The 125,825-nt window shown below is 39.5% G+C and overlaps 1 protein-coding gene across 1 annotated transcript; it reads left to right on the forward strand.

The window, feature by feature from the left end:
- Nucleotides 1-58,494: 58,494 nt before the first annotated feature.
- LOC117494634 (short transient receptor potential channel 5-like) lies at nt 58,495-121,694 on the forward strand (the record flags this gene model as incomplete). Its single annotated transcript, XM_034145567.1, is given in 8 exon segments — nt 58,495-58,598; nt 109,297-109,337; nt 110,704-110,806; nt 112,185-112,435; nt 116,742-116,858; nt 116,949-117,011; nt 119,822-119,959; nt 121,488-121,694. Coding segments are annotated over 7 exon segments (912 nt in total), but the record flags the coding sequence as incomplete, so codon positions are not given.
- Nucleotides 121,695-125,825: the final 4,131 nt, after the last annotated feature.

Here is a 125,825-nt window from a genome sequence, read left to right on the forward strand (position 1 = left end):
TAAATATACACATGTGTCTAATGTCTCCTGTGATTGAGGGCTGTTTTTCTAGTCATTCATGTGCATGTTAAACCTCTCTGTGTAACTGTATTTGTAGTGCTTCTACAAAGAAAACGTGGAGCTCTGCTGACGACATCGTTGGAGACCCAGGTAGAGGACGAAGATGCAGATAGGGAGGAGGACGATGATTTTGGTGATGTCGGCTGAGGTAAAGATTAAGGAGCCTGGTCTGTTGAAGAAGCAGTTGTCCCAAGGTGGATAAGAATGTGCAGTGAAGTTATTTGAGTCATTTACGGCCATATCTGAAAGAGAAAAAGACAATCAAAGGACAAAACATATAAATGGACTCCCGCGTTGTATTTCCTTCTGCAACATCGATATCCAAAGAGATTTTCATAAGGAAGTTTCACCTGTGCAAGAGTCATAGAAACGTTGCCAGTCCAGTTAAGTCATCCACAAAAATGTGGATTCAACAAGAATTTAATAAAAGTGTAGAGAAGAACAAGACAACCAACCTTTATCAGTTATAGTTTCTGATCTTCTTCTCTCTGTGAATTCCCGTTTCTGAGCACATGCTCCAAATAAACGTCAGTATTATATTAAAACCTGACACATCCTCCTTCCTCTCCCTCTCTCTCTCCAAATGAAATACAAATTCAAATCTGATATTTGAATGAAGTCAAAGTGGCACTAATGAATAACCTGTTGAAAAAAAACAACAGAAAAGAAAAACCCTGTGTCATTAGTCAAAGTGTGGCTGCATTAAAACTGAACCTCTTCATGCTTTCCTTATCCAAACATTGGACCTGATGAGCCAGAAATGAGATGTTCTGGTTCATCTTGGTAAAGATCTTTGACCCATACTCTTTAAAACGTTTTTAACAATTAAAAACGTTCCACTATAAAACTGAGGTCCTAGGACATCGTTACCCCTATTTGGAACCAAATAAAATAGATTACTATCAGATTTAATGATTTTAAATGAATCATTTCAACTCATTCTCTACAAAGTATTCGTCCTTGGTTAGAAAGGAATAAAGCTGCGTCGTCAGCATGGAGGAACATATCTGCTATAAATATGTTCCGATCATCTTTTGCACCATAACACTCTGTTTCTAAATACAATATCTTTGTTGTTTCTTCTTAATAGGGTCCAAAATATTGTCTAGTTAAAAAAAAAAAAAAAAACAAAGAAATTACAAGTACATTTTATTGTATTGATCCATTAAATGGAGAGCTGACAGCATTCAAATGAAGCGAGGACAAAGCCTGCTGCGTAAACAAATCAGAGTCATTAACTGTTTTGCATAATTCTATATCTTATACAGTCTAATATATGTGTATGTACATCATTTGGAAGCTTCAACTTACTGACAAAGATATAATATGCTATATATACGGTGCATATCCACATAATGGAACTTAAAACACGATCAATGCCCTTTATTATGGCTTTCTTTTTACTCCTAAAACTATTCAAACCACAGTTCATCTTTTACAGGAAACTCAGTTTCCAGATCCTTGGATTATTTCAGGATGTTTTCACACATTGTTCACTCGTATACCTAAGTTAAATCAAGCTATATAATAAATGAATAAACAATAATTCTCCATAGTCGTTGTAACAGAAATACAGACGAGATGTTTGTCTCTGGAACGGTTGAAGACTAAGCCAACATGTTTCCAAATGGTTTGCGTGCAAAGCTGATTGAATCCTCATCCTCATTTGGTGATTTTCTTACAACAGGTTAATGTACCCGCCCTGTGCAGAAACAGCAGAGGTAAAACCAGACTGCCGGGGAGAGAGAGCCAGTTATCAGCCACCGCCATCTCACAAATAGTTTCCCCTGACACAGCAGAAACAAACCACATCAGATTCGCACAACAATTCACCAACATAACGGCAAGTATGGCCATTATGGTGAAGAAAGCCCTGCGCTTTGATTGGTCAACTCTTTTCCTGTCCCCACCCTGCTCCCCTGGCCCTGGACGAATCAGAACGCAGAGAACAGACATGCTGCAGAAGAAGACAATGCCCAAGGAGATAATGGTGAGGCTGAGATCGAAGTAAAACAAAGGTTTCTCTACGTTCAGAGGTGTCACTGCAATGAAAATCAGCCAAACACAACCAATGCAGATATTTCTGATTCTGACCCCTCTCCCTCCTTTCAGGTTCATGTAGGTGACGGGATGCACGACAGCCAGGTAACGCTCCACACAGGTCAGGACGTGAAATGAATTCCTTCCATACCAGGTAAAGCACACAACAAAATAACCAACACGGTATATAATGACATGAACTGTATAGAGACCATACAGGTAGAGCGTGAACCCTGAGTAATCCACCAGCTCAATCAGCACCATGTGGAAAGTGAAGATGTCCGAGTGACTGGTCGTTGATGACGTGGAGCTCCGCTGACGCCATCGTTGGAGACCCAGGTAGAGGACGAAGATGCAGATAGGGAGGATGAGGAGGGTGATGGTGATGTAGAATGAGAGGAAGATTAAGGAGCTTGGTCTGCTGATGAGGCACTCCATTTCATTTGGGAGGTGTTGATGAAGAAGGGAGTCATTGGAAGATGGAGAATCGAGTGCCATGTCTGCAAGAGAAAAAGTCAATCAAGAAAACATGAATGTAATCCTGTGATGCTCTTCCTGCTATACCGATAGCCGGAGCATATTTTAGGAAACTCACTGAGTTTGAAAAAATAATCATCCATAATAATGTTAAATTCGGAGACAGTTTCTTCCCGCGGGCAGTGAGACTGTTAAACAATTGAACTGCTAAAACAATTTCATAACATTCATCAGTAATATATATCTACTATCTAATATATATCATTCCAATAACTTGTATATAGACTCGTACTGCACTATTCCACTTTTTTTTTCTCTCTCACTTTATTTTAGAACTATTTTTCTTTTTGTATTACTTTTACTATCTGTATTATTATGTTGCATTGTTGGAGAAGCCTGTGACCTAAGATTTTCAACGACATAATTACTCTGTAGCTATGTTAGTTTGACAATAAAGAACCTTGAACCTTGAACCTTGAAATTAGAAAATGATAATAAAAGTGGTAAGAAAAACAAAGTGACCAACCTTCATGAGGACTAGATTCTGATCTTCTAGCATCTGCAGATTCCCGTATCTGAGTGTCTGATCCAAATCACCATCTGCATTATATTAAAACCCCACTCCTCTTCCTGCCTCTTTCTCTCTCCCAATAAAATACAAAACTGATATTTGAATAAAATCAAAGTGGCACTGACAGTGACAGCAATGACATTGATTGAGTTGTGTTCAGTGTTAATGTCCTGACACAACTTAGATAGACTTTGTGTGGAGGGTAAGGTAAGGTATGTTTATTTATATAGCACATTTTTACAGACACAGAGGCAATTCCAAGTGCTTTACCTCAACATTAACACACAATAGGAAGCACTTATTCTAAAATTGGAACAGAGACTGGTTTGATTTGATTCATCTGAAAAATCAATTATAGTACTAGTGTGCCATTAGAAGCTATTCAAATTGGGCTGTGTTCAAACTGATGCAACTTGTTCATGCCTTCCTTTTCTATAAATTGGTCTTTAGCCACTAAAAAGTAGAGTTTCTGCTTCACCTTGTAATCTGTCCACCACGAGATTCGTCCAAACCTTAATATTTATGATGTTTTGGCAACAATCGGAATATTTCCCACTGAAATACTTAAATCTGAGGACCTACATAACCTCCAAATGTAGATTTAGTTTTTCAAAGGTGTAAATACAATGTATAAAAGACAATAAGACATTCAGTTCCTTATGTTTTTTATTTATTTATCTTTAAACTGGTTCTGTACAATGTCTTAGTGTTTGGGGGGAAAGAGATAAAGCTGAGTTGCCAGCATAGAGGACGATGTTTTTGTAAACAAATGTAAAATTAGAAAGAGCAGAGTTTCAAATACTGATGAAGTTTCTTGAGGTTACTCCTGACTTCAGTTATTTTATCACGGAAAATTGCCAGTATCCTTTCTGATCATATTTGCTACTATTCAACACAGTTTATAACTGGAATTTCTCTGTTGTTTCTTGAATAAAAAGGGTCTAAAACAGGGGTGTCCAAACTACGGCCCGGCGGCCAAATGCGGCCCGCGGACCATTTTGAATCGGCCTTTAGCAAATTCAAAAAGTATAATGGAATATGGCCCACAAATGAAACTTGTGCTTGTCTTATATTGTACTTCTTAACTATACATGTAAACATACATTACACATTATAGTATTCATGTGTTAATAAGACCGCTTTTCATATAAATTAAGTCAATTCAAGTTGGAAACATTTCCAAACATATCTTAGTTGATAAGAAAAAAGCCCAATAACTTATTTACATGACAACCTTGAAATACACCCTTCATATTTCCCCTTATTATATCTGAGGCTTCTGTTTTAAGGGATGAGCTGCCAACACTCACAAGAATCATTTAACTACATTTGATGGATTTTGCTAACTTATAACTGAACTTATGAGGCAATGTACCTCTATAAGGGGCCCAGCCCTTCGTGTATTTTTCTGTATATGGCCCTCAGAAAAAAGTTTGGACACCCCTGGTCTCAAATAGTGTCTGTTTCAACATGTGCAAGAACCTCTTTATGCAACTGAGGTTTGTTTAACCGATCCAGCAGATGGACAGTTGACCAAATTCAAATGGAGCGAGGACAAAGCCTGCTGCGTAAACAAATCAAAGAGTCAGGAGCTGTTTTGCATCGTGTTAGTTTAATCACATCGGCAGCATCACTGTCATAAACATACAAATCAATCATGGGTAGGGTTATATGAGTTCCTGTGAATCAAAATCATCTACTACCATATATGTCTAATATACATTATTTAGATAGTATCAATATACTTGCAAAGGTATCAATGCTTATAAACTGTGCATATGAATGTAATGTTACTAATATCAAAGCTATATTTATTCTATCAGTCTTTTAACCTGTTAAGCCCTGAGCCTGTTTTTTAGGTCTCAGGCTCGAAAATGACATTCCCAGAACAAATTACCATATCTTCCCTTCTAAAAGGGTTCAATTAATAATCTTTTTTCTCAAAGTAATGATAAACCTGTGAGTTGGATGTAGAAAAGTCAGAATCAATATAGATGTTTTTTATTTTAAAGAAAATTCAGATTTTACATAGTAAAAAACTGTAAATTATAGTGTCCATCCAAAAATTCTTTTTTACTTAAAAGTAAAAAGTTGAACCACCCTTGAATGATGGGATGGTAGACTAAAAGCTTTAGGAATCCAAAGTACAACATATAATAAGTACCCTGTATCAAGATTGATGCAAAACAAGTGGGAGTCTGATCTGCTGATGAGACAATCCTTGTCCGAAGACCCGGAGTCGTTGAAAGAGGAAACATTTACGGCCATATCTGGAAGAATTCGAATGGCAAAAATAAATAAAACTGACTGACTATCCAAAAAAAATCGTTAATCGCACCAACGAGTGGATTACTTTTGTGAAAGCAGTTATTATGGCAACACTAAATAAATCATCGGAGCGGTGGAGTGATGAGGATGTGTCGGCGCTTCTGGCGATTTACTCGGAGGACGCGAAGCGCCGCATTCAGAAGCTTCTACTGAATGCAGTTTCTGTGGTTCAGCAAAGTTAGCAGACCTGGCAAAGTCATGTCGGGACGAAGGTAAACTAAAATACATGCACTGCACTGTTTTAATCTGCACAATACTGGTCTCAGATGTACTTTTATTTGCTCAGTAGATTGAGCTAGCCATGCTAGAACTGGCTAACATAGGTCCAAGCTGGCTAACAACATCTAGCTAGCTAGCTATTCTCAGCCGTGCCCGCTATGAACACGTTTTGACTTGTGAATAAGTGTGCAATGTTCTGTATTTGCTTCACTAACTCATGGCACTAATCGTGTGTTTCAGGCGAGGTGTTTCTCTCTGGATTGGAAACTAGTTAGCTTTTCCCTCCGGTATAAAACGATAATATAACGTTAGCAATTAGCATGCTAGCTGGACATAATGCTACCTCTAACAATACATTGTAGTTGCTATAATTTCATCATTTGCAACATTCATTCTACATGTTAATGGTAAAAGCTTAAACAGTTGATTACCTGCATGCCACAAAGACTGATGTTCTAATATTTTGCACATTTAAGCAAAAATGTAATTGAAATTCAATGGGGGATGGGGGCCCCAAAACAATATTTGCAGCGGGGCCAATCACAACCTTGTTACGCCACTGGCTGGAGGAGCACCTGAAGACCGCCACTGATTTTAAAGGCACGTCAAAGAATTACATCACATTGATTTTAAGAATATGAATAATTGTTATTCGTTTGTTACATCTTCAGCTTTTTGTATTACTGTTGATTATACCATTGATCTGTGATATATATATATATACATATATATATATACATACATATATGATATATATTATCATATATATATATATTATATTACATATATGTATGCAAGTATTGCTAATGCCATTGTTTTTATGTTTTTGTATACAGTCCTCAGTCTCAAATGCTTAAATTGTTTATGGAGGCATTACAATCTAAGACTGGTAAATTAACACTGAAAACTCCTGTTTTTTTTGCATTAAGTCATACTGGGATGTTTGCTGAAATTGATTGCAAGTGGCACAGCCCTACTTTTTTTATTATGGTGAAGAAAGCCCTGCGCTTTGATTGGTCAACTATTGTCATGTCCCCGCCCTGCTCCCCTGGCCCTGGACGAATCAGAACGCAGAGAACAGCAAGGCTGAAGAAGGAAACAACGATCAAGGAGAAAATCATCAGCCCAAGATCAAAGACAAATGTGAGGTCATCAGGTAGATATGACATTGCAAAGCTAAGCAGCCAAACACACCCAATGCAGATGTTTCTGATTCTGACCCCTCTTTGTCCTTTCAGATTCAGGTAGGCAAGGCAAGGCAAGGCAAGGCAAGTTTATTTATATAGCAAATTTCAACACAAGGCAATTCAAAGTGCTTTACAAAAATGGAAGACATTAAGAAAATGGCATTTAAAATCAGTCATTAAAAAGAAAAGATAATAAAATAAACATTAAAAGAAAAAATACATTGATAAAAGTTACAGTGCAGTGTAAGATGTGAATAGTTCAATTAAAAGCGGCGACAAAAAGAAAAGTCTTCAGCCTGGATTTAAAAGTAGTAAGAGTTGCAGCGGACCTGCAGGTTTCTGGGAGTTTGTTCCAGATATTTGGAGCATAATAACTGAATGCTGCCTCTCCATGTTTAGTTCTGACTCTGGGGACAGAAAGCTGACCAGTCCCAGAAGACCTGAGAGTTCTGGATGGTTCATAATTTAGCAGTAGGTCAGACATGTATTTTGGGCCTAAACCATTCAAAGCTTTATAAACCAGCAACAATATTTTTGAAATCTATTCTTTGACATACAGGAAGCCAGTGTAAGGACTTCAGAACAGGAGTGATGTGATCCACTTTCTTAGTGTTAGTGAGGACTCAAGCAGCGGCGTTCTGAATTAGCTGCAGCTTTCTAATAGATGTTTTAGTGAGACCTGTAAAGACACCATTGCAGTAGTCGAGTCTACTGAAGATAAAAGCATGGACAAGTTTTTCCAAATCCTGCAGTGACATTAGTCTTTTAATCCTAGATATGTTCTTTAGGTGATAGTAGGCTGATTTAGTAACTGTTTTAATGTGACTGTTGAAACTCAGGTCAGAGTCCATGACTACACCTAGATTTCTGGCTTTATCTGTTGTTTTGAACATTGCAGACTGAAGCTCAGCGCTAACTTTTATACGTTCCTCCTTGGCTCCAAAAACCATTACCTCAGTTTTATCTTTGTTTAATTGGAGAAAGTTCTGACACATCCAGTCATTGATTTGTTCAATGCACTTACTCAGTGTTTGAATTGGAGCATAATCTCCTGGTGAAATTGTTACGTAAATTTGTGTGTCATCCGCATAGCTATGGTAACTTATTTTGTTGTTTTTCATTATCTGAGCCAGTGGTAGCATGTAGATGTTAAAGAGAAGAGGCCCCAAGATGGAGCCTTGAGGTACCCCACATGTCATATTTGTCAACTCAGATGTGTATTTACTGACACTGGGGGGTTAGTTAGTCTGTCGACGGTAGCAAATAAGGCACGTGCGTTGTTTTTGTTTTTGGTAATGATGTCAGAGAAGAAAGACTGTCGTGCGTTTTTCAATTCCAAATTATAAAGGCCAAGTCTCTCTTTATAGATTTCAAAGTGAACCTGGAGATTTGTTTTTCGCCACCTACGTTCAGCTTTTCGACACTCTCTTTTTTCTGTTCTCACGGTCATGGCCTTTCTCCATGGAGATATTTTCTTGCCAATCACTTCCTTTACCCTAGTTGGAGCAATGGTATCTATAACATTTTTAATTTTTGAATTAAAATGATCTACTAGCTCATTTACTGAGATGTTAGCAGGGGCAAGTGTGGATGAAAAATTATGAGTAAACATTTCCCTAGTATTTTCAGTTAAATATCGCTTTGTGGTTACCTCTTTCTGAACATTTTTGTGAACAGAAATAGAGCTCTCAAAGAAAACACAGGAATGATCAGAGAGTGCAACATCAGTCACCACAACTTTTGAGATATTCAGACCCTTTGAGATAATTAAGTCCAGAGTTAAAATAACAATAGCCTATTTCTCTTTGAAATGTGATGGAGTAAAAGAATAGTAACTGTGATTATTCATGTTAAGTACCCAACAAGTAACAAAAACGTATAATACTTGAAGGAAAGGTGTAAAATGTTTCCATAAATACCAATATCACACACTACAACACAGACTATAACACCCCTTGTTGTTAAATACCAACCATGTGTGAATATATATATATATATATATATATATATTTGTTTATATATATATACATATATGCCGCTAAAACTGTGTAATATAGCAGGCTGCTAAATCCTCCAAACTGTTACAGGATGTGTATTTTGTAAAATGTGTAACTTTTTTTATTATAATTTCTGGTTTTTAATCTTTAATACTTTTTTTATGCATACTTTAAGTAACATTAGGCTGTCTTTGGCTCTTTTCTGCTGTAACAATGTAAATGTATTCTGATTCTGATCTAATTGATATGTTTTTGTCACAGTTTGTTTCCCTATATTGCGACACTATATTTCTCCTTTTTTTACAGACATCCCCAACCATAGTAGAATGCTGTTGTAAAGGATTGCATTGATCCGTGCATCAATACCTTCACCCAGCTTTGAGGCCTCCAATGAATGAAATCATCTTGTGGCTGGGAAAAATGTGAACAAATAAATCTCACAAAGAGTGACTTTCTGGTGTAATCATTATAATATCAAAGACAAGCACTTTTAGTATCAATATATAAAATCATTCAGCAGCAGAGGTTGGGGTGAAAACAGCATTTCTCATCACATCTCCTCTTCATCCCATCTCCTCATCAAATCCAGATCTTCAGCATCATCACCAATGTCTAGACCCCGGGGAGTTCCCTATATGCTCACGGCTGCATTTCCCCCTTTAGATATACGATTTCAGGATCGGGGTCTAATCGCCAAAGACTTAACATTTATCATATGGCATGTGTCAATAAATGTTCTTTAAACAAAATGAAGTCTCTCCTGATTTAACTGTCTGGACCCCATCCTCAACTTTTTTTCAAACCATGACATGCCTTCAGAGGGCTTTCCTGTTGATCATGTTTGGTGGATTTTTTAATAGAATCATTATAATCAATATTATATTACCTTTTAATCTATATAAATTGTATTAAAAATTGTTGTCACTATTTTTTTCACCTAGTTCTACTATGTCAGCCATCAGAGGTATACATGTGTTAACATCTCTTTTAGGTTTCATTTCTTATTTTTGTGAATTTCTATATAAAATGCTGATTTCTACCTGAAATGCTTATGTATTTTTAATTACATTTTCGTAGAGCTTTGACTTTTTCAGCTGAATAAATATTATAACTAGATGGTTTTGTTCAGCATTGCCAGCGTCACTGTTGAGCTTTATGTTGTGCCCAGCATTCTCCTGTGCTCTGAAATCAAAACGTGTTGTGCCTTCATGCAAAGGTTGTAAACTCTGGCTTATCCCTGCGTGGTATTATAGTAATAGCAAACAGCAACGTTCAACTCCTTTAATGGTATATTGCAAGTGCAATAAGAAGCTACAGGGACGTTAATCTACGTCGGTAATATTAACGTTATTTAATACAAGATTTACATCATACAGCCCATGTAGTATATTATTTTACAAATGATGAATTACAGCAAACATGTGCAATATATCCATTATTACAGCTCCGTGGGCTAGCAGTAAGGCGATATGGGTCCGTTCTTATTGTGCATCCATGGGTAAATGTAAAACTCATGTAGTACTGAACACGTTACATGAACGTGCCGGGCGGCGCGGTCCCGTGGGTTAGATGCGCGTTCATAATGCAGAGGGAAATAACTCTCAGAATAACGTTATTAGCACATTTTTACAACTTGAGGAACGGATGTTTTTAATAAGGGCTATACAAGTGTTCATACTGGGTAGTTTATTTAGTTTAAAAAAAATTATCCAACGATTTACAGACCACTCTTTCCCCATGTACAGTAAGTCAATGGGAAAAAGTGTTTCCGGGACTGGCAACCAAACGGAAGTGTAGTACCGCCGTTTGGCCAGCACGAATATTTTCATCTGAGTCCGGCGCACTTCCTGGGGGCTTGGTCCAGCCCCACCCCTCACCCCCCAGAACTACACATGCTGGCTAATTGTGTTTTGCAACATGTTCTATGGCACGTCTCTACTGGGAATTGTAGTTTTAAAAGACGTTTTCGTATTTCCCATAATTAAATCATTTGACAGTGAGGGGAATACGGTTTTATTATGAAAACTTCGAGACTGGAAATACTGTTTTCACCCCGTGAGGGTTGACGCTAACAATGCCATGGTAGGCATGGATGCTGCACGTTCTCCTGGCGAGACCTCAAATCATCTTCGTAATATCTATCAAACTATAGATCCTACACATCCACTGGACGTGGATTCTAAAAGTACAATATACACTTCTCGCTAGAAATCTAATCAAAAAGCATTTTAATGGCCAAACTATCCTACAATTTAGGATTTTCCAGAGAGGGTTATTTATGAATATACGACCCTCCGGAGCGTTTGCAGTTAACGGGAGCACTAGAGGTCGATAACTTTAAAATGTGATTATAGGTCGTAATAAGCGCTTGAACAATTTATTTATTTGGCCGTATGAGTTGGAGGACTTGTTGGGCAAATTTAAAGAAAGATCAAATGTTGAGATACATGGTGACATCTAGTGAGTTTTATGTGCATGTGCAAGAATATATGTAACTATAATATAGCATAAAAAGTATATTTAAAGTACCAAAACTACTTATCTTGCGTAATCGGCCATTTCTGGTACAACTCGAATAAAGTAAAAGCATCAAAAATAAACTTTAAAGTATCTTTATTCCTTTTTATTTTTGTATTTAATTTTGTTATGGCTTGTAAATTGCATTGTTGAGGAACCTGCTATCTAAGTTTTTCATTCATTATGTAATTACACCGTAGTTCTGTATATAATATGTAAATGGAGGTTCATTAATCAAAAACGTAGAGATAAATGGTGACATCTATTGAGCTTTTTGAAGTAATACAACTATAATAGCTTTTAGTTTAATACCAAATCATTGATATCAAATCAGATGCAGTCTTTAATCTGCTTTATTTGCATGATAGTCCAACAACACCACAGAATAATGTTTTACCTGCAGGCTCGTATCTTCTTTTTTAATTTGAATACAAAAGTCATTGCTGGGATTTAAATTCTGTCAAATGTTTATTTTAAATGACGCATACAATCAGAGTCAGATTTGCATTCATGTATTACGACACTGGACACAGGTGTTGAATGTAAACTCAGACAATAAATAGATAGATTTTCAAAACGTTAGATTTTTAAATAGACTGATTTATTATTGGCTAATCTATCAGTAAAGTTGATGCAGTACTTGTCGAAATGAATGAATGAATGAATGATGTTGTTATTGTTTCAGTCATTAGAGGTTAGTGTCACTGCAACAGGTGTATGAGACGAGAACAATTTACCTAGAGAAATGAACCGTATGAAAAGGCATTAAAGTCAGGAAAGGTTTGTCAATATGCAAACACACACACTTACAGAAACACACACACACACACTTTTCTGATCAGACATCAGTTTTGAGGCGTCTCAGTAGCACGAAGGGCAGAAACACTAACAAGGTGGGTGTCTTTTAAGAATATAATTACATGTTTAAGTTGTTAATGTTATAATACGATCACTTGTGTTATGACTTCATCTGGCAATTACTTCTTAACTAATTGATCTGTGTTTAATTTAGTTAAAGAAGTGCCTAATCTTCCCAGAGTCCAGGATGAAGTCTTTAGATGTTTAGCTCTCCTCAATTTCTCTCGACTTTCTAATCATCCATACTTTGTTTTAGCGGAGACATCTACACCGAGAGACCCTGCAGTTATTACAAATGTGATGAGAATATGAGATGTTGGGCCGTTTGCATTTGTCATCATGCTAACTACTAACAGAGGATAGATGTGGCTGTCAAACAATCTTATAGGCTCAGTTTAGCTTTGAAGGATCCCAAATAAAATGTTTTTTTACTAGCAATTAATGCTAGCAATTAACCAGAAGGACGTACAGTAAGAGAGAAAAGGAGCGAGGCTTAGAGTGAATAGCAGAGGTGGGAAGTAGTGGAGCACAAAAACTTCGTTACTGTACTTAAGTACATTTTTCTGGTATCAGTACTTTACTCCACTACGACTTTTTACTTTTACTTCTTACATTTTGAACACAAATACCTGAACTTTCTACTTCTTACATTTTGAACACAAATACCTGTACTTTCTACTTCTTACATTTTCCAAACAGGCTGGTTACTTGACATATACATAAACAAAGTGAGTGTATTTTCTTAAATTATATTATATATATCAAATTAAATCAAAGTATATTTATATAGCCCAATATCACACAACCAGTTGCCTCAGTGGGATTTACAGAATATTAAACATAGATGTCAAATATAGTTAAAATACTACAGCTTGATGTTTCTTACATTTCTTTTTTAAATAGAGATGAGATGTTTTATTAATATTTTTGTTAGATGCTAACCCCTAACCCCAACACTTTTTAGATCATTTCATCGTGGGTAATTCTTTTGTGTTTTTGAAATATTTATCTATATACCATATACTCCCATCAACAGCTTGTCATTATGAGTTAGCTACGTTAGCATTCAACTCAAAACTCCATAAATCAGCAGGAATTATTTGTCATATTTTCACTATTTTAACTTGTTTTTCATCTCCCCCTCTATCCCTGCTCCTTGCCCAATATGTCCGTCAACTCTTCCAACTCCTCCCTTCTCTTCTCCCCTCTCTCCCCCTACAGATTGTCATTATGAGTTAGCTACGTTAGCATGCATCCAAAACCCCATAAAGCTGCAGGAATTCTTCCTAATTCTTCCTATTTTCACTATTTTAACTTGTTTTTAATTTCTCCCCCTTTTCCCCCAGAGGTTATGTCCGTCAACTCTTTCAACTCCTCTCTTCCTCCTCCCCTCTCTCCCCCTCCAGCTTGTCATTATGAGTTAGCTAGGTTAGTATTAATTACATTTAAAGAAATGTAGATTAATGTGCACTGTCCCTGTTAAATAAATGAATGAATACATCTCAGTGAATGGAAGTGAGAAATATAACCAAAAAAAGGTTTTAATATATAATATTTAAACATTTATGTGATTTAGTGAAAGAGTTGTTTGGATGTTTTTCCTACTTTCCTTATCATTGGAAATTTGTGTTTTGTATGCAAATAACGACTATAGATGAAAACAACAACAACAAGTCCTTATCTTCTCTATTTCGCCCTAATACATTTATCATTAAATCGATAAAGAATCAGATCTAAAAGGGAATTGGTATCGATAAAATCGTATCACTACTCGTGTATTAACCACACTCTAATTTTGGCCTAATTTCGTGCAGGATCCATGTTAAAAATAATACATAATAATAGAATTGCATGCTTTTCAGGGGGTTTATTTGCATTAGGTAAAGCAAGGTTTCCTGCACACAGGTGGACAGGTGTTTGATTTGAATAAACATCGCTTTAAAGTCACAGCTCATTTGAATCATGTCAAACAACGAGGTCATTAAGTGCATTTCTGATAACTAATGGATATAATAAAGAAATATTAGGTTGCTGCAGTGATTTATGCTTGTAGTGAATTGTTTCTGAAGCTTTTTAAGACCTTTCATTTATCTAGAAATGTACTAAATTAAATAAGAAGAATACATAATAATTTTGAAATGATTTATTATAACACTATCATGTTAATATGTGCACTATTTAATCAAAATCCAGTAAAACAAATATATCTTTGTCTTTAAATGATGGAATAAATGTACTCTACAATTACTTTTAAATGTGTTTGTGTTCAGTGTGTTTAAGTATACATACATGCAGACTATCGATCAAATCCTGTCAGTGTGTCTGCAGCTGTGGAAAGAGACAGAAGATGCAAAGTGATTGCTTACTGGTTTGATAACATGCAAAACACACACACACACACACACACACACACACACACACACACACACACACACACACACACACACACACACACACACACACACACACACACACACACACACACCAGTATAAGCAGTATAAGGAACACACACTATATTCACATATACACAAAGCTGCGAAATTCTTTTTAATCTTTTCACATTTTAAATTTAAACTTGTTTTTCATCTCCCCCTCTGTTGCTCCTTGCCCTCAGTTATGTCTGTCAAATCTTCCAATTCCTCCCTTCCTCCTGCCCTCTCTCCCCCTACAGCTTGTCATTATACATTAGCTATGTTAGCATGCATCTCAGAACCCCTTAAATCTGCAAGAATTCTTTGTCATATTTTCACTATTTTAACTTGTTTTTCATCCCCCTTTTTCCCCACAGTTATGTCCATCAACTCTTCCAACGCCTCCCTTCCTCCTCCCCTCTCTCCTCTCCTCAACTTCTATGGCACCATGCTACTATGCAACAATTCCCAAAGAGGCGTCATTAGCCTCACCGCCTACTTCCTCTCCCTCACCCTCCTCCTCCTCCCTCTTTGCATCCGAGTCGTGTATCTCGGTGTGCAGAAATGGCGCCAGCAACCCAACGCCATAATCTGCCACTCTGACGCCTTCACGTACAACATGGTCGCCACCGAGCTGATGAATATTCTTGGTTCTTGCCTCAGCTGCTCTGCCGCCTACACAGGTTTTACGATAATGATGATGCTGGGGATGTACCTTTTCCTCCTCAACTTCTCCGCTCAGCAGTATTTCCACTTGCTCACCTGTGTGGAGCGTTACCTGGCCGTCGTGCATCCAATCATCTTCCTGAAGCTGAGAGGAAACAGAGCAGTTCGGATCAGAAACGTCACCATTGTGTGTGTTTGGCTGCTTTGTTTTGTCAGCATGGCTGTCCTCAGCTTGCCACAGGTCAACATTAACGGCGTATCTTATTTGTGGACGTCCCTCGTTTTGTTTGTGATTCTTTTCTGCAGCCTTTCTGTCGTCTGGGTTCTGATTCGCCCAAAGCCGGGGGTTGGGAAGCGGGTTGATCGAACTAAAGTGAGGGCGCTTTACTCCATGATGGTCATACTGGGAGTGCTGGTTTTCAGATTCGGAAGCACCACCATCGGCTCGGCTCTGTATAACTCTGAGAATCTGGTGGTGGATGAAAAGTGTTTGGCCTTGTTCTGTATGACCTGGATGGGTTTACCCAGCAGTTTGGTTTTACCGCTGCTCTACCTGCACAGGGCGGGAAAACTAACATGCTGCAGGAAAACTGATTCAGGATCAGATCAGAGCAGAGGTTAGACGCTCAGTGACATCCAAGGGTGTTGTTTTGGTCTTAAAGCCACCAATATAGTCTTGTTGCCAGACTCCTGTTGTTTACCCGGAAATATTGAGTACCCCAACGTTTTATGATAGAAATGTATAATTGGGTCCCCAGTACATAGAAACTGCCGAATGCTAACCTGCATATGTTGGGCAATTTGCACAATTAGCATAAGTTGGAGTGGTTTTGAGGCTTTTTGACGATGCCGAGTCCATTTCCGACATTAACAATGGCAGTATTACCAGAAAGCAGCCATATTTGTATTCTCTGTTGTCTGATTTTGACTACCATGAGTAGTGTTGCAACCATTGGATATAGAGAGCACAAAACGAAAATTATTACCTCTACTGTGGACAATTTTTTTTTCTAGTAAATTAGCAATCTGTCCAATCAAAATGATTGAGTCCCGTAAATCTTCAAAATGGACACAAAATTCATCAAAATCAGCCCACCCGAAGTACAGATATTGGCATTTTCTGCTTAAAACTGAATTTTTTTATCCTTAAATTGTCAGAAATGGACTCAGCATCCTCAATTACCCCCAACACCACTCCAATAGTGTCCAAATCAGCCAAGCCATTTTTTTACCTATTGTCTGCTTATCATGGTTATTATTGCTAATTAACTTGTGCTAATTGTGCACATTTCCCAACATATGCAAGTTAGCATCCGGCAGTTTCTATGTGCCCGTACTATACATTTATAATATTAAACTATGGGGTCCTCAACATTTCCGGGTTCGCAACAGGACTCTATGAGCTGGCAATTAGAGAATTACTGAAAAGGCAAAAAAAGGTCAAGATTAGCAAAACTGTCTCGAATAAAGTTTGGTTTTATAGGCTGTTAGGGTTTTAAGGTAAAAGAGCAAAGCACTATAAATAGCAATAACAAATAAGAAAGGCTCGGTTAAACAGAGGTGTATAACATTGCATTAGTTAGATAACATAAAATGGCCTAAATGTGTGATTTAGATAAAATATTTTGGGGAAATATACCGTTTTTTCCCAGTTTATCATTGAGATGTTTTCATAATAAACGCATAATGGGTTTTATTATATCTCTGTGCTACTATATATGTGTTTAATATGTTTTTTTAACAATTACTAGCAACCAGAAAGTGCAACATGCTGATTCTTTCCACCACTCTATTCATCAGAAGTTAGCATAAGATATGTTGTTTTTATTTATTTAAATCAACTATCACACAGCCGTTCTGTATCTAATGAAATGTCAATATGAGGCTCATGATTCAGAAAAAATGATTTTATGAATTGTAAATATGTTGTATCTGTTTCTGCTTTAAAGGATGTTGTAAAGTATAATCACTATAGCTCAAACAACTTGTCTAACTGATCTCTATACGATCACTGTTTTTATTTATGGCTCTTCTTCATGTGTCTGCGTTTAAACTGGATGTTATATTTCTGGATGGCAGCTAGAGATTTGCCCGACTCAATCTGCAGTGAAATGCATCGTAGTTGATTTTGCAAAAAGCCCTCCTCTGTCTCCTCCATACACATGTATTTATTTGGAGTTGATTTTATGGATTAGTGGTTTTGTAAAGAAGAGGAAGGAAGACCAGACAACCCTCCTGGATAAAGTGAGTTTCATTCATCCGAACATGTTGGGTACCTGATTTCTTGCTTTTTCGGACACATTCGATCATATTACTGGGGTTTTATCTTGGTGACAGTGTCTGCTGGACTTATTTTAATACTTCTTTTGCAAATGCATGGTGCCACATCACATTTAAGACAAAAGGAAGGAGCATTTTGATGTAAAATATCTTCTTTAAACTTAAGAATATGCATTTATACCATAAATTAAATACGTCAAACTTCTAATTTGTTAGATTTATTACGGGGTGTGCAGGTGTTGCTGTTGTATTTTTATTTTATCTGCTTGTGAAACACTTTTGATAAATTATGATTTGATTATGTTGAAAATGTGGTCTTACAGCATGAATCATATCCAGCTATCCTGTGCTACCAGGAGGAGGTAGTGTCATGTAGACATTGTGTTTAAATTGTTTTAATATCAGTTAAAGTTCTGCATTAGAAATGTTAAAAATTGTGAATAAAAGATCTACAAAATTAAGCAAAAACATCATTTTTTATTTCATGTTTTCATGCCAAAATCATAATTTGGAAAGTATGAAGCTGTTAAATAAAAGTAGTGAAGTAAAAATATGATGAAACCTTTACAAAGTTTACATTTTCAACTCACAGCCGGACAGGTGTTGTTCCACATCTCACCTGAGAGGAGCGCTACCTGGCTGTCATTGGTCCAGTCAGGTACCTGAGAAAAGTGAGACGAGTCTCAGTACTTGGCACTAATGTGCACTGTCCCTGTTAAATAAATGAATGCATAAATCTCAGTGAATGGAAGTGAGAAATATAACCAAAAAAACGTTTTAATATATAATATTTAAACATTTATGTGATTTAGTGAAAGAGTTGTTTGGTTGTTTTTCCTACTTTCCTTATCATTGGAAATTTGTGTTTTGTATGCAAATAACGACTATAGATGAAAACAATAAGTCCTTATCTTCTCTATTTCGCCGTAATACATTTATCATTAAATCGATAAAGAATCAGACCTAAAAGGGAATTGGTATTGATAAAATCGTATCGCTACTCGTATATTATCCACACTCTAATTTTGGCCTAATTTCGTGCAGGATCCATGTTAGAAATAATACATAATAATAGAATTGCATGCTTTTCAGGGGGTTTATTTGCACGAGGTAAAGCAAGGTTTCCTGCACACAGGTGGACAGGTGTTTGATTTGAATAAACACCGCTTTAAAGTCACAGCTCATTTGAATCATGTCAAACAACGAGGTCATTAAGTGCATTTCTGATAACTAATGGATATAATAAAAAAATATTAGGTTGCTGCAGTGATTTATGCTTGTAGTGAATTGTTTCTGAAGCTTTTTAAGACCTTTCATTTATCTAGAAATGTACTAAATTAAAGGGGACCTATCATGCAAAATGCACTTTTGTACGTCTTTTCTACATGAATATGTGTCCCCGGTGTTCCAGGGAACTCACCAAGTGTCAGAAAACACAACCCTCTCTATTTTCCTCCATACCCAAATCTCTAAAAAAGGGGCTGCAACGGATCTGATAAAAACTGATCCAGATTTGAACACTGTCCTGACGTCAGGACGGTGGCGCTACGGCTATTGGGCCAACTCTCCACCTATCAGGGGAATGTGGGGTTGGGCCACGGCCGGCCATTGCCGCTCGAAAGCGCTGGAGACGCTGTAGTACATATGCCAGGCCTGTAAGTGGCGCTGTAGTCCGCCACAAAAGCAGCGAAGAAGACTTCCCGCGCATGGTTACCATGGTTACCCTTCTGTTTATTCTCCGCTGTGGATTTTTTTCTCCCTCCCCGAGGCAAGCGTTTGCTCCCGCTGCTTTAATTCAATGCAATCCCTCCCCGTCGAGGCAAGCACTGTAATTCTCTCCGGTTAGTCCACCAGCAGATGACAAACACCCACCGCTCCGCCTCTTCCAAGGAACGAGGGGACCGTGCGGCAGAGTTTCAGTTTCAGTTTCTTTCGCCGGTCAAGATGTCCGTTAAAGTTTAAATCTTCCGGACAAAATTAGAAAAGTGCCGGTCAAAGGTCTTCTTTGTTATTTATTGAGCTTTAAAACAAATGAATAACGACTCTATAGGCCTATAATAATATAATAAAACACGGAGGACGGAGATCTATTTTTCTCCCCCTCTTCTGACTTGATCAGAGCACGCTCCCCTCTCCTGCAGGGGGGCGTGGTCAGCTGCAGCTCACAGAATCAGTCCCCTGCAAAAACAGGGCTGGAGAACAGCAAATAGAGCGAAATGAGGCATGGCTAAAATGCATGATCTGTTTGGTATTTTGAAAACAGAAACGTGTAAATATACCTTATATAGGTATGGCCCTACAATATATCATTTAAATATAGCATGATAGGTCCACTTTAAATAAGAAGAATAAATAATAATTTTGAAATGATTTATTATAACACCATCATGTTAATATGTGCACTATTTAATACAAATCCAGTAAAACAAATATATGTTTGTCTTCAAATGATGGAATAAATGTACTCTACCATTACTTTTAAATGTGTTTGTGTGCAGTCTGTTTAAGTCAGGGGTGTCAAACTCAAATACAAAGTGGGCCAAAATAAAAAATCGGTACTAGTCGAGGGCCGGACTGGTTCAATGTTTATTGCAGAACGTATTGAAATGAACATATTGCATATATTAAACCTGGAACTAACAAAGCTTAAATGATTGCCTATAAAAACAACATTAAACATTAAATAATCAGTTGCATTCATTTTTTATGGCTCTATCTGCAGCTTTTCCGGAGTCATTTCTTATGATTACATTTTCCACAGGCCAACAACAGCTTCAAAAAAACTATTTCCCTCAAAGAAAAAACCAAACATGTCCTGTTGTCGTGAGAGAAAAAGTGCAGAAGGAAACATCCATGTAAACTCAGTGTGCTGCTCTGTGATGCTAGTTCAAGCCAGATACTTGGCATCTCATCTTGGGTGCAAGTTCATCAATGTTTGGGGTCAGGCTCTGAGCTGAGGAGACCCTCAGGATGGAGTGAAGGTGTGCGTGCAATATACCGGCGGGCCAGATCTAATAGTAATTAGAAATTATCCTGTGGGCCGAAATTAAATCCACCAAGGGCCTGATTTGGCCCCCAGGCCTTGAGTTTGACACATGTGGTTTAAGTATACATACGTACACAGACTATCGATCAAATACTGTCAGTGTGTCTGCAGCTGTGGAAAGAGACAGATGATGCAAAGTGATTGCTTACTGGTTTGATAACATGCAAAACACACACACACACACACACACACACACACACACACACACACACACACACACACACACACACACACACACACACACACACATATACACACACACACACACACACACACACACACACACACACACACACATACACACACATACACACACATACACACACAACACACACCAGTATAAGCAGTACAAGGAACACACACTATATTCACTACAGGACGACACACAGCGGGCGGAGGATCAAGGAAACAAAGTGAGTGTATTTTCTTAAATTATATTATATATCAAATTAAATCAAAGTATATTTATATAGCCCAATATCACACAACCGCCTCAGTGGGATTTACAGAATATTAAACATAGATGTCAAATATAGTTAAAATACTACAGCTTGATTTTTCTTACATTTCTTTTTTAAATAGAGATGAGATGTTTTATTAATATTTTTGTTAGATGCTAACCCCTAACCCCAACACTTTTTAGATCATTTCTTCGAGGGTAATTCTTTTGTGTTTTTGAAATATTTATCTATATACCATATACTCCCATCAACAGCTTGTCATTATGAGTTAGCTACGTTAGCATTCAACTCAAAACTCCATAAATCAGCAGGAATTATTTGTCATATTTTCACTATTTTAACTTGTTTTTCATCTCCCCCTCTATCCCTGCTCCTTGCCCAATATGTCCGTCAATTCTTCCAACTCCTCCCTTCCTCCTCCCCTCTCTCCCCCTGCAGATTGTCATTATGAGTTAGCTACGTTAGCATGCATCCAAAACCCCATAAAGCTGCAGGAATTCGTCCTAATTCTTCCTATTTTCACTATTTTAACTTGTTTTTAATTTCTCCCCCTTTTCCCCCACAGTTATGACCGTCAACTCTTCCAACGCCTCCCTTCCTCCTCCCTTCAGCTTCTATGGCACCATGCTACTATGCAACAATTCCCAAAGAGGCGTCATTAGCCTCACCGCCTACTTCCTCTCCCTCACCCTCCTCCTCCTCCCTCTTTGCATCCGAGTCGTGTATCTCGGTGTGCAGAAATGGCGCCAGCAACCCAACGCCATAATCTGCCACTCTGACGCCTTCACGTACAACATGGTCACCACAGAGCTGATGAATATTCTTGGTTCTTGCCTCAGCTGCTGTGCCGCCTACACAGGTTTTAACATAATGATGAAGCTGGGGATGTGCCTTTTCCTCCTCAACTTCTCCGCTCAGCAGTATTTCCACGTGCTCACCTGTGTGGAGCGTTACCTGGCCGTCGTGCATCCAATCATCTTCCTGAAGCTGAGAGGAAACAGACCAGTTCGGATCAGAAACGTCACCATTGTGTGCGTTTGGCTGCTTTGTTTTGGCTTCATGGCTGTCCTCAGCTTGCCAGAGGTCAACATTAATGTTGTATCTTATTTGTGGACGTCCCTCTTTTTGTTTGTGATTCTTTTCTGCAGCCTTTCTGTCGTCTGGGTTCTGATTCGCCCAAAGCCGGGGGTTGGGAAGCGGGTTGATCGAACTAAAGTGAGGGCGCTTTACTCCATGATGGTCATACTGGGAGTGCTGGTTTTCAGATTCGGAAGCACCACCATCGGCTCGGCTCTGTATCACTCTGAGAATCTGGTTTTGGATGAAAAGTGTTTGGCCTGGTTCTGTATGACCTGGATGGGTTTGCCCAGCAGTTTGGTTTTACCGCTGCTCTATCTGCACAGGGCGGGAAAACTAACGTGCTGCAGGAAAACTGATTCAGGATCAGATCAGAGCAGAGGTTAGACGCTCAGTGACATCCAAGGGTGTTGTTTTCGTCTTAAAGCCACCAATATAGTCTGTTGCCAGACTCCTGTTGTTAACCCGGAAATATTGAGTACCCCAACGTTTTATGATAGAAATGTATAATTGGGTCCCCAGTACATAGAAACTGCCGAATGCTAACCTGCATATGTTGGCCAATTTGCACAATTAGCTTAAGTTGGAGTGGTTTTGAGGCTTTTTGACGATGCCGAGTCCATTTCCGACATTAACAATGGCAGTATTACCAGAAAGCAGCCATATTTGTATTCTCTGTTGTCTGATTTTGACTACCATGAGTAGTGTTGCAACCATTGGATATAGAGAGCACAAAACGAAAATGATTACCTTTACTGTGGACAATCTTTTTTTCTAGTAAATTAGCAATCTGTCTAATCAAAATGATTGAGTCCCCTAAATCTTCAAAATGGACCCAAAATTCATCAAAATCAGCCCACCCGAAGTACAGATATTGGCATTTTCTGCTTAACACTAATTTTTTTTATCCTTAAATTGTCAGAAATGGACTCAGCATCCTCAATTACCCCCAACACCACTCCAATAGTGTCCAAATCAGCCAAGCCATTTTTTTACCTATTGTCTGCTTATCATGGTTATTATTGCTAATCAACTTGTGCTAATTGTGCACATTTCCCAACATATGCAAGTTAGCATCCGGCAGTTTCTATGTGCCCGTACTATACATTTATAATATTAAACTATGGGGTCCTCAACATTTCCGGGTTCGCAACAGGACTCTATGAGCTGGCAATTAGAGAATTACTGAAAAGGCAAAAAAAGGTCAAGATTAGCAAAACTGTCTCGAATAATGTTTGGTTTTATAAGCTGTTAGGGTTTTAAAGTAAAAGAGCAAAGCACTAAAAATAGCAATAACAAATAAGAAAGGCTCGGTTAAACAGAGGTGTATAACATTGCATTAGTTCAATAACATAAAATGGCCTAAATGTGTGATTTAGATCAAATATTTGGGGGAAATATACCGTTTTTTTCCAGTTTATCATTGAGATGTTTTCATAATAAACGCATAATGGGTTTTATTATATCTCTGTGCTACTATATATGTGTTTAATATGTTGTTTTTTACCATTCCTAGCAACCAGAAAGTGCAACATGCTGATTATTTCCACCACTCTATTCATCAGAAGTTAGCATAAGATATGTTGTTTTTATTTATTTAAATCAACTATCACACAGCCGTTCTGTATCTAATGAAATGTCAATATGAGGCTCATGATTCAGGAAAAATGATTTTATGAATTGTAAATATGTTGTATCTGTTTCTGCTTTAAAGGATGTTGTAAAGTATAATCTCTATAGCTCAAACAACTTGTCTAACTGATCTCTATACGATCACTGTTTTTATTTCTGGCTCTTCTTCATGTGTCTGCGTTTAAACTGGATGTTATATTTCTGGATGGCAGCTGGAGATTTGCCCGACTCAATCTGCAGTGAAATGCATCTTAGTTGATTTTGCAAAAAGCCCTCCTCTGTCTCCTCCATACACATGTATTTATTTGGAGTTGATTTTATGGATTAGTGGTTTTGTAAAGAAGAGGAAGGAAGACCAGACAACCCTCCTGGATAAAGTGAGTTTCATTCATCCGAACATGTTGGGTAACTGATTTCTTACTTTTTCGGAGACATTCGATCATATTACTGGGGTTTTATCTTGGTGACAGTGTCTGCTGGACTTATTTTAATACTTATTTTGCAAATGCATGGTGCCACATCACATTTAAGACAAAAGGAAGGAGCATTTTGATGTAAAATATCTTCTTTAAACTTAAGAATATGCATTCATACCATAAATTAAATACGTCAAACTTTTAATTTGTTAGATTTATTACGGGGTGTGCAGGTGTTGCTGTTGTATTTTTTTGTGTCTGCTTGTGAAACACTTTTGTAGTGTTTCTTTTGATAAAATATGATTTGATTATGTTGAAAATGTGGTCTTAGAGCATGAATCATATCCAGCTATCCTGTGCTACCAGGAGGAGGGGCTTCATGTAGACATTGTGTTTAATTTGTTTTAATATTAGTAAAAGTTGGATTGGAAAAGTTTAAAATTGTGAATAAAAAACCTACAAAATTAAGCAAAAACATCATATTTTATTTCATGCCAAAATCATAATTTGGAAAGTACTACGCTGTTAAATAAAAGTAGTGAAGTAAAAATATGATGAAACCTTTACAAAGTTTACATTTTCAACTCACAGCCGGACAGGTGTTGTTCCACATACCTGAGAGGAGCGCTACCTGGCTGTCATTGGTCCAGTCAGGTATCTGAGAAAAGTGGGCGGAGCCTCAGCACTTGGTGTGTTTGGTTTATCTCCCTTATTTTCCCACAATGCAATTTTCCACCCTTTTATACATCTATGTGGCCGTTTCTCAATGTCGAGTATACCAGAGCCACTATTTCAAGTATACTACGTCATCGAGTGGCGCCGAATGCTGGGCATTTAACATGCATTTAAACAGTCCTTCGGCGCCACTCGATGACGTAGTATACTTGAAAGGCCTGTCACTTCTTTCTAGTTCTTTACACTCTGAGGGGACAGAGACAGGGTGGACCAATCAAAGAGGAGGGCTTTCCAGTTTCAACTGGCTGTAATAACTGGAACTCTGAAATAAATGTATAGATGATCAGAATTATACAGATTATGGGATGTTATTGCACACACTACTTTGTTTACTGGAGTTAAAGTTAACTCCTCAAAGTAACCAACACTAATGTAGTGCCTGAACAAATCCAAAAAGTCGTGTTTTCTTACTGCATGTAAACAAAAGTTAATAAATAGTTGAACACTCTTTTTTTTAAGATGCATGCTGGGAGTTGCAGTCCATTTTCCTTTTTGTACTTGAAGTTGAATGAGCAAAAGATGAGTCACCATGATGGTTAAGTGAACTCTTCACCGTCCGGTTGGGACTAAGTGTGATTTGCAAGTTGTTCAGGTATTAAAATAACACAAAACACACAGAGACGTGTTGGGTCTTAATCATTTGAATGAGTTCACGTTTTAAGTTTCAACTCATTTGAATCCACTTTAATGGAAACATTAAGGAAAGAACAGCGAAGTGGTATGGTATGGCTCTTTTTAATCCTCTTTATACGTATTTACCTTGCTTTCCTTTTGTATTTTGTATTAATGCATTGATGTCTCATCTTTAAAAGTGTAACATAAAACAAATTGAGCTCTCCTCGCTCTGTTGGAGTGTCTTTAAACAAACACTGTCCTGGAGATGATCCTGAATTTGCCTTCGAAACGCTGACAGAAATAATAGTTTTTCCAACATGCAAAAATCACGCAGTCACCCGTCTTGTCACACACACACATACAAAAAGTGTTACAGTATATAAAAACAAGACACCAGTGTTTCTGAGGAGACGCTGAGACAGAAGGACCAGAGACTCAAACACTGATGATGAGGTTAGTGTTCTCTAAAACGATATAATATGTTTAATTAATATCTCATTGTATTTTAAAGTTTCAGTTCTGGTGTTTATCATCTTCAAATATGTTGAGTTTTTCACACAGATTCTCTAAATGGGCTAAAACAGGGATTTTAATACTGCTTTTATTTTTATTTCATAAAATACACAACAAATATAATTTATAAATATAGAAATTATTTATATTTCAATAATGAATTCCATGTGATTTCAATATGTTGTCTTTTTTTAAGTTTGTAAGGTCCTAAAAATTAAAGGCATTGGTACAATATTCAGATTGAATTATAACAATAAACACCTCATTATTATTTACTCTTCATTTAATACATATTTTAATATTATTTATATGTATTCAATTTATAAATATTTTATTCAATAATTTGTTTTGTATTAAACTTAATTCATTAGTAGTAAATATTTAAAAATGTTAAATATTTTTACTTTTATTTATTCTTGAATTGAGCATCTTTCCCCCGGGACAGAAATGATTTAAAAAAAAAAACCTCTCTTTTTCCTTCGCCCCCTTCTCTCCTCTTCTTCAGTGCCATGGACGCCAACACCTCTTCCTCCCAGAACTCCTCCCAAACCCCCTCCTCCTGCTTCAGTTCTCCTCCTGGTTCCTCCATCTTCGCCGTCTTCACCGTCACCAACCTCCTCCTCCTGCTCCCTCTCTCCACCTTCATCCTGGGCTTCGGGTTTCTGCGCTGGAGGAAGCAACGCCCGGCGGCCATGAATCCTTTGGACGTCTTCACCTTCCACATGGTGGTCATGGAGCTCTTCGGCATGTCCTCCTCAGTCACCTGCTTCACTGGCGCCTACAAAAACCACCAAAACATGATCAAGGTGGGGTGCAACATGTTCGCCATCACCTCCTGTGTGAAGATGTTCTTCCACGTGCTGACATGTATGGAGCGCTACATGGCCGTGGTTCACCCGCTCACCTACAGAAACCTGAGTAAATCGGGCGGGGTTATGATCAGAAACATCTGCGTGGGGTTTGTTTGGTTCCTTCTCGCCGGGTTGATCGCGTTAAGGCTTCAAATGGGCAATAATTTCAACATGATTCTGTTTTTCTGCAATCTGGTTTTGTCGTTGATCGTCAGCTCTTTCTGCAACATCTCCGTTGTCCGCGTGCTGAATCGTGCAGGGCCGGGGGAAGAAGGTGCGAACGCGGGAAAGACGGATACATTAAAGCAGAAGGCGCTCGTCACAATCACGGCTATAATGGCGGTTCTGTTGGTGAGGTTTAGTGGGAATCTGATTTGTTTGTCTCTGGGGTCGTCTCACGTGTTGAGCAGCTACGACACATGTGTTGTTTTAACATCCGGAGTCTGGTTCTGTCTGCCCAGCAGTTATGTGCTGCCGCTGCTGTTCCTGCACAGAGCGGAAAAACTACCGTGTTTGAAATACAACAAGAATTAATTTGGGATCGGGAATCGGGCTGAAGGAGCATTATAGTTGCTCAGAGGTTAAATCTCAGACCATGGAGCAATGTTTTGCAAACTGCGGGAAACCAAAGTTGCATGACATTCTCCGTGCCTCTTTTACTTTTTTATCTTGTCTTTATTTATATGTAACCTTAAAGGGGATCTATCATGCAAAATGCACTTTTGTAAGTCTTTTATACATGAATATGTGTCCCCGGTGTTCCAGGGAACTCACCAAGTCTCAGAAAACACAACCCTCTCTATTTTCCTCCATACCCAAATCTCTAAAAAAGGGGCTGCAACGGATCTGATAAAAACTGATCCAGATTTGAACACTGTCCTGACGTCAGGACGGTGGCGCTACGGCTATTGGGCCAACTCCACCAATCAGGAGGAGACAGCCACGGCCATTGCCGTTCGAAAGCGCTGGAGACGCTGTAGTACATATGCCAGGCCTGTAGGTGGTGCTGTTCTCACTGAACCTGCCCTTGCAAAAACAGAGCTAAAAAATGTCAAATTGAGCAAAATGAGGCATGGCTAAAATGCATGATCTGTTTGGTATTTTGAAAAAAAAAAAGTATAAATATGCCTTATATAGGTATGGTCCTACACTATATTATTCAAATATAGCATGATAGGTCCACTTTAAACACTGTTATGCACTTGAAATGTATGTATAAAGTGATTTATTTTTATTTTTCCCAATCCTTTATCTCATCACAATTGAGCACATACAGATGGAGCATCTTATTTCAGACTCCAGCATACTGCTTCCTGCCTACTACCAGCCAGTTACCTGCCTAAGACCTGCCAAAGACCAGTATCTGGGAATGTTAAGCCCTCCCACTATTTTCCAAGAGGGCGTTGCCAGATTTTCAATTTCAGGATTTAACCAGGAGATGGCGCTATATATTAAATAACTATGGCCAAACTAAGACTTAGTTTTTCACAAGAGAAAATGCAGATATTATATAAAAAACTAAAGTTAAAATCTTGTTTTTAATGCCCCAAGAGCAATAAAAACACTTGAGTGAGGCTTTCATAAATTGCATTGAGCTGACGCTTTTATCCAAAGCGACTTACTATTTAATAAATTATAAATGATTATTCATAACAAATATGAGTGATGTGTGATTATTATTCATGCTATATACTGATATAGGGCTAAGTAAGCAATCAATCCTGCAAATTAACCCTTAGTTGTTCAATATATTTATTCAGACAATGTGAGTAGAAATACAGAAATTCTGCTCCCACCTAAGGCCAACGTTGCAATATTACAACATTTCCCTAAAAACTTACCAAAACGTAAACATTTTAAAACTCTTTCATTTCTGCTCCAGAGGCCAGGGGTTAAATTGGGCTCTGTTAGAAGGTGCGACGGGGGAGGGGGGAGAGAGTTAGACGCTCGTGAATTGTCAACGGGGGGGGTTGACATCAGAGCATCGTCCTATGGGCTTAGCCCCGGACAGGTACAACAGGTATTCACTCAGAGGGGGGTAGGTACTAAATGCCACCATTTACATGTAGGCAAACAAAATCAACATACAGTAGGGGGGTGGGGGGTGGTGAACGGTATGGTCAATGTTTGTAAACACAATCCCCAGGATGTGTCCTTATCAAACCAAAATAGAAAATGCAGATATTACACTCAGACATTGGAAAAGTCCATGTTAAAAAGCCTCAGTCATGTTCAGCTATGTTACTATTTATAATGTTATTGTTGTTACAACAGAAGATGTTTTTCTTTATATTGAAGTTAAATGCATCAATCTGGTGCACTTTGAAGTCAAAATTAAGAGATTTATGGATACCGCTGGAAAAAGCTGTATGTGAAAGTTTAAATCTTCTAAAATAAACACCTATGCATTTGAAAAGCAATATAAATCACAGTTAGTATACAATAGGCTTTAAAAGCACCATCGATAACCATTGCCCTTCTCCAAACATTGGACCTCATGAGCCAGAAATGAGATGTTCTGGTTCATCTTGGTAAAGATCTTTGACCCATACTCTTTAAAACGTTTTTAACAATTAAAAACGTTCCACTATAACACTGAGGTCCTAGGACATCCTTACCCCTATTTGGAACCAAATAAAATAGATTACTATCAGATTTAATGATTTTAAATGAATCATTTCAACTCATTCTCTACAAAGTATTCATCCTTGGTTAGAAAGGAATAAAGCTGCGTCGTCAGCATGGAGGAACATATCTGCTATAAATATGTTCCGATCATCTTTTGCACCATAACACTCTGTTTCTAAATACAATATCTTTGTTGTTTCTTCTTAATAGGGTCCAAAATATTATCTAGTTAAAAAAACAACAACATACAAATAAATTGCAAGTACATTTTATTGTATTGATCCATTAGATGGAGAGCTGACAGCATTCAAATGAAGCGAGGACAAAGCCTGCTGCGTAAACAAATCAGAGTCATTAACTGTTTTGCATATTTCTATATCTTATACAGTCTAATATATGTGTATGTACATCATTTGAATAGCTTCAACTTACTGACAAAGATATAATATGCTATATATACGGTGCATATTCACACAATTAGTTTAGTTTAGTTTATTTTTTTTTTTCGAGCGTGTAAAACCAAAGAAAATACAAATGAAACAAAAGGTGATACAGACATGATACAGTACTATACAAATGAATGCAATAACAAAACGAAACATTTAATTAATAATTGAATAATCTGTAGTATCATTGTCTGATATCAATAAACAACAAAGATTTAGCTCATTACACGTCCGAAAAGGGGTCGGAAGAAGTTTACACTTATTTAATCCGACCCCTTCTCCCTTTTTACATCTTAATATTGTGAACACCCTAACATTAGTGAATATAAATGAACCCCGTAAATAATAATTCCCTTGTCTTTCATTGAACAATATCTGAATATTCCCAGGTAATTGAACGTTTTTTGCCTTAAACATGATTTGTGCGATTTGGAATTCAACAAGATCTGTGGTTACAATGGAAATTAAAACACGATCAATGCCCTTTATTATGGTTTCTTTTTACTCCTAAAACTATTCAAACCACAGTTCATCTTTTACAGGAAACTCAGTTTCCAGATCCTTGGATTATTTCAGGATGTTTTCACACATTGTTCACTCGTATACCTAAGTTAACATTTTATTGTATTGATCCATTAGATGGAGAGCTGACAGCATTCAAATGAAGCGAGGACAAAGCCTGCTGCGTAAACAAATCAGAGTCATTAACTGTTTTGCATATTTCTATATCTTATACAGTCTAATGTATGTGTATGTACATCATTTGGAAGCTTCAACTTACTGACAAAGATATAATATGCTATATATACGGTGCATATCCACACAATGTAACTTAAAACACGATCAATGCCCTTTATTATGGCTTTCTTTTTACTCCTAAAACTATTCAAACCACAGTTCATCTTTTACAGGAAACTCCGTTTCCAGATCCTTGGATTATTTCAGGATGTTTTCACACATTGTTCCCTCGTATATCTAAGTTAAATCAAGCTATATAATAAATGAATAAACAATAATTCTCCCCAGTCGTTGTAACAGAAATACAGACGAGATGTTTGTCTCTGGAACGGTTGAAGACTAAGCCAACATGTTTCCAAATGGTTTTCGTGCAGAGCTGATTGAATCCTCATCCTCATTTGGTGATTTTCTTACAACAGGTTAATGTACCCGCCCTGTGCAGAAACAGCAGAGGTAAAACCAGACTGCCGGGGAGAGAGAGCCAGTTATCAGCCACCGCCATCTCACAAATAGTTTCCCCTGACACAGCAGAAACAAACCACATCAGATTCGCACAACAATTCACCAACATAACGGCAAGTATGGCCATTATGGTGAAGAAAGCCCTGCGCTTTGATTGGTCAACTCTTTTCCTGTCCCCACCCTGCTCCCCTGGCCCTGGACGAATCAGAACGCAGAGAACAGACATGCTGCAGAAGAAGACAATGCCCAAGGAGATAATGGTGAGGCTGAGATCGAAGTAAAACAAAGGTTTCTCTATGTTCAGAGGTGTCACTGCAATGAAAATCAGCCAAACACAACCAATGCAGATATTTCTGATTCTGACCCCTCTCTCTCCTTTCAGGTTCATGTAGGTGACGGGATGCACGACAGCCAGGTAACGCTCCACACAGGTCAGGACGTGAAATGAATTCCTTCCATACCAGGTAAAGCACACAACAAAATAACCAACACGGTATATAATGACATGAACTGTATAGAGACCATACATGTAGAGCGTGAACCCTGAGTAATCCACCAGCTCAATCAGCACCATGTGGAAAGTGAAGATGTCCGAGTGACTGGTCGTTGATGACGTGGAGCTCCGCTGACGCCATCGCTGGAGACCCAGGTAGAGGACGAAGATGCAGATAGGGAGGATGAGGAGGGTGATGGTGATGTAGAATGAGAGGAAGATTAAGGAGCTTGGTCTGCTGATGAGGCACTCCATTTCCTTTGGGAGGATTTGATGAAGAAGGGAGTCATTGGAAGATGGAGAATCGAGTGCCATGTCTGCAAGAGAAAAAGTCAATCAAGAAAACATTAATGTAATCCTGTGATGCTCTTCCTGCTATACCGATAGCCGGAGCATATTTTAGGAAACTCACTGAGTTTGAAAAAATAAAAAATCATCTGTGCAAGTAATCATCCATAATAATGTTAAATTCGGAGACAGTTTCTTCCCGCGGGCAGTGAGACTGTTAAACAATTGAACTGCTAAAACAATTTCATAACATTCATCAGTAATATATATCTACTATCTAATATATATCATTCCAATAACTTGTATATAGACTCGTACTGTACTATTCCACTTTTTTTTTCTCTCTCACTTTATTTTAGAACTATTTTTCTTTTTCTATTACTTTTACTATCTGTATTATTATGTTGCATTGTTGGAGAAGCCTGTGACCTAAGATTTTCAACGACATAATTACTCTCTAGCTATGTTAGTTTGACAATAAAGAACCTTGAACCTTGAACCTTGAAATTAGAAAATGATAATAAAAGTGGTAAGAAAAACAAAGTGACCAACCTTCATGAGGACTAGATTCTGATCTTCTAGCATCTGCTGATTCCCGTATCTGAGTGTCTGATCCAAATCACCCTCTGTATTATATTAAAACCCCACTCCTCTTCCTGCCTCTTTCTCTCTCCCAATAAAATACAAAACTGATATTTGAATAAAATCAAAGTGGCACTGACAGTGACAGCAATAACATTGATTGAGTTGTGTCCAGCATTAATGTACTGACACAACTTAGATAGACTTTGTGTGGAGGGTAAGGTAAGGTATGTTTATTTATACAGCACATTTTTACAGACACAGAGGCAATTCCAAGTGCTTTACCTCAACATTAACACACAATAGGAAGCACTTATTCTAAAATTGGAACAGAGACTGGTTTGATTTGATTCATCTGAAAAATCAATTATAGTACTAGTGTGCCATTAGAAGCTATTCAAATTGGGCTGTGTTCAAACTGATGCAACTTTTTCATGCCTTCCTTTTCTATAAATTGGTCTTTAGGCACTAAAAAGTAGAGTTTCTGCTTCACCTTGTAATCTGTCCACCACGAGATTCGTCCAAACCTTAATATTTATGATGTTTTGGCAACAATCCGAATATTTCCCACTGAAATACTTAAATCTGAGGACCTACATAACCTCCAAATGTAGATTTAGTTTTTCAAAGGTGTAAATACAATGTATAAAAGACAATAAGAGAGTCAGTTCCTTATGTTTTTTATTTATTTATCTTTTAAATGGTTCTGTACAATGTCTTAGTGTTTTTGGGGGGAAAGAGATAAAGCTGATTTGTCAGCATAGTTTTTGTAAACAAATGTAAGATTTGAAAGAGCAGAGTTTCAAATATTCAAACTATTCAACACAGTTTATAACTGGAATATCTCTGTTGTTTCTTGAATAAAAAGGGTCTAAAACAGGGGTGTCCAAACTACGGCCCGGCGGCCAAATGCGGCCCGCGGACCATTTTGAATCGGCCCTTAGCAAATTCAAAAAGTATAATGGAATATGGCCCACAAATTAAACTTGTGCTTGTCTTATATTGTACTTCTTAACTATACATGTAAACATACATTACACATTATAGTATTCATGTGTTAATAAGACCGCTTTTCAAATAAATTAAGTCAATTCAAGTTGGAAACATTTCCAAACATATCTTAGTTGATAAGAAAAAAGCCCAATAACTTATTTACATGACAACCTTGAAATACACCTTTCATATTTCCCCTTATTATATCTGAGGCTTCTGTTTTAAGGGATGAGCTGCCAACACTCACAAGAATCATTTACCTACATTTGATGGATTTTGCTAACTTATAACTGAACTTATGAGGCAATATACCTCTATAAGGGGCCCAGCCCTTCGTGTATTTTTCTGTATGTGGCCCTCAGAAAAAAGTTTGGACACCCCTGGTCTCAAATAGTGTCTGTTTCAACACGTGCAAGAACCTCTTTATGCAACTGAGGTTTGTTTAACCTGTTAAGCCCCGAGCCTGTTTTTCAGGTTTCAGGCTCGAAAATGACATGCCCAAAACAAATGACTACAACTTCACTTCTAAAAGGGTTATATGAATAATTTCTTTTATCAAAGCAAGGTTACATCTGTGAGTTGGATGTAGAAGTGTCAGAATCAATATAGATTTTTCTCAGTTAGAGTAAATTCAGATGGAACATAGTAAAAAAAGGTAAATTCTTACCTCCGCCTAAAGAAAAAACATTACTTATAGTGAAAACCACCCTTGAATGATGGGATGGTAGACTAAAAGCTTTAGGAATCCAAACTATAACATATAATAAGTACCCTGTATCAAGATTGAGGCAAAACAAGTTAAATCTGACCTTTTTAGAGAGGTTTAGCAAAAAAAAGTTCCAGGCGGAATAAGCTTTCGGCACATTTGGGTACATCTGGTTCCATCAGTGCCATTTGACCTTTTTCAGGTACCAGACTATACAAATGATGTATTACATTGAATTATCACCATAGGTATTCATTCCATCCAAAGAAAAAAAAGAAAAAGAAAAAGAATTAATTAAAAATAAAAAAGCCGCCGACGGGGGCTTTGGGGCTTAACAGGTTAACAGTTTGGCTGCTAATAGTAAAGTGATATCTTTCTTATATGGTCGTTAAATGTGCATTTTAGATAACTAACGGCCCTTTTAGAAACCAGTGATGAAATAAACATATCTAAATATATGTATACAGAAAAAGAAGGTAAAGTAAAATGTCCAATAAAAGATAAAATATTTAAATTGCACATTGTAATAAAATATATAACATTAATGCAATATATACTGTAATGTGTAGACTAATGTTAATAAGATATGAATGCTGGATTGCAGAGTTTAAAAGGGTTTGGCTGCTAATAATAAAGTGATATCTTTCTTTTACGGTCATTAAATGTGCATTTTAGATATAGCTAAAGGCTCTTATTTTAGAAACCAGTGATACAATAATAGTTTCTTAGTCAGACATGAAAGAAAACAGGGACTTTCCGTCCATATTTAAGCTCAAGACAGATAAAAACAAAGACTGACTTTGCTTCTTAACCGATCCAGCAGATGGACAGTTGACCAAATTCAAATGGAGCGAGGACAAAGCCTGCTGCGTAAACAAATCAAAGAGTCAGGAGCTGTTTTGCATCGTGTTAGTTTAATCACATCGGCAGCATCACTGTCATAAACATACAAATCAATCATGGGTAGGGTTATATGAGTTCCTGTGAATCAAAATCATCTACTACCATATATGTCTAATATACATTATTTAGATAGTATCAATATACTTGCAAAGGTATCAATGCTTATAAACTGTGCATATGAACGTAATGTTACTAATATCAAAGCCATATTTATTCTATCAGTCTTTTAACCTGTTAAGCCCTGAGCCTGTTTTTTAGGTCTCAGGATCAAAAATGACATTCCCAAAACAAATTACCATATCTTCCCTTCTAAAAGGGTTCAATTAATAATCTTTTTTCTCAAAGTAATGATAAACCTGTGAGTTGGATGTAGAAAAGTCAGAATCAATATAGATGTTTTTTATTTTAAAGAAAATTCAGATTTTACATAGTAAAAAACTGTAAATTATAGTGTCCATCCAAAAATTCTTTTTTACTTATAGTGAAAAGTTGAACCACCCTTGAATGATGGGATGGTAGACTAAAAGCTTTAGGAATCGAAAGTACAACATATAATAAGTACCCTGTATCAAGATTGATGCAAAACAAGTGGGAGTCTGATCTGCTGATGAGACAATCCTTGTCCGAAGACCCGGAGTCGTTGAAAGAGGAAACATTTACGGCCATATCTGGAAGAATTCGAATGGCAAAAATAAATAAAACTGACTGACTATCCAAAAAAAATCGTTAATCGCACCAACGAGTGGATTACTTTTGTGAAAGCAGTTATTATGGCAACACTAAATAAATCATCGGAGCGGTGGAGTGATGAGGATGTGTCGGCGCTTCTGGCGATTTACTCTGAGGACGCGAAGCGCCGCATTCAGAAGCTTCTACTGAATGCAGTTTCCGTGGTTCAGCAAAGTTAGCAGACCTGGCAAAGTCATGTCGGGACGAAGGTAAACTAAAATACATGCACTGCACTGTTTTAATCTGCACAATACTGGTCTCAGATGTACTTTTATTTGCTCAGTAGATTGAGCTAGCCATGCTAGAACTGGCTAACATAGGTCCAAGCTGGCTAACAACATCTAGCTAGCTAGCTATTCTCAGCCGTGCCCGCTATGAACACGTTTTGACTTGTGAATAAGTGTGCAATGTTCTGTATTTGCTTCACTAACTCATGGCACTAATCGTGTGTTTCAGGCGAGGTGTTTCTCTCTGGATTGGAAACTAGTTAGCTTTTCCCTCCGGTATAAAACGATAATATAACGTTAGCAATTAGCATGCTAGCTGGACATAATGCTACCTCTAACAATACATTGTAGTTGCTATAATTTCATCATTTGCAACATTCATTCTACATGTTAATGGTAAAAGCTTAAACAGTTGATTACCTGCATGCCACAAAGACTGATGTTCTAATATTTTGCACATTTAAGCAAAAATGTAATTGAAATTCAATGGGGGATGGGGGCCCCAAAACAATATTTGCAGCGGGGCCAATCACAACCTTGTTACGCCACTGGCTGGAGGAGCACCTGAAGACCGCCACCGATTTTAAAGGCACGTCAAAGAATTACATCACATTGATTTTAAGAATATGAATAATTGTTATTCGTTTGTTACATCTTCAGCTTTTTGTATTACTGTTGATTATACCATTGATCTGTGATATATATATACATATATATATACATACATATATGATATATATTATCATATATATATATATATATTATATTACATATATGTATGCAAGTATTGCTAATGCCATTGTTTTTATGTTTTTGTATACAGTCCTCAGTCTCAAATGCTTAAATTGTTTATGGAGGCATTACAATCTAAGACTGGTAAATTAACACTGAAAACTCCTGTTTTTTTTGCATTAAGTCATACTGGGATGTTTGCTGAAATTGATTGCATGTGGCACAGCCCTACTTTTTTTATTATGGTGAAGAAAGCCCTGCGCTTTGATTGGTCAACTATTGTCATGTCCCCGCCCTGCTCCCCTGGCCCTGGACGAATCAGAACGCAGAGAACAGCAAGGCTGAAGAAGGAAACAACGATCAAGGAGAAAACCATCAGCCCGAGATCAAAGACAAATGTGAGGTCATCAGGTAGATATGACATTGCAAAGCTAAGCAGCCAAACACACCCAATGCAGATGTTTCTGATTCTGACCCCTCTTTGTCCTTTCAGATTCAGGTAGGCAAGGCAAGGCAAGGCAAGGCAAGGCAAGTTTATTTATATAGCAAATTTCAACACAAGGCAATTCAAAGTGCTTTACAAAAATGGAAGACATTAAGAAAATGGCATTTAAAATCAGTCATTAAAAATAAAAGATAATAAAATAAACATTAAAAGAAAAAATACATGGATAAAAGTTACAGTGCAGTGTAAGATGTGAATAGTTCAATTAAAAGCAGCGGCAAAAAGAAAAGTCTTCAGCCTGGATTTAAAAGTAGTAAGAGTTGCAGCGGACCTGCAGGTTTCTGGGAGTTTGTTCCAGATATTTGGAGCATAATAACTGAACGCTGCTTCTCCATGTTTAGTTCTGACTCTGGGGACAGAAAGCTGACCAGTCCCTGAAGACCTGAGAGTTCTGGATGGTTCATAATTTAGCAGTAGGTCAGACATGTATTTTGGGCCTAAACCATTCAAAGCTTTATAAACCAGCAACAATATTTTGAAATCTATTCTTTGACACACAGGAAGCCAGTGTAAGGACTTCAGGACAGGAGTGATGTGATCCACTTTCTTAGTGTTAGTGAGGACTCGAGCAGCGGCGTTCTGAATTAGCTGCAGCTTTCTAATAGATGTTTTAGTGAGACCTGTAAAGACACCATTGCAGTAGTCGAGTCTACTGAAGATAAAAGCATGGACAAGTTTTTCCAAATCCTGCGGTGACATTAGTCTTTTAATCCTAGATATGTTCTTTAGGTGATAGTAGGCTGATTTAGTAACTGTTTTAATGTGACTGTTGAAACTCAGGTCAGAGTCCATGACTACACCTAGATTTCTGGCTTTATCTGTTGTTTTGAACATTGCAGACTGAAGCTCAGCGCTAACTTTTATACGTTCTACACTAGAATCATACCATTATATGAGGTTAAAATGTTAACATAGGTTCAGGAGCATGGCCACGCCTAAAACTCCGCCTCAAACCACGGCCACCCCTATTTATATCCGGCGAAAGCTTCCGGCCACCGCTTGTCTCATCTTTCAAAGATCGACAGGCGCCTTGGCTCCAAAAACCATTAGCTCAGTTTTATCTTTGTTTAATTGGAGAAAGTTCTGACACTTCCAGTCATTGATTTGTTCAATGCACTTACTCAGTGTTTGAATTGGAGCATAATCTCCTGGTGAAATTGTTATGTAAATTTGTGTGTCATCCGCATAGCTATGGTAACTTATTTAGTTGTTTTTCATTATCTGAGCCTGTGGTAGCATGTAGATGTTAAAGAGAAGAGGCCCCAAGATGGAGCCTTGAGGTACCCCACATGTCATATTTGTCAACTCAGATGTGTATTTACCTATAGAAACAAAGTTTTTTCTGTCCTTTAAGTAGGACTCAAACCAATTTAGAACTGTTGCCGAAAGTCCCACCCAGTTTTCTAGTCGGTCTAGTAATATGTTGTGGTCAACAGTGTCAAATGCAGCACTGAGATCTAATAATACTAACACTGAAGTTCTGCCACTGTCTGTGTTTAAGTGGATGTCATTGAAGACCTTTACAAGAGCAGTGTCAGTGCTGTGGTTTGGACGAAATCCTGACTGGAACACATCCAAAGAGTTATTTAAATGCAAGAAGTTACTCAACTGTTGAAATACAACTTTTTCAATGATTTTACCTAGAAATGGCAGGTTTGATATTGGCCTGTAATTGTTCATTACTGAAGCATCTAGATTATTCTTTTTTAACTGCAGTTTTCAGGGCCTCTGGAAAAATACCTGAGTGAAGAGATGTGTTTACTATATGAAGTAGATCTGAGGCCATGCAATGAAAAACATCTTTGAAAAATCCTGTTGGAATAATATCAAGGCAGCAGGAGGAGGATTTCAGAAGTTGAATAATGTCCTTAAGTTTTTATCATTAATCTGATGGAATTGTGTCATGGTGTTTGAATTGATATTAGGTGGACATAGGGACAACACATTTGCTGTACCTGAAGCAGAGGCACTGACTGCTTGTCTAATTTTCTGAATTTTGTCAGTGAAGAAGGAGGCAAAATCATTGCATGCCCTGGTGGATAGAAATTCAGATGCTACTGACACTGGGGGGTTAGTTAGTCTGTCGACGGTAGCAAACAAGGCACGTGCGTTGTTTTTGTTTTTGGTAATGATGTCAGAGAAGAAAGACTGTCGTGCGTTTTTCAATTCCAAATTATAAAGGCCAAGTCTCTCTTTATAGATTTCAAAGTGAACCTGGAGATTTGTTTTTCGCCACCTACGTTCAGCTTTTCGACACTCTCTTTTTTCTGTTCTCTCTCAGGTAGGTGACGGGATGCTCGACAACCAGATAACGCTCCACACAGGTCAGGATGTGAAAACTATTCTGTACATACCAGGCAAAACACCAAATAACGAACCAGACAGATAACATTTTGTAATTCTCCACATAGACAACATAGACGCAGAAGTTGAACCCTGAGAAACAAAGTAGCTCCATGACGACCATGTGGAAAGTGACGATGTCCGAGTGACTGTTCGTTGAGGCTGTTGAAGATGCGGAGCTCTGCTGACGCCATCGTTGGAGACCCAGATAGAGGACGAAGATGCAGAGAGGGACGAGGAGGAGGATGAAGGTGATGCCATATGAGATGAAGTGAAAGAAGCCTGGCATGACGACGTAGCACTCGATGCCAAATGTAAAGTAAGACTGAGGAAGGGACTCATTGGTGGAGGAAGAGTTAACTTCCATATCTGGAGGAGAAAAAGAGATATATTCAAGTATTTATTTCCATTTATTTGTAGGCCTAGTTAGCTTCACCCTGGTTCCCTCAGCGAAAAAAGGGAAAACATGGGAATTTTTAATTGGCTTTTGGGATATTGCAGAACATAATCTCTGTGGCGAACAATCGCTGTTTGCAAAATAATCTCCACATCTTAACTACACTTTTGTGATTTTTAAAGTGTTTAGGCAATCTCTAGAACTAAAAAGCTAACGTTAGGCTATAATAATAATAATAATAATAATAATAATAATAATAATAATAATAATAATAATAATAATAATAATAATAATAATAATAATAATAATAATAATAATACGTTTATTTATTATAGCACCTTTCACATAAATAGATTTCAAAAAGTGGTTCACAAGTAAAAAGTAAAAATTAAGACCACAGAAACATGAATACAATAACCACATGAGGCATACATTTAAGGTTAACATAAAAACAAAACACAGACCATGTGGTGTCCTGAAAGGAACAAACATAATAACAGGACACATCACACACATTTCAAATAGAAATAAAAGCCAATGTAAACAAATGTAAAGGAACTACAGCACGGTCACATGACTAAAAGCAGCTAATGTTGGGTGTGATGACGTTTAGTCGTCTCATTTAGACACTTGTGAGCAACCGCTTATTTAAAATTCAACAGTAGGGTATTTACTGATGTATTTTATGTAGTAGAATAAAAATCTCTCCAGCTTGTGTTAACCACAGACCTTATTTCAGTAACCCATCCAAAAACCATTGACAAAGGGAGCTTGGAAAGACTGAAACGACTCAAATTAGACTTACTGTAGCAGCAAACAGACAACGTGAGTGACTATCTGCAGAACATAGTCAAATATTTATCCAGAGACAGTGATTTACAAAGCTAAAAATGCTTCAAGGAAAAATAATTTGTATATTTGTTGTGAGGTTCAATATCGCTTAATCCTACATTTCCCATAATGCAACACTAATAATCTTTCACTAGATGGTACAGTAACCAGTTAAATGCCTATTGCTCTATAAATTCAAGCCGACTTTATAATGCATATTTTTGACCAAATATTTGAATTCTCAAGCCCAAACTTCCTCTAGAATCGATAAAGACATTATAACTGACATTTTGAATAAACTGACTTCTGTGTGAAATCAAATCCTATAAAAAAATGACTATGAAAACCTACTTTATAAGTTTCCTGTCTTCCTTCCTCTGTGGCGTCCCTTGTATGAACTGTTTTGCATGGTTGTGGTATTTTAATGACATATTTTTCAAACAAACCTTTGTTTCCTGTATACACAGTATGTGTGCTCTAGGTTGAACCTCTTCACCTAAGCATCACTGTCATAAACACATAAATCAAATCACGGTGGGATTTATTCTAATTCCTCTGCAATAACCCCGTAATACAAAATCATCTACTGCACCTGTACACCATAAACCAACACACTCTCACTCCCTAAGCGTCCAGGAGCGACGCTTGGTCAGGGTCCCGTGGCGTCCAGTTGTGACGCGCTGAGGCTCCTTCAGCTTCATAAACGGACGCAAAGAGCTTTCAACTGATTGCAATGTATTCCCATCGGCGTCGGTATTTGACGCTTAGGGAAGCACGGCATTCGTTTGTGTCGGAGGCTGTTAAAGGCAATGTGAGCGTCCATTCCCATTGGATAACGGAGAATTGTACACCCGGAAGTAAGTATTCCCCTTACTGTCGATTGATTTGACAGTGATATCTGCACTACTCATCAACTCAAAAACACCAGATTATCCTTGTTAATTAAACGACATTGATAGGTTTTAGTGTGTGTACAATGCTTTTGTCACGTTTTCCCCTTCAATTCTGAGAAACAAGTCGTTTTCTGTGAGTTTTGGATGGCCGAAGACATTACATTACCCACAATCCTCTGTAGCAACCATAGACTGTATAAAACAATTAAATAATACATTATTCCGAGTGTGCTTGCTTTTCTCTTTGAAAGTCATCACATAACGGCATTGTAATATACGTTTCAGCTGCGTTAAATATGACATATCTGCCGTAGTTAACTCTGCCCTGATGACAAGACTTCTAGACAAACAGGAACTGCCGCCAAAACTGAAAACTTGACGTGGATCTTAAATATATAAGCAATTAAACAACATCTTACATTTCTTTTCACACAATACATCTCCTTGCAGTATCAACACTAATTCGGCTGACTTTTATATTTGATCCAATTGGTAGATATGCTGTATTTACGCCATAACGGCGCACAGCTGATAGAAAGGGACACCTACTGGTTAAAGCACGTTATTGCATTTTATAATTGTATTATTAGATATTAATAGGACCCCTATAAAGTATATTCTTTGCTCGTCGTTATTCTCTACTAATAGTTAATTAAAGACTGTATATAATGACTATTTTGCACATCCCATTCAAGATTTCAAGATTTTCTAAGGTTTATTGACATATCATATTATACACAACTACGGTGTAGTTATGCAATGAATGAAAAACTTGGGTCGCAGGTTCCTCAACAGTGCATTACAAGACATCTATCAATAAACTCTGACCTTTTTACCTGTGCTGGACTATGGGGATTTGTTGTATATGAATGCACCTGCCCATTGCCTGAACAAGTTAGATGCCGCCTATCATAGCGCACTGAGATTTGTCACAAACTGTAAAGCACTTACACATCACCGTACCCTGTATGCCAAGGCAGGTTTGCCATCACTTACTGTACGGAGGCTCAGTCATTGGTACACGTTTATTTATAATGCTTTGTTGGGTAAACTCCCGTATTATATCTGCTCTCTGATAACACAGAGAGTTGCAAGCAGCTATTGTCTGAGATCGCATGATGTAGTATTGTTAGATGTGCCAAGAGCAAGGACTGTCTTAGGTAAGACAGCTTTTATGTGCGCAGCTCCACTTGCTTGGAATAATCTTCAGCAAGAATTGAAACTGAGCAATCTCATTCCTCTGCATGTTTTTAAAGCTAGGCTAAATGAAATGCTCGTTGATACTATGGCTACTTGTAAATGTCTATAACTATGTAAATGTATCCTGTAAATATAATGTATGATGTCCTTTATTGTTTTATGTTTCATGTGGAACCTATATGCTGCAGGTCTCCCTTGAAAAAGAGATCTATGATCTCAATGGGACCATCTGGTTAAATAAAGGTTTGAAATTAAATGAAAAATATGTGTGTACCTCCACCATTACATTGTCATATTCTGCACATTTCTTATACTATCTACATACATTTTATAAGAGTATAATACATATGTATTGTGGAGAAAACTTCTGTGTAGCAATGCATGGAGTCACCGACTCAGGAAGGAGACACGGTGAGAGCTGGAGCTTTGATGTCAAACACTGATGGGTTTATTCAGAGTATTCGGCCGGAGGATTCACATCACAAATCAAAGAGTCAGAGATTCTGACTACACGGTAGAGTTGCCACGTCAATTCTGAAGAGCCTCTCTCTATGCTAGACCTTTTAACTGGTTCACAGAGAGTAATCAACATCTCTGAAGGAGTAGACTAAACAGCTGGGAACACTGAGCCACCTGTGTCCGACACTCATGGCCTCAAAGATTTCACATCTTAGAGTCCACAAACACCGATAAAGAAGTGCCTCAGCGTTCTCACAACAATTACCCTTCGTGCCAGACAAGTTGACCGGTCACAAACTGGTGACAACAACACATATGGCACCAAGGCCTTTCCTTAAAGGAGATAACAGACGTCAGAGTAGATCATAAAACGTCACAGAGCAAAAGGTTAGATATCTAGAAGAATTATTCCTTAACATGTATAATATCAGTTAAAATAAGTGCTTAAACATAGTTAACATGGCAGGAAAGCAATATATTAGACGTTAAGTACTTTGTCAGGCTTAATATTTATCTGTAGATACAAATGTCACTGTGTGTGCTGTGTGCTCTGCATGTGTGACCATCAAAGAGGGTTTCATCCCTCCATATTCATCTTCTATACCCCCAAAGCTTTTTTCTTATTCAAAAGAAGACCTTAACCTAAGGTATTCTTTAATGTTTAAATAAAGCCTTATTAGTTTGTCTGTTTTGCACATCCTCCTATTAATATCTAATAATACAATTATAAAATGCAATAACGTGCTTTAACCAGTAGGTGTCCCTTTCTATCAGCTGTGCACCGTTATGGTGTAAATACAGCCTATCTACCAATTGGATCAAATATAAAAGTCAGCCGAATTAGTGTTGATACTGCAAGGAGACGTATTGTGTGAAAAGAAATGTAAGATGTTGTTTAATTGCTTATATATTTAAGATCCACGTCAAGTTTTCAGTTTTGGCGGCAGTTCCTGTTTGTCTAGAAGTCTTGTCATCAGGGCAGAGTTAACTACGGCAGATATGTCATATTTAACGCAGCCGAAACGTGTATTACAATGCCGTTATGTGATGACTTTCAAAAAGAAAAGCAAGCACACTCGGAATAGTGTATTATTTAATTGTTTTATACAGTCTCTGGTTGCTACAGAGGATTGTGGGTAATGTAATGTCTTCGGCCATCCAAAACTCATAGAAAACGACTTGTTTCTCAGAATTGAAGGGGAAAACGTGACAAAAGCATTGTACACACACTAAAACCTATCAATGTCGTTTAATTAACAAGGATAATCTGGTGTTTTTGAGTTGATGAGTAGTGGAGATATCACTGTCAAATCAATACAGTAAGGGGAATACTTACTTCCGGGTGTACAATTCTCCGTTATCCAATGGGAATGGACGCTCACATTGCCTTTAACAGCCTCCGACACAAACGAATGCCGTGCTTCCCTAAGCGTCAAATACCGACGCCGATGGGAATACATTGCAATCAGTTGAAAGCTCTTTGCGTCCGTTTATGAAGCTGAAGGAGCCTCGGCGCGTCACAACTGCACGCCACGGGACCCTGACCAAGCGTCGCTCCTGGACGCTTAGGGAGTGAGAGTGTGTTGCATAAACAGTATAATATATTTGCTATAAATCATTTCAATGGTATAATTATATTGAAAAAGGTATTAATATGCGTTATATATTGTGCATAATGTAACATAATAACATGCTATATTTGTTATAGCACTCTTTACTCCTCAAACCATTCAAACCCCTTTTCATTTTTTACAGAAAACTCACAATACAGCAACTTAAATTAATTCATGATGTTTTTTATATAATGTTAAAACAAACATCTACGGAAAATAATGCACTATAATTCATATATAAACAATGCAACATTATATAGCCCAGCTGAATGTGTACATGAAGTATACAAAGCAAAAAAGTCAGTATGGGACCGTGAAACCACAAGCCAACATTTACTTGTTTGTTGCATAACATCCATACAATAATAACGCCATTTCCCTAGTTATTCTAACCAAAAACGTTAACTAAATGTCATATAATCAGTTATTTTAAAGTAAACCACTGTATTTTCTTGTGTGGTGAGTCTTTTTGACCCTAACCCTAACTCCCCAATGCCAACCCTTACGAAGTCTCTGGAACTGGCGAAGACCAAACCAAAAACAGGGATTTCATGCAACTCTAAGTGAATTCATATTCTTATTTGTTGTTGTTCTTACAACAGGCTAATTTCCCTGCTCTGTGAAGAAACAGCAGAGGTAACACCAGACTGCTGGGGAGAGTGAACCAGACTTCGGCCGTAATCAAAACACAATCCTCAGGTTGGTCTGACAAATCAAATACAACCTTAACAAGACTAACAAAACACCTGACCAACAGCACTCCCAGTATGGCCACTATGGTGAAGAAAGCCCTGCGCTTTGATTGGTCAACTATCGTCCTGTCCCCGCCCTGCTCCCCTGGCCCTGGACGAATCAGAACGCAGAGAACAGAAAGGCTGAAGAAGGAAACAACGATCAAGGAGAAAATCATCAGCCCGAGATCAAAGACCATTGAGAGGTTAGGAGGTAGATATGACATTGCAAAGCTAAGCAGCCAAACACACACAATGCAGATGTTTCTGATTCTGACCCCTCTCTGTCCTTTCAGATTCAGGTAGGTGACGGGATGCACGACAGCCAGATAACGCTCCACACAGGTCAGGATGTGAAAACTATTCTGTACATACCAGGCAAAACACCAAATAACGAACCCGACAGATAACATTTTGTAATTCTCCACATAGACAGCATAGACGCAGAGATTGAACCCTAAGAAATCAAGTAGCTCCATGACGACCATGTGGAAAGTGACGATGTCCGAGTGACTGTTCGTTGAGGCTGTTGAAGACGTGGAGCTCTGCTGACGCCATCGTTGGAGACCCAGGTAGAGGACGAAGATGCAGAGAGGGACGAGGAGGAGGATGAAGGTAATGCCATATGAGATGAAGTGAAAGAAGCCTGGCATGACGACGTAGCACTCGATGCCAAATGTAAAGTAAGGCTGAGGAAGGGACTCATTGGTGGAGGAAGAGTTAACTTCCATATCTGGAGGAGAAAAAGAGATATATTCAAGTATTTATTTCCATTTATTTGTAGGCCTAGTTAGCTTCACCCTGGTTCCCTCAACGAAAAGGGAAAACATGGGAATTTTGAATTGGCTTTTGGGATATTGCAGAAAAATATTCTCTGTGGCGAACAATCGTTGTTTGCAAAATAATCTCCACATCTTAAAGGTAGGGTAGGTAAGAATGGAGAAACCAGCTCGAGTGTGCTAGAATTTGAAAGAACGCAGCCGAAAAAAATCTGCCCCTTCCTTCAGACTTCCTTACAGAGCCCCTCCTCTAACACACACGAACGCGCACATGACCAATGAGGGCACGAGATTAGTTTTTATGTATTTATTGTCAAAGCATTTCATATATTCATTGCTATCGGGATGTTAAGAGCATTCCATGTAATATAACAAAAAGCGTTTCTGAAGTGAATTACCTACCCCACCTTTAACTACACTTTTGTGATTTTTGAAGTGTTAAGGCAATCTCTTAGAAGTTAAAAGCTAACGTTAGGCTATAATAATAATAATAATAATAATAATAATAATAATAATAATAATAATAATAATAATAATAATAATAATAATAATAATAATAATAATACGTTTATTTATTATAGCACCTTTCACATAAATAGATTTTCAAAAAGTGGTTCACAAGTCAAAAGTTAAAATTAAGACCACAGAAACATGAATACAATAACCACATGAGGCATACATTTAAGGTTAACATAAAAACAAAACACAGACCACGTGGTGTCCTGAAAGGAACAAACATAATAACAGGACACATCACACACATTTCAAACAGAAATAAAAGCCAATGTAAACAAATATAAAGGAACTACAGCACGGTCACATGACTAAAAGCAGCTAATGTTGGGCGTGATGACGTTTAGTCGTCTCATTTAGACACTTGTGAGCAACCGCTTATTTAAAATTCAACAGTAGGGTATTTACCAGAGGTGGGGACTCGAGTCACATGACTTGACTCGAGTCAGACTCGAGTCGCATATTTTTTTACTTGAGACTTGCTTGACTAACATTGATAAAAGACTTGACTTGACTTTGACTTGGTATTCATGACTTGAGACTTGACTTAAGCTTGAGACAGATGACTTGAAAGGACTTGACTGTTTAAAATTAAATATTTGCGTTTGTTTTTGTAGTGAGATATTACGTTTAGTTTTTTCGAAAAACGTGATTGGGTGATTATAGCGCCGTGCGCGCAAACCTGGCAACCCACTAGACGGCAGGAGTGTCAGTTAACATGGCAGCGGCTAGTGTTACTCCAAAAATAGTGAAGTTTGGATTCAAGGATTATGTTGTCGATGACGATAATAAGAAGAGAACAGCGGTATGCAGGGTCTGCAGCATAAAGATCAGTGGCACGACCACCACAACATCCAACTTCATTCGTCACTACAAAAAAAACCCACAGAGAAAGGTGCGTGAATGTGTTGTGTTAGCTAGAAAGCTAACGTTAAGTTTAAGCTACGTTAGACTTGGTTTCAAATCGATTAAGCATTGCAAAGAGAAGACAAAACGGTAAATGAACACTAGAACCGCCAAGGGATTCATTTTGACTAACCCTGATACTGACGGGCTGTCAGGAGAGAGAGAGAGAGAGAGAGAGAGAGAGAGAGAGAGAGAGAGAGAGAGAGAGAGAGAGAGAGAGAGAGAGAGATAGAGATAGAGAGAGAGAGAGAGAGAGAGAGAGAGAGAGAGAGAGAGAGAGAGAGAGAGAGGAAAAGAGATGCCTCGTTTATTTCCCCTGTGTTATTATCAGAAGTTACTGTAAACTGTTGAATAATGTAGTTCATCTACTTTTAGTAGTTTGTTTAAATGTTTTAATTATGTTGTTTTTGTTTGTAGAAGTGCATCATTCCTTGATTTATTGTAAAAATGAATCTGAACTTTTTGATCTGTTATGATGATAAACTGAAGCAATTTCTAAATTAACCCAATTAACTGAGTTTTAAATCGTCCTACTTAGTTTATAAGGATATTATGAAGAGGAACAAATTAAATGATTTGAAAATGATATCTCTGTAGGTGCTGACGCTGTTGGCGGTTCTAGTGTTAACAGACATTTAAATTAAATATGTGTAATGGCAAATGCCATATATGATTTTCTTACCTGGAATTCTGCCTTTTTGAACAGACTTTTTGATTGAGTCCTCGCTATATTGTCTGCAGTTCTAGGGTTAATATGAATCTAATATGATTGTCATCGGTCTAAATTAGATTTCAAATGATTAACTGTGTATGTAATGAAGATCATAGTGTGGGTTCAATCCATTTTCATAACCACTGTCTTTCAACTGATTTAAATGCGGAAACTGGGCTTACTCATCAGAATTTCGTATGACTTGACTTGACTTGACTTGACCTGAGCAATGACTTGACTTGACTTGACCTGAGCAATGACTTGACTTGACTTGACTTGACCTGAGCAATGACTTGACTTGACTTGCTTGACTCTCACCACAGTGACTTGGGACTTGCTTGATACTTGTAGGTCAAGACTGGAGACTTGCTCATGACTTGCACATGTAGGACTTACTCCCACCTCTGGTATTTACTGACGTATTTTATGTAGTAGAATAAAAATCTCTCCAGCTTGTGTTAACCACAGACCTTATTTCAGTAACCCATCCAAAAACCATTGACAAACGGAGCTTGGAAAGACTGAAACGACTCAAATTAGACTTACTGTAGCAGCAAACAGACAACGTGAGTGACTATCTGCAGAACATAGTCAAATATTTATCCAGAGACAGTGATTTACAAAGCTAAAAATGCTTCAAAGAAAAATAATTCGTATATTTGTTGTGAGGTTCAATATCGCTTAATCCTACATTTCCCATAATGCAACACTAATAATCTTTCACTAGATGGTAACCAGTTAAATGCCTATTGCTCTATAAATTCAAGCCGACTTTATAATGCATATTTTTGCCCAAATATTTGAATTCTCAAGCCCAAACCTCCGCTAGAAACGCAGAAGACATTATGACGTAAGCATTTTGAGTAAACTGAAATCAAATCGTATAAAAAATGACTATGAAAACCTACCTTAAGTATAAGTTTCCTGTCTTCCTTCCTCTGTGGCGTCCCTTGTATGAGTTTATGATTTAAATATACTGCACTGGATGTATATACCTCTCTCATTCTGTGTGTGTGTCTCTCTCTTTTAAGGGTCTTTTCAAATTCAAATATGTCTAAAACAACATGTGAACAACACAGCTGCCGTCACGCGTTCCTATGGAAAACACAGAAAACAAGGAGTGTATGGCCGTGACCACATATCACATATCAACACACCTGTATGTAGGGCTTCCACGATTTGGACACACACAAACACACACACAAACACACACACACACACACACACACACACACACACACACACACACACCACACACACACACACACACACACACACACACACACACACACACACACACACACCAACACACACACACGCACACACTAAATGTGCACCAGTTTTAGTCACACATGATTTGAATGTTGTCAAGCTGATGATAAATGAAGCGTTGTTTGTTCTGTTGGAAAGTATAGAGTAGGTATGACATATTGTATTTTGTCTCTCTGTAGGGTTGCACTTCATATTCCATTAACCATCATCTGTGTATTGAGGCATGGTTTTAGCAAATTGCCTGAGTCTATGCACAATGTAATCAAAGCACTTTCAGTGCACTGCGTAGCTGTGCAATATTGTCCATTGTCGTGCATTGAATTACTCCAAAAATCAGTATTGTAAGGTGGTTTTTGCAGCATTTAAACTTTCTTTGACCATGTTAAGCATAGAGAAAAGTCAAAGGAGTTGAATGAGGTTTGTAGTCTTTCATGCCATCTGGAGGCCATTTGTATATCTCAGCACTATCCTGCAGAAGTCAGGGAATCTCTGCAGTGTGGAGCATTTGCATGGATTCAGGACTGTATGATTCAGGACTGTATGATACTTCGATTTAGTGAGTTTGTTTCTCTTGAAAACATGTTTTTCCTGCAGCTTATTTGACGTGCTTTGATTGTGACATGTTAGGAAAAGGACGTAGAAAATGCACAAACATCTAATGGGGAAGCAGTACTTTATTAGTATCCATTGTTGTTGATATTGCTCTCCATCTTCTAAAAACAAATGCTTCAGAAAATAGTGTTTTAACCTTAATTCACTTCATCCTAAAAATTGCTCTTCACGGCTTCAGCTCTCAGCTACCTTGAGTAGCTCAGCCAATAAGATCATTTCTGCCAGGGAGGCATTTTAGTAAAGCTCAAAATCTTTCCTTGTTCATTCTTACTGTTTCTTCTCACACACACACTCGCATTCTCTCCATTCTTCATCGGCATGTGTCCTCACACCTTGCGGAAATGAAAATATGGTAACTTCATTCATCTTGTGATAACAGTCCTCCTCTTCCTCCCGACTTTAAAACTCGAAGCGCGGACTCAGGCAGGATGAAAGTGTGGGAGGATGAGGATGAAGGTGTTTTTAGGACAGGAAGCTCATCAGTTTACCAGGTGTCTTTCTCTCTATTTTCTCCATTCTCTGCTTCATAATCAGTGCCTGCAGACTGGTGGCATCCATCATCGAGGTCGACATTAATCTCACTTACTCATGATTAATGTCGCCAAACCCACATCAATTAAAACAAAGTGGTATTGAAGGCAACAACATGGTATACATCAAAGATGGCAGGAGGAGAAAGACAGTAGCGTTTGTTTAAAGTAATACTACGACATGTGTACTATTTCTTTTCAAATCAAACGGCAACCTCTGGGTCTGTAAGGGTTAGCAATGAGGAAATGCCTTCAATCTGCATTCCTTCTAATATCCAGCAGGGGGCGACTCCTCCAGTTACAATATTGTATAGAAGTCTATGAGAAAATTGCCCCTACTTCTCAACTGGAAAGGTGTGTTTGTTGACCTAGATATTTGACAGTTAAACAACTTACTAAGCCAATGTGGAAGTGCCTTAAACATGCATTCTCTCTAATATCCAGCAGGGGGCAACACTTCTGGTTGCATATGGACATGAACTTGTATAGAAGTCTATGAGAAAATGAACGACTTCTCACTTGATTAATTAACTCAGTAGACATTGCTATTGTGAGTTTTTGTTCTCAATCTTTAGTTTTAAGCCTTCTTTAATAAATAATTAGGTTAATTGTGTAAATGATGGTCTGATTTAGAGTAAAATAAAGGACAAAGCAGCGTCATTCGGAGTCTCTATTAAACATACATTCATAAAGACACATCATAGCATGGATCAACATATCAGGACATGTGTTAGTACTATAAACTATAAAATTACAATTAACTTCAATAAAAAAAAACACCATGTGGATCAAATTAATGTTGACATGGGTGGTGAGTGACTCAATATCGATTTTTCGCAACATGGGAAAAATCAGGAATCTTTTAATGACATTGAAAGAAAACCACTGTACTCTTAGTAAAAACGTACATTCAGGAAAATGTTTGTGTATTGTTTTTCCTGATCGCAAAGGTATCATATCAATTGTTCTTTGATATATATAGGAAAGATCTTCCTGCAGAAGTTAATCTCCAAAAAAGAAAAAGATAACCAAATCCTGAATGAACTTCAACTGGAATTGAGGAAACAATCACACCATGAAATCACCTTTTCTCATTTATCCTCCTTTCATCAGGGTCATACTGTACTGTGTGTGTGTGTGTGTGTGTGTGTGTGTGTGTGTGTGTGTGTGTGTGTGTGTGTGTGTGTGTGTGTGTGTGTGTGTGTGTGTGTGTGTGTGTGTGTTTAAAAGAAAGACTCTGCAAGTGTCTATGTGTCGATCATCCGAAGTAAAGGGCAAGGTGACTTTTCCGTAATCCAGCAATTTGGGGTTTTGCACGCAATAACCTCACGGAGAGAACACGGGATAAAGATGGAGGACGACTGACAGAAGAGAAAAAGATCTGAAGGAGAAAGACAGGAGGAAGAGAAAGCCATTTCTAATCCTGCAGCGTTCAAAGTCTTTTATTCACCAGAGAGCAGCTTTATGGGGTTATGTAAAGACATCATGGAGTTAAGAGCCTTTTCCTTCGACCCCTGCCCTCTGCGGAAGATATGGAGCTCTGAGTGTCCCCCAGAGAAGAGATGATATATTTATAGGGGTGTTCAGAGATACAGAGATCACAACACAGGGCTGGAAGGGGTAGCAAAGCTGCAGTATGCAACTTATTCTTACTCTTACACACTTAATGCATATATAATATCCTGCTTTATATTTCAACCTGTATATTTTCTACTTTTTTAATGCTATGTTATTTCTATTTGAGATGTTTACTTTTGAATTGTTTATTTCTATAGTCTTTTAATTTCTCTAATGTCTAATGCCTTGTCTTTTTATGCTGCTGCAAAAAAATCCCAAATACGGATCAATAAAGTACATCTCATCTTATCTTATCTTTTTCTATGATAGAATAATCAAATTAAGAAGGGTTTTTAGACCTAATGTGGGTCGAATGGAGCCTAATCTTTCAAAAGTGTTTTTATTTGTTCTAAAGTGTGATCACAAAAGAGAGGTTTCAGTTGTGAAAAAATACCTAGAAGACAAAGAAAGAAACACAATCTGATTAAGGAGGAAGATGTGTTGGTTATATGGATCCAAAAGCAACATTTATTTTGCATGAAACTGCTGTTTGTGTCCCATTTGTTACGTTATTTCTGTACTCAAGTAAAGCCACTTCTGAATGTATTGTAAACCAAACTGTGATATTTTCCTAAACCAATTAAAACAGTTTTATTACATGACCAAGTTCTGTACTAAAGGGTCTAGAGCAGGGGTGTCAAACTCAAATACACAGTGGGCCAAAATAAAAAAATGGGTACTAGTCGAGGGCCGGACTGGTTCAATGTTTATTGCAAAACGTATTGAAATGAACTTATTGCACATATTAAACCTGGAACCAACAAAGCTTAAATTAAACTGCTTAAATTGATGCCTAGACTGAGGCTAGTAATTTTGTTTTGTGAGAGAGATTTAGTGTTCCTCGAGTTGATTTGAGATTGTTTGAGACTTGATAGACATGGTTTTTGCATGAGGATACCTTTCTCTTTTGGAAAGGTATCTGCAATAATCAGCAGAACACACCTGCAGTCATCTGTATTCGAGAGAAATGGATGTCTCTCTAAATTGCGTACGGTGCAGTTTTGGACAATCAGAGGAAGACAGGAGCGTGAAGTGTCAGCGTTTTGTGGAGCGAGTGGAACCCAGACTGCAGCAGACGATAACGGGCCGCTTTGGCTCGTCTCTTCCTGACAGCTGTCGCCATAATCACTGCAAACGAGATTTAATGAACTCTGAACCATCGCTGAGGAGACTCCTGGTGCTGACCCAGATCAAACTGCAGATAGAGGGATGTTCCTCTCTCCATATATACTGTTTTCTTTCTGCTTTTTAACGTTTGGTATTAGTTCTCTCTCTCTCTCTCTCTCTCTCTTTGGATTCTCCTCTACTTAATTGGGATCATTTTGATAACAAAGACATATGCAAGCCACATTATAAATATATTATGAGCATCAGAAATCAGATTAGAAACACTTAATGTATTCACAGGTGGAAAATTGGATTGCGTTAGAGTCTAAAACTCAAATTTAGAATAACATACAAATATGTATAATAACATACAGAGGTTAATTAAAAACGCTGCACATTATACTACCACATATAACAGCAAGACATGTAAAAAACAATTACTTTTTAATATATCCAGTAGTGTGTTGATATCAGTAATGACATTAATGCTAAAAATCTGATCACAGCTTGAAAGGTAGAGTATAATCCAGCAAGTATGCAGAAGTAATGCAGCTTGTGCAGAGCTGAATGATTGCCAAGGTTATATAGCATAAGGTAGTTTAGTTGGGTGAGTCCAAGTCAATTATAACTGATTACACACTTGTAGAAACATCCCACAGGGCTACACACACACACACACACACACACACACACACACACACACACACACACACACACACACACACACACACACACACACACACACACACACACACACACACACACACACATGCAGGCCTAATGTGCAGCTTGTCAGACCGGAGAGAGGATGGGTTAGTGGGTTATTTTCATGTATATCAGACCCACACCTACGACTTTTATTGATTTTTGAAATGTTTTATTTTGTTCTTATTTAGTTTTAATATTTGAATTTAAATATAGTATTATTATCATTTCTTATTTGTATTGTTTTCATTGTTATTATATTACTTGTTATGTATTTATTTCAATTATTATCATTTTTTATTTATTGCATTTTTTATTATACTTTATTGTATGCCTTTATTATTATGTATAAATTATTTTCTTGTTTAATGTTTTTTTTTAATATTATTTATAGTATATTTTTATTGTTACCCATTTGTATTTACAATATAATATTTTTATGTTGTTATCTTCCCTCGGAGGTTGAGGGGGGGAGGGGCGTCCAGTAAAACAAAATCTGTACTTTTATTATTAACACAAAATATAAATACGCTAAGAAATACAAATATTATTATGGATTAAATTAAAGACAGTAGTAATAATAATCCACTGGTTTAACATTACTATTCTGAAAAATAAGTATTTTTAGTTTTTGTACTTGAAGTATATTTAAATGCCAGATCATTTGTATATTTATTTCACCAGATTTAAGACAAAGTCAAGATGAAAAATAGGATTGTGCCGCAGCCTATGGGCATTTCTTTTTTGCACCCATGCTGCATGCATTACAATACATCATTCCACATGCAATAAACATTAACATTAACAAAAAGAAAAAGCAAGCACATCACCGGCAACATGCAAAACAAACAATGCAAATCCTCTCCTCTAAAAAGTATAAATGCAGGTATATATGCATTTATACTTTTATTTCATATTCTTCAAGTAACTGTGAAACTCATACCAGAGTGAAGTATTCATTATTTAGTGAGCATGAAAACAGTTTTCTGATTGAGCTTCATTTAGAGGTGAAGAGAGAAGGGAACAGGAGAGGTGAAGAAGGAGAGAAGGGAACAGGAGAGGAGGAGAGAGAAGGGAACAGGAGAGGAGGAGAGAGAAGGGAACAGGAGAGGAGGAGAGAGAAGGGAACAGGAGAGGTGAAGAAGGAGAGAAGGGAACAGGAGAGGTGAAGAAGGAGAGAAGGGAACAGGAGAGGTGAAGAAGGAGAGAAGGGAACAGGAGAGGTGAAGAAGGAGAGAAGGGAAAAGGAGAGGAGGAGAGAGAAGGGAACAGGAGAGGAGGAGAGAGAAGGGAACAGATCTGAAACTGAGGGAATGAATGCGTTGTAAATAATAACTGTTATCAAGCACAGGTGTAGAAAATGAGAAGTTAAGTAAGGGAGGATAGGAGGCATCTGAGCACCGACGCTAATAGATTAGCTGTCAGTTAGCATGGTGTGTGTGTGTGTGTGTGTGGTGTGTGTGTGGTGTGTGTGTGTGTGTGTGTGTGTGTGTGTGTGTGTGTGTGTGTGTGTGTGTGTGTGTGTTGTTGAGGGAAACATTAGATTTGGTTGAATGCTAATGCAGCGAAGCAGATAATAAGGCTGTCTAATGTTTCCAGTAATATCATTAATATGTGACGGTACACACACACACACACACACACACACACACACACACACACACACACACACACACACACACACACACACACACACACACACACACACACACCACACACACACACACACACACACACACACACACAGGGGAATATCTGCAGGAGGAGAAGGGATATAGAGATTTAAATAAATAGAAACTTTGTAGAAACAGCTGCAGAGGATGTAATGCAGAGTTTGACCAATAGGGAGAGATAAAGCATCAGCTTAGCTAATGTAATGATTACATATATACAAAAGGAGTGGATGTGCAATAATATGTCCTTTTCCTACCTTGTAATCACCTTATATGTCAGTTTAATGTCTGCATGTTCTGCACTGCTGGCCAATCAGGATCAAGCATGACACTTACACAAGTTTTAATTCACTAATTAGTCATTCATTCAACTTTTATGTTGTTAAAACATATCAAACATAAATATATATTCAAAATATCAGTCCTTTAATGACTTTGAACATGTCAAACATGGCAACAATGTGACTTCAATATGCATTTATGTTAAGTTTAAGTAAGAATGAAAGTGAAACACAGATATAAGTCACACACACTTCTCACTGAAGCTCATTCATTATGGAAATGCAAGTGACTTCTGCTTATATGGTAGCATACCAGCGTCAGTGTGTGTGTGTGTGTGTGTGTGTGTGTGTGTGTGTGTGTGTGTGTGTGTGTGTGTGTGTGTGTGTGTGTAGACACATGGTTAAACTCAGATTAATCTATTGCAGCCAAATGTACACACACACACACACACACACACACACACACACACACACACACACACCACCACACACACACACACGTGTCGCTTTCACCTCAACGAGCGTTTGTTCTGGAAAATGTCACACACTCTTACAGATGAACAGCTCTCATCTCGTTATTTCCTCCTCTTCTTCTTCTCTCACCTTTTTCATCAATATGCGCCTCCTTTCCTCCCTCCTTTTTTCCTTTCCTCCCTCCTTTGATTCTTTCCTTGTTTCCTTTCCATGTTTCCTTGCTTTTTTCCTCTCTTGTCTCTCTCCCCCTTTTTTCCATTCATCTCCACATGATGCTCCTGTAATTGAATCAGTGTGTCCCTTGGATACCGACTCTCTCTCTCACACACACACACACACACACACACACACACACACACACACACACACACACACACACACACACACACACACACACACACTTCCATTCATTCCCCTTGGTACAGTACATGCAGTGAATTTAGTGCATTACATTCACTGTATATTACTGTAATAAAAATATAACTTTTACTGGTATTTTTGGAGGTTTTTATCATTAAATAAGGATCAGAGTACTTTCTCCATTACTAAGTAGAAGTATGAAACAGAAAATCGAGACACTCGACCAAAGTTAAGTTAAGGAATTTCATTTTGTTGCTACAGAACAATAAAAATGCCTCACATTTAATGAAGTTCTTGTCTGATTGGCATTGGAAATATTACCATATAACTATTCATTTGATGCAAGAAAGCAAAAAAGAAGATATGTTAAAGAATTATTCTTACGTTTTTAGAGTTTCCCCTCCCTGTAGTGTGTTCTATAGGTTTTAGTGCATGTCAATGGTCTGCAAAGGCTAAAATCCCAAAGTTCCAGAACATAGTGACATCACTATGTAACACTCACGCTCCTATTGGCTAGCGCTCCAACACATTGTACGTGATAGGCTAAGGGGCGTGACATCTCTAAGCGGTTGACCAATCAACAACAGAGCCGGCCAGCTAACCAATCAGAGCAGACTGGGCTCTGGTTTCAGACAGAGGGTGAAAAGAGGTGATGTTTTTGACAAATTGCATAAAGGAGTACTTTGTCCACCATGTTTACGATGCAGTAGATACCAATACTACCCAACATTTTATGCACTTATTGCGTGTTTTTCATGGTAAAATATGATAACTATAACTGTGAATTAAATGCAGAGGAGTAGAAAGCAGATTCCCCCTGAAATGCAGAAAGACATAGCATATATATATTTTTGAAAGAAAGTGAGATTTGGTGGTGGTTTTGTTGCAGCTTTAAAAAAGAAATTGTGTGGATATTTAGCATTGTAAGAATATTTCTAACACCTGTAGCTTCAGGTCTGTGTTTTCTAAGGAGAGAGAGTGAGAAAGAGAGAGAGCATAAGGAGGCGTGAGAAGGAGGAACTCTCGCGAGATGTGGAGACAGACAGACACGGAGTGAGCAGAGATCTCAGAGTGAGAATCCTCCGCACATGAGGTGCGCGACACCCCGGGGAGAGGGGGACTAACCTTACATTTGGAGCAAACGCAGTTTTATTTTTATTTTTTTCTATGCACACGGAGAGAGACAGTCTCCCTTTGAAGGTAAGAGACATCAAACACTTCTTTAAAGCCTCTAAATCCGCATCAAACGGCGCAAATTAACACCTGTAAGCATCCGTAATTGATTAATTAAGTCCAACTGTAGCCTTTAAAATGTGACACCGCTGCCTGTCATGTTCGGACCGCTTTACACATGAGATACACCTCCGCCATAATGTAGAATATCAGTTTTAACAGCCGTGTTGCAGCTGGCGGAAGCACATTTGGTGACTTTGGTGCGCATTTTCTCTGCTGTACCTCCATCAGTGGGTTTATTCCTGTCAGAAACACTGATTCTGCCTCCCACTGACTCTATTACACCTCCGTATCACCAACATGCTGATCAGATGTTTACCCAGAATCCCTCTCTGATTTCTGGGTGTTTGGATGTGATTTCAGTGAGTGTATTTTAATGATGCTGCAGGTTGTGTGTTGCTGCAGAGAAAAGCTGATGCTTTGGGTGACTGGTGGGTGGTTTATGTATCTGACTCTATTGACTAACGCTGCTCAGAGAGAGAGAGGGGGGTGTGTGTGTGTGTGTGTGTGTGTGTGTGTGTGTGTGTGTGTGTGTGTGTGTGTGGGTGTGTGTGTGTGGTGTGTGTGTGTGTGTGTGTGTGTAGGTGTGTGTGTGTGTGTGTGTGTGTGTGTGTGTGTGTGTGTGTGTGTGTGTGTGTGTGTGTGTGTGTGTGTGTGTGTGTGTGTGTGTGTGTGTGTGTGTGTGTGTGTGTGTGTGTGTGTGTGTGTGTGTGTGTGTGTGTGTGTGTGTGTGTGTGTGTCGTCCATGACATGGAGGTTGTGCAGGTTTTTCTATGCGCGTACACGTTCTCTGTGTTTACATTTAAACCTGTGCGTGTGCACGAATAAGAAAAGGAAGAAACACACACACTAAAAACGAGAATGAATAAACGAGAAAGAGAGTGTGTGTGTGTTGCATATTAACCCCTCTCTTCACCTAAATTAAAAGTAAAGCCTCCCCTCTCTAAATGTCGGGCCGCCAAACATTAGGTTTCTACTGCTGCGACACACACACACACACACACACACACACACACACACACACACACACACACACAGGTCCACGATATGAGCATCCAGCAGGAGATGAGCAATAATTGCATCTTGAGATTGTATTAGTTATAAAACAGCGGCACGTCAGCAGTTTTCAATTCGGTTTCTTTCCTGCTTTTGTGAAAGACAGTGAAATAATGTATATCCTGCTAATCATCAGGAGTAATTACAAAGATAATAGTTGCACAATCATCATTTATTATCGTGAAGGCAATGCAGTTCAGGCCTTGGTTATTCTTTTTGGGTTGCAGTAATAATTTGATCAATTTAAACTGAATCAGCAACATTTTGTCAGTCCTTTCTTCAGGCAAACGCACCAAAATGTCCTGCTTCTTGCTTCTGAAATGTGACATGCTTCAGTTTCTCTCCTTCATGCTTTAATACACATAATACAGTTGAGTTTTGCATGTTGATCGAGCATAACAAGCACTTCACGTTGGGCTGTTTGAGCTTGTGTTTGGCAGTTTTTTACTATTTTCTTGCACTATTTATGCAACTTGTTTAGAACACGTTAATAGATCTGCAGATAATAACTTGACGCAGTAGCATTTATCAACAAAATATAACAACTCTGTTTCCAAGCCATTGCAAACAAAAAACATGTTGTTTTCAGCCGTGTTTCTGAGCTCTGTTGTCACACTGCGTACAGGACGTTCCTAATTCTACTAGTCAAAGTGACCTGCTTCCTCAGAGGCCTTTGTTTGTGCATTATTGATAAGTAGTTATTTTGCAACCTGACAAAAAACGTATATCATGGGTTAGGGTATTTCCGCCCGGCAACACGTAGCTTGGCTCCCAGGGTTTGATCATCGACCTGAAGCCCCCCTTTTTTCTACTGTATGTAGTGGGAGATATCTCTTTGGAGATACAATAATATCGTGTTTGTGATCTCTTTCCATCTTTTGCTTTGCCTATAGGCAGAACAAATGCGTATTCAGGCGACTTGTGACTCAACTCTACTTTAGACATTTCCCCAGCACTGCTCGTTGAAGCAGATCGTGTTTCATACATTCTTCGTACTCCAATAAATGCTTCCTGTTGAGGTTGTGTTACCTCCTCGGGCTACAATTTTTAAATTCGACAACATTTGCAATAAATGTTTGTTTGTCAGATTTTTTCAATCGGAAAAACCTCCAAACGACAGACCTCCTCTACTACGTTCTTCTTGTGCGTCATATCTCCATCTCCTTCTCTCTCTCTTCAGCGTCCATCTTTACATTCAGCTTCACATGTTATGCTACTGCTACTACGCTTGGCGCTGTACCCAGCATGCGTTTCAGTGAGTGATACGAGTCCCCTTCGCCACTTTTTCAACGGTATTTCGGTTTATGTAAAATACATCACGGTAAAAAGTTCACGGTACTCGGTATGAAGCGGTATACCTCCCAGCACGACTGTCTTGTCAACACAAAATAGAATTGAAATGAATTATAATGTTAAACTGTTATACACACATAGCTTAACTTGGACTGTATGTTGATGCATGCTTTGAATTTGAATTCAAATGGTTGGTGTGATATATTTAATGTTTTGAGTCAAGACAAAATAGTCTGGCATAAACCATCTTATCATAATGTGTTTTTAAGCATGGTCCTTGTCTAATAATGACGAATAGCGGTTCAGGTCTGTGGACGTAGTTGTTGAGTTTTTTGACAAATTGAGAATGATTAAGCAAACATTTTAAAGTAATTTTCAAGCCAAAACACATGTGAGGATTTGCTGGTATTTCTGCTTTCTGCTTTTATAATGGAATATGTTTGAGTTTTTGGAGTTTGAGTTTTTGGAGACGTCAAATTTGGCTCTGTGAACTTGGTAGGCACTTCTTAGACTAATTTATGGCTCTATTCATGAGAGATCGTTGGTAGATCTTGAGAAAATCAACAGTCGACTTCTCTGCAAAACATCCTTTGAGAAAAATACAATCTAACACATCGACTCCTCTCCAAGGACTGATGATCCACCTCTGTTTTCATGGACTCTGAACATGATAAACTGTCAGTATCTCCGTGTTTCTCCGCTCTGATGTTTGTCCTGATGGTGTTGATTGCGTAACGGATCACACTTCAGTGATCCCCGTCTCTTCCTCATCCCACCGCTCCTCTGCAGCTGCACAGATGGATGCCAACCTGACTCAAAACACGTCTTCTCGTTCCTAAAGCCACTAAATCCTTTATTCCATCATGCAAAAACAATGCTATACGACATCCTTTAAGCTCATAACACAGAGCAGAAACAGACAAAAAAAATATGAAACTGGAGCTTTTTGAGACAGATTTCTAGCATGACTGTTTGTTTAAAGATGGATTTAGGAGCAGACAGTGGATCAGCTCTGTGACATATGGGAGAATAACAGATTTAAAGTGGTCTCTAGTGTCACCTGTGTGTGTTTCAGGATGAGAAATGTCACTACAGAGATTATGAGGAGTGTTGCTCGCTTTATCTCTGCACCAGTTAACTTTATATCAGCAGATTCCCTTCATCTGAGGAATAAAAACATGGAATACAAGCACCTGGAGCCTAGTGTCTCTACTTTAAAGAGTCCCCTCCTGCTGATGTTCAGGTGTATATCAGTATGTAGCGTCTCTACTTTAAAGAGTCCCCTCCTGCTGATGTTCAGGTGTATATCAGTATGTAGTGTCTCTACTTTAAAGAGTCCCCTCCTGCTGATGTTCAGGTGTATATCAGTATGTAGTGTCTCTACTTTAAAGAGTCCCCTCCTGCTGATGTTCAGGTGTATATCAGTATGTAGTGTCTCTACTTTAAAGAGTCCCCTCCTGCTGATGTTCAGGTGTATATCAGTATGTAGTGTCTCTACTTTAAAGAGTCCCCTCCTGCTGATGTTCAGGTGTATATCAGTATGTAGTGTCTCTACTTTAAAGAGTCCTCTCCTGCTGATGTTCAGGTGTATATCAGTATGTAGTGTCTCTACTTTAAAGAGTCCTCTCCTGCTGATGTTCAGGTGTATATCAGTATGTAGCGTCTCTACTTTAAAGAGTCCTCTCCTGCTGATGTTCAGGTGTATATCAGTATGTAGCGTCTCTACTTTAAAGAGTCCCCTCCTGCTGATGTTCAGGTGTATATCAGTATGTCGTGTCTCTACTTTAAAGAGTCCTCTCCTGCTGATGTTCAGGTGTATATCAGTATGTAGCGTCTCTACTTTAAAGAGTCCCCTCCTGCTGATGTTCAGGTGTATATCAGTATGTCGTGTCTCTACTTTAAAGAGTCCTCTTCTGCTGATATTCAGGTGTATATCAGTATGTCGTGTCTCTACTTTAAAGAGTCCTCTCCTGCTGATGTTCAGGTGTATATCAGTATGTAGTGTCTCTACTTTAAAGAGTCCTCTCCTGCTGATGTTCAGGTGTATATCAGTATGTAGTGTCTCTACTTTAAAGAGTCCTCTCCTGCTGATGTTCAGGTGTATATCAGTATGTAGTGTCTCTACTTTAAAGAGTCCTCTCCTGCTGATGTTCAGGTGTATATCAGTATGTAGTGTCTCTACTTTAAAGAGTCCTCTCCTGCTGATGTTCAGGTGTATATCAGCATGTAGTGTCTCTACTTTAAAGAGTCCTCTCCTGCTGATGTTCAGGTGTATATCAGCATGTAGTGTCTCTACTTTAAAGAGTCCTCTCCTGCTGATGTTCAGGTGTATATCAGTATGTAGTGTCTCTACTTTAAAGAGTCCTCTCCTGCTGAGAGAGCTAGCCAATAGGAGCGTTAGTGATGTCACTATGTTAAGTAAGGAGTCCAATGGAGGCGTTTCATTCTTTTCTATAAAACATGCTAATACTTTTACTTGAGTTGCATTATCGGGATTCTTTAAATCATTTAAAGTCATTTTTTAAAATTACTTTCAGTTCTGCGTTATTGTTTGTTTTGCTCCGAGTTATTCCTCGACAGTTTGCTCCTTTTGTGTCCTCTAAATATTGTTTAAAACACTAACACATTTCGGCCCAAATGTCTATCGTCCTTCAGTTTCCGCTCCATTGCACACGTTATCACTCTGATGGTGATTCCTCCGTAGTGTGCATCTGGTTAGGAGCACTCTTTAAAGTCAAATCCTTTATTTTGCTGTTTTCGGATTCTGCTCGTCTCTGACCTGAGTGGGTGAGGACTGTTTCTACACCATCCTCCCTCCCTCCCTCCCTCCTCTTCCTCTCCCTTCCTCCTCCACAGTAGACGGATGGAGAGGTTGTGATGGTTTTGTGCCGCAGAGTGAATCGCTCTTCATCTTCTTCCTCTATTAAATTTGATCTTTTTTTTTTACCAGTTTTCTCCCTTTTTCCGTCATCGCTTCTTCCACCTTGCCTCCTCTCCTCTTCTCTGTTTTCCTTTGTCATCTCCTTCCTTCTTTCCTTGATTTCCTTCTTTCTTTCTTCCATTCCTTCTTTCCTCTCCTCCTTTTGACCTCACCTTGTCTCCCCTCCTTACCTCCTTACCTTCAGTCTTCTTTAATCTTCCCCTTTCCTCATCCCTTCCTCCCTTCCTCCCTATCCTCCTTGCCCCCTCTTGTTTCATTCCTTTATCCTCACCTCCTCTTCCCTCTGACTCTTTCATTTGTATTTATTATGTTCCTTCCTCCTAATCTCTAATCTCTCATCTCGTCTTTTCTCTCACGCATCCTTCATCTCCTTCTCTCTCCTTGTTCCTCCTCTCATAACATCTCCCCTTCCTCACTCTCTTTTCCTTTCCTTTCCTCACCTCTTCTTCCCTCCTTCTCTCTAACAACCCCACACATCTTCCCTCTTCTCCTCCTCTTACTCTTGTTTGATCTCCTTATTCCGACCTCCAATTTGGTTTCCTTACCTCATCTTTCCTGTTCTTTCACCTTTCCTTGTTTCCTCCTCCTTCGTCCCTTCTTTCCTCATCTCCTTTTTGTTACCTCTTGCTTCGCTGTATCTCTCGTCTCCTCTCGTCTCCTCTGCTATGATATGACGATGTCATGATGACCCACACACGCACACGCACACACACACACACACACACAGATGGGTACTTTATATTCATATATGCGAGCGCACATGCGAGCTTGAACACTGACACACACACAGAACTGAGACGCGTTGTAGGTCCATGATAAGAACTGCACGTTCATTACCACACACACACACACACACACACACACACACACACACACACACACTCTGAGTTATTGTTTGTTGGCGCAATAAGCAGTAGGTTTATTGATCACAGAGTTACGTCACTGATCTCACACACACACACACATGCACACACACACACTGGTAGTGATGTACATATTCACAGCTGTAGTTATCGAATAAACTGGGCAAGTTATACCGCCAAGGGGAGTTTAAGTGTCTCTACTGGGACATGTCTCCATGATTTAATGTTCAAAAAGCTCTTTATTTTATAATAAAGACTTCAATGTCTTCACGGCGACCTCACCGCTTCATCACAGACGTCCACTACCTCCATTTACAGGAATGAAACCCACCGTGGTGTCGTCAAACCCATGAACACATCCACGTCACCTCCATAAAGGAACATTTGCGATCAATACGAGACAGAACTCTGTTATTGTGGGGAAACGTTGGCTCATTCATGTCGGCACAGGAAGTCCTGCGGTCACAGAAGGAAAGCTGCAGCTGCTGTTCGGTTGTTATTCACGTCTTTATCGAAAGGCAGCAAATCATTCAGATTATCGTTTTATCCCAGGATCAGAATGAGATCAAGATGGCTGCTCCTCTCGTGATTTACAGAACATTATTGTCTGCAGACTGAAGAGCCTGAACAGCTTCCTGATGAAATGTTTAATTAGCTAATGTTTCCAGGCAACCAGCACACACACACGGCTCTGGTGGGATGCATCACTGGACGCAGATGAGAGGGCATCGTGTCTGCAATATAACGGCGACAATATCACGATCAGAAATAACGAGGAAATGGTTTATTGGGATTATTCTGCAGGTTTTTCAAAATTACAGATGGAGCATCTTATTTCAGACTCCAGCTTACTGCTTCCTGCCTACTACCAGCCAGTTACCTGCCTAAGACCTGCCAAAGACCAGTATCTGGGAATGTCAAGATTTGATTCCCGATGTTTCAGGGATTGATCATTTCTGCATTATAATTCTCATTATCATTGAGAAATATAGTAAAATATAGTATGTTATTGTACTACTTCATTATGTGTAGGTATTCCTTATGAATATGATAACAAAAAAAAAATAAAAAATAACGCAAATATGTTATTTATTTTTGTGTAAATACTTTTTCTGTTGTATTTTCTAACTATAGTTTATAAATACACAGCTTTTTTTCGTTCTTGCAATCATGAGATCATGTTTTTAGACATTATGGGATGGAAGTAGGAGTTCTTTCTGTGATTTCTGGGGAAATATCAGCAGTAAATATGTTGGCTGTCTAAATCTTTTTAACTTTGAATGGATTTCAGATAAGTCAGTGCACTGACCCGTAAAATGAGACCACCTCACAATAAATTAGAACAGTCAAGACATGATGCACACACACACACACACACACACACACACACACACACACACACACACAGACGCAGGTTCATGTAGTTTATGACCTGAAGACGTTTCTTCATCGAGCGTCTGCAGGTGAATACATTTTGTCGATACTCTTCCTCCTCCTCCTCCTCCCGTGTTTGTTGCACAGATTTCTGTGTGTGTGTGTGTGTGTGTGTGTGTGTGTGTGTGTGTGTGTGTGGTGTGTGTGTGTGTGTGTGTGTGTGTGTGTGTGTGTGTGTGTGTGGGTGTGTGTGTGTGTGTGTGTGTGTGTGTGTGTGTGGGTGTGTGTGTGTGTGTGGTGTGTGTGTGTGTGTGTGTGTGGTGTGTGTGGTGTGTGTGTTGTGTGTGTGTGTGTGTGTGTGTGTGTGTGTGTTGTGTGTGTGTGGTGTGTGTGTGTGTGTGTGTGTGGTGTGTGTGTGTGTGTGTGTGTGTGTGTGTGTGTGTGTGTGTGTGTGTGTGTGTGTGTGTGTGTGTGTGTGTGTGTGTGTGTGTGTGTGTGTGTGTGTTGTGTGTGTGTGTGTGTGTGGGTGTGTGTGTTCCGTACTTGTGCACAGGCTTGTTAGTATTCAAAGGGTGCATCTGTGTGTGTGTTCATGCAGGACACACGCAGGAATAATGTCACAGCGTTTCCCCGTCATCATGTATCACGGGGCGGACACAGATCCTGACATCGGCTCATTGTTTGTTAGTTATTGCACTTAATTTAAGTGATTTTGTATGGTTGTTGTTTCTTAGGTTTTAAGGTGAATTCTCTGAATCAGATTGTGACGTTGTGCTTTGCTTATGTGCGTCTGTTTACATTTTTGTTATGAATACTTCCACACAAACTGCAAACATGATGCATGAAAAGATGCCTTTAGTTGCATCAAATCGTGCAGATAAATTCACTCCTTTTAACCTAAATCACAGTTAGTTAGGATATCAAATCAAATCAAATCAAGGTTTATTTATAAAGCACATTTAAAAGCGATTTTTGGTCGGGCCAAAGTGCTGTACATGTAATAACTACAATCACATAAGAACACATTTCTATAATCACAATAAAAGACAATAAATTACAACAGATATTTAAAAAGAAAACACAGGGAAAAGTCAGGAGTCGTGCTCCGCTCTGACTAGAAGGCCAGGGAGAAGAAGTGTGTCTTAAGAGTAGATTTAAAAACCCCTAGGGTCTAGGCCGACCTCACATGGAGGGGCAGAGTGTTCCAGAGCCTCGGGCCAGCTGCTGCGAAGGCTCGGTGCCCTCGGGTTTTTGAGCCTGGTCTGGGCACTATCAGCAACAGCTGGTCAGCAGACCTTAAAGCTCTGGCTGGGGTGTAGCGCTGGAGGAGTTCAGCTATATAGGCCGGAGCCAGCCCATTTAGTGCTTTAAAAACAAATTTAAGGAGTTTAAAATCAATTCTGAACCGAACTGGAAGCCAGTGTAGTGAGGCCAGAATTGGGGTGATGTGGTCACTCTTTTGTGGCCAGTGAGTAGACGTGCAGCTGCGTTCTGGACTAGCTGCAGGCGTTTAATTGACGCCTGGTCCATACCCACGTACAGAGCGTTGCAGTAGTCCAACCTCGAGTAACAAAAGGCGTTAATAACCCTTTCCAGGTCCTCAAACGATAATAACGACTTAGTCTTGGCCAATAGTCGTATTTTAAAAAAGCAGGTTTTGACTACGCTGCTGACCTGCTTATCGAATTTAAAAGCGCTATTGAAGGTCACTTCAAGGTTCGTGACAGAGGGGAGGATATTATTTTTGAGGGAGCCCAGAATATCAACCTGGGAGGCTAGAGGTTGGGGTCCAAAAAAGATAACCTCAGTCTTGTTCTCATTGAGATTGAGGAAATTTTGGCTCAGCCAGGATTTGACCTCTGCTAAACAGTCCATCAATAGCTGTAATGAGTTAACATTTCAATTGAGTGGCAGATAGATCTGTACATCGTCGGCGTAGCAGTGGAAGGGGATGTTGTGTTTTGTGAGAATTGAACCTAGGGGCAGTATGTACAGTAGAAAAAGGATGGGGCCCAGAATCGAGCCTTGGGGAACCCCACAGGTAAGAGGGGCTTTAGCAGAGGAGAAGGCACCTAGCCGCACGGAGAAGCTACGGTTGGTCAGGATAAGCTTTCTACTCGCAGGGATTTCTAAACTTGTGCCTCTATTGTCTTCATGTTTATCTCCATCTGTTGGCTTCCTCTCACGCTGGTCTCCCAGCTGTGTGCTTCACTCTTTAGTGTCCCCTGGTCTCCCAGCTGTGTGCGTCACTCTTTAGTGTCCCCTTGTCTCCCAGCTGTGTGCGTCACTCTTTAGTGTCCCCTGGTCTCCCAGCTGTGTGCGTCACTCTTTAGTGTCCCCTGGTCTCCCAGCTGTGTGCGTCACTCTTTAGTGTCCCCTGGTCTCCCAGCTGTGTGCGACACTCTTTAGTGTCCCCTGGTCTCCCAGCTGTGTGCGACACTCTTTAGTGTCCCCTGGTCTCCCAGCTGTGTGCGTCACTCTTTAGTGTCCCCTGGTCTCCCAGCTGTGTGCGTCACTCTTTAGTGTCCCCTGGTCTCCCAGCTGTGTGCGTCACTCTTTAGTGTCCCCTGGTCTCCCAGCTGTGTGCGTCACTCTTTAGTGTCCCCTGGTCTCCCAGCTGTGTGCGTCACTCTTTAGTGTCCCCTGGTCTCCCAGCTGTGTGCGACACTCTTTAGTGTCCCCTGGTCTCCCAGCTGTGTGCGTCACTCTTTAGTGTCCTCTGGTCTCCCAGCTGTGTGCGTCACTCTTTAGTGTCCCCTGGTCTCCCAGCTGTGTGCGTCACTCTTTAGTGTCCCCTGGTCTCCCAGCTGTGTGCGTCACTCTTTAGTGTCCCCTGGTCTCCCAGCTGTGTGCGTCACTCTTTAGTTTCCCCTGGTCTCCCAGCTGTGTGCGTCACTCTTTAGTGTCCCCTGTTCTCCAAGCTGTGTGCGTCACTCTTTAGTGTCCTCTGGTCTCCCAGCTGTGTGCGTCAGTCTTTAGTGTCCCCTGGTCTCCCAGCTGTGTGCGTCACTCTTTAGTGTCCCCTGGTCTCCCAGCTGTGTGCGACACTCTTTAGTGTCCCCTGGTCTCCCAGCTGTGTGCGTCACTCTTTAGTGTCCCCTGGTCTCCCAGCTGTGTGTGTCACTCTTTAGTGTCCCCTGGTCTCCCAGCTGTGTGCGTCACTCTTTAGTGTCCCCTGGTCTCCCAGCTGTGTGCGTCACTCTTTAGTGTCCCTGGTCTCCCAGCTGTGTGCGTCACTCTTTAGTGTCCCCTGGTCTCCCAGCTGTGTGCGACACTCTTTAGTGTCCCCTGGTCTCCCAGCTGTGTGGGACACTCTTTAGTGTCCCCTGTTCTCCCAGCTGTGTGCGTCACTCTTTAGTGTCCCCTGGTCTCCCAGCTGTGTGCGACACTCTTTAGTGTCCCCTGGTCTCCCAGCTGTGTGCGTCACTCTTTAGTGTCCCCTGGTCTCCCAGCTGTGTGCGTCACTCTTTAGTGTCCCCTGGTCTCCCAGCTGTGTGTGTCACTCTTTAGTGTCCCCTGGTCTCCCAGCTGTGTGCGTCACTCTTAGTGTCCCCTGGTCTCCCAGCTGTGTGTGTCACTCTTTAGTGTCCCCTGGTCTCCCAGCTGTGTGTGTCACTCTTTAGTGTCCCCTGGTCTCCCAGCTGTGTGCGTCACTCTTTAGTGTCCCCTGGTCTCCCAGCTGTGTGCGTCACTCTTTAGTGTCCCCTGGTCTCCCAGATGTGTGCGTCACTCTTTAGTGTCCCCTGGTCTCCGCATGTTTCCTCAAGTTGCTGAATGTTTTCTAAATGCTGCAGGTGTTGTCAAGTTGCTAAAGATGTTTCTCCATGAGTTTCGGCACATTTGGGTTTTTATATTTGTATCGTTTCTGACGCTGCAGCTTGTTGTGGGCGGTTGTAGTGTGTCGGCCACCGTAGAGAAGAGGCTTTATACAGAATGTACAATTATATTTAAGAATAGGAACCAAACGTTATAGCTGCTACCTTGTTTTTTTACATTCTGATGTTAGCATTCAGCTAACAGCACACAAGACAAATGTGATGCCCGCAGTGTAAACAGACTTTGGGACAAACTGCAACTTTATGCTTCACTATTGGTGAAATATTTGTAAGAAAAGCCTCCATGCAGGAGTGAGTTTCTGTGAGTTTCTGTGTGTTTCTGTGTGTTTCTGTGAGTTTCTGTGATTTTCTGTGTATTTCTGTTTCTGTGTGTTTCTGTGTGTTTCTGTGTGCTTCTGTTTCTGTGTGTTTCTGTGTGTTTCTTTGTGTTTCTGTGTGTTTCTGTGTGCTTCTGTTTCTGTGTGTTTCTGTGTGCTTCTGTGTGTTTCTGTGTGCTTCTGTGTGTTTCCGTGTGTTTCCGTGTGTTTCCGTGTGTTTCTGTGTGCAGCATTTCCTCCTCACTGCAGTGAGTTTTTGTTGCTAATCAGACGATGCAGAGTGAGTGATTTCCTGAGGAAAGCTTTCCCTCGGAGGAACAGAAACAGACAGTAACCCAATAATAAAAGCACATTCCCCCACACTAAGTGCACACACTTGTATTGACATGCTTTAAAGCAATCCATTACTTGACAAAGACAAACCAGCGGCAGCACAATGAGTGTCTGCTTGCTGAAATAAAGCAATTTATTTTAGAGTTAATGCGCAGGAAACGCACTCATCCACGAACAATGAGAGCAGGGACTTTACAGAAACACACCAATTACTCTCAGGCACAATGGACTGGACTTCATGTGTGCAGCAGAATACCACTTTTCATTACTGATGTAAATGACAACTTTGTGGTTCACTTTATTGACATTTTCAAATTATAAATTGCAGAAAACACAAACAAATATCTGTAAATATTCCCGACCCAATAGCAACGCAAAGCCTTTACCCCAAAATACCTTAATAACTTACATTGAATAGAGATTTTGGACCCTTTTCTACTGATAGCTGGATAGTTTTTAATCTGAAAATGCTGCGTCTACATGCTCCTACATGTCCAAACTGCAATAAAAAACAGCTGAATCTCTTATGTAAACTATTTTTGTCAGGGAACAATAATGAAGTAAATGACAGCCAATCTGGTCCAATTGACAACTTTTCAAATGAAAAATGACAGAAAACACCTTAAAAATGTCAATAAATTACGACAGGGTGAGAAATGAAGGCTGTGTAGTTGGTCAATGTTGAGCCAATTGTTTTATTGTGTATTGTTCATTACAGTACAGTGCACAATATGGGTTTTCCTATTTTTCTTTTGCTTAAGAGATGTGTAAAAACAGTAAAAGGGGAAATGACACTACCTGCAGTGAAATCATGTAGTTTGAATGTCCCTGAAGATATAATATGATAAAGCGGTCTCAGGTGTTTTTAACGTGACGTATGTCCTCTTCAGAGCGCTGTGTGTGTCAGACTGACCTTGAAGTAACCTCCTCTCTGTTTCACATTAACCTGCTGCCCTGCTCAGAGACTCACAGATGAGCACATCCTTCAGGGAATATTTCTTGATTCTCTGGAGCTTTACAGTACAAGTACATTTAATAGTTGTTTAAGTAATTTAAGCAAAAACTCTGCACGTTTTTGGGCTTGAAAATGTGAGAATTGTTCTTCTTCTTGTAGATTTTATTTATAGTTGTTTTTGTAGTTCTTATTGTTGTAGTTCTTCCTCTTGTAGTTCTTATTCTTGTAGTTCTCCTTGTAGTTCTTATTCTTGTAGTTCTTGTTCTTGTAGTTCTCCTTGTAGTTCTTATTCTTGTAGTTCTTATTCTTGTAGTTCTTCCTCTTGTAGTTCTTGTTCTTGTAGTTCTTATTCTTGTAGTTTTTATTCTTGTAGTTCTTATTCTTGTAGTTCTCCTTGTAGTTCTTATTCTTGTAGTTCTCCTTGTAGTTCTTATTCTTGTAGTTCTTCCTCTTGTAGTTCTTGTTCTTGTAGTTCTTGTTCTTGTAGTTCTTATTATTGTAGTTCTTATTATTGTAGTTCTCCTTGTAGTTCTTATTATTGCAGTTTGTATTCTGGTAGTTCTCCTTGTAGTTCTCCTTGTAGTTCTTATTCTTGTAGTTCTCCTTGTAGTTCTTATTATTGTAGTTCTCCTTGTAGTTCTTGTTCTTGTAGTTCTTATTCTTGTTGTAGTTCTTCTTCTTGTTCTCCATCTTCTCCTCCTAGTTGTATTCTTTCTTCTTCTTGTAGTTCCACTCCTACTAAAGATGAATGTTGTGGTGGATTCAAGTGTTAAGTGTGTAAAGTGTATTATCTTTACTGTAGTAATGTCATGTGTTTATGAGTATAACATCTGGTCAAACAGAGTATATACTTCATTGATGTTTTCAGCACCATGGACAGCCACTTTGAGAGCCTGTAAGCTCTTGTCAAATATTAAGGTTTACACTTGAAATATTGTCTGAATGGGGGACCCACTGAATATTTGGCACATTTTCTTGATAAATGACACTAGTTTGAATAATTGTCTGTGAGTTTTTTGCACAATAATTTCACCTCATTGAAGTGCCAGTGTAAAGAGGCTGAGTGTGAATTATTTGAACTAGCAGTAACACAACAGAAACGTTTGAGTTTGATTTAAATTATTTGGTAAATCTCCCCGAAAAGTCTCACCATTCATGTCTCTGTCTGTCACATTGTCTCTTCTTCTTCTCACCTCTGGTGTGTGTGTGTGTGTGTGTGTGTGTGTGTGTGTGTGTGTGTGTGTGTGTGTGTGTGTGTGTGTGTGTGTGTGTGTGTGTGTGTGTGTGTGTGTGTGTGTGTGTGTGTGTGTGTGTGTGTGTGTGTGTGTGTGTGTGTGTGTGTGTGGTGTGTGTGTGTGTGTGTGTGTGTGTGTGTGTGTGTGTGTGTGTGTGTGTGTGTGTGTGTGTGTGTGTGTGTGGTGTGTGTGTGTGTGTGTGTGTGTGTGTGTGTGTGTGTGTGTGTGTGTGTGTGTGTGTGTGTGTGTGTGTGTGTGTGTGTGTGTGTGTGTGTGTGTGTGTGTGTGTGTGTGTGTGTGTGTGTGTGTGTGTGTGTGTCACTTCCTGTCTCCCTCGCTGTATATCTCCCGCCTGTCTCCTCTGCTCTCCCCTCCTGGCCGACCGCAGCATGCAAATAGGATTACAAATTAACACTCAGTGTGTTTCTGTCTGTGTGTGAGAGAGAGGGAGGATGTGCTGCTGCAGTCATTGTTGTTCACCTTATTTAACGGTGTGTGGCACAGTCTTTTAGCAGCGGATTTTAGCAGCAGCACAGCGACGCGTCTCTCTACTTTCTCTCATGACCTCACCACTTTTTAGCTTCCATTGTCATTCATTTAAATAACTACTTTAAACATGTTTTTTTTGTGTTTTTCTTGTCTGACAAAAATGAATAAATGAAGAGTTGATTGTTCTTTAATGCACTGTCAAACACATGTTTATTTCATGGTTCCTCTCACACGAGTAGATCTCAGCTGACAATAAAAGCATGCAGACATGCACACGGTGGTACATGCAGCTTTTCTTATAGTTTCCATGAATTAGATGTGACTTTAAGTGCTTTTCAGTCAACTTATCTCATCTTCCTCTCCACATGCACACTCACTTCAACCTTCACTTCCTGCAGAGCCTTTCAAAAGTCTCTTAGAACAAAGTAAACTTCCATTGGACTAAACGTCACCACCGCTAAGCTAAAGGTGGCTAATGTTGGGCTATAAAGGAACTACAGCACGGTCACATGACTTCACGTCACCACCGCTAAGCTAAAGCAGGCTAATGTTGGGCTATAAAGGAACTACAGCTCGGTCACATGACTTCGCGTCACCACCGCTAAGCTAAAGCAGGCTAATGTTGGGCTATAAAGGAACTACAGCACGGTCACATGACTTCACGTCACCACCGCTAAGCTAAAGGTGGCTAATGTTGGGCTATAAAGGAACTACAGCACGGTCACATGACTTCACGTCACCACCGCTAAGCTAAAGGTGGCTAATGTTGGGCTATAAAGGAACTACAGCACGGTCACATGACTTCACGTCGCCACCGCTAAGCTAAAGGTGGCTAATGTTGGGCTATAAAGGAACTACAAGCACGGTCACATGACTTCACGTCACCACCGCTAAGCTAAAGGAGGCTAATGTTGGGCTATAAAGGAACTACAGCACGGTCACATGACTTCACGTCACCACCGCTAAGCTAAAGGCGGCTAATGTTGGGCTATAAAGGAACTACAGCTCGGTCACATGACTTCGCGTCACCACCGCTAAGCTAAAGCAGGCTAATGTTGGGCTATAAAGGAACTACAGCACGGTCACATGACTTCACGTCGCCACCGCTAAGCTAAAGGTGGCTAATGTTGGGCTATAAAGGAACTACAGCACGGTCACATGACTTCACGTCGCCACCGCTAAGCTAAAGGTTGCTAATGTTGGGCTATAAAGGAACTACAGCACGGTCACATGACTTCACGTCACCAACGCTAAGCTAAAGGTGGCTAATGTTGGGCTATAAAGGAACTACAACACGGTCACATGACTTCACGTCACCATCGCTAAGCTAAAGGTGGCTAACGTTGGGCCTGATGACACATTTATGGCGCTTTTCCACTGCAGGGCCTTGCGCGGCTTAGTACGTTATGGCTAGGCCTCGTTAGGCCTTGGTAGGCCAGGCTCACTTTATGCTGCGTTTCCATTACAGTTTAGGAACTGGGGTAGTAACTATAGTAACGCAGTGTAGGCGGACCCGTGACGTCATCTTCAATGCGAACCACAAAACCAACATCAGCCGTTAGCTGTTAGCACTCAGAGCTCACAGCTCCTCATATCTGTTCAGAAACTAGACACAAGTTAAACAAGTACAAACCACAGACTGCCTGTGTCATGGCGAATACAGTCGCTGGTTTATTTATGTCTGTAGGCCGTTGTTGTGAGTGTGGACGGTTGGAGCATATACAACGTTAGCTTAGCCGATCTCCATTCAGAAAACACGCATTTTAATGCAGACTTGTCAAAGCATTAATTCATGGTTTTTACTAACCGGTATCAGTATGTTGTTACTTCGGCATCATTTTGAAACGTGTATTACAATTAAATCACGGTCAAATATGTTCATCTTGTTACGTCACTAGTTTAGCATATTCAGCCCGGTTGTTGGCCCGGAAAGAACCTCGATTTTGGAGAGCCAGAAAACTGTGAAAAAGTACCCGCTAGCCAAAACTACGCCTAGTGGAAACGCAACCAAAAACGGGCCGGGCACGGCACGGCACGCTTAAACCGCGCTCCGCGCTGTAATGGAAATGCGCCATTAGTCGTCTCATTTCGACACTTATTATAGATTGCTTTCCTGCAGTCGGAACGTTTCTCCTCATCTTAAAGGCCCTGACACACCAGGCAGTCACCAGAGAACTCGCCGACACCCAACACCGACAGTTCCATCGACGAGTTCTCCTGCGTCTTGGCCGTGTGTCGCACTGGAAATCACCGCAAAGACTTCAGCCGAGCACGTACGAACTGCGCATGCGTGAGTGGCAATAACTCTCCTTACCAGCAGGCGGCGGTAGTGTGTATTCGTCATTCAAAATAGGCAACAACCGGAAGACAAAGAAGAAGAACAGACTGATATAAACAAACAAATAGCGTGTGCGTTCCATTTTCAGTCTCGTCCATCGAAAACATGTTTTAGAATATAAAAATACATGAATGATGAAATGAGCACATAAAGTGCAGACATACTATCAAATCACAGTTAATAGACCTGCATCTGATGATCGCAGTGTTCTGGCGGGTGTGTAGTTTATTGAGTCAGCAATGTAATAATGGCCACTTCTTGCTAAATTTACGATGAGATGAAAAACCGGACTTGACCAAACAAATCACGGAGCTCTCAGCAGAGGACAGCCGGGGACGCTCCCGCCGATATCAGAGATGTCCCTGCTATGTGTGGGAGGTAAGAGAGGACATTTAAGGGCTATGTTTGATGTCTTTAAGTATCACCTGCTGGGGTTTAGCTGCTGTCCTGTGCTTTAAATCGTTTGTTTACGTCCCTCACTTCCGTTTCGCTTCTCATTTGCTAGCTGAACAGCTGATCAGAGTGGTTTCTTGGCCCGATAGCTTGTGTCCAACACCCGGCCGATTCAACATGTTGAATCGGCCGGGTGTCGACCGTGAAAGGCCAAATAAGGCGTGTCACAGCCGAGGGTTCGGGACACACCAAATTTACTTTGGGCGACAAGGAACCCGTTGTCGCCAAACAACGCAAGACGGCCGATATCGGCCTGGTGTGTAGGGGCCTTTAGAGGGATCGTCAGCTCAGCAGGGGGTCCTGGCTCACTGACAGGTGTTAACAGCTGCTTTACATCTCATTCATTTAGGCGCCGTTTACACGAGGAGAAAACTGCTTGGATCTGCATAGTTTCTCGTGCGTATAGCCCTATTATTTACACGAGGCCGATAGAAACTGACCCCACAAACAATAACGGGTCCCAAGGTGGATAGATTTGCAAACGAAACGCTCTGGGGGGTCAACCGAGCCCGTGTAATCACCTCGATACGAATATTTCCTGAAAAAATAACGATAGCCCCACCTCTCCCTCTCCCCACCTCTCCCTCTCCCCACCTCTCCCCACCTCTCCTGCTCACTGCTGTAGCAACTATCAAAAATAGCTGTGTTAATTAAACGCACAAGGGGTTCTTGAATGAAATAATATTATAAAAGGCAAACCAGAATTGTTAACGCCCAATATACTCCTTAAACAAAATAAACAGAGTCAGATTTCATGCATTGATCCATTATATTGACAAAGGAGGATCTCACCCGGTGTTTGTAGAGAATATCTCTCTCTTTCTGAGCCGTCCTCTCCACGGAGTTGTTTTCTTTCGTGTTTCTTGGTCGGGATGCAATATCCACAGATTGGTTTCTTTCAGTTTCTTTCAGTTTCAGTTTCAGTTTCGGGGCTTAAACAGAAGGGTAGCCATGGCAACATTGCAGCGGGGCTGCTTGGTTGCTCTTCTTCGCGGCTTTTGGTGTATTTTGGCGGAAGTTACAGCGCCACTTACAGTCCCAGCATATGTACTACAGCGTTTCCAGCGGCCTCGTTTAAACAGACACGTTAAATGAAACAAATGCATGTGAACGGAAGACTTTTTTGAATACGCATACTGTGCATAAACGCAAACGGTCCCGTGTGAGCGGGGCCTTAGTGACAAACACACACACACACACACACACTGTAAGTGAGGTCCTTTTAGAGGCAGAAATCATGTTTTTTTCATCTGTTTTCTTATTGTAATGAATTGGGTCCTGCATGGTGAGACTCTGCTGCTTCTTGTGGGAGATTGATCAAACAATTGCAATACCTTACCGACATATCTCATGTTTTTTTGTTCCAATTTGGTTAATAAGTGTTATTTTTTATGATCTTTTTAACTTCTAGGTCAAATAATTCACCCTCCTTTCAATGACACTGTGTGGAAATATTTAAGCATCTATTCACTGTAGAGGTTAAACTATTGTGTAAAAGATCAGGCAAATGTGCAAAATACTTACTGCCTTCATCTTCAAGACATTACTTTAAGTGTAAACCCTAAAATCTGAGCTCAACATTAGCTGCAAAATTCATTACCATAGTGTTATTTTTTACGTTTTCTTCAATTTGAATCCGCCGCACATCTGGTGTTTACGTCTCCGCTCACAGAGGAACGTCTCTCTTCAGATTCAATTATCCGAACCTCCATTGATCCCTGCACAATAACTGGGCTGTTGTGGGCGCGCCGGTAATAGGATTGAGGAAGGAAAAGCAGTCTAAAGCACTCAAACAGAACAGAAAATAATCAATACAGAGGAGAGAGTCGTTTCTGCGCAGCGAAATGCAAAGAACTGCGGAAAACAATGACGGAGAGTTCCTCAAACCTGCGCTCGGATATCATGTTTAACTCTCCAGATATATCCATGTGCAGCAGATACATTCAATTATTGACCTCCCCTGTTGATCCTTTACTGTCCTCAGACATCGCTTAGGTTGATCTGATTATAAAACAACATGAAAACAATAGAAGATGGTGGAAAAAAGAGGGAGTTTGCACAATTTCTATGGATTTTATGGAGGTTTTTTCGGAGTGCTTTATGAGAAATGGGAATGTTCTCTTAAATTGGTCATTATTTTAGATTTACAGTGTATTTAACATTTTATAGACGACCAGGTAATTAATTATTAATGTTTAAATTATTCATTTCCTCACAGAGTCGCTGCAGGTTACAATCATTATGCGGCTAAATTGGATTTACACTGCCTGCAGAATTAGTGTGTGTGTGTGTGTGTGTGTGTGTGTGTGTGTGTGTGTGTGTGTGTGTGTGTGTGTGTGTGTGTGTGTGTGTGTGTGTGTGTGTGTGTGTGTGTGTGTGTGTGTGTGGTGTGTGTGTGTGTGTGTGTGTGTGTGTGTGTGTGTGTGTGTGTGTGTGTGTGTGTGTGTGTGTGTGTGTGTGTGTGTGTGTGTGTGTGTGTGTGTGTGTGTGTGTGTGTGTGTGTGTGTGTGTGTGTGTGTGTGTGTGTGTGTGTGTGTGTGTGTGTGTGTGTGTGTGTGTGTGTGTGTGTGTGTGTGTGTGTGTGTGTGTGTGTGTCAGTTCACAGTGAAGAGCAGCAGCCTTTTATTCAAGGACGTTACTACACTCAGCGGCTTTTGAAAAAGGAAGTCATTCCTCTGATATCAAACTGTGGAGTCAAACCACTTCACCTTGAAAAGAAAAATAGCAGCAGCCTTTTGATTAAGTAAAAAAGAAATATATATATATAAATTGATCTTAAAAAGACTCAGTTTCCCTTTGTTTTTGCCTCTCAAACAGCGTGAGTTTGACATTATATTGATGATGTTTGTGGTTACACCTCATTATGAGCGTCTGCTCTCTTTTATAGTTATTGTGCGTCAGACGAAAAGCGTTCAATCGTAAAGGAGTTGCAGCTGTCTTTTAATGTGCTATTGATTTTCCTCTCGCTTAAATTAAATGTCAGAGCTCTGATGGACTGTGATGAGCAGCTGCTAACTGCTGCAGACGTTCCATAAAACATGTGATAAAAACAGAACTCAAACTGCAGCTTTAAAGAGGATATATCATGCTGATGTTCAGGTGTATATCAGTATGTCGTGTCTCTACTATAAAGAGTCCCCTCCTGCTGATGTTCAGGTGTATATCAGTATGTAGTGTCTCTACTTTAAAGAGTCCTCTCCTGCTGATGTTCAGGTGTATATCAGTATGTAGTGTCTCTACTTTAAAGAGTCCTCTCCTGCTGATGTTCAGGTGTATATCAGTATGTCGTGTCTCTACTATAAAGAGTCCTCTCCTGCTGATGTTCAGGTGTATATCAGTATGTAGTGTCTCTACTTTAAAGAGTCCTCTCCTGCTGATGTTCAGGTGTATATCAGTATGTAGTGTCTCTACTTTAAAGAGTCCTCTCCTGCTGATGTTCAGGTGTATATCAGTATGTAGTGTCTCTACTTTAAAGAGTCCTCTCCTGCTGATGTTCAGGTGTATATCAGTATGTATTGTCTCTACTTTAAAGAGTCCTCTCCTGCTGATGTTCAGGTGTGTATCAGTATGTAGAGTCTCTACTTTAAAGAGTCCTCTGATGTTCAGGTGTATATCAGTATGTATTGTCTCTACTTTAAAGAGTCCTCTCCTGCTGATGTTCAGGTGTATATCAGTATGTAGAGTCTTTACTTTAAAGAGTCCTCTCCTGCTGATGTTCAGGTGTATATCAGTATGTAGAGTCTTTACTTTAAAGAGTCCTCTCCTGCTGATGTTCAGGTGTATATCAGTATGTATTGTCTCTACTTTAAAGAGTCCTCTCCTGCTGATGTTCAGGTGTATATCAGTATGTAGAGTCTTTACTTTAAAGAGTCCTCTCCTGCTGATGTTCAGGTGTATATCAGTATGTATTGTCTCTACTTTAAAGAGTCCTCTCCTGCTGATGTTCAGGTGTATATCAGTATGTCGTGTCTCTACTATAAAGAGTCCCCTCCTGCTGATGTTCAGGTGTATATCAGTATGTAGTGTCTCTACTTTAAAGAGTCCTCTCCTGCTGATGTTCAGGTGTATATCAGTATGTATTGTCTCTACTTTAAAGAGTCCTCTCCTGCTGATGTTCAGGTGTGTATCAGTATGTAGTGTCTCTACTTTAAAGAGTCCTCTCCTGCTGATGTTCAGGTGTATATCAGTATGTAGAGTCTTTACTTTAAAGAGTCCTCTCCTGCTGATGTTCAGGTGTATATCAGTATGTAGAGTCTTTACTTTAAAGAGTCCTCTCCTGCTGATGTTCAGGTGTATATCAGTATGTATTGTCTCTACTTTAAAGAGTCCTCTCCTGCTGATGTTCAGGTGTATATCAGTATGTAGTGCCTCTACTTTAAAGAGTCCTCTCCTGCTGATGTTCAGGTGTATATCAGTATGTAGAGTCTTTACTTTAAAGAGTCCTCTCCTGCTGATGTTCAGGTGTATATCAGTATGTATTGTCTCTACTTTAAAGAGTCCTCTCCTGCTGATGTTCAGGTGTATATCAGTATGTAGAGTCTCTACTTTAAAGAGTCCTCTCCTGCTGATGTTCAGGTGTATATCAGTATGTATTGTCTCTACTTTAAAGAGTCCTCTCCAGCTGATGTTCAGGTGTGTATCAGTATGTAGTGCCTCTACTTTAAAGAGTCCTCTCCTGCTGATGTTCAGGTGTATATCAGTATGTAGTGTCTCTACTTTAAAGAGTCCTCTCCTGCTGATGTTCAGGTGTATATCAGTATGTAGTGTATCTACTTTAAAGAGTCCTCTCCTGCTGATGTTCAGGTGTATATCAGTATGTAGTGTCTCTACTTTAAAGAGTCCTCTCCTGCTGATGTTCAGGTTTATATCAGTATGTAGTGTATCTACTTTAAAGAGTCCTCTCCTGCTGATGTTCAGGTGTATATCAGTATGTAGTGTCTCTACTTTAAAGAGTTCTCTCCTGCTGATGTTCAGGTGTATATCAGTATGTAGTGCCTCTACTTTAAAGAGTCCTCTCCTGCTGATGTTCAGGTGTATATCAGTATGTAGTGTCTCTACTTTAAAGAGTCCTCTCCTGCTGATGTTCAGGTGTATATCAGTATGTAGTGTCTCTACTTTAAAGAGTCCTCTCCTGCTGATGTTCAGGTGTATATCAGTATGTAGTGTCTCTACTTTAAAGAGTCCTCTCCAGCTGATGTTCAGGTGTGTATCAGTATGTAGAGTCTCTACTTTAAAGAGTCCTCTCCTGCTGATGTTCAGGTGTATATCAGTATGTAGTGTCTCTACTTTAAAGAGTCCTCTCCTGCTGGTGTTTAGGTGTATATCAGTATGTAGAGTCTTTACTTTAAAGAGTCCTCTCCTGCTGATGTTCAGGTGTATATCAGAAACATCCTGATTCTTTCTACTCTGAATTAGCGCAGGTTTAAAACCTTCCTCCTCACATTAAATATGTATAAATATGACTTTTTATTGACATATTGCAGTAAAAGGATGTTAATGCAGCGAGATGTGATGATGCAGCAGTGTGTGTTCTCTCCCTCCCTACTGTATGGAACCGAAATTAACCAAATGTAGTTAAGGTATAAAACGTCACATTACCCAATACAGAATGTATTTATAAATAAATGAAAAAACATTTTTTAAAAAGCATACAAAGTGAAATAGAAATCCTTACATTTTCATTGGTTTTAAATTAAAAAAACAATAAAACTGTTATTTTAAAAACGGTTGGCTCGATGAGTATCCAGCATATAATCTGTTGTGTTTATAGAATAGTTATAGTTACTTAAGCTGTAAAATAAATGCATTAAAGTCAAAAAATATATTCATTTATTGTCAATTAATTGGAAATGTTACTTAAGTAAGTAAGGTATAATAGTACAAAATAAGTGAAAGTATGAAATGTAGAAGTACCCGATGCAGAATAATCTAAAATATATATTTTTTAAATTAAATAAAAAAGAAAATTACCTTGATTTTAAAAGATGCCACATTTAATCTTTTTTTTATTTGTACGTATTCATTAATTTTATTTATATTTTATAACTTTTTAATGTTTTATGCAAAGTAACTAAAGCTTAAAAAATATGAAATTAGGTAAAAATATCCCCTTGAATTGTACTGGAACAGACATATACTGTAAAGTGCCTTAAGGCTGAAATACTCATGTAAAGTGCCTTAAATATGCACTTAAGCACAGTTACTAGAGTAAATGTACTTAGTTACAGTCCTCAGAGTGTGTGATGCATAATTCAGAGCGGCATTGTGCAGTTTCTCCCGGCTATATTTAAACCGCTTTGTGTCGAATTATTAATATGCAGAAGAAGACGGAGCGTCGTGGATCCTCTGCATGCTCCGAGTCACCGTTATTACAGCTTATCTGCACAATAGCATTACATAAAGTAGGTGTGTGTGCACGTACTGATGCTCCGATACTGTATCACATTATTGTGATGAGCACCTCAGGAGGAAATGAGATTTGTGTACACACACACACACACACACACAAACACACACACACTCGGACACACACACATACACACACACCCACACACGCTGAGGTTGAGTGAAAGCAGGAGATGGTTTTATGTTTTCCACAGATCATATTTATTTAAGCCTCGGGGGAACAGTTAGAGGAACAAGAGGTCAAGTAATCTCCGTTATCCTCTCAGGAAATGTCTGAGAAGATTCTGCTCTCTGCTCGGATCTACTTTAAATGACTTTATTAAACCAACATTTGACAAAAAAAAAATAATAATAATAGTGCAATTAAACTTTTCAAGGTGCAAGGTAAAATCGTTTTAGAAAAAAATGAAATAGGTAAAAAGTAAAAATAAGTATAATTGAATACGCTGTACTAGGGCTGTGCGATTATGGCAAAAATTATAATCACGATTATTTGGGTCAATAATTGATATCACGATTATTAAATACGATTATTCATTGACTTTGAAAAAATCTATTTATTGAACTTTAAAACAAATACAAATAATAATTTGAACAGTATCTTTTTAACTGTTGATTTCCCTGAACGTATGATAAATGATACATTTAAATAAATAATATCAAAATAATAAATACCAATAAACAAGATCAACAAATATTTTGGAGGGCACTTCCCCAAGCTACTAAACATATATAAATATGATAAATACAAATAAATGAGACTAAAATAAATTAGATAAAATATGTCACAACCTAGCAAAGCAAAATAATTGTTTTTTTCGATTATGTTGTTTTCGTAATTGTGGCAGGCCAAAATCGTAATTGCGATTAAAATACGATTAATTGCACAGCCCTACGCGGTACGCTTTTCCGTAATGTTTCACAGCACTTACAAACATAGCGTCCCAGTCTTTAGTCCGTGTCGGGTAAATGTCACACATGTTGATCCCCTCCAGCGGCCTCATGTCTGACACTGAGCTCGAGACCCTGAACGCAGCATCTGAGATGTAAACGCTGCGGTTCTGCAGGAGGGAAAAAAACGCGCAAGAAAGAACCGCAGAGGAGATCGATACACACACACACACACACACACACACACACACACACACACACACACACACACACAGATTCCTTCACATACCCTCTGTTTCCTCATCTAGTGCTTCATCACTCTAACTACTCATTGACCTATGCAACACGACTGTGTGTGTGTGTGTGTGTGTGTGTGTGTGTGTGTGTGTGTGTGTGTGTGTGTGTGTGTGTGTGTGTGTGTGTGTGTGTGTGTGTGTGTGTGTGTGTGTGTGTGTGTGTGTGTGTGTGTGTGTGTGTGTGTGTGTGTGTGTGTGTGTGTGTGTGTGTGTGTGTGTGTGTGTGTGTGTGTGTGTGTGTGTGTGTGTGTGTGTGTGTGTGTGTGTGTGTGTGTGTGTGTGTGTGTGTGTGTGTGTGTGTGTGTGTGTGTGTTTCTGCTGCTGCATATCTGTACACACATTACACTGTGTTTGTTTTTGTGTTCTTTGTGTACCAAGGTGTGTGTGTGTCTTTACGCCCCAGGGGGGATCCATGGTGTGTTCGGAGGGTGTGTGTGACTGATGGATGCCCCCCCGAAGACACTACAGAAACACATTAACTCTGATTAGATCACATGACCAGCGAGGAAGAGGAGGAATTTCTCATTCTTAATGCACGCTTTAATATTCATGCTTCTGTGAATATACACACACTCGAGCACTGCAGAGAAGAGGAGTGTGTGTGTGTTTGTGAGAGAGATGGATCAGAGTGAAGCACACGGGGGAAGTGACATTTGTCATTGAAGACGGGCACATAAGTGTGTGTTTCTTATATGCTGAAAAATGTGTGTGAGAGTTTTGCTATTTTTCGCTATATGCCCCAACGGCTGTGTGGAAACGTTAGAGCTGTGTGTGTGTGTGCGTGTGTGTGTGTGTGTGTGTTTGTGTGTGGTTATGTGATCTATCGCTGCGAGTGAATATTTGGATGGTTTATTTCTGTTTGTGTTTATGTTTCAGCATCAGTAGTTTATCTAAATAGTGTGTGTGCGTGTGTGTGTGTAATATTCTTTGTTTGCATTAGTGTGTACATGGGAAATATAGATAACTGCCGGGGGGTCTGGACGTCCTCTTTTTATAAAATAAAAATATAATAAAATAAAATATATATAGAGAAATTGAATTAAAATAATAATCAATAAGTATTATTATTTATTTATAATGATATTAATGCGCAAAAACAAATAAAAATAATACTTATATATAAAATACAATTTATTATAACAGAAAGAAAACCAAAATACTATTTAATAATAATGAATATTTATTATACTATAAAACATGTCCGTGTTGTTGTCTCTCCTCACGTCAGACCTGAGGTCAGATCTAAAGCAGAGGTTTGGTTTCTCCTTTGTGAGAAAACTCATCGATAGAAAAGCTCACGCCGTCCTGCAGACCCTCGTCTCCTCCTCACTTTAACTCAATCTGCTCCCGTCTCATTTCCTCTTTTGATGTCGCAGAGCAGCGATGATGCAACGTCCTGCAGCTCCTCTTGGCCCTGCGGCTGCAGAAAACACAGTCGTGGATCTGACGTTAGATTTCACTTTATAAATGTGTGTGTCACGCTGAAGCAGTGTGTGTGTTGCAGAGACGATCAGTCAGGACAAGAGAGGGTATTTCTCACTCTGGACATTTCGCTGAAGGCTCTGAAGGCTGTGGAGATGAATTATTACTCGTTCTTTGATCAGAGAGCTTTTGCTTTTGTCCAATTTCACACTGTTTACGATTCTATCCCTTAAAGCAGTGTTTTTAGCGAGTCGTTTTGCACAGTTGGAAGATCTGTTGGTAACATTCAACAAAACAATCGGACTTCAAGCGAGATTTTAAATGTCTGCTGGTGTGCAGACTTTCAGAAACAGTCAAACTGAGCGATTACCTCTCAAGTTATCCAAATACAAATCCACTTGTCCTATATCCATGTTTGGTTGCTAGTCTGTAAATAGGACCGCTCATATCACGTACAATGTGTTTGAGCGCTAGCCAATAGGAGCGCGAGTGTTACAAAGTGATGTCACTATATTACAGAAGTAAGTCCAAAGGAGGTGTTTCAGGCAGTCCTCCAAACAAAACATTACATTGTATTTGTAACTGCACAAACAAACATTCTCTTTCATCCCATGAGTTCAATGTAGGCGCTAACGTGATTATCTTTGATTGTAACATTAAAAAAGACACGTTTTAGAAGGACAGAAACCTCGTGCACGTACATGTTGTGGAACATTTATATTAAAGGGGACCTATCATGCAAAATGCACTTTTGTACGTCTTTTCTACATGCATATGTGTCCCCGGTGTTCCAGGGAACTCACCAAGAGTCAGAAAACACAACCCTCTCTATTTTCCTCCATACCCAAATCTCTAAAAAAGGGGCTGCAACGGATCTGATAAAAACTGATCCAGATTTGAACACTGTCCTGACGTCAGGACGGTGGCGCTACGGCTATTGGGCCAACTCCACCAATCAGGAGGAGACAGCCACGGCCATTGCCGTTCAAAAGCGCTGGAGACGCTGTAGTACATATGCCAGGCCAGTAGGTGGTGCTGTTCTCACTGAATCAGCCCTTGCTAAAACAGAGCTAGAAATTGTCAAATTGAGCGAAATGAGGCATGGCTAAAATGCATGATCTGTTTGGTATTTTGAAAAAGAAAAAGTATAAATATGCCTTCTATAGGTATGGTCCTACACTATATTATTCAAATATAGCATGATAGGTCCACTTTAAATATCCTTCCCTAAAACCCTTATAACTCCTTCCTTGGATAAACAATAACACTGTCTTCATTTTATATATCAAATATACTTCAGGGATAAACTTCAGATAGGAGTTAGTCAAACTATATCACAATCATATCCTCATTATTGTACTTTGAAGATGAGTTCAATGAGGATGTTAAGTATGAGAAAGACTTATATTTGTTCATGAAAGCTTCACAAATTTAGAAAACTTAGTAAAGACGTTCCCTTCTTCTTCTCTTGCTCTCTTGTCGCGTCCTCCGCCATTTCTCCGTCTGATTGTCTGTCAGTTTGACTCGCGCTGATCAAAGCTTTCATCACACTTCCCACAGCAACAGCTCCTCAAGTGTTTTGCTGCTTTCTGCGAGGAAGATGGACTCTGTCTCGTCTTCATGTCTCACTCTCTTCTTCTTCCTCTCTGAATATTCTGACTTGTTTTTCCTCTCAGACTCGCTGATATATATTCACGGCTCTTATTAAGGACTGTTTTTCACATCCTCCATCTGTCTGCTGTTTTTTCATCTCAACCTCTCGCTGCCTGTCCGCTCCGTCTCACTTGCTTTTTTGCGTTTCAATTCAAATCTTGTTTATTTCCTCTTCTAACAAAGATTTTATTATTTCATTTCAGACTGTCAATCAAGTGTTAATTTAGATTTTCCATATTTAGAAAAATCAGCAGGAGAGGACTCTTTAAAGTAGAGACACTACATACTGATATACACCTGAACATCAGCAGGAGAGAACTCTTTAAAGTAGAGACACTACATACTGATATACACCTGAACATCAGCAGGAGAGGACTCTTTAAAGTAGAGACACTACATACTGATATACACCTGAACATCAGCAGGAGAGGACTCTTTAAAGTAGAGACACTACATACTGATATACACCTGAACATCAGCAGGAGAGGACTCTTTAAAGTAGAGACACTACATACTGATATACACCTGAACATCAGCAGGAGAGGACTCTTTAAAGTAGAGACACTACATACTGATATACACCTGAACATCAGCAGGAGAGGACTCTTTAAAGTAGAGACACTACATACTGATATACACCTGAACATCAGCAGGAGAGGACTCTTTAAAGTAGAGACACTACATACTGATATACACCTGAACATCAGCAGGAGAGGACTCTTTAAAGTAGAGACACTACATACTGATATACACCTGAACATCAGCAGGAGAGGACTCTTTAAAGTAGAGACACTACATACTGATATACACCTAAACATCAGCAGGAGAGGACTCTTTAAAGTAGAGACACTACATACTGATATACACCTGAACATCAGCAGGAGAGGACTCTTTAAAGTAGAGACACTACATACTGATATACACCTGAACATCAGCAGGAGAGGACTCTTTAAAGTAGAGACACTACATACTGATATACACCTGAACATCAGCAGGAGAGGACTCTTTAAAGTAGAAACACTACATACTGATATATTCTAGTTTGTCATCGACATCTCTTCCCTCTGAGTCGTTTGTCGATCAGGATTGAATGTCTTGTCGTCTGTAATGATCTCTGCAGGGCTAATAGCTACTTAATGGACGGAGAAGGAAAGCCGATTCACTTGTGCAAAGCAAAGGAAGAGATTTGAATTTCAAATCCCACTTCATTAAAAGTTACTTAGGCATCCAGGTATGATAAACAAGCAGCTGTAACAGAAACGGTGTCATGATTTTAGGAGTTGTACGGATATTATGCAGAAAAAGTCTAATTCCTTCATTTTCGTGATTTATTCCGACATTTTCTCTCTTATTATTCTGCTTCTTCCATCTTTATGTTTCACACTCAATTATCTCCTTATTTCACTTGCTAATAATCCCAAACGCACACATTATTAGTGTCAATCTGTTGTTCCATAATTAGAAATCGTCTTCTGCAACTGTGTGTGTGTGTGTGTGTGTGTGTGTGTGTGTGTGTGTGTGTGTGTGTGTGTGTGTGTGTGTGTGTGTGTGTGTGTGTGTGTGTGTGTGTGTGTGTGTGTGTGTGTGTGTGTGTGTGTGTGTGTGTGTGTGTGTGTGTGTGGTGTGTGTGTGTGTGTGTGTGTGTGTGTGTGTGTGTGTGTGTGTGTGTGTGTGTGTGTGTGTGTGTGTGTGTGTGTGTGTGTGTGTGTGTGTGTGTGTGTGTGTGTGTGTGTGTGTGTGTGTGTGTGTGTGTGTGTGTGTGTGTGTGTGTGTGTGTGTGTGTGTGTGTGTGTGTGTGTGTGTGTGTGTGTGTGTGTGTGTGTGTGTGTGTGTGTGTACTCAGCTGCATCAGATCAAAGGGAGCCGTCTGCCTGCTGTCTTCCTGGCTAATTAACCCCACACACACACACACACACACACACACACACACACACACACACACACAGGTTATGTAGAGGGACACTAATTAGCCAGAGGCCTGTTTCTTCATAGACACTTGCCTGTACGTGTGTGTGTGTTCACAGTCATAACAGCGCACGTTCTGTATATATCAGAGACCTGTAATATATTGTTGACAAAGAGAATAATAGGGTGTCTTTAAAGAGGCCCTACTTGTGTCATATAGGGCTCTTTTAAAATAACTGAGAGGACCTTGCCTGACTGTATTCTCTGACCTTGAAGCTAAACATAAATCTTTTTACGCAATTTGAAAACATGATGGATGTTTGACATCTGGAGAAGGAGCTAATTATTCTCAGACAAAGAATTGAAAACAGGACGTTTCATAAAAACATGATTAATGTGGTTTTGCTGCGCTGCGTTAATGTCCTCACTCCTGTGTTTGCTTTGAGTCATCATGTGGATCTGATTCGCCGAGCTTTCTCCTGACTGGAATCTAACCATACCAATATCCAATTATCATATATTGAGAGTATAAAGTAAAAATGTAATATTCAACAACAGAAAATTCATATTTAAGTAATTTTTTAAACAAAAGCAATGACACAAACACTTATTATTATTATGATTGTTATTATTTATTATTATCATTCGTATTATTCGTATTATTCTTATTTAAACATTTTTAATAATAATTTTGATGATGATGAAAAGTTGTTTTCTTTAGTTTTTAAATTACATAACATTTGAATTAAATACACATTATATTTCATACTTCTACAATTAACATATAAACATGGGATATTGATGACGTCCAGGGATGTGTATGAAGTGTTTTTTTATTTTAAAGAAATCCCTCTTGTTATGGAAACCACTTCTATCGCTCTGTTGTTCATGTAGACTGAAAAATAAATGTTTAAATTTAACGAATTTAAGATTTTTTTTTATTAAAAGAAATAGGCAATTTAAAAACAAACAGCTGCTGTCTGCCTGCTCGACTCCAAGTAGTGTTTCCATGGCGATACCACTGCCTCCCTCTGTCATGACTTAGCACCACGAGAGACATGTGTGTGTGAGTGTGTGTGTGTGTGTGTGTGTGTGTGTTTATGAGAGCGAGAAAAACAATGCTCCTTGTAAAAGTGTTTGCATGCTGTTTCTCCCGCATTCACACTCTTTCTCTTTCTTTCCCTCTCTCACTCACTCACTCACACACACACACCGACACACACACACTAATACGTGCTAATAATCTAAAGGTGTTACTGCAATCCCAACTCACCCCGTCTCATCATGTAGATGTGATAATAGCCTAATTTATCACTGTTAACAATATTCCCGTGTGTGTGTGTGTGTGTGTGTGTGTGTGTGTGTGTGTGTGTGTGTGTGTGTGTGTGTGTGTGTGTGTGTGTGTGTGTGTGTGTGTGTGTGTGTGTGTGTGTGTGTGTGTGTGTGTGTGTGTGTGTGTGTGTGTGTGTGTGTGTTGTGTGTGTGGTGTGTGTGTGTGTTGTGTGGTGTGTGTGTGTGTGTGTGTGGTGTGGTGTGTGTGTGTGTGTGTGTGTTGTGTGTGTGTGTGTGTGTGTGTGTGTGTGTGTGTGTGTGGTGTGTGTGTGTTGTGTGTGTGTGTGTGTGTGTGTGTGTGTGTGTGTGTGTGTGTGTGTGTGTGTGTGTGTGTGTGTGTGTGTGTGTGTGTGTGTGTGTGTGTGTGTGTGTGTGTGTGTGTCCCTCCCTCCTTTTTAAAGCAAGGTCTAACGATGAAGATTAGAGTGCACGTGTACTCTAGCTGACGCACAAAACACACACTTACAAACTTGAAGAGGACTTTTTCACATCTGCATGCAGAGCCACACGCACACGCACACGCACACGCACACACACACACGCACGCACACGCACACACACACACACACTCAGAGACCAGCAGGCCAATTAAGAAGACTGATGTAGCGCAACAAATTCAATTATAGCTCGTAGCCAGTATAATTACGTACGACTGAATTAAAGGAAGGATGGAAAGAGGGGAGGAAGCAAGGAAGCATTGAGTTAAATATATTTACTTTCTTCGCTTACATTACCAACTTAAACATTTGTATATACTTCATTTTGCTTTGAGTTGAATTGTGAGGTTCTTTTACTTTGAAAGCTGTATTTGAAATCATGAAAAGGACAAGAAATACGTGTTTTTCCACACTCCTCTGCTACTGTCTGTTTCTTCTTGTAGTTCTTCTTGTAGTTCTTATCTTCTCCTTCCTGGTTGCTTCATAATTAGCAAATCTGATTGGACGTTATCGGCAGGATTCATTGATCTAATTTAGTTCATCAAAGTCAAATGAGTCTCTGTTACTTCCTGTCCTATCTGTACTGCTTTCACCATGCAGCGTATTCAAACACTCAGACGTCCTGATTGTCACATTTTAAATCTTATTTCAGTCCAAGTTATGACTTTCTTATGAAGGCAGTATCTAACATTAACTTTCTGTCTTCCCTTCCCACTGACAAAGAGTCAACTGCCAACTCTTTTATGAACTTTTCCAGACAAATTAATACAAAATGTCACGTCAGAAAGTGCCTGAAGCTCCGAATAAACAGATTGAATTCAAACGTCTTCTATGTAAAGTTTCCTCGAGTGCAAACGTCAGATTTAAGGATGAATCTCCTGTCGTTTGTCTGAGGAAACGTTTTGTTGTTGTTGTTGTCAGTTTGATGGAGTTTTATTTCAAAAAAATCAGGAAACAGGAGGACGGAGAAAAGTGGAGACGGAGGAAGAGGAGGAGAGGGAACGTTAATGAAATCAAACTCAGACGGAGAGAGACGGAGAGGATGAGCCGAGGGTTTGGGGATAAATCATAAAACATGTCCGAGTAACGGATGAAGGAGAGAGGAGGGGAGGAGATGAAGGATGGAGGGAGGAGATGAAGGAGATGAACGAGAAGATGGGAAGATGAAGGATGAAGGATGACAGGAAGTGAGAGAAAGGGAAAGAAGTTACCCGTGTATTCCTGCATTGTACTTATACACTCTTTTATTATACCGTAATATTACGGTATTCTTTTTATTTGCAATGTCTGCATTTTTCTATTTTCATCCTGAGTACTGTTTGCTTCTCAGAATACATGTTTACTTATATTTATTTAAAACATATTCAATATTTGTTTTGGGTTAAATTTACTTATTATATTAAAACATTGTGTGTGTGTGTGTGTGTGTGTGTGTGTGTGTGTGTGTGTGTGTGTGTGTGTGTGTGTGTGTGTGTGTGTGTGTGTGTGTGTGTGTGTGTGTGTGTGTGTGTGTGTGTGTGTGTGTGTGTGTGTGTGTGTGTGTGTGTGTGTGTGTGTGTGTGTGTGTGTGTGTGTGTGTGTGTGTGTGTGTGTGTGTGTGTGTGTGTGTGTGTGTGTGTGTGTGTGTGTGTGTGTGTGTGTGTGTGTGTGTGTGTGTGTGTGTGTGTGTGGTGTGTGTGTGTGTGTGTGTGTGTGTGTGTGTGTGTGTGTGTGTGTGTGTGTGTGTGTGTGTGTGTGTGTGTGTGTGTGTGTGTGTGTGTGAAGAAAAAGAGGGGATTATGGGATGCGAGGAGACGGAGAAAGGTCGGGTGAATTGTCTGAGAGGAGGAAGAGGAGGGATTAGAGGAGAAAAGGAGGAAGGGTGGAGAAGTGGATTTAGTCACGGTGGAATAAAACCAAAGGCAGCGTGGAGGAGAGGAGAGAGGAAGAGGGTGAGGAAGAGGAGGGAGGAATTGAAATATTTCAGTTCAGCCGGCGGTCTCCTCTCCCCAAATCCTGACTCCTTTCTCTTTCTATATTTAGAGCGTTACACAACAAAAGCCTCATCTGAGAACCGTCGCCAACATCCTCTCTGTCTGTGTCTCCTCCTCTTCCTCCTCCTCTTCCTCCTCTTCCTCTTCGTCAGGCTGTAAACAATACGTCTCAATCAGGTCGTTAAACGAAGGTCAAAGAGAGGAGGGAATGTCTGTAACTCCGTCAGAGGAGCGCTTGTTTTCTCCACATTGTTCCCGCTGAGTTTCTATCATCTGAAATCCTTTTGTACAGAAAGCCTAAAGCCACGAGCCTCAAAGAGCGCTACGTCTCTGCAGGATTAAACAACTTGGTTTACATATTTTAAAACCCCCCCAAACAACTCTTTCAAAGTTAATAAGAAATGGAGCGACAGAAGTGCATTAGAAAATCAGGAAGACAATACTGAAGTGAGATCAGACTCACAATGACTGTTTCTCCCCCCGATCCTCCAGCCTCTATCGCTAAGTCTGAACAACAGGAAGCTCTACGTATGGACTGATTTAGCAGCCTCTTCGTCAGAGATATTCCCCACGAAAACGTTCAAAGAGTGCCACCTCCTCCATGTCTCCTCTAATCTCCATACTTAGCTGCTCATGTTAGCCGAGCGCTAACGATCTCACTTCCTGTTTGCACGATGAATCCTCCCCGTCTGTAAACTAGTGATGTGTCGGTCGCGAACGAGCCGGCTCAAAGAGCCGGCTCTTTTAAGTGAACGACGGGAGCCGGCTCGCGCCCGCGAACGAGCCGTTTTTTTTTTTTTTTTTTTTTAATTTAAATTTTTTTTTTTTTTAAGTAATACAAGACAGAATGATATGATGATCTCCGCGCTACAGCTGCTCCGTGCATGCATGCAGTGACATGTAATATCCAAGGATTAGAGACTGTTGGATGCTGCTGTTTTGAGCATTGCAATACATTTATTTTTATTATGTTTTTTTATGATTAGAGACGGTTGGATGCTGCTGTACTGAGCATTGCAATATATTTATTTTCACTATGTTATTTATTTATGATTATCCTTGGGCTCAGCAAAGATTTGATGTCAGCTGTTGCTGTCTTTTTTTCTATAGTTAATACTGAAATAGAGCCCTGCTGTTTTGTCAGGGCCCTTTCTTTAAATATAATTTTAAAATGTCGATACAGTAGCCCCTTTTTTTAAATGTCTATGCTTAAGTTTTTGTGTTGCTATCTGCTTTGTGTAGCGTGGTTCTACAAGCAAGTCAGTGCATTCATTGGATGGTATCAGAGAGATACAAGGGTCTGTAAATGCAATGAAAACAATTGGCCACAGCAAATAATTGATATTAAACATGTAATTTTTACTTTTGAATACTTCAGTACAAAGGATGTATTGAATAATTTAAGTGATATGTGTACACATATAAATCATTAGTCAAAACAGGGCTACATTTGATTGAATTATAAAAGGTATAATATGTGGTAAACTGAAGAGCCGTTTGGGAGCCGAAAGAGCCGGCTCTTCTTGGTGAGCCGAGCCAAATGATCCGGCTCACCAAGAAGAGCCGGAATTCCCATCACTACTGTAAACTCTAAACTCCTCCGTCAGCCGGAGCAAAGCCCGGCAGACGGCCTGTACACTCTGTTTGATATAATCAGGTGTTTCAAGGCCATGCTAGTGAGTTATTCATTTAATGCTGTACAACAATATCTGTTTTCTTTTTTCATGACATTTATACTGTACAGTAGTTTTTTTATTTCCTTACACATTAACTTTCCACTTGTCTTTCAATAATCACACTTGTCTAAATAGCTGTGTTACTGGCACAACATAAGTCAAATCTGAACATTTGATTCTTGATTATAGATTTCTCCTGCTGATACATTCACATATTATCCATGTCATAAACAATTTAGGATGCACACACACACACATACCATGTATACATCACTTCAGGGGACATTACATTGACTTACATGCATTTCCTTACTTATCCTAACCTTAACCATAACCAACACATGCCTAACCCTAACCTTAACCCTAACTAAGTTTTCACCCTAAAATGAATGATTCCCCACATGGGGTCCTCCATTATGTCCCCATAAGGGAGGCGACTCGCCACATGTGACTCTGTAAAAATATGTAGGTCCCCACAAGTATAGTAATGCTAGGCCACACACACACACACACACACACACACACCAGACAAACACACAATCGTACCTTTACGGATGAATAAACCTGCATAAATGCATTAACATGTATCATTGCAGGTAACGTCCACACATACACTCTCACGCATGCACACACACACACACACACACACACACACACACACACACACACACACATCCATCCCCCCTAGGGCATTTCAATGAGTTTCTCCACGGCCACAGATTCCATTCTATGTCTATGTAAATACTGCTATATTTCACTATATTTGTTACTATTTTTTATATTTTTCTAGTTCTCTATCTGTGTTTTTAATTTAAATTGTACTTTTATGTATGCACCACGACATCAAGTGAAATTCCTCGTACGTGTCGACCTACCTGGTGATAAATCTGATTGTGATTTAGTTTCATGGAAAGAGGCCGATGTATTTGTTCACCAGCCGTTGTTTAAGGCCCCGTACACAAGGACACAAAACGTATTCTGTGGCGGAGGTACAGCGCCACTTACAGGCCCGGCATAGGTACTACAGCGTCTCCAGCGGGTCGAGCGGTTTCTTGAGCCGATACCGTGTGGACGGAAGACTTTTTTGATATCGAATTCGGTTCGTTTTCGTTTTCGTCTCCGTGTAGATGCAGCCTAAATCAGCATGTAGTCTCTCTCTTGCTGTACAGCAATATCATATTTAACTTCAACCATCTGTGTGTTTTATTGATTCTTCTTTGTCTTATTCTTTAATGTTGTGAGTGTCAGCCTCTAAATCCTCCATCCTTCACCTCGCTCCTCTTCCTCAGGTTACACTCTGAGATGTTCGGGGACTAATTAAGAATCCAATGAAGCCCCTTTTGCACTTCCTCTCACCTCCTTTTTAGCCATCTTACATCAGAGCGCTCATTACGACTCCATTTTACCCCGTTTCCTCTCGGACAAACAAACATGGATGTTTCCTCTCCTCTGCTTCACAGTTTCATCCCTTCTTCTTCTTCCTCACACTGCTCCCATTAGAGAGGAATCTGGAGCTTTCATTTATTTGATAATGTAGTCAGGATGGATGGAAGGACGCGCTAATTAGGGATCAATAACGGGGGGGATTCATGACATTAGGATGAAGCTTCTGTTCTGGATTATACGACTCACATCTGCAGGAATGTGTGGAAATAAGAGAGAGCAGTGCTTTCTTGTAGACATTTCTCTCTCCTTTGACTCGCTGAAAAAAAATCTAATGACTGCGACTGACCATTACTTCTGTTACCGATCAATATGTTGTTAAATATTGACGACACAAGTTTCTGAAGCCAAATGAGACGTCTTATTAATGCGTGTTTTGTTTGAAAACTCCGTCACTTTTTACTGAAGCTCTGGCGGCTGTTTGCTGAGACTTTAAGACACTTTGTTGCAGCAATTTTTCTCGTGTGTGTCTGTATTTATGTTGGTGTGTGTGTGTGTGTGTGTATTCATGTGTGTGTGTATCTGTATTTATGTTGGTGTGTGTGTGTGTGTCTGTATTCATGTGTGTGTGTGTGTGTGTGTGTGTTGTGTGTGTGTGTGTGTGTGTGTGTGTGTGTGTGTGTGTGTGTGTGTGTGTGTGTGTGTGTGTGTGTGTGTGTGTGTGTGTGTGTGTGTGTGTGTGTGTGTGTGTGTGTGTGTGTGTGTGTGTGTGTGTGTGTGTGTGTGTGTGTGTGTGTGTGTGTGTGTGTGTGTCTATCTGTATTTATGTTGGTGTGTGTGTGTGTGTCTGTATTCATGTGTGTGTGTGTGTCTGTATTTATGTTGTGTGTGTGTGTGTGTGTGTGTCTGTATTTATGTGTGTGTGTGTGTGTGTTTGCCGCAGTGCTTCAGTTTGCTGTGAAATACACAACATTTGTTATCCGTTGTTTCTGCAGCAGCAGTTCGGGCACTTAGATATACTCTTGCAGACATAGATTCATGTTCCTTATGTTTAGTTTGTGTTCGCTTATTTAATTATGAGCGTTTTCATAATGAGCATGTCATTAGTTGTCTATATTAAGCAAGAATTTAGCCACATATCTTTAAAATGCTCTTTAACAATGCATTTTAGTTTATGTTGCTTTAATTCTGCTGGCTTTAGGTTTCTCCTGCAGACACAGATTCATGTTTTATACCATTACGTTTATTTTTTCCGTCTACTTTTATAATATATCGTCTTATTTGGTAGCTTTTTCAGACAGAGTAGGTTTGGAGTTGTCTCTTCTCAGCATGATTTTAGCCAAAGTTACTTGAAAATGTTCTTTTATTAGTCGCTGAAATAAACGCTCATAGTCGTATCAAGGAAAACATATCATATAGAGAGGCGAAGTCCCTCCCTTTCCGGGGGACCTCCATGGGACCTTATTTCTGAAAAAGTATGCATTGAAGTCAATGGAGAGAGAAAGATTATCTTTCGATCCCGTTTGAATTGTGCCACGAATTACACATATGATGTTTGTCAATTTAAAAGATCATTTTGCAAGTCACAAAAAAAAAAAATGTGTCGTAAAAATGTGAAGTAACACTTTTTTTTGTGTGAAACCGCTCAATGAACTCCATCTCCCGTCTCGCACCACACACCAAGACGGCCGTCACGTTGGCACATTTCACTTCTTTCTTTCAGAATGAGGCGGAAAGTATTAAAAGAGGTGAAAATCACTCCAAGTCTGGGCATGTTGAGAGCTGTACATACACACAAGGGGAGTTAGTCGGTTCAGTTAGAGCCAGCATGCGGGACCGGGATTCTGGGATTTGTAGTCTTTCTAGTTGCATATTTTTCATAGTCTTATATTTCAACAGTTTTACGACAAACTGTGACTTTTTTTGACATGGAAATTATTTTTTAAGATTGACAAACATCATATGTGTAATTCGTGGCACAATTCAAACGGGATCGAAAGATAATCTTTCTCTCCCGTTTGACTTCAATACATAGTTTTTCCGAAATAAGGTCCCATGAGTCGGAAGTAGATGGGCGGGACTTCGCCTCTCTATTACCCCTAGATTCCACCGGGTCCGTCTGAGGCACGTTACGGCCGCGTTACGGCTGCGCCGCGGCGCTCACAGCGATCGCGGCAATCACGGCCACTCTAGTCAATGGGTGCTAATCCGGCACGTTACGGCTCAGAAGCGTCCCAGAAGAGTCCCAGAAGCGTCTCGGCGCAGGGCTCCTCTAAAATTAGGATGAATCCTATTTTTGACGCGGCGCAGCCGTAATGTAAGGTCGGGCAGGCAGGAAGTGGAACGGTCAGAGCATATATAGCATATATATATATATATACACACACACAAACAAATTTTGCAGACCCTATCCCTCCGTAGTCTTTCAAGTAGGAGGAGAAATGCCAGCGTTCTCCTCCGGTTTACAGGCACTGTGTAAATTATATATATAGAATAATTATGATGATGAATGCATTTTTTTACCACTAAAATACAGCAACACATCTTTGATTCATGTGGTTTATAACTGGAATATTACAGTTATTATTAACTTTGTCTGTACAAAGTAGCCTGTCCAGGAAATATGCCCAAATCAACAAAAACTGCGAGCCGGCAGGCAAGACGCTCCGCTTCTGAAATGCTTCTGAAACGCGCCTGGTAGGGTATGACGCCGGAGGAGGCCGGACCAAAACCGCGGCGCAGCCGTAACGCGGCGCAGACGGACCCGGTGGAATCTAGGGGTTAGAAATACAACATCGTAAATGTAGCTTTATTTTTTATGTATTTGGGCTTTTTCTGGGAGCTTTTTCAGACCGAAGAAATACAAGTTATCTATTTCATGCCAGGATTGAACCACATTTACTTTAAGTTTATGACTAAATATCTCGAAAATGCTCTTAATATCCCCTAAAATACACTCTCGTTGTGATCATATCTGAAACATATCATTTTAACAATGCACTATAGTATATTTGACTGATGTGTTTGGGCTTTTCCTGCGGACCCAGATGAATGTTTCATAACATTACGTTTATTTTGTGTCCACTTTTATAATATATCTTCATTTTTGGTCGCTTCTTCAGACACAGAGTGAGTGAGGAGTTGTGTTTCCTCAGCCTGAATTTAGCCAAAGTTAGCCTAAATATCTCGAAAATGCTCTTAATATCCCCGAAAATACACTCTCATTGTCATAATATCTGAAACATATCATTTTAACAAAGCAAACAGACACAGATTGTTGTTTTCTACCATTTTGATGAGTTTGCGTCCTCTCGTTTAATTGTGAGCTTTTTCTGGGAGCTTTTTCGGACATTGCATTTTAGCATTAATGCACATTTATCCTAAATACGTATCTTAATATCTCAAAACTCTTCATCACTCGCTGATAAGAGTAGAAACAATACATCCTCATCACATTATGTAACACACATCACTTCAGTTCATTTTGCTCCGGTTCTCTTGGCTTTGATGCGTCTCTCTTTTATGCAAACACATCTGTTTATAGACAGGGAGGAAAGGGGGGAGAGGGAGGACAGGGGGAAGACAGGAGGTCCTGGGGGAGAGAAAGAGAGGAAGAAGAAGGGTGTGAGGAGAATAAAAGATCAGGGGAGAAACAGGGAGATAAAACGATGACGAGAGGAGGAAGAGAGGGGAAATTTAGGCTCAGAGATTTAACGAAAAAGTAGAAAATGGTTGAGAAAGTGTGAGGGGGGCATTAGAGGAGGAATGAAGACGAGGGGGAGGAAGGTGAGGAAGATTGGAGAGGGATGCAGATACTAACAGAGAGGGAGATAAAGAGGTGAAGCAGATTTATAGTCTGAGATCATCTGATACTCGAAATGTCTCGTTTACCAGAGTTACTGCAACACAAGTCTGTGAATTGATGGATATGTTTAAGGTCTATTTATATATATTCAGAAAGTGGCAAATATTAATGTAAAAGCTCAAGAGATGAAGTTAAAGGAGGAGAGAGAGAGGTCGTTTGTAGTCAGAGATAAAAGGGGAAGTGTTTTGAAGATCGATAGAGATCACAATGATACTATATTATTATATTTTCTTTAAGTGCTTTTTCTTTTATGTTGTAGTGACATCCCTTACGCACAAATGATTGGAAAAAACGTCTTTGTTTTCCCGGCAATTTAAAGCAATAGGAAAAAAGAAGACACCCTAACTTCTGTAGACTACAGTTTAAAATCAAATGCATGTATTTTGGTGAACGTTCAGAACAAAATGACGAGGCTAGATAGCGACAGGCTGTAAGAGAGTAGCCTAATAATTATTAAGATTATTCATTGATTTATGGCGTCTGAATATGTTTAATGCAAAGAAACAGAGCGCTGCTTTTTCACTTTCACGTTGTGTACAAATCAGGGATGCCCAATACTCTGATATGTGTGTATGTATGGATATGTATTTTCGATCGATAGAGATCACAATTATACTATATTATATTTTCTTTAATTGCTTTTTTATGTTGTATAGTGACATCCCTTATGCACAAGTTAGAGCTGGATGATGTAGGAATTTCCCCGGCAATATAAAGCAATAGAAACAATAATACCCCCTAACTTCTGTAAGCTACATTTTAAAATCAAATGCACGTATTTGGTGCACAATTAAAAAGCTCGAAAACAACGTTGTGCCCTGGTTAACAAGCCTAGCACTTTTAAGAGAGGTTTATTCATCAGGATTATTCATTTATTTATAGCATCTTAATATTTATGTTGCAAAGAAACGAAGCACTGCTTTGCACATTACTGGGGAAAAGAGCTGAGTTTGCATTTCAAAATAAAGAGAAGATCACCGTTAGTTCTGTAATCTACATTTTAAAGGTCCCCTATCATACTGTTTTTCATCAATATATTACAGCTCTCAGATATATACAGAACATGTCTCTGATTGGCTGAAACACCAAACAGATCATTGCAGCATTACCCATAATCCCCTCTGTTTCAGCCCTGTTTCCAAAGTGCTGATTCTCTGTCTGTTACTTTAGATGAAAATAAGGAGCCCCTCCCCACGCCCCTCTGAGAGATATCTGGTTAAAAAGAACTCAATGGTGCTCTAGGAGGAGATTCAGGTGATAAGGGGGGGGGGGGGTTACCTTGGGTGCTGATTGGCTAATGGTTACACAAGCCAACACATCGTTATGACATCATAAAGTGGCCAAAATCTGATCAGCTCATTTTCAGACAGGTTTTTATAGAAATGGATCAAAAAGAGAGAGAATCTTTGTTCCTGAAACTTTCAGAGTCTCTTTACACAGAGGGGACACATGTTGATGAAGAAGAGACATGAAGAAGAGGGGACACATGTTGATGAAGAAGAGACATGAAGAAGAGGGGACACATGTTGATGTAGAAGAGACATGAAGAAGAGGGGAAACATGTTGATGAAGAAGAGACATGAAGAAGAGGGGACACATGTTGATGAAGAAGAGACATGAAGAAGAGGGGACACATGTTGATGAAGAAGAGACATGAAGAAGAGGGGACACATGTTGATGTAGAAGAGACATTAAGAAGAGGGGACACATGTTGATGAAGAAGAGACATGAAGAAGAGGGGACACATGTTGATGGAGAAGAAGAGACATGAAGAAGAGGGGACACATGTTGATGTAGAAGAGACATGAAGAAGAGGGGACACATGTTGATGTAGAAGAGACATGAAGAAGAGGGGACACATGTTGATGAAGAAGAGACATGAAGAAGAGGGGACACATGTTGATGTAGAAGAGACATGAAGAAGAGGGGAAACATGTTGATGAAGAAGAGACATGAAGAAGAGGGGACACATGTTGATGTAGAAGAGACATGAAGAAGAGGGGACACATGTTGATGTAGAAGAGACATGAAGAAGAGGGGACACATGTTGATGTAGAAGAGACATGAAGAAGAGCGGACACATGTTGATGTAGAAGAGACATGAAGAAGAGGGGACACATGTTGATGTAGAAGAGACATGAAGAAGAGGGGACACATGTTGATGTAGAAGAGACATGAAGAGAGGACACATGTTGATGTAGAAGAGACATGAAGAAGAGGGGACACATGTTGATGAAGAAGAGACATGGAGAAGAGGGGACACATGTTGATGTAGAAAAGACATGAAGAAGAGGGGACACATGTTGATGTAGAAGAGACATGAAGAAGAGGGGACACATGTTGATGTAGAAGAGACATGAAGAAGAGGGGACACATGTTGATGTAGAAGAGACATGAAGAAGAGGGGACACATGTTGATGTAGAAGAGACATGAAGAAGAGGGGACACATGACGATGTAGAAAAGACATGAAGAAGAGGGGACACATGTTGATGTAGAAGAGACATGAAGAAGAGGGGACACATGTTGATGTAGAAGAGACATGAAGAAGAGGGGACACATGTTGATGTAGAAGAGACATGAAGAAGAGGGGGACACATGTTGATGTAGAAGAGACATGAAGAAGAGGGGACACATGTTGATGTAGAAGAGACATGAAGAAGAGGGGACACATGTTGATGTAGAAGAGACATGAAGAAGAGGGGACACGTGTTGATGAAGAAGAGACATGAAGAGGGGACGCATGTTGATGTAGAAGAGACATGAAGAAGAGGGGACACATGTTGATGTAGAAGAGACATGAAGAAGAGGGGACACATGTTGATGTAGAAGAGACATGAAGAAGAGGGGACACATGTTGATGTAGAAGAGACATGAAGAAGAGGGGACACATGTTGATGTAGAAGAGACATGAAGAAGTGGATTTTGCATAATAGGTGACCTTTAAATCAAATGCATGCATGTGGTGCTCTTTTAAACCTAAGAGGTAAGAAGAACTTTGCTCTAAACAGTGTTCAGCATAAAGACACTGGTTGCATGGATATAAGTCCATCAAGAATCTCCTCATAACTTTGCAGTCTTAAGGAAACTTCTGGTGGTAAAACATAAAAGAAGAAAGATAGGGAAGAGAGTTTATAAGAGGAAATGTCTGAAGGATGTGAGCTGAGATCGCAAAGATTATTTTTGATCGATAGAGATCACAATTATGAATGGATTTAAGATACGAATCAGGGCTGTGTGATATTGACATGTTTCCTGTAGTATTCATATTGCAGTACAAAACACACCCTTCATTCTGTACGCTACATTTTAAAGTGAAATGCATGGATTTGGTGCAGAACAAAAGTAATCGGCTTGATAAGGAAGTGTGTGCTCTAGTAAACAAACAATTCATGGCATAGAGTTTATCCACAATCATGATTTACTTTTGATTCTTTGGGCAGCCAGAACGCCTTAGGAGAACGTCAGGAGACAAATCATAGGAGAAGAGACAAAGAGAGAAAAACGGAGATTGCATGGCACTTTCTTACTACAATATATAAAGCAATACCAGAAAGCTATACACCCTTAATTCTATAGGCTATAATTTAAAGTTGAATACATGAGCTTTGAGCACTTTGAGGACAGAATTCAGAGGTAAAAATCACTGGAGGAAAACCATAGAAGAAGAGAGATAGGAGATGTTAAAGAGTGGAGCTGAGATTAAATCAGTTTCAGGTTTGGCTCTCCTCTCTTTCTGCTGCAGAATGTTTAATGTCTGATACATGGGCTTAATTAGAAAGATTCTCCTCCTTTAAGGGACGTACACAACCCACAATGCATTGCCGCAAAGGATTTTAAAGGTGCAAAATGCACTTTTTGATGTCTTTTATACATCAACATGTGTCCCCGGTGTGTCAGGGAACTCACGCAGCGTCAGAAAATAAAACCCTCTCTCTTTTCCTCCGTACCCAAATCTCTAAAAACGGAGGTACAACGGAGCTGATCCAGATTTGCGTCCGATATGACGTAATATCGGAAATGTGGGCTGGCTTTACACCCACGGGCCTATCAGAAACGTTGCTATCAGAAACAATGCCCGACTGTTTTGGACGTAATATGGTCGGTGCATGTTTACATTAGCATTGCTAACACTCAGAGCTAACCTGTACTGGAGAGCATGTGTGTGAAGAAACAGGAAATAAAAAGGAACTCACCTTGTGGTATAACCGGCAAGAGAGAAAGCCTTTGAGCTCCATACTGTTTCAGAAATAATCCTTGATCTAATAATCATTAGATCAATTCATCACCGCAGCATTTTAGACAGTATCTGCCAGGTCCCGCATGATCCGGCATAGGCTCCGCCCCCTCTTATTTTTATTTATTTTTTGCCTTTATTTATACAGGTGAAAATCTCATTGAGACACAGGGTCTCATTCTCAAGAGAGACCTGTTTATACCCAGAATCAGCACTTTAGGAACAGGAAGTGAAATAGAGGGATATGAGGCATGGCTAGAATGGGTGATCTGTTTGGTTTTTTGAGCAAAACACTTCATAGACATATTTTTTATATTTGTTTATATATCTGAGACCTATGCTATTGCCTAAAAATAGCATGATAGGTGACCTTTAAGACTTGTACTGTCTGTTTAGGCTGCAATTCAGACAAAACCATGTTCGGATAAAGTACAATTTGTAAAGATAAGTAGAGCTACAACTAGTTTTTGTCTTGATAAAAACCAAACTGTGAGAAAAAAGAACGACTCTTCAATTATCAAAATACTCTGCGATTATTTTTGATAGGCCAATCGTTGAGTTGCAAAACATAAACACATTTCAGATGAATGCAAACTGAAAATAAAAGATGGGAAAGACAAACTTCTAAGGAATGCAAGGAAGAAATAAAACAGGAATTGAAGCTCGTAAAAATATCCTTGATGATAGCGGCAGTGAGAAAGAGAAACGTCAGTCTCTCTTTGTTGTTGTGTTGGCTTTAGAGAACAGAGGAGATTGGGCAGGAAGTCATTACGTCACTCAGAGTCTCTGACAGCTGCTCCAGGTGACGTCAGACCCCCTGCAGAGAGTCTCTCTACCTGCAGCTGCATCTTCTAAAGCATTCTCCTCCTTTAAAGCCCCTGACACACCAGGCCGAAATCGGCCGTCTTGCGTTGTCTGGCGACAACGGGTTCCTTGTCGCCCAAAGTCAATTTGGTGTGTCCCGAACCCTCGGCCGTGACACGCCTTATTTGGCCTTTCACGGTCGACACCCGGCCGATTCAACATGTTGAATCGGCCATTTGTCGGACACAAGCTATCGGGCCAAGAAACCACTCTGATCAGCTGTTCAGCTAGCAAATGAGAAGCGAAACGGAAGTGAGGGACGTAAACAAACGATTTAAGGCACAAGACAGCAGCTAAACCCCAGCAGGTGATACTTAAAGACATCAAACATAGCCCTTAAATGTCCTCTCTTACCTCCCACACATAGCAGGGACATCTCTGATATCGGCGGGAGCGTCCCCGGCTGTCCTCTGCTGAGAGCTCCGTGATTTGTTTGGTCAAGTCCGGTTTCTCATCTCATCGTAAATTTAGCAAGAAGTGGCCATTATTACATTGCTGACTCAATAAACTACACACCCGCCAGAACACTGCGATCATCAGATGCAGGTCTATTAACTGTGATTTTATAGTATGTCTGCACTTTATGTGCTCATTTCATCATGCATGTATTTTTATATTCTAAAACATGTTTTCGATGGACGAGACTGAAAATGGAACGCACACGCTATTTGTTTGTTTATATCAGTCTGTTCTTCTTCTCTGTCTTCCGGTTGTTGCCTCTTTTGAATGACGAATACACACTACCGCCGCCTGCTGGTAAGGAGAGTTATTGCCACTCACGCATGCGCAGTTCGTACGTGCTCGGCTGAAGTCTTTGCGGTGATTTCCAGTGCGACACACGGCCAAGACGCAGGAGAACTCGTCGATGGAACTGTCGGTGTCGGGTGTCGGCGAGTTCTCTGGTGACTGCCTGGTGTGTCAGGGCCTTAAGGGACGTACACGACCCACAATGCATTGCCACAAAGGATTTTAACACTTATACTCTCTGTTAAGGCTGTGGCTTGGGGTTTCTCTCTGGAAGTGTTTCCTTGTACGATGTGAGGGTCTAAGGACAGAGGGTGTCGTATTGTGAGGGTCTAAGGACAGAGGGTGTCGTATTGCCATACTGATATTCTGAACAAACTGTGAAGTCCACTGAGACAAATGTAACATTTGTGATATTGGGCTATATAAATAAACATTGATTGATTGATTGATTGAACAGAGGAGATGTGACGTTGGGTTTGACAGGAAGTCATTACGTCACTCAGAGTCTCTGACAGCTGCTCCAGGTGACGTCAGACCCCCTGCAGAGAGTCTCTCTACCTGCAGCTGCATCTTCTCTATGTAAAGCATGTTCACCTGTCACAGTAGAGGCACAAAGTACTGATATCAACCTGAAATGAACCCCTTTAACTTCTCAGGTGCAGCACTGAGGGACTGGATGACATACCTGAGTTGAGACTAATATAAGCCGTAAATCCTCAAAGGTTCTGTGTTCTGATGTTAGTTGGTGATTTTCCAATAAATATGTGAAAAAAAATCATCTGAGATACAACTCAAAATAAGATTTGTTGACGTAACAAGATGATGCATTGTCTAAAAACAAGACCCTATATCTCACTGCAGTGTCACTTCTGAAGTTAGTATGTCTTATATCAGGTGTGAAGACATATTCTGACTAGATATTAGACACATATACTTGGCAAGATTTCCAGTTTTTTTTAGTGTAACAATTTCCTTCGGGATAAATAAAGTCCTATCTTATCTTATCTGTAAATCATAGCTTCTGTGTGTGTTTTATTGCGTGCACATCCATGTTTTCCCGCAGAGCAGCTGTGCAGAAAGGGGTTACCTCAGTTGAGAGAAGAAGCTGATCCTCGGCTCTGACTGTAAACAGACATCACAGTTTAAAAAATGCACGAGGAGCGAGAGCGCCGAGGGAAAACAAGCGAGGAGAAAGCAATGAGTCGGAAAGAGGGGAGCGATAAGAATTATGAGGAGAAGCGAGTTCAAGATGGGAGGTTTTTTTCTTTCCCAGGGACGGAAACAAGAGGCAGAAAACAGAGCAGAACATTTGATGTTTCTGAAGAGCAGAGATAAGACACACTGAGCGGGAACAACGAGAGACGCGGAAACATGAGGTGGAGAGAAGGAAAAAAAAGTGTTTCAGGCTGCAGGGAAATGAAGGTGAGGAGGAAACGATGGAGAGATATCTGCAGTGCTGTCACTCCTTCAGTGGAGTTTTGTACAGCCGTCAGCATAAATTCCTCCTCACTAAGCAGATCCTGAACGCGTCTGCATCCACTGCAGGGTCCATCCTCAGAATGAGAGGACGAGCAGATCTCTATCACGTTGGTTTCACTGGAAATAAGCTGCTCTTTCTGCTAAACCTCCGATCATTTAAGTAAGACAAATAATGAGATTAGATTCCTTTATTGTCACTACAGCGAAATTCCAAGCATTCCCAAAGGTGCACTCACATAACAGACAGTAGAAGTATCATTTTGACAATACAAGCTAAAAACGTTTAATATATACTATATAAAGTGGCTATAAATTGGACCTATGATACATCGAACAGTACGCTTACAGAACAATACAACATTACCACAAATACAAGAAGTTATTGTACATGTATTTATCAGTGCTTAATTAATAACTCCTGTCAAACCAGCAAAGTTTCCCCCTCAATAAATATGAAGTTATTATCTGCAACTCCTCTGAGGTCAGATGGCTAAGTGAGTTTGATCTTTTTTATTTGTATGCCCTTATGCTTTTGTTAATATACTTTTTTTTTATTTGTTTGTCTTGGGACAGTTCTTCCCTTACAAATGAAACCATGCATCTTAAATGTGAAGTCATAGCTGTTGTCTCTGCTGAAGGAACCACAGATGTATCGACGCATGTTTTTGCTCCGTTGTCTTTGACGCTGTCACTTCACAGTTCTGTGTTGTTTCTGTCAGAGGAGCTTCATCATCTGCCGACAGATAAATGAACACTGAGGGTGTTTCTCAATGTCGAGTACGCTTGCTTGGGTAGCACATGTCTTCCGAGTCACTTCGAGGCAAGAATACTTCCTGGCATTCGGAAAACGAAGAGTGGAACAGGTGAGCAAGTGTGCAGGTGTGCGTCATATGAGAGGCCCCGCCTTACATTTTCCGCCACAGATTTGGGGAAGTTGGTCCGTGCGCAAAGCATTGTGGGGATTTTAAGGACTACACATGTGCAGCCTCGAAATTCCTCGCTACAAAGTACGCCGGCCTCGATAGAATTCCAAGTATGCTGGACATTGGAACAGTCCTTCGGCGGGTCTCGATGACGTAGTATGCTTGAAATAGTGGCTCTGAAGCAGCTTTACTCGACATTGAGAAACACCCTTTGTCTCTTTGTGCTTTAAATCCTCCGACTCCTCCGACATTACATGACATGTCACTTGTTAGACGCTTTTCTCCAAAGCGACTTACATACTCAATACTGTGGGCAATCCCCACAGGAGCAATTTGAGGTGAAGTGTCTCAGGGACACAACGACATGCTGACTGCAGTGGGGTTTGAACCTGTGACCCCCTGATCCGAACACCAACTGCACCACACGCCCCCCCACAACATCTTTTATTGTTTCAGCAGTCCCAAAAACGTCATACCTCCGTGCACTTTGATTTATTCCAGCCGTAACGAGGGAGATTATTATTATTATTATCTGCAGAGAAACACGCTGACCTTGGACCAGTCAGATTTTTCTGTAACGAGCTTTGATTTATTTTAATTGAATTGCATGTATCTGCAGCGTGACCTTCAGCTGGACGCCAACAAACTGTTATTACAAATAATAATATAATTACACCACCTGTGTAAACACAAGCGGTAGGTAAGATATCAAGTATATATATAAAGTCATATTAATATGAACCTAAGAAATAAAGGGAAATTATATGACTTTTTAAAATAAAGTCTTAATAAGATAAGAGACATGGCATTGTACAATACAAATTAAAAGACTACAAATAAACATCTCAAAATGTAAACATCTCAATAGAAATAAAAAAAGCATTACAAAAAAAAGAAATAATAATAATTACGACACATTTTCCGTCTAAATGTAGTGTTTTTGCACTCGTCACTCTTCCTGTTTTTACGCGTGTGAGCTCTACAGGATGTGTGTTTCGCCGCAGTGTGTTTTTGCCCTTTTTGAGTGTTTTTAAGGTTAAAGTTCTTCCATTTGAAATACCAGCTCCACCTCAGCAGTGACTCGCTTATTTCTGTCCGCTTCAGCTCTCTGACAGTATTTGTGTTTCTGAGAGACAGCGATGGACGTCCACACCGTGAAAGTGTTCCAGATTAGTTCCTCTGCATACATTCAGCCCAGGATGAGCCTCATCTCTCAGTATTAGAGCCTCTTGTCTCCTTAATACCTTTATAAATACAGCGTATGGTGAATGTGTGTAATCCTCATCACCCTCTTCCATTCAGACGCTTCTATTGTTTCCACATTTGGGTTTAATTGTGCAGGTTTTTATCACGTATTGCACCCTAATTGCCCCACATTAGTTTATTCTTGGTGCATTTCTGTTGCTTTAAATGTTCCTCCGCAGTGTGGGATTAATGTTCCAGCAGCACGAGTAAATCCAGAGGAAACACACACTGATCTGCGTGTGTGTGTGTGTGTGTGTGTGTGTGTGTCAGTGAAAAGGAGATAATTACTGAAGATGTGGGTTCTTTAAAGAGGCCGTATTGTGCTTTTTGGCTGTGTTCAGGAACATAGTGACATTCTCTTATTTCTTTTGATATTCGCTCGTATTAAAAGCAGTATTGTTGATATTCCTCCCTCTTAGTAACTCTCTCTTTTTCCTCTGTTTCTTCCAGACTGCACGATGAATCCAATGACACAGCTGTACTACAAGAAGGTGAGTGAAACACAAACAGTCACACAATATCGTCCCTGCACACTTAAGAAAAACCTAAAACACACAAACTGCCTTAACGCTCCTGTTGTCTTCGGGTCAAATCTGACCGATGTACTACTTTCATCAATCATAACTTTTTAGTTGTACATTCGATTGCATTAAGGCTTCATGATATCCTTCACAGTAGACATTTGATTTCAGCGGGCAAACAAACGGCGTATTTATTTGACCCATAATCCGGTTTAAGCCCTCAAACAAACAGTGAGAATTCAATATTTGCACTTGTATCCGCATGGCTCTGGGACGGCAATGTCATTCAAACTCTTTACTGACACAAGATAGTTTAAAGTGGACCTATCATGCTATATTTGAATAATATAGTGTAGGACCATACCTATATAAGGCATATTTATACTTTTTTTTTTTCAAAATACCAAACAGATCATGCATTTTAGCCATGCCTCATTTTGCTCAATTTGACATTTTTTAGATCTGTTTTAGCAAGGGCTGATTCAGTGAGAACAGCACCATCTACTGGCCTGGCATATGTACTACAGCGTCTCCAGCGCTTTCGAACGGCAATGGCCGTGGCTGTCTCCTCCTGATTGGTGGAGTTGGCCCAATAGCCGTAGCGCCACCGTCCTGACGTCAGGACAGTGTTCAAATCTGGATCAGTTTTTATCAGATCCGTTGCAGCCCCTTTTTTAGAGATTTGGGTATGGAGGAAAATAGAGAGGGTTGTGTTTTCTGACACTTGGTGAGTTCCCTGGAACACCGGGGACACATATTCATGTAGAAAAGACGTACAAAAGTGCATTTTGCATGATAGGTCCCCTTTAAAGTAACTTTATCGATGAAAGAAAGTGAGTTTTTCCTCATTCTTCTTGCCTTTTATTCCCCTGATGTTGCAGCTCTTACTGATCCTCACCCGTTTGATCACTCGCTGTCAGCTGCTTCTGACTCTGCTTTATTTCATTACACTTTAACGCACTCATTAAATACACGCTGCGTGATGAAGAACCTCTGCTCGTTCCCCTGGAGCTTAATATACATAATGGTGTAATAATAAACTTCTGACAGGAGGGAAAACGCTCCTTAACATTAATTATAAGTCTACCTTTCTCTCTTCAAGCATTTACTTAATTAATGTTTCACTCCCCACATTGACAGTGTAATAATACAAGTCAGTTGCATTTAGTAAATCCCTAAAGTTACATTTGCACCTATTTATTTGAAGAAAACCAACAGTCAAGGAGGCAGCACCATGCTGTGATAGTGGGGTTACTTTTCTCCTTATTTCACTGTATTTTACCACATTTTATTCGGTGTATTTGAAATTTTTCTGTGTTTGTTTTTGTTGAATCAGGCGACATATTCGCCGTACCGCGACCGCATCCCACTGCAGATCGTGCGGGCGGAGGTGGAGCTGTCTGCGGAGGAGAGGGCCTACCTCACCGCCGTGGAGAAAGGTACGTTTAATGAACATATTGGAAATGTACAATTACACACTAGCATCAAACCACAGGTATTTCAGATCACTCAATATCTACTAATGATGTGGAAGAAAACTGCCACAAAATACCTCAAATGTAGTTTTCCCCTTTTTTTTATTGTGCTTAACTTTGATTACATAATTAGCTTATAAATATGCTAAATAAAGTGTTACAACAAACATATATTAGACAGTTGATATTGTGTGATGAATGTTGAAAAAAAAAAACATTACCCCAAAAATGACAGTAAATACATTTCTATAGACATTTTAGATTATAGCCATAAATATTTACTGCCAAAAATAATATGTATACGAGGGCACACACACACACACACACACACACACACACACACACACACACACACACACACACACACCTTTTATTTTTGTTCATGACAAATCATACTTGTCATCGGACCAATGAGGGAATATTGAAATGTGCTTTATCACACACGCGAACGTAACTTCACGGATGAATGAACTTGCATAAATGCAGGTAACATCCTCACACACACACACACACACACACACACACACACACACACACACATGTACATTGAAATTGGCTAAACGTGTAAAGGTCGAGTGTTAGAGAGTTTGTGTTAAAGGTCCCATGTCATGGCCATTTCTACTGATCATAATTCCATGAGTTCGACTAGAATACATTTATATTGTGCAATGTTCCAAACTCACATTGGGTTCTCATACAGCATCTCTGTATAGTATGTGTATTCACTCTCTGTCCTAAACGGCTTGTTGGAGCTCCTGCCCCCCCCCTCCCTATGAGCCCAGTGGCCGTCTGCGAGAAAGCGAGACACAGCGAAACCCAGCCCGAACACACACACACACCCGCAGCCTGGCTGGGAGTTTGTGTGTGTGCTCACACACCGACTCTGCAGCTGAGAAAAGATTGAGTGTGTGTGTGTGAGGAAGTCTGCGGATTGGTCAATTTGGACCAATCCACGGACGTAAAGGCTCCGCGGACGTAACATAACAGCTCCACCGATTGGTCCATTTGGGTATGGGCACGTCACTGTACCCAGGAAGAAAAAGAGAAATCTCCAACGAGGCGTTCTGGGGCAGCATAGACAAGTATGTTCTGTGTTAGAGTTGTACTCGCTACAGGGTGTACTTTGAGCGTTTGTGACTCTGCACACCGTTTACATGCAGAAAAACCTTCATAACACACAAGGGGACGGGTAATAACCAGAAAAGCATGACATGTGTCCTTAAAAGCAGCTTTCCTGTGTGTGTGATTGCATGGGATACTTATATATGTGTGTGTGTGTGTTAGCCTAACTAAAGCATTTGACTCTAACCCTTATGTCCTCCCTCCCTCCCCCTCTCCTCAGGGGACTATGCGGGGGTGAAGCATGCGCTCCGGGAGGCGGAGGTGTACTACAACATGGACGTGAACTGCCTGGACCCGCTGGGCCGCAGCGCGCTGCTCATCGCCATCGAGAACGAGAACCTGGAGATCATGGAGCTGCTGCTGGACCACGGCATCCACACCGGGGACGCCCTGCTGTACGCCATCCGCAAGGAGGTGGTGGGCGCCGTGGAGCTGCTGCTGAGCCACCGGAGGCCCAGCGGGGAGAAGCAGGTGAGAGAGAGAGAGAGAGAGAGAGAGAGAGAGGGAGAAAGAGAGTATGTGAGGACGTTACCTGCAAGGATACCTGTTAATCTGTTGCATCCAGGTGCATATATACAGGTTTATTTGTGTGTGTGTGTGTGTGTGTGTGTGTGTGTGTGTGTGTGTGTGTGTGTGTGTGTGTGTGTGTGTGTGTGTGTGTGTGTGTGTGTGTGTGTGTGTGTGTGTGTGTGTGTGTGTGTGTGTGTGTGTGTGTGTGTGTGTGTGTGTGTGGTGTGTGTTTGTGTGTGTGTGTGTGTGTGTGTGTGTGTGTGTGTGTGATAAATTAAAATTAAAATCATAAGAGAGTAAAGAAGGACGAGGAAAAAGGCTCTTCTACTTCTTCCTCCTCTTCCTCTTCTTCTTCTACATTAATTCCTTGACATCACCATGGCAACCAACCCTTGGCTGGGAGCAGGGGATTGTGGGATGGTTTTTTTTTTTGGTCGGCGCTCAGCTGGACGAGGAAATACCAAATGGTTCTCGCTGTGTTTCTGTTTTCCCTCTTCAATATTGTCCCTCTCTCGTGGATCCGTCAGTGAAACTACAGAAGAAGAAGTGATACTTTGTATTAAATATAATTAAATAATATATAGAAAAATTAAGGTAATTTGTAGTCTTTAAGATATAAAATAAATACAATTTAAAAGTATATTTAAAAAATCATTTTTATTTATTTTTTCTAAATAAAACCCACAATGCTAACACTGAGCCTCTGAATTAGCAACGAGCGAAAAATGCTAACACCGTACTGCACCGAAAATCACTCACAAAACCTTATTATTTATCTTTTCACCACATCCAACACATCGTTACACATCGTGAGGTGACACAGAATCGATTGACACCGACATTACCACTGAATTATACAAAATCGCGACGTTATAAACAAAAACAGACATCAAAACAGGTGGCGCTCGGTAGCTAAAAATGCTAACATGGTTACCTTGTCTCTGTAGTCTCTCCAAAGTGGTCTTCAATGGCATTAAAACGATAAAAACGATGCTGAAGTTAATCCATGGTTAATCTAATGTGTCTGTGTCCCTTTGAAATGATTTCTGATAATCCATAAGCATTAAAACTGCTTTTCCTTTTCTAGATGTCAGAGCGAGAGGTAGCTTCACTCTCATGCTAAATTACATGCGCAAAGCCCCCAGCTTTTTTACACGTTTGTTTTACAACGTGTGTGTGTGGGGGACTCCCCCTTTGATTCTATTGGCTATAACGGTCAGAAAGAGGTGTCAACCATCAAAATCGAGCAAGGGGGGCCAGAGATATGGAAAATCCACCCAAATGACCCCAGAAGTGGTTTCTTTTTGCTAAATCTCTCTAAAAAGGTCAAATGTCACTGGTTTTGTATCAATCTTGATACAGGGTACTTATTATATGTTGTACTTTGGATTCCTAAAGCTTTTAGTCTACCTTACCATCATCCAAGGGTAGTTTTCACTATAAGTAAAAAATTATTGTTGGACGGACACTATAATTTACAGTTTTTTACTATGTAAAATCTGAATTTTCTTTAAAATAAAAAACATCTATATTGATTCTGACTTTTCTACATCCAACTCACAGGTTTATCATTACTTTGAGAAAAAAGATTATTAATTTAACCCTTTTAGAAGGGAAGATATGGTCATTTGTTCTGGGAATGTCATTTTCGAGCCTGAGACCTGAAAAACAGGTTCAGGGCTTAAGAGGTTAATAATGTTTCCATAAATTATAACATATGCTAGTTTGTGTTAAAGTTTATATCCATCAAGAGCCGCTCTGAGTAGTGAAATATGTTTAGTTAAATTATTAAATTGATCTTTTTAGGACTCACTATCAGCTCTGATTAAAATCATCACATATGCAGCGAGCACGTTAGCTTAGCTTAGCATAGTGACTGGAAACAGTAGGAAACAGCTAGCATAGCTATGTCAGAAAATAACAAAACTAACCAAGTTTACCATCGTAAAATCAGCAAGTAGCATGGTATATTTAATTTTTTTTGTATCTTTACAACAATTAACTCAAGTTCCTGTATATTTCTGCCTAAAAATAGGAATAATTTCATTTCCTAACATTTATTTTAAGCACTTTTTAGGTCGAATTATCCCCCGGATGTGTTGGGACCATGTCAGATTCTCCTCTGGACTTTTTTGCATTTTGTCTCATTTAAAAAAAAAATTACAATTAATGCATGTCATGTTTTTTTCTGGGATGATTATTTATACATTTGCCTACATTTTGGATATTGCAATAGGTGTCTTCTCCTGCTTTGAAGGCATTACAGTAAAGTGATGTCATTTTCTGAATTTACTGTAGCACGCTGTTTTAATGTTTGCCCGTCCCCGTGTTCAAAAGCTGTTACCGTTCATGGTGTTCGAGGTGTCTAAAGTCAAAGATGAATCTTGATTGGGTCAAATTTGACCCCGAGTCACCCACAACAATTCTGCTGGGTCTCCCCAGACCCCAACACCAAATGATACACTTTTTTGTATGACCTTCAGACTTGGCTAAAGTTGTCAAAATCAGTTCTGTAGTGTTTATATAGCTGTTGTGGAGGATATCATGAAGCCTTGTTCCGATAAAAAAAACTAGAGCGTAGTTATTATATGATTTGAACTTGAAACGGGTCACGAGAGACCCGAACACAACATAAGGGTTTTGGTCACTAACATAAGGATATGTGATTCATTTCATGTCGAGTTAGGATAACCAGTCGTCTGTTTTGGAAGAGCTTTAATAAAATGTCAAGTAAAGACATAGAAGTGAAACTATCGCAGTGTGTTTTCTGTTATTTCTTATGTGGGTCAGTTCTGGTGGGAGTGTATTCAGAAGGAGGAAGAGGAGGAGGAGGAAGAGGCGAGGAAATATTAAAAAGCATGAAAAATCTACTCCTTTACAGAAAAATAGGAAAAAAACACAAACTATATGTTATACACCTGTGTGTGTGTGTGTGTGTGTGTGTGTGTGTGTGTGTGTGTGTGTGTGTGTGTGTGTGTGTGTGTGTGTGTGTGTGTGTGTGTGTGTGTGTGTGTGTGTGTGTGTGTGTGGTGTGTGTGTGTGTGTGTGTGTGTGTGTGTGTGTGTGTGTGTGTGTGTGTGTGTGTGTGTGTGTGTGTGTGTGTGTGTGTGTGTGTGTGTGTGTGTGTGTGTGTGACGCCCAGCTGCTTCACACTTCTTATCACGGCAGGGAAAAGTAAAAAGGGCGAGTGAGAAGGAGAGAGATTTTGGCAGCAGAGAGAAAAACAAAGATGGCGGGAGGTCAGACGAGGAGAGAGAGGGAGGGAGAAGGGTGTGAAGGAGGAGAGAAGAGGAAGAGGAGGAGGTGAGGAGGAGGAAGAGTGAGAGACGAAGACACTCTCCCTCTCTCCCTCCTCTTCCTCAAGTCTGCTCCTCTCACTCCTGCTTTATTGGTGTGTGTGTGTGTGTGTGTGTGTGTGTGTGTGTGTGTGTGTGTGTGTGTGTGTGTGTGTGTGTGTGTGTGTGTGTGTGTGTGTGTGTGTGTGTGTGTGTGTGTGTGGTGTGTGTGTGTGTGTGTGTGTGTGTGTGTGTGTGTGTGTGTGTGTGTGTGTGTGTGTGTGTGTGTGTGTGTGTGTGTGTGTGTGTGTGTGTGTGTACGCGCCTAATGTTAAGCGGCTTGCAAACATTTTACAATTGTTATTCTTTTGTTTTGAACACTTTACATTAAGGTCCAGCTATTTAGCACGTCAAATCTGAATGAATAATAAATACAATTAAATAAAATGTGAAAACAGAACATTTTAAAATCATCATCATCCTCATCATCATCATCATCATCATCATCATCATTAAATAGGAAAAAAATTAAATGAAATCAAACAAGTAAGATAAGAAATGTAAATGATGAAAATATATTGAGAATATTACATTAATAAAAAAGAGTCATTACTACTTCCACTTAGAGAATATTTTGTAATATTTTTAATTTATTTAATTTATCATTTAAATTAAATTATTAGCATTTAAAAATAATTGGCATTAAATTATTTTTTACATCTTATTTTTTATTTATTTTAGAAAGGTTATAATAAGGTACAAATAATTAAAACATTTCAAATTATTCTCACCACTTCTGTTCTATTCCCGTTCCTTTTTTAATGTGTAATTAATACTTATATTAGTTGTAAACACTTTTACCATGATAAATTATAACAACACTTTTAATGAAAGAAAGTTTTATAAAAAAATTAAATAATACCTAATTTTTATTTTAAATAAAGATTTTTGTCACACGATGTAATCTTAATTTAATAGTGTTTTTTCCTCAGGTTCCCTCTCTGATGATGGACAGCCAGTTCTCAGAGTTCACCCCCGACATAACTCCCATCATGCTCGCTGCTCACACCAACAACTACGAGATCATCAAACTCCTGGTGGCGAGGAAGGTGACAAATACAAATAAAAACACATTTTATTTATCAATATTATCCTTAATTTCTCTTAATCTTTAATAATGTGGTTGTTGTTGTTTACAGGTGACGATCCCCAGACCTCACCAGATCCGCTGCGACTGCGTGGAGTGTGTGTCCAGCTCAGAGGTGAGATAAGATAAGATAAAATAAGATAAGTAAATCTATGTAAATCACAGATAGAGAACTATTTTAAGAAAACTATAATAACATTAAAAAACATGAATAAATATAGCAGTATTTACATTGAAATAAAATGGGATAAAAATATGTGCAGTAATACAAAGAAAACAGATAATGTGTATATTGTGTGCATTAATGCAGAGAGGGCAAGAGTACACACATCCTTTACTCAAGTAGAAGTACAGATACTCGTATTTAAAAATACTCTGGTAAGAGTAGAAGTACTGACTAAACTTCTTTACTCAAGTAAAAGTAAAGAGACTTTGAAATGTACTTCAGTAAAAAGTACCCATAACTAGCAGCTGTTTTAAAGAGTACCTGACCTCCCTTTATATTAATAGAACAATAATGTCATTGTTAGCTAATGAATGTTTCCATGCTGAACAACGGCAACATGACAACGTTTTCATTGGTCCCTCTTCTTTAGAGAAGACCAGGAAATGATGGATACACGGATCGTGTTCAAATCAATAGGCACGCAATGACTCTAAATAATAATGATCACGCCACCAAACACACATTCAAACTAAAGGAACCAGCCTGTTTGGGAAATGTGAGAAGTAGAAAGTACAGGTATTTGAGTTCAACATGTAAGAAGTAGAAAGTACAGGTATTTGGGTTCAACATGTGAGAAGTAGAAAGTACAGGTATTTGAGTTCAACATGTGAGAAGTAGAAAGTACAGGTATTTGTGTTCAACATGTAAGAAGTAGAAAGTACAGGTATTTGGGTTCAACATGTGAGAAGTAGAAAGTACAGGTATTTGTGTTCAACATGTAAGAAGTAGAAAGTACAGGTATTTGTGTTCAACATGTAAGAAGTAGAAAGTACAGGTATTTGGGTTCAACATGTGAGAAGTAGAAAGTACAGGTATTTGGGTTCAACATGTGAGAAGTAGAAAGTACAGGTATTTGTGTTCAACATGTAAGAAGTAGAAAGTACAGGTATTTGGGTTCAACATGTGAGAAGTAGAAAGTACAGGTATTTGTGTTCAACATGTAAGAAGTAGAAAGTACAGGTATTTGTGTTCAACATGTAAGAAGTAGAAAGTACAGGTATTTGGGTTCAAAATGTAAGAAGTAGAAAGTACAGGTATTTGGGTTCAAAATGTAAGAAGTAGAAAGTACAGGTATTTGTGTTCAACATGTAAGAAGTAGAAAGTACAGGTATTTGGGTTCAACATGTAAGAAGTAGAAAGTACAGGTATTTGGGTTCAACATGTAAGAAGTAGAAAGTACAGGTATTTGGGTTCAACATGTAAGAAGTAGAAAGTACAGGTATTTGGGTTCAACATGTAAGAAGTAGAAAGTACAGGTATTTGGGTTCAACATGTAAGAAGTAGAAAGTACAGGTATTTGGGTTCAACATGTGAGAAGTAGAAAGTACAGGTATTTGTGTTCAACATGTAAGAAGTAGAAAGTACAGGTATTTGGGTTCAAAATGTAAGAAGTAGAAAGTACAGGTATTTGGGTTCAAAATGTAAGAAGTAGAAAGTACAGGTATTTGGGTTCAACATGTAAGAAGTAGAAAGTACAGGTATTTGGGTTCAACATGTAAGAAGTAGAAAGTACAGGTATTTGGGTTCAACATGTAAGAAGTAGAAAGTACAGGTATTTGGGTTCAACATGTAAGAAGTAGAAAGTACAGGTATTTGTGTTCAACATGTAAGAAGTAGAAAGTACAGGTATTTGGGTTCAACATGTAAGAAGTAGAAAGTACAGGTATTTGGGTTCAAAATGTAAGAAGTAGAAAGTACAGGTATTTGGGTTCAACATGTAAGAAGTAGAAAGTACAGGTATTTGTGTTCAACATGTAAGAAGTAGAAAGTACAGGTATTTGTGTTCAAAATGTAAGAAGTAGAAAGTACAGGTATTTGTGTTCACAATGTAAGAAGTAGAAAGTACAGGTATTTGGGTTCAACATGTAAGAAGTAGAAAGTACAGGTATTTGAGTTCAACATGTAAGAAGTAGAAAGTACAGGTATTTGTGTTCACAATGTAAGAAGTAGAAAGTACAGGTATTTGTGTTCAACATGTAAGAAGTAGAAAGTACAGGTATTTGTGTTCACAATGTAAGAAGTAGAAAGTACAGGTATTTGTGTTCAACATGTAAGAAGTAGAAAGTACAGGTATTTGGGTTCAAAATGTAAGAAGTAGAAAGTACAGGTATTTGAGTTCAACATGTAAGAAGTAGAAAGTACAGGTATTTGTGTTCACAATGTAAGAAGTAGAAAGTACAGGTATTTGGGTTCAACATGTCAGAAGTAGAAAGTACAGGTATTTGTGTTCAACATGTAAGAAGTAGAAAGTACAGGTATTTGGGTTCAAAATGTAAGAAGTAGAAAGTACAGGTATTTGAGTTCAAAATGTAAGAAGTAGAAAGTACAGGTATTTGTGTTCAACATGTAAGAAGTAGAAAGTACAGGTATTTGGGTTCAACATGTAAGAAGTAGAAAGTACAGGTATTTGTGTTCAACATGTAAGAAGTAGAAAGTACAGGTATTTGGGTTCAACATGTAAGAAGTAGAAAGTACAGGTCTTTGTGTTCAAAATGTAAGAAGTCAAAGTAAAAAGTCGTCAGAAGAATAAGTAGTGGAGTAAAGTACTGATACCAGAAGAATGTACTTAAGTACAGTAACGAAGTATTTGTACTCCACTACTTCCCACCTCTGCCTTAATGTAATATAGACTATGATGTGGCTGAAGTAATTTGCTGAATAAAGTCCTAAATGAGTGTTTCTCCTTGTTTCGCCTGCAGGTGGACAGTCTGCGTCATTCCAGGTCTCGACTGAACATCTACAAAGCTCTGGCCTCCCCCTCCCTCATCGCTCTGTCCAGTGAAGACCCCATCCTCACCGCCTTCAGGCTGGGCTGGGAGCTCAAGGAGCTCAGCAAGGTGACGATTAACACTAAACTATGTTAGAAAAATATCACTGGTCACCGGCTTGAGCTTCAACATCAAGATCCATGTATCCATTATCCTCTCAAGAATGGAAGTAGTCTTCACAAACAGAGCATTTGGTCCAACTAGTTCCTGAACAGTGTCCTGGTTTTTCTCAAACTGTCAAAATTCTGACTTTCTCTTAAAATTCTGACTTTTTCTCAAAATTCTGACTTTTTCTCAAAATCTCAAAATTCTGACTTTTTTCTAAACATCTAAAAAATCAGACTTTTTTCTCAAAATTCTGACTTTTTCTGAATACTTAAAAATGTTAAAGGGGACCTATCATGCAAAATGCAATTTTTGATGTCTTTTATACATCAAGATGTGTCCCCAGTGTGTACCTCCGTACCCAAATCTCTAAAAACGGAGGAACAACGGAGCTGATCCAGATTTGCGTCCGATATGACGTAATATCGGAAATGTAGGCGGGCTTTACACCCACGGCCCTATCAGAAACGTTGCTATCAGAAACAATGCCCGACTGTTTTGGACGTAATATGGTCGGTGTTTACATTAGCATCGCTAACACTCAGAGCTAACCTGTACTGGAGAGCATGTGTGTGAAGAAGCAGGAAATAAAAAGGAACTCACCTTGTGGTATAACCGGCAAGAGAGAAAGCCTTTGAGCTCCATACTGTTTCAGAAATAAATACACATGTATTTATTATAAACGTGTTAGTCCTTAACATCTATCACTGTGTATATCACCATTCAAACATCTTTTAAAAGTTGAACAAACCCCACACAGCTCAGTAAAGACTGTGAAATGTTGACTTTATTTGATCATTTCACTAAAAACTAACGTTCACATTTCTCTTTTTGATTATAATACTGATGAACGTTCAAAACAAAGCACTTTGGCAACTTACCACATACGTTTTAAAAAGCTTAATAAGCACCGTAACTTTCATGATATCATTTATCGGTCATAATCGGTTGTTTCCGTGAACGGCCGACTGTTGTGTGACGGCAAATGCCGCGGCCGCAAGGCATTGTGGGGCAGCATTTTCTCCTTTCCTTTCGTAAAGGAAGGTCCAGTGGTTCCTAAGCTAAAGGACATTATAAAGGAAGTTTGAAACCTCCTTTCCTTTCATCTAGAGAATTCGAACGGCACTTATCATGGCTGCCACTGAGGGACTTCCGGGTCATTTCACTCCGTTAGGAAGGTTCCTAAGCTAAATGGACTATTCGACCGCAACCATGGTCTCATTCTCAAGAGAGACCTGTTTATACCCAGAATCAGCACTTTTGAAACAGGAAGTGAAATAGAGGGATATGAGGCATGTCTAGAATGGGTGATCTGTTTGTTTTTTTTAGCAAAGCACTTCATAGACATGTTTTTTATATATCTGAGTCCTATGCTATTGCCTAAAAATAGCATGATAGGTGACCTTTAATAATCACTGGTCACCGGCTTGAGCTTCAATATCATCCATCATCTCCTCTGAAACCCTTTCCCCCCGCCCTCTCTCCTCTCCAGGTGGAGAACGAGTTTCGGCAGGAGTACGAGGAGCTCTCTCAGCAGTGCAAGCGTTTTGCCAAAGACCTTCTGGACCAGGCGCGGAGCTCCAGAGAGCTGGAGACCATCCTGAACCACCGGGACAACGACCAGAGCGAGGAGCTGGACCCCCGGCAGTGCCACGACCTCGCCAAGCTCAAGCTGGCCATCAAGTACCACCAGAAGGAGGTAGGACGCCATCTTTGTTCATACACAGGGCTGCCATTTTAGTTTTATAGCTTTAAGAATCAGTTTTGCAAAGTTGAAGCTCCTGAAGTGCAGACAGAAATACTCAAACCTGCTGAAACTGATTGAGCTACCTCACTTGCTTCACTGTGATTTGTGCCATTGTGATTTTATATTTCAAACATGTACTTTTGGAACATTTAAGCTCCTAAAAATCTCTTTTTGGTGTGACAAAAACACGAAATCCTGCTGAAACTTGAGTGTTTCCTTGGTAGGTTGGGAGATTTTAAAGAAGAGAGCTTCCTCTCCTTGTTCCCAGAGATGTGTGTGTGCTTTTCCAAAGATGTGATGCAACCTTTAATCTCCTAAATGTATGTTTGGGTGGAAAAACAATCCACAATCTAGATAAAACGAGTGTGTTTTCCTAGAAGTGTGTGTGTGTGTGTGTGTGTGTGTGTGTGTGTGTGTGTGTGTGTGTGTGTGTGTGTGTGTGTGTGTGTGTGTGTGTGTGTGTGTGTGTGTGTGTGTGTGTGTGTGTGTGTGTGTGTGTGTGTGTGTGTGTGTGTGTGTGTGTGTGTGTGTGTGTGTGTGTGTGTGTGTGTGTGTGTGTGTGTGTGTGTGTGTGTGTGTGTGTGTGTGTGTGTGTGTGTGTGTGTGTGTGTGTGTGTGTGTGTGTGTGTGTGTGTGTGTGTTTATTATTCATGCATGCATGTGGACCTTTGCTGGAGTCACGTTTGGTTATCAAATACCAGCAGAAAGAGGAATGGACACCATGTTAAGTTATGGGTTTCTTCTGTGTGTGTAGTTTATATTATTCATCACCCTCGCTGGTGTCAGGGTTAGTTGGTCGCCATCTTTGTTCATGTCATTTCCAGAGAGGTGTGCCATTTTCATCTTTTTAAATGTTTTTATGCATGTATGTGGACCTTCGCTGGTGTCAGGGTTGTTGAAGCAGAATCAGGTAGAGGTAATATATCAAATGTGGCACAGACATAACTGAAGACATTAGTATATACTATCAGTATAGACGTTTTAGAAAGAAAAATAAGCTTTAAATACGTGATTCAACTTCCTGTTGACCACAACACATGCAGGCTATTCCTGGTTGCAGGTAACAGTACATTTTAAGTGGAGTGTTTTCATCTCCTGCCGCTTCTTTATTCCGTGTTTTTGAGAGTTTCAGGGATTTGGTCTCCTTCCTCGTGTCGCTCGTTAAAGGAAAGTGAGACTGCAGGAGACACAGAAACAGATGATGGGATACAGAGACAGTGGAGCAGAGTGAGAGGATACAAAGGGAGATTTAATGGGACAGAAAGAGAGATGAAAGCAGAGCGAACGGGAACAGGAAGTGCCTGAGTGAGGAGAGATGGAGATGTGATGGAGTTATATAAATATATATATATTTAAACCCAGAGGAAGTGTGTGTCTCTCTCCGTCTGTCAGACGGTTAAAGCTCTGAGACACAGAGAAGAAATGTGGAGAGAGGTCAGAGGTGGAGGAAGGATCAGGGGAGAAATGAGAGGAGGAGACCGAGGTAATGAGAGGAAGGAGAGAGGACATGTTTCCGTTTCAGGTACGGAAGATTTCAGGGGTTTGCAGCAAAAAATGCATTAAAATAGCTCCAAATTGTAAAGAAAAAAGTCCCAAAATGGATGAAAACAAAAAATAAAACGGATATATAAACAGTAAGGTGTATAAATATGAATCTGCATAAGAGTTGATAGATATAACAGCATGGATGTGTGGAAACAATATTGTGACAGACAGTGTTAGCTTTGTTTGTCTACAACAGTAAAATGTCGCATATATAAATATAATTATATACACACATAAATTACATTTTTACCTATTTTAATAGCTCGTTTATAAAATAGAAACAGTGAAAAAAGGCATTTAAAGTGTTAATTTGTCATGCAACAATGTCAAAAAATACTGTTTTCAGTCAATTAAGGATAATTCCTGGATTATTTTTATATTAAAGCTAAAATCTTTGGAATGACAAAATTATTTTACGACATTTAAATTATTAATTTATAACAATAAGAAATGTTAGTTGCAGCACTTAATGCATTTGTTGCAAGCAATATATATTAAATAAAATAGACACAAAAAACGCACTAAGCACATCTTGAGACAAACATAATTGTACATTTAATATCAGATGAATAAAATATGCTCACAAAAACATTTAATGTTTTTTTTATACTTTTCTTTAAGAAGAACAATTAGAGTCCATCTTCTGAATTGTTTATTGTTTATTGTTGTTTATTGTTGTTTAATTAAAATAATCCACATCATTTATGCTACTCATTGCATGCTAATTATTTGAGTGCACGTCACTTATTAATATGCATCACATCACTAACAAGCCAACATACTGAACATACCATAGTTAATGACGGCAAATTCCTTATTGTAATTCTGAAAATGTTACCATGCAAACTCTTCACATGCCGACCCTCTGAATGCTGCACGAGGTTAACATGCAACTTATAAATTATGTTAATTATGCTAATTCATGCAACTCATGCTAATTATGCAAGTTGCCTCTGGTAGTTTCTAAACGCTGGACACTCAAACTTTACATATATTACTAGGGATATAACAATATACCAAATATCGCAGTATCGCGATAAATAAACGTCCCAATACCGTCGTGAGACTGACAAAATCTACCGCGATAAAAAATATTCGGTTAACGCGACCACTGCTGTCCCAGCAACATCAGTACCAAGCGAGAGAGTTTTTTCCACAGCAGGGGATATTGTAAACGCCCAAACATCCCAGCTTCTACCTGGAAATGTGGGCATGCTTATATTCCTAAAAACCTGTCTGATGATGCTGAGTGAGTGACTTAGTGAGTTTGAGTTGAGTTACTTGAAAAACTAAAGTGAAACTTGATTTATTTTATTGCGGGGTCTGATTATTAAATGTCCTTGTTTATTTGTGAGGTGCAGTGGCACAAAGAAAATGCCTATTTGTTTTGTAGTACTAGTAGGTACAAAAACACTGGTTTTCTTGTTCCAGTCTGTTACTGTCACTTTGTTTTTGACACTTTAAAATACTGCTATCCTACTAAAATGCTGTACAAATCAGATTTATTATTTAATAAAGAACATTTTTCCAAGTAAAACATTTTTAAATTTAATTTTTTTTTCTTTATTATTCAATATCGCGATAAATACCGTACCGTGGACTTGTTATCGCGATATTATCGTACCGTGAGTTTTTGGTATCGTTACATCCCTATATATTACTAACTAAAACAAAAAAATGTTGGGGAACAGAGAATTTCCAGGTTATCAATAAGGATGAAGGCTGACAAAGAATGAAATATAGTCCAAAAAACCCCAAATAAAAACCTTTTATTACGTCATAAAATCATCATATATACATGAGAGTAACTTCCGGGCAAAAAGTACGGCTCCGCCCACTTTTGGGGGAAAACAACGCTGTTATTTGATTGGCGGTCAATTCAAATTCTGAAGTTTTTGCCAATCCGATCAGAAATGTAAGAAAACCCTGGATTTTCGGATCTTCAAAGAGCGCGATTACGATGGCCAGACAGGCAAACAATTACACTAACGTTTAATTACGTTTGTGTGTGCCAGGTGTGATTCACATGGGGGGGATTGGGCACATAAGGGGGGGGGGGACACATCTAGAGTATGTGTGTGTGGGTGTTTGTGTTACAAAGTTGACTAAATCATCCAAAATTCAATGAAAGTGGTGATCAGCTAATTGTATATGTTCAAATGTCTACTGTGAAGGATATCATAAAGCCTTCATGCAATCGAATGTAAAACAAAAAAGTAATGATTGATGAAAGTAGTAAATCGGTCAGATTTGACACATCAATTTTTCACATTTCTGCAATCAGCCTTCTGCTAAATGTTTGAAAACTCTTTGATCCACGTGCTCCTGGTGCTGACTTCATTATCAGCCCAACAATCGCTCAGCATTTAGCCGCTCTCTCGGTCAAACAGTGATTAAAGTGTGTCCTGCTTCCTCGCTGAGAGAGAGTGCTGCTGTGAGAAACTCTCCAACAGAAAGCAGAAAAGTGTCTTTTTATTTCACTGAAACATCCCGTGGCGTTCTGCAGCGGGAGAGACTCTCAGCTCCGGAAATAAGACA

This window comes from Trematomus bernacchii, unplaced genomic scaffold (genome assembly GCF_902827165.1).
Source record: "Trematomus bernacchii unplaced genomic scaffold, fTreBer1.1, whole genome shotgun sequence".
Lineage (NCBI taxonomy): Eukaryota > Metazoa > Chordata > Actinopteri > Perciformes > Nototheniidae > Trematomus > Trematomus bernacchii.